Source organism: Camelus ferus, chromosome 13 (assembly GCF_009834535.1).
Source record: "Camelus ferus isolate YT-003-E chromosome 13, BCGSAC_Cfer_1.0, whole genome shotgun sequence".
NCBI classification, from domain to species: domain Eukaryota; kingdom Metazoa; phylum Chordata; class Mammalia; order Artiodactyla; family Camelidae; genus Camelus; species Camelus ferus.
Genome location: NC_045708.1, coordinates 63541870 through 63663765, shown reverse-complemented (window position 1 = coordinate 63663765; position 121896 = coordinate 63541870). Strand labels below are relative to the sequence as shown.

The following is a 121896-nucleotide window of genomic DNA, read 5'->3' as shown; positions in this document are numbered from 1 at the left end:
ACACATCATCTTTTCCTCTCTCCTTCAATGAGGTCAGACCATCATTGTCTGACAGCCCTCCCGGCCTCCTCTGGCTCGCTCTCCTTTCTCCCTCACAGCCACTCCCCCTCCCCACAAATTCTCTTGCATTTCCCATCTTGTCTTGGCATCTGCCTCTTAGAAGGTCTGAACTAACACAAAGTGATATTGGAAGAGTTGATCAAAAATAGGTGGTAAGATGGAGATTTGGGACTGGTAAACCCATCTGTGGTGGGTGAAGAGGATACTGTCCTGAGGGGTAGGGAGGCACAGAGAGTCTGTGATGTAAGGTGGTGGTCCAGCTGCCAAAGATATCACTGCTGGTGACTTGGGAGCGCATCCTGGTGGTCAGGAATGCCAGTATGAGCGACAATTCAAGCACTTAGAAGACGAGGGGAGAGGGCTGCTTACAGAGACAGTAGAGTCAGCCGATTACTTCTAAGTTGGTTAACACTCTGCAGAGGAATGAGAACCTGAGAGCTGAGAACAAGTAGTTAAAAGCCAAGTGCGGGAGCCAGAGGTCTTGGTGGAAGCTTACAAAGAGGCCCTGATGTCCTGAAGGGCAAGAGCAGGACAGGCTGAGCTGTGGACTGAAGATCCGATTTAGTAGACTTTCTTACCCTGCTTTTGTATGTGGGAAGAGGGCGGCTCAGAGAGATGTAGTGACCTGCCTCCATTCCCCCAGCTCCCGGCTTTCTGACAGGCCTGCTCACCTGCAGAGCACACAGGCTTTCAACAGATACTTCTGTGTGGATCCACCGACGCTGCGGGAGAAGCGGCCGTGGCCTTGGAGGAACGTTGCTGCGTCACACCTGCTTTGTACATTCCGTCTCATGCCCTCTTCACTACAATTTTGACTGGTTTTTTTTTTCCTGCCACACTCATGTTATCTACCTCAAGAATTCAAGGTCACCTAAATAAGAGTGATGGATCAGATGTTCTAATCAGGCTTACAAGAGCTACAAAACCCATTACTAAGAATTTTTTCTTTCCACTACCCACTGAAGCAAGTTTTCCTTCTCTTTGGTGTATGTAACTCTAGTGTGTGCGTTTCCAGTGAGAGAAAGGTGAATGGTGAGACTTGTTTTCCGGGGCCATTATTTGCATATATTCATGTACGTGGGAGAAGCTTTACCCTTAAAGATTAAGCAAAGCACAATGACAGGTAATTGAGATTTTGCAGGCATGCTCAAGAAAGGAGGGGTAAAGCTTTTTATGATCCATCATAAGACCAGGGATTCATAGTAATAAGTTACATTTACACAGCACTAAAAGGTCTGCAAAGGGCTTTCACATTTATTTTTTAGTTTTATCCTCACGATAACCCTGCACTAGGTAGAACAAGTTTTATTACCCCTATTTTATACATGGAGAAATTATATTCTTTCACAAACAGACTAAATAAAGTTAATTGAAAAGCCCATGCATTCATTATAGGAAATGCATCTGAAACCTGGCATGAGAAGAACTCAGTTTCTGAAACTACCTAGTGTTCTGCCTGGAAACTTACATTTCTTTTATAATTTTTAATATTTAATATAATTGCTAATATACTAGAATCAATGTTCCCAACCTGCTGAGAGCCCTCACTTAAATCTATAAATCCTATTGCTGATTTTTGCAATTAGGATTTAATAAATAAAATAATACGAGCACCTAACATGATTTGCTTTTCTTTTGACATGGCTGGAAATTGTAAGCGGCTCAACACCTTTTAGATTGTTATGGGCTTAATTAAAAAGGAGACATAAAAGAACAAAACTTAGTAATTCTAGATCTGATTTATTAAGGAGGTGGGTTAGAAAGGGGTTATTTTTTTTTCCAGTAGAAATAAAATTTCTAAAGATTGCACTGAAAGTTAGGAGAAAACAGTTCTATAGACAAAACTGTGCTTTTTAGCACAGTAACTTCTTGGAGAATAATTTCTTTTATATATGTGGCAGTTCTCTTTATCGTAACACTTTTTGCCTTAAGGTCTCTTTTGTTATTAGAGTTGCACAAGCTTTCTTTTCATTAGTCTTCGCTTAGTATCTGTTTCTTATTATTATAACTTAAATATATCTCATTCAAATAGCATGTAACCAGATTTGTTGGCTCACTTAATAGCATCTATATTTAAACTGAATAGTTTATGTTGTTTACATTGCTGTAACAACAGATATATTTGGATGTATTTCTACAATGTTAATTTACAAATTATGCTCTTTTTTTCTTGTTTTTTCTCCCTGCTTTCTGTTGGATTAATGGAGGTTTTCTTTATTCTCTTCTATTTCTTTTCTTTTAATATTTACCCTTAAATTTTGAAACTTTTACCTGATTTAGAAAAATATAAAGTTAATCAAAATCTTTTCCCAAAATCTTTTTTCCCTCTTTTTTTTTAACTTTGTTTTTATTGATTTATAGTCAGTTTACAATATGTCAATTTCCAGTGTAGAGCACAATTTTTCAGTTTTATATGAACATACATATATTCATTGTCACATTCTTTTTCGCTGTGAGCTACCACAAGATCTTGTATATATTTCCCTTGCTATATAGTACAATCTTGTTTATGAGAACCTTAGATCGTTTGCTTCAGGTCACACTCATTTTTCATTTACTGTCTTACATGATTTTCTTCTGTTTTCTAATTCCCTTCCCTCAGTAATGCTTGTTTTTACTTATCATCTGGTGTAGGCATGTTTATTCAGAATTATTCTTATTTTTATCACTTATTTTAGTAAAAATGTTTTTTGCAAACACTTCCTCTTTCTGGGTTTAATTTCCTTCTTCCGTTTGTAGCTCTTTCATTCTCAGTCTTCATTTAAAAAAAATCTTTATTTCATCCTTAATTTTCAATATGTAATCCTTTAGCTGGAAATTAATGGCAATGCTCTTCCACTTTGTGGTCTCTTGTTGTTAAGAATTGTTATCAGTCTATCACTGGTTGCTTTTCAGATTTACTTCTGTGTGTGTGTGTGTCTGTGTCTCTGTGTGTGTGTATTTTTAAATTTACTTGTTTGAGATACTTGTGGTTCTTGAATCAGAAAATTTGTCTTTCTTCAATCCTGAAAAATACTAGTTATTAGTTTTAAAAAGTAATATTTCTTTCTCCCCATTCTCTCTTATCTGGCTTTCTGAAACTCTGATTAGAAACCTATCGAACCTTTTCATTCTCTTTTTGGTATCTCTTAATCTCTCTTTCATATTTTAATCTCCTTTTTCTTTCTGCCATAGTGTAATGAATTTCTTTAGACATATACTTTATGTTCATTAATTCTCTCTTTGGCGGTTTTAAAATTTTTGTCGAAGTGGTTCATTGAGTCTATTTTTATTTCAATAACTCAAATGTTCATTTCTAGAAGTTCTTTTTGGTTCTCTTTTTATACTGACCTATTTTTAAAGCGTCTTGCTATATTTTCAATTTCTTGTGTGAGCTGGACTTAGTAAGGTGTAAACAAAATATAAATTTAATCTTTCCCCCAAATCCCTTCTAAGCCTCATGTATGATCTGGTCTTTTTCCTGCCTTCTGGGTAGAATCTTAGGCAAGTCTCATACAATTTCTAGTTATTATTAGATAATTAGGCATTTTGTGATTACTTTTTGACACAAGAACAATAATAAAACAACAACCCAGTTTTAATGTGGGCAAAATACTTGAACAGATACTTCACAAAAGAGTATAAATTAATGGCTAGTAAGGGCATAAAAAGATGATCAAAAATCATCAGGAAAACAGAAATTAAAACTGCCATGAGACACCACTTCATACACACTACAGCGACTAAAATTAGAAAGACTGAATATCAAACATTGGCAAAAAGTGAACCACCTGGGAGTCTCATACATTGTCAAGAAGAGTGTAAAATGGTAAAACCTTTTGAAAACCTGTTTGACCATTTCTTACACATTGAAACATACACCTGCCCCATGACTCAGCAGTTGCTCTTGTGGTTATTTATTTACTCAAGAGAACTGAGAACATATGTCTACAAAAGACATATATAGCTGTATTCAGACAAGTTTTATTTGTAGTAGCCAAAAACTGGAAACAAATGTCCATCAACAGGTAAATGGATACATTTTTTAACATCTACGCAATGAGATACTACTCCACAACAACAACAAAAAGTAGTGAACTACTGACACTGCAGCAACTGGGATGAACATCAAAAGCGTTAAGTTGAATGAAAGAAGCCAGGCATAGGAGACGGAGCTATTTACGTGAAGTTCTAGAGCAAAGAAAACTAAGGTGTGGTGAGAGAAATCAGTGTTGGAGTCACTGGAAAGGGGCCCAGAGAACTTCTGCTCTTCTTTTTCAAGCTTTTCAAGGTGAAAGTTTAGGTCATTGATTTTTAAACTTTATTTCTTTCTACTATCAGGATTTAAAGCTATAAACCTCCCTCTAAATACTGCTTTGGTACAGCCCATACATCCTGAGTGTGATGTTTTCATCATCATCCAGTTCCAAGTATTTTCTAAGTTCTCTTGTGATTTCTTCTTTGATCCACAGGTCATTTTTATGTATGTGGCTTAATTTCCAAATATTAGGGGATTTTCTAGGTATCTTTTTGTTATTGGCTTATAATTTATTACCATTTTGGCCAAAGGATAATTTCAGTCCTCTTAGTTTATTGCAACTTGTTTTATGATTGAGAGTAAGGTCTACCTGTGACTGTTACATGCACACTTAAATACATGTGTTTTGTAGTTGATGGTATAACATTTAATAAATGCCAACTTGGTCAAGTTGCTTGATAGTGTTGTTCAAATGATCTGTAATTGATTTTTTTTGTCTATCTAACCTATAAATTACTGAGAAACAGATGATAAAATCTCCAACTTGAGTATGGATTTGTCTGCTTCTCCTCTAGTTCTGTTCATTTCTTTTTAAAAAATGTATGTACTTTTTATTTTATTTTTTGGGGGGAAGTCATTAGGTCTATTTATTTATTTATTTTTAGTTTTTTCTTTTTTTAATGGAGATACTGGGGATTGAACCCAAGACCTCGTGCCTGCTAATCATGCACTCTGCCGCTTGAGCTATATCCTCCCCCCTCGTTCATTTCTTTCTTTTTTTCCCTCTGTTCATTTCTATTTCATACATTTTGAATGTCTGTTATTTAATGAATGACCATTTAAACATCATGAAATAACTTTTATTTTTCTAGTAATAATCTTATCTTTAAAAAATTACTATAGTAGATTATCCCTTTTTAACTTTCACTGCAGTTGGAAGAAGGTACCTTATTCCATTTATAGATGAGAGACTAAGTGAAACTGACCAAGACTGTGTAAATAGTGAAAGCGGGGAGCACATGAAAGCTTTTGAACTCAACGGCAAGTCAGAAGTTATAGGTACTTTCATTAATACAATCTCCTAAGATAAAGTCTTATAACATGTCTCATTTTTATCTTTTTGGGTTTCACAATTTTTATTTAGTTACTACTTACCCCAACACACACAAGTCATTGTTCTTACTAATATTCATGTTTCCCCCTCACTGTCCTCTGCCTTCACTGTATTCATTCCCCCCACAACACAACATGATCAAAGTAAGCCATGTCCTCGAAATTAAAAGTGAACAGAGGATTGAGCCTCCTAGAAAATCTTCAGTTATAGAAAAATAATTTATCATGACATGTTTTCTTGTTGGTAAGAAAAACATTTATTAATGATTGCAAAGCCGAGTATAAAATTATGTAATTGTTACAATGTGCTTCTTTCATTAAATTACAGAATCTTGTTTTATTTTATGTTATTTTTTTCGGTCTCAAACTTTACTACATTAAAAAAAAAAGAATGAAAACTTCTCAGCTTTTGAGCTTCCATTTTGAATGACTCAATCCTCTATTTTAAACAGACTAAAAAGGTTAATAGCTCAGATTGCTTTTAATGTCCATTCATGTTTTAGTATACTGAGTTCTTAAGCAAATTATACCAAAACATTCAATATTAAACTGGCCAGTTTCTATCAAATCCAATTGAAAAAAATCAATTCCGGAGATGAGAATGTTAGTGTCATATTACAGCTTTCTTTTGCGAAACAAGGAAAAAAGTTTAGTGCGTGGAATGCAAAAAATTTTAAGAAGATTTATTTACAACTATTTGCTTTTTCTTTTCAGGTTTACCAGAATAAATATTTGTGCAGCTGGCAGTATCGCTAGTAGCAGGTTCTTGATGACTTCTCAGAGGGGGCAAATATCTAGTCATCGCTTGAGTGTCGGGTTTGAGAGCAGAAGTTAGCCTGTTGTATAAGGTGTTCTCACTGCCCACGCATGGCTTCGGCTTGGCCTGCCTAGACCCTCAGCTCCCTGCGGTGGTTGAATATCTGCAACCCCATAATGTGTTCTTAAAGTATCCTGGTGGACTATGTCCATATTTTTCAGGCTGCAAACACAGGCAGACAAACATAACTATTTCTCTACAAGTGGATCTAAATGCTACCCTGAACCTGCGATTTCTATCCCTGACAGGCACATTCAGCAGTCTGGGTCGTTTGAAGTTTATTCTTAGGCTTCTGCCCCTCCCATTTTCTCCCTGTTGTGGCATCTAAGTCCAGAAGGGACGGGTTAACGTTCAGGTGTTGAGGTGGAATGGGTGGGAATGGACATGTAGCACACTTTTTTTTAAGAGGTGATTCCCCATCCTGATCTTTGGATGCAGCTCTGTCCCTGGTGCACTCACTGCCAGTATTTCCCCTTAGGTCCTTTCCCACACAGAACCGACTTCTGCCGCTCTGCGTCAGTGTGAGGCCCACAGAAAATCAGATGGTGGATTCGGTTCCTCTTGTCTGGCTATGCCATGCCACCACTTCAATATCGCTGTTCCCTTAACACTGTGCCGTGGAGCACACATGCCAGAGTGTTTCCTGCCCAAGTCGCAGATGCATGGCAGGGCACAGTACGCCTCCATGTGTTAATCAGGATAAGCTAGGCTATGCCGTGGTGACAGATGCTCCTCAAATCTTAGTGGCTTAAAAGGACAAAGGCTTATTTCTCACTGATACGTCATTCCTGGGTCAGGCATGGTGCTGCGGGTCCATGCCCTCCTCACTCCTGGATCCAGGCTGATGGAACCGCCTGGATCTGGGACACTGCTGATATCAGGGGAGAGGAAGAGAGAACAGGGTGGACTTTGTGCTGGCTAGTAGTCCAGCTCACACTTTATTGACCCAAGCAAGCCAAATGGATAAGCAGAGAAGCATGATTCTTCCCGAGGGAGGGGCAGCTTATGCTTTTAAATAATACCATTGACCACGCTGGCCCTGGGTTCTTAAGAGAAGGATCTATGTTTCTGCAATAATTTAGCCTGAGGAGTTGTGAGAAGTCAGCAGCTTCACACTCGAGGCCATCAGTGTTGCTTCTTCTGTAGTTCAAATTCTCCTCCCCAGTCAGGAGGATCTGGTCTAGCCTTCAGGGAGGGTGGTCTGGTTGTTCATCTGTTTTCTTCTAGTTAATTGTTTATGGGGGAAAAAAGCCCCAAACCTTTATGTTCAGCGTCTTTCTGCATTTAACCCTTCGACACTCAAAAGCACCATCTTTCACAAATCACAAATCTGGGTAGTGGGGCATCCTAGTTATTATGGTTTTATAATGTGTTTTCCCATCTGCTAGAGCAAGACCTCCATCACGACTTTTATTTTCAAAACTGGTCACGCTTTTCTCAAGTGTAAAAACATGACGAATGAAGTAGTCATGGGATGAATATCTAGGAAGTATTGTTGAATGACTTGCACATGTGATATGAGATGGCTCGCTCAGTCTAAATGAACTTAAGCTGATGCTGATTTCTGATGTTTTGGTATTTGGGGACTATTTCTGTGACTCTCTGTTGCTTTCCACGAAATGTGACGTGCAATTGAGAGATACTCTACATGGCCATCACCTTACTAGTGCCATCTCTCTTCTCCTTTGGTTTCTAAAGGGTTAACCTTTTGCTCAGGCTTTCGTCAGAACCTTCTAGCCCACTGTCTTTCAGGTTCCACTCCCACCTTAAACTTTATAGCTACCATCCCACCTCCTCATACCATTGACCTGCTGTGGGCACCCTTATCGCTAACTAGCACAGATGAACAAAACTGAATAGAGATTCAGTTCAGATACTTCCCAGAGTTAAGAATGACAAAGGTATGAGCTCCTGCCCAGACAACTGGAAGTCCACGCTGAGCTGGGGGCAGATGAACACGAGCCTCTTTTCATAAATCCTGAGAAAGAGAAGCCATGCCTGTGTCCCGCATCGCTTCTCACTGTGGCAGGTGGCTGGCCTGTTTTTAGTTTTATTTGCTTATTTGTTTATTTTGCAGCATTTATTCCCTGCCAAGTAAATGCTGGCTGACACACATTCTCCAAGGCCATAATTGTTCCTTCAGCCATCAGAATTCTTTTCCATCAAGCACTGTAGAATACCCTCCTCTTTCCCCTTATGGAAACAATGTTATAAATCATTGTGTCCCCAGGAACACAAAATACAACACTTTGTGTACAGGAAGCTCACCAGCAAAGGTTTGTTGAAAAAGTTTTGGATGACTTTCCAGCCAGTGATCTTGAAGGCGAAATGTACCCTCAGGCTCTGTGTTCATCATTTTTGATGTTAATTTTAATTTGGTTTTACTAATAAAAAAAAACATTTTGGTAGAGAAGTGAGACACCACAGACCCTACAAGGACTTAAAGAAGGTTCTGGTGGACAATCCCTGAGTTTCTTTCTAAAAACTAGGGTTCGGGGCCACATCTTTCTCTCTACTTGCCCTTTGCCTCTGGTCCCCTTTCTGCTGTTTCTGCCTGTAGGTCAGTACACCGGATGTGCTCCCTGGCTCTTCCTATTTGCATCTCTTTCCTATATCATTTCCTCGTCTTCTGCTCAGATCAGAGTCACATTTGCTAAAAACCATCTAGCTATAAGGTTTTTCCTTTTGCAACACAGCTCACCATATTTCCTTCTCCCTTCTCCTTCTCCCTTCATACCTTATGTATGAATCCTAAAAAGGTAAAGGTAAAAAGTAATTACACCTGGCTTTACAGAACCCCTGTTCTCCTTTGCAATGCTCCAGTCCAGGAAGTTCCCCAGTTACAACATAATGTTTTCCAATGTGCCTTTGCAAATAAGTTGTTTGGAACTTGATACAAATTTCCCAGCAAAGAGAGGGCTCTAAGTGTTGTTTACAGTTCCCAGTCCAGCCTACAACAACTCACTCACTGCACATAATACACATTTGTTGAGTTAAGCATTTGCTAAGTGCTGGTTGTTAAGAATTACTGTGCTCACCACCGTGCCCGTCAGCACCATGCTGTGTGAGCCGAGCTCTTCACTCCCCTGGCCTCCTTCTCATACATCATCTGCAAGAGTTTTGCTTGTTCTGCTAAACATGAGCTTTCTTTAGCACTAGGTTTGTGAGTTGTAGCCCTTTCTACACAGTTCAACTGGAAGACACTACAGTCATTTTCTGCACATCCTGGTGAAGCAATAATAATCTGGGCATGGGCTGATCAAAATATAGCCCAATCGCTGTGAAGGTTTCAGGCACACCAGGCTGTCATGGCCTAAGGGATGAGGCCCATTGTATAAGGAATAAAACACTACTAAAACATTATTGTCTCCCTGGCTACACGAAAGAGAGCGGCCAGTGCACAGATATCGACAAGTGCTCGCTTGTGGAAAAAGTTCATATGAGGAAGCACAGAGAACGGCTACAACATGCCCGTCTGGGAGTTATGTCTGCATCTGTGTGTGTCCTGATGGCTTGGAGGAGGGCAAGGATGCCTGTGTGTAGACCCAGCCAGCAGAGAACGAAGTCACAGAAGAAAATCCAACAGAGCTGCCCTCCCATGAAGATTTACAACAGGTGTCCAGAGTCGGAAGACACACCTGTCCTTTAAATTATTCAGACTGATGCCCTGGACATGTGGCCCTGCCTGCGTCGGCCCATTGCTCCAGGGGGATGGTCAGAGGGAAGTTGCTTTCTCATTTGGCCTTTTAAAAAAGCTGCATTTCTTGGTTGTTCTTAAACAGATTCGTATATTTTGATACTGTTCTTTGTAATAAAATTGGCCATTGAGGCAGTCAGGTATTAAAAAAGAAACATTATTGTCAGAAAGAGCAGAATTTCTTTGATGGTAAGAGGCAGGTTACTATCCAGATTGTTTCCTGGGATATAGTTCCTAGTTGGCATACAGAAGGGCCCAATATCAACACTGAATGAATGATGAATGAACAAATGAAGGAAGGAATGGCAAAGGGCTACAGGAAGCCATCTGAGTGTATGCTCTTAGTGCTTCCTAGGTTTCAAACTGCCAGTAGGAAGGACCTCATCTTACAGTATTTCCTTCTGTGAGGTCACTGGGAAAACCAGTCTCTTTGCACGTATGTGCTTTTTTGCTTTATAGAGTTCAGAGAGAACAGGCTTCATGACAAACACTGTTTCACTTTGCATCTTTCTTCTTTACCAAAGGTGGGTCAGTGGAGGCTTTAGATTTCAGCTTTGAAAAACAAATTATCCAAGACTATTTACCCTAAGAGGCCCAGAATTCTCTTACAAGAACTTTAAATATTTTTTGTTTGTTTGTTTTCTGTTTCAATAAAAAGGTGCTTAGGAAAGGCCCCAGGCCAAATGCACGGGAACACCCTTGGCCTCTGGGGATACCTGCGCTGCTCGGATAGCTTTGGGGTTCGAGTTTCAGAGCAAGTGATCAGCCTGGCCGTGAACCTGCCTCCCATGTGGGGTGTGCACTTTCCCTAAGCCACTTCAAACAAATCTCTCTCAGCAGTGTGAGGAGAGAGGGACAGAGGGACAGATGGACAGTGCTTTAAAATGGGGCTCTGAGGTATGGCTCTGTAGGGCCTGTGGGTGCTAGCGGTCCCTTAGTGGGTGCCATCTTCTGGAGGCAGGCCACCCTCCTGGGGACCAGTCTCAGGCAGAAAGGCATCTGCGCTAGCGCCCCCGCGCGCTGATCCGTGCCTCGCCGGTGGGGGGCGCTCTCTCGTGGGAACGGTCGGCCACCCCAGGCTGGGCGGGGCGGGGAGAGGCGGGCGGGGCTGGGTGGGACGCGCCCCTCCGCCCCCTGGGCACCACCCCTCGCTCCGCCAAACTTTCCTCGGGTTCCGGGCGCTTCTGAGCCGCCTCTGCAGAGGAGGCGCGCCGCCGCCGGTCCTGTCCTCCGGCGATCCTCGAGCCCGGCCCCCGGTCGCCCCGTCGCGCTCGGCTCCGAGGGCATGCGGCAGCCGCAGGGGTCCCCGCTCCCGGGCTCGGCGGCGCGGGCGAGCGTGAGCGGTGAGTGGGGCGCGGGGAGGGTTCCTGGAGCTCCGGCGGGCGGGCCGGGGCGCGTGGGGAGGCCGGGGCGCACCTCCACCGGGCCCAGCCTGGCCCGGGCCCCAGACTCATTTCAGGCACCTGGGACAAGTACTTTGGGGGTGGCGAGTGGCCCACCTTGCCCCTTCCGTCTATCTTTTCCCCCTCTAGGGGTGAAAAGCAGTCAAGATGCAAAACCCGCGCTGCGTCCGCGGCTGCTGCGGGCTGTAGGGCTGGGCGCCGAGGCGCGGAGAGTCCCGCGCGGGCTCCGCTCTGCTTTTGCACAGGTGCTACTTTTCCAAACTCGGTCTCAACAGCCGTCGGTCTTGAACTGAGGTTCCTCCCATGAAGCCTAGGGATGTAACATTTTTCAGCCTCATCTACTCTCGGCGCGGTGGTGTGTCAGCTCGGGGACAGTTCGAACCGGGCAAGGCATCCGAAGAGTCGGGAAATGGTTATTATGGTTGTTATGAACTAACTAGGAACACTGTTGGGGGTTGTGCTTTGAGAGTAAGTGCCGGTCCCCGCGATCCTCTTCACCACCTGGCAGACAAAAGTGCTTTTGTTCGGTAGCAGTGTTACTTTATTGCCTTCCCTCAGCAAGTTGCGACTACCTAAAATTGGAAGTTTCTCAAGCAAGTACTTTGAGGAGTGACTGTGACTATTGGAAACAATTTAGTCTTATAAGGTAATAGTTAAAACTGCCCTCAAAAGCAATTGTAGGTCATTTCTAAACCGAGTATTTTTCACGAAACGTTTCCCCCGTTCTGTTTCTGTCATTGCAGTGCATTTGTCCCTCCCTACTCCTTTGCCTCCCAGACTGTTACCTGGCCTTGGAATGTTACTTTAGAAGTTAAGGGTCTTTGCTCCTCACAGTTCTTGTTTTTTTTTTTTTGTTTGTTTGTTTGTTTGTTTTAAGTCGGAGAATAAAGTAAATGCCAGTCACAAACAGATGATCCCTTTCTTACAAATAGGTTATCATTTCATGCATCGCACAGCGTATCATTAATGAATGTTTCGGATTTTCCAAAGAAGCATTGTTGGATGTTCCAGTGAACTACCTATCAGTGGCTGCTAACCCTTCTTCTGGTGACGCATTTGATTCAGTTTTGTGTGATCTGAGCCCAGTGAACAGAATTTTCCTCTATTTTTGACCAGAAGTGATACAGATAGAAACACACAACCTAGGCTCTGTTAACACCATGCTTGTCTAAACAAACTGGGCCATTCTAAAAAGACCAGCAAGCAAACCCTACCAGCGAGGCTTATATACTTGAGATAAGCTTCTGGAGTTGTCCCTTGTGTCATGAAACTGTATGACTGTATCATGTAGGGACTGGACATCCAATCATCTGGATGATTGTCACTACCATGTAACTAGGAAAACAGATTCTTTTGGCTCATTTTTCTTGTTTTCGTTGTCTTTAGAATTCAAAACTTTGTAGCTTTGATTTAACTACAAATGACACATAGCTTTTCTGAATCTGACAAATGATACATCAGCTACCAGCCTCTTTATAGTAGGTCAGATCTATTTAGGTATCTGGCTCTTTTAGTTTGATAGAACAGATCTGTGTATGTTTTCTGTGAATGAAGACAGAAATGAAAACATTCAAATATGGAATTGTTTCTCATGTACGTTTGTCAGAACCTATTTGAAAATCTGCATGCTAATTCTCGTTTTTCCAAAACACACAGGCACAGAGGAACCAATGCACACACAGCATTGTAGCCAGACAGCAACCAAGGTCCCTACTCTCAAAGCAGTGCACACATGCCCGAGGCTGGCTGCCTCAATCCGAATTTTTCTGTCTTCTGACAAGGAGCAGAAATCCACCATAACTGAAGCCCAACCCCTCATTTCTTTGGGCTGTGGCAGAGGGAATCGCTGTAACTCAAATGGGAATTACTATAACTCAAATTACCCATTAGCCATTCTCCTTGGAGTATACATTAGTTCCAAATGCTTTCTGGCCTGTGATTATACCCAACAGAGTGGTTAAGTCTGATTGCAAGGTTCGAAATGGCAGAGACCAGGCCCAAGGCATCATTAGTGTGGTTTGTAAAGAGAAGAGCAGGGCTTTGCAGTCAGACCAGCCTTTGTTCCAGGCCACGCTTTGTGACCTCAGATACTTTGCTTCACCTCTCTAGGCCTTAATTTCCTCATCTGTAAAATTGAAGATTCTCTCCTCCTCCCAAGATGAACAGAGAAAACACTTAGCAGGGTCTCTGATATCCAGGAAGTACTCCTTAATTGCTGGTTGCCCTCTTTTCCTCCCAGATAAACACGAAAGTGTGGACATTTCTGTAAACATGGTGCAAATGTACACTGTACCAGCGTGAAGTGCAAAGACAGATGATGGGTGACTTGCAGACATTCTGCTTGCTTTCTTTACTTGCTTTCCTTCTTTCTGGCCGTAGTCCTTTTGCTCTGTCCTCCCTCATTCCTCCTGTGGATACTGGGCTGCCCCCTCTCGGGCCTTGCTCATCCTTTGTCCCTCCATCGGGGTTCTGTATGCATGTGGAGGAGTCCCCTGGAACTTAGTTCTGCCTCAGTTGGGAGAGATGGAGATGAGGACTGGACAGCTGTTCGCTGAAGCCCCGAGTTTGTGCTTTTATAGTGCTGGGCTAGAGAAGCGGAGGCCCTGTTTGGTTTACAGGGGTCTGGGTTCTAATCCCAGCCCCATTTTTGTGCACTCTCGTGACCTGAAATGAATTGCTTATCATCTATGAATCAGGTTTCTCATTCACACAATGGAGATAATAATTCCTCTTCTGTCTACCTGCATGGGCTGTGTTGCGTCCTTTTAAATCACAAATGTGAAAGAGTTTTGTACCTGGCGAAGGCCAGATAAATATGGGAATTAAAGAGACAGGGCCTCCAGATTTGGGACACCCCAGGCAGGCTGAAGGGGGTGGTAGGTTGGATCTCCATGTGGGTGTTGGACATGCCAACTGGACATTGCTGCCACACCCCTCTCTCCTGCCCTCTGATATCGAATGGGTTTTCAAGGAGGAAATCCTGCCAAAGGTTGAGAAACTGCTCCGTGGGAAATATGAGTGGAAGATAGTTCCAGGACTGACATGACCTATGCCCTATGATTGAAGTTCCAAAGAAGTTTTACTTCCCTCTTAGGATTACCTGTACTGTCTGCTTTTCTCAGTTTTTAGTGAACAAAAACAGAGTGCTAACTAACCAGCCAGGGAGTCAGAGGAGAGCAGAAATAGCCATCATCAGACATTGGGGGACCCTGTGCCATCCTCACTGGCCGATGTCTTCTTACTATCTAGGGTCTCTGAGGTTAGAGCACGATAACTAAACTGACTGCGAAGCACTAAACTGACTCAGCTGACACTAAACCCCGCCCTCTCCTGCCCCAAACAACTAAGCTAATGATTTAATTCAGCCTGCGAGATGCAGCTGCTCTCTGCCTGACCTGCATGGCAAGCCAGGAGAGTAGCACCCAGCGAGAGGAAGGTTCTGACTTCCCGGGTCATTCTCGCCCCCTCCATCCTCCCCTGGCTGGTGGCCTCCTCCTCTTCCCTCTTCATCTCTGGGCATAACCCCTGCGGCACCTGGCCCCTAGCCTCCTGTCCTGGCTGCCTTGAACTCCTCCCTTGCCCATGTCCTCTCACACCTCCCTGCTCCCATGGGCCTTGCCTCCCCTCCTCAGATGTGAATCATTCACACACCTTAGCCTGGGCCAGACTGGGTGTCACTCAGGAAAACAACCTGCCAGGTACGGCCAGCCCCACCCCTTCCTAATGATGTTAGTCAGCCCCCCACCCCCAATTACTCATCAGCTGACCCTATGTTTTTATTGTTCCCTGGGACTTTAGGCTGGAGGTCCTACTAGCCCTGGTCTTGACTCAGCCACGTGCAGATTCAGTGGTATCATCAAGAGATGGCTTGTGGGTGGCAGAGCTGGGTTGGAGAGCATTTCAGCCCCTCCGTGAGTCCCACGGGTTTGCCCAGAGGCTCTCCAAACAAACATGCAATCTAAATAAAAGCAGTGTCCTTACTTTGTAAATGCAGCTTTATTAAGGCAAGCCCCCTGGCCTCCCCTTTCAGGCAGGCTGCCTCAAAGCCCCTCCTCTTCAGAAAGTCTGGAGCTGCTCCCAGATGGACTCAGACCATGTCCACCAAAGGTGGACCGTGGAGTCAGTGAGAGGCATTCACTTCCTGAGGAGAGCTAGAAACCCAGCGTCAAGGCTCAGAGCTCTTGAGAGTAACTAGTTATAGAAGGCCAGAGTGAGGGATCAGGTATAGAACATCACTGAATCATTTGCCTCTTGCCCTGGTTGATTTTTAATAAATCAGCCCTTGGAATGGGGGCCCTTTCCCTGAACTAATGTCACAGGGGTCTGGCAAAGAGAAAATAAATATAATATTTTTCTATATCCCCATGGCATTAGGATTAGTCAGAGTTCTCCAAAGAAACAGAACCAATAGGATATATATATATATATATATATATATATATATATATATATATGTATATATATATATAAGCTTCCTCATATATATATATATGAGGAAGCTTATTATAAGAATTGGCTCATGGGTGATGGGGACTGAGAAGTCCCACATCTGCAAGCTGGAGAAGCAGGAAATGCAGTTTAATTCAGTCGCCTGAGAGCAGGCGATCTGCTGTGCGAAGGCAGTGGGAGATGTGTGTCCTAGCTTAAGCCAAAGGGCAAACTCACTTTTCTTTTGCCTTTTTGCTCTGTCAGTCATTCAGCAGACTGGGTAATACCCAACCGCAGTGGTGAGGATGGTTTTCTTTACTCAGTCTATGGATTCAGATTCAAATTCAGAAACACCCTCATGGACACACCCAGATAATGATTTGCCAACTACCTGGTCATCCCTTAACACAGTCAACTTGACACATAAAATAAATCATTGCACAGGAAGTTGACGCTGGTATAAACCACCACCCAGCCCACAGAGCCCATTCATCAGTTATCCCCCAAATATCTCTCTCTTTTTTTTTTTTCTGTCTGATCTAGGGTCCATGCTAAATTTAATTATTGATTTACTTTTATCTTCATTTTTAAAAATTGAAGTATGGTTGATTTACAACGTTGCATTAGTTTCTGGTGTACAACACAGTGATTCAGTTATATATATTCTTTTTCATCATAGGTTATTACAAGGTATTGAAGGTGGTTCCCTGTGCTGTGCAGTAGGACCTTGTTGTTTCATGCTAAATGCACTTGTCACGTCTTTCCTAGAAGAGTTCCTCAGACTCTCCCTGTCCCTAGAGTCCTTGCAGCTGTGCAGATCTCTGAGTGCAGGTCTTACCTTCTGCAGACGACTCTCAACCTGGACCTAGCAGGTGTTTCTTCAGAACCAGACTCAGCTCTTATGTTCTTGGCAGGATACTCTGCTCTTCTCAGGGCGTCACATTAGCAGGTACACAGTGTCTACCAGTCCCACCACTCAGATACTCACCCTGATCACCCGGTGATGTCGGTATCTGCCAGATCTCCCCACCTCCAATTCACCATTTTTCCTTTAGAACATTATTGGTGTTTGTGAGGAGGTATTCTGAGGTTATACGAATAGCCTGTTTCACATAAACCTCCACTTACAGCTTTGTCATTCATTGCTGACTTCTGCCTGAATCAGCCACCTCTATGAAGGTTACCAAATGGTGATTCTTTACTTCTGTCACTCCTTTCACATTTATTAGTTGGCATTCTTCTATAAGGAATTTTCCTTTTTTCCTCCCTGCATTTATTCATTTATATTAGGAAGTATTCATGGGTTCCTTTTATATAAAGTATGTTGAAGTCTCTTACTATCATTATTAATTTTGATGCTCAGATTGTCCTCAGTTTGGCCAGTGGGAGCCCTTTTGACAGCCCTATCATCCATTGAGCATTTAAAATTTTTCTGTCACCACAAGACATCGCAGGCTCATCTTGCACTTTCCCTGACCTAACTAGTCATCCTTTTTGGTAGAGAATGGTACTTAGAAACCAGGATATGAAAGGGTGATGTGCCCATTGTTACTGGGGTGTCATTACTTTAGACGTCTCGGGGACAGAGCTAGAAAACGTATGTATACATGTATATACACATAGCCATTTATATGTTCATTTTTCTACATTTGACCATATATTATAAAATCATGAGTTCATACTAGTATCTCCAATTCTAGTCCAAAGCCCAGGGATCCTTCTAGTCTTACCCCTTTGTATCTTTGTGCATGTCTTCTCTGACCGTTAGAAACTTGACTCCCATTATCTTCAATATTTTTACTTGTTTGCTCAAAGTAGCCTGTCTCTTAACTGCAAAGGCCACCCTGGCTCTTCTGGGCCTGCCTCTCTTCCTACAGCTGGTCTCTGGCAGCCAGGCCTGCTGGCCCATGTGTCCTTGCAGCATTACTGTCCGCCTCCAGTCCCTCCAGCTCGCTGCTCCGCGTGGCTCCCCAACCACAGCCCATGCCTCTGTGCAACTCTTCGACCTCCCTCTTGTCATGTTGTGCTCTCAGCCACATGCTGACCCCTCAGTTCTGGGCAGGGAAGAAGAGAGAAGGCAGAGGAAGAGAGAAGAAGATGGACATTAAAAAAAGAAGCAAATATAGAAATAGCATATACATTTTTAGAGGTTTCCATGGTTTGCTACTAGGCCGTTACTAGCCTATCTCAGCTAATTTCCGGTCTAATTTCTAGAGTCAGATAATTGACATCTGTGGCCTATTCAGCTGGTAGACTCTATTTTGTTGATGGGGAAAGTAAAACACTTTAATAGAAAGTGTTTCTTAAGCTACGTGGTTCAGCGTATTAGAAGTAAACCGGTTGCTTGCTCTTGTGAGCTTTCTCTGAAACATGCAAACTGACTCATCATTGCTATTTTCTGACATATATTTAGAATTTTATTCTGTCATTTTCATTTGATTATATGGACTTTTTTCCCCATAAACTCTTGTCAAATTTTTATTGACATTTACCACAATCATATTATATTACTTCTGGAATCACTAAATGTTTGCAAAAGGCATTAATGTCATTATGGAGAACAAATATGCAGATTTTATTTCTCTTGAGGGTAGAGGATTAACTACCAAAAAAGGCTCTGCTGGTCAGTGCGGTGAAAAGCGCCCTGGGCTGGAAGGCTGAGAGCTGAGTGAATCAGTGTTTCCCAGCTTTGGTTTTCTTCTCTGTGAAATGGAGAATGCTACACCATGGGGTCAGATGGGGAAAGAGGTAGGAACTCACTTTGAAAACTGTGCAGTGGTGTATTAATGAACACATTTTGATGGGTTACTCTAAGATCTAGATAGAACAGTCTAGAGGAGGCATGGTAGTAAACTTAGGAGATTAAATATCAGATTTTCAACCCAGCGAGCTAAACTCCACTTACACATGTTCCCTGGGACTAAGTGTTTTCCGTGGTCGTGAAAAACGCCAGGTAGTTAGTGAGCCTGGACAGGGTGGTAGAGGCGAGAAGTTCTTAGGGTTGTAATGCCCGTGACCCACCCAGTCCGAGGGAGGGAGGGGTGTCCTGCTTTGACCTCCCCTCCCTGGTGATCTCTCGTGGGATCCCTCTGCTCCACCTGTTGGGAACAGGCTTGCCCTGTGACTTTACTGGTCCGACTCCTCTGGACCCAGAGAGGACTGAGGGCTTTACAGTGGCTATTTCGTTCACTTTTCCTCAATAACCCAGTGACCTGACAAGTTAGATCTTGTCTCCCTTTTGCAACAGAGGAAACTGAGGCTCAAAGAGGTTAAGTAACTTTCCTTAGGCCCCACTGATAATAACAGTAATGAAATTAACAGTATGTGTCAGAGGCTATTCTAAGCACCATATTTAAATCTCCCAACAGTCTTAAGAAGAAGGTGCTGTTGTTATCCCTTTTTGTAGATGATACAATTAAGGCACAGAGAGGTTAATTACGTTGCTGGTAAGCAAGGCTTCACATTCAAGCCATGCTCTGTTGTATGCACATATCCAGTTTACCTGTTTGTTGAAGAGACCATTTTTCCCCCAGTGTGTATTGGCACCCTTGCTGAGGACCAGTTGACCATACATGTTTGGGTTTATTCCTAAGCTCTCTTTTCTGTTCCATTGGTCTATATGTCTGTCTTTATGCCAGTAGCATACTTTTTGATTACTGTAACTTTGTAGTATATTTTGAAGCCCAAAAGTATGAGACTTCTAAATTTGTACTTTCTCAAGATTGTTTTGGCTATTTGGAATATTCTGTGTTCATATGAATTTTAGTATTTTTTTTCCCTATTTCTGCAAAAAAAATGCCTCTGAGATTTTGATATGAACTGCTCTGAATTAGTAAGTTACCTTGAGTTGTATAGACATCTTAACCATCTTCGATTCTAATCCATGAACAGAGTATGTCTTTCCATTCGTTTATGTCCTCTTTCATTTCTTCCATCAATGTTTTGTAGTTTTCAGTGTATACACATCTTGCCTCCTTGGTTATGTTTATTTGTAAGTAGTTTTTCTTCATAATGCTACTGTAAATGGGCTTGTTTTCTTAATTTCCTCTTCAGATTGTTCGTTGTTAGTGTATAGAAACACAACTGATTTTTGTATGTTGATTTTGTATCTTGCAACTTTCTGAATGAATTGACGAGTTCTAACAGGTTTTTGTGTGTGTGTGTCCTTAGGGCCTTCTACGTAGAAGAGCATGTCATTTATAAACATATAATTTTACTCCTTCCTTTCTGATGCAGATACATTTTGTATCCTTGTCTTGTCTAATTACTCCGGCTAGGACTTCAGATACTGTGTTGAATAGAAGTGGCCAGAGTGGGCATCCTTGCCTTGTTCCTGATTTTAAAGGAAAAGCTTTCAGTTTTTCACTGTTGAGAGTGATGTTCATCGTGGAGGCCATGTGCTTTAACCACTCTGCTCATGTGCTTATCTGCTAGAACGTGAACCCCGAACCCGGAACCTGTGTCCTTCTCCCACCCCACGTTGCCTCTCCTCTGCCTCCTTGTCCCCTTCTGCACTCCAGCCGTCCTGCTTTGTTTCAAGCAGGAGGAGAAGGAAGTGGCAGTGTCTTAAACTTCATCACTGTGGCAGTGGGCCCATGCTCTCAGACAGGGAAAAGCCTTTCCTGGATTGTAGTTATTTTAGTGTAGGTGTAGCATGTCCTTGTCATTGGTCCTTGTATTAGAGCATGAACAGCTAAACTTCCAGAATGCCAGTTGTATATTCCATTGAATTTGGGGGAAATTTTGACTTTAACTAACTTTCTTGGGAAGTACTGTCCACCATTTATTGAATACACCCTATGTGCTCAGCATCTTGCTAGGCATTTTATGAACATTGCTTGAATTATCCTTTCCATAGTCCTATATTGTTTTTGTAGTTATTGGGCCCTTTTTAGAGAGGAAGGGGAAGGCTCTGGCCAGGTGGGCAGTGTACCAGGATAGAACCACTGCTGGAAGGAATGAGCCTGCGTCTGACCCAGGTCCAGCTGCCTCCAAAGCTTCTGCTCCTTCCTCCCATTACCTGGCCCTCCTGTGTGTCACAGCCCGCCATGCTTTCCTTGAAAGAATTTAGGTGATCAGAGCTCCACAGATCTGGCCTTCCCTTCTCTGAGCCCTGTTTGTTTGTTGTTTGTTTATTTAATTTATTTATATCATTTCAACATATGCATTTTATTTCTTTATCTTTTTTTTATTGAGTTATAGTCAGTTTACAATGTTATGTCAGTTTCTGGTGTACAGCACAGTTCTTCAGTCATACATGAATATACATATATTCATTTTCATATTCTTTTTTTTTTACCATGAGCTACTACAGGATATTGAATATATTTCCCTGTGCTATACAGTATAAGCTTGTTATCTATTTTATATATATATCTCTTCCTTCCCCTGTCCCCACTGGTAACCACAAGTCTGTATTCTATGTCTGTGAGTCTGTTTCTGTTTTATATTTAAGTTCATTTGTCTTCTTTTTTTTTTTTTAGATTTCACATATGAGTAATATGATATGGTATTTTTCTTTCTCCTTCTGGCTTACTTCACTTAGAATGACATTCTCCAGGAGCATCCATGTTGCTGCAAATGGCATTATGTTGTCATTTTTATGGCTGAATAGTATTTCATTGTATAAATATACCACATCTTCTTTATCCAGTCATCTGTTGATGGACATTTAAGTTGTTTCCATGTCTTGGCTATTGTAAATAGTCCTGCTATGAACATTGGGGTGCAGGTGTCTTTTTGAAGTAGGGTTCCTGCTGGATATATGCCCAGGAGCGGGATTCCTGGGTCATATGGTAAGTCTATTCCTAGTCTCTTGAGGAATCTCCATACTGTTTTCCATAGTGGCTGCACCAAACTGCATTCCCACCAGCAGTGTAAGAGGGTTCCCTCTCCACAGCCTCTCCAGCATTTGTAATTTGTGGATTTTTGAATAATGGCCATTCTGACTGGTGTGAAGTGATACCACACTGAACCCTGTTTTAAATATCCATGCTAAAATGTTCCTTTCCTTCTTTATTCTGACCAACAAATATCCATTATGCAATGGAGGAGCAGAAACAAGAAAACTACAGCAGAACAAAGCTCTCATTGTTTCATTGGAGACATGAAGTGTCCACAGGTGTATAAAAATGATGATGCCCCACTGGGCAGGAAGCCTTAAGACCTCCCTGCCTTGGTCTCTGCCTCTGCTCTCCGGGAGAGGCTTCTGGTGGCCCTGACTTTGATTCTGTCTTCTGGGAAGTTCTTGCTTGTCCAACATCCTCTGTGGCCATATCTGAAATGGGTGTTGGTAAGCGTGTGCTCCAGGCCAAGCTGTGACCCCCATGGCATTATAATTCCTTAAAAAGTTTATAGGCTTCTGGTCTGTTTGCTTCTAGTCAGTTCCACAGCCCAGTTACCACATCCAGACTCAGTGCTGGACCAAGTTCTTAAGCACTCCTTATGTCCCAGCTGCTGTGCTTGGCCCACCTCTGTCTTCTCCTCCTTAATGGTCTCTACCCTGAGGTCCCCAAAAACCTGGACCTGGACAGGAGGATGCACGCCTGCTCTGATCCTTACTGTAGGCCTGACTTCTCTGTTCCAATGCCATGTTTGGGAAAAGCTGTGAGCAGTGGTACCATTTTCACTCCTTGGGGTTACTGAAGCAGTTAACTTTCTTCATCCTCCAAGGCCTCCAGCTTCTGGATGCTGCCCATTCTTTCCCACCTCTGCTGACCAACCTGCAAATGATTCTTGCCTGAGCTCCTCTCCTTCTTGGAATGCCTTACTCAAAGCAAGAACAGCCAGTGCACGCTCACATTACGTTTCCTTCCAACACCTTCACCGAGAGCAGCAGGCTTCTAAGGCAGAGAGGCCCCTGAATACAGTGACCTGAAGAAAACAGTTTATTTTTCTGCCTTGTTAACAGCCCTGAGGTGAGTGGTTTAGATTAGAAAGAGTCCTTCCATCTTGTTCCGCCACCATCCTCTAGGGCAGTGCTTCACAAACTCTCTTTGCTTAAAGACTGGCTTTCTTTATTCCCAGTAAGACAAAGGCCAGTACTTTTGGTTTATACTCCACTGATCATGCCCTTGTATCTCACAGCGGTGTCAAATTGTTGCAAACCTTTCTAGGCATTTGTTCACAACTTCTGTGCTTATCCCCTCATTAATGGAAACTGGTCCGTGGACTACTTTGGGTTGTGCTTCTGGGGCTTTGCCCTGGTCTGAGTGTTCAGGGCTGGGTCACAGGCCAGCCTGCAGGATGGAGAAAGGGCACAGAAGTGCACACCGTGTTCTGGGGCCAACTTCGAAGTAGCACTCTTCGTTTATGTGCACAGCCCACTGGCAGGAAGTTAGTCACATGACCACCCGAGGTGTAAGAAGCCTGGGAGATGGAGCTTGTTACTGTATAAGAAGAGGAAAACATGATTTAGCAGTCCATTCCATGGACTGCAAAGCTAAATAATGATCGCAGAAATAATTATGAGCAAAGTCGCAGGGCCATAGACAATCACGGGCACGTGAGTTAAGAGAGCTCTTCAGTGTCCTGTCACCCAGAACAGGGCCTCTTGGAAATGGATTCTGTGGTCCTGCTGGTCCTTTTATGCAGCCTGAGGGTCAGAGGCCGGTTGGGCAGTAAAATTAATAACGGGGAAGTTCATGCAAGAAGAGGCCAAGAACCATTCTCAGGAGGAAATCCAGACATCAGATCCTGAGTTTGGGAGTCAGAATCTGCAAGGCTGGATTCAGACTGCTGGGGCAGGACCAGATCTGAAGGCCTGGGACCCTGCAGTGGTCAGGATCAGTGGGGCAGCAGGAAGAGGGGTTCCAATAGTCTACCCCGCGCCCAAGCAAAGCCCAGGAGAGGGAGAACAGAAGGCTCCCGCTAGGGTGAGCCAGATGAAGCCCCTCCAGTCCCAAACCTCTCTGCCAACTTGCAAATGCTGTACCACAAACACCTGGTGAGGCCCGAGGCCACCATCATTTTATCCCCTATGTTAAAACCTAGTAGTTAAACCTCAACCTGTATTCCTTCCTCCAACAGCTGAACTGAGGTTCCGTGTCCCAACCTGCATGCATGCTACCCTCATGGAGACTTTCTTGTTGTTTATACGGAAGGCAGTTTGGGAGCTCGGCATGAGAGAGAATGGACGTGAGAGGTGTCAGGACTCCAGCTAGTCATTCAGGAGTCGTCCGTGCAGAGGAGATAACTTAAGCAACCATAGTTGCAGTGGAAGCAAGTTTAAAGGGGAGAGAAGAGAAGGCTGAGAACCAAGTCTGAAAGTCTGTACATTTCCAGGCTAATGGAGGAACAGGAGACAGAAACATTGAGGATAGAGGAGAGTCGCAGAGGCTTGGGAGGGGAGCTTCAAGAAGAGAAAAGCCTTTGTCAACGTCCACAGTGAAACCAAAGAGAAGGAGGATTGGAAACACAGGATTTGGGAATTATTCGATAAAACAGAACAAGTCTTTATTACGTTCTGATTACAGGCAAGGTTCTGTGTGCTTCAGAGAACAGGGAGACAGAAGGATACCAGTTCTGACCCCAAGAAGCTTGGAAGTGAGGTTAAGACAAATAAATATTTGATAAAGTATGCTGAGTGCCATAGGGGGAGGTACTAAGTATTTCTCAGCCAAATTTCTTGACAGAATAGCCTCTACTGTCTTTCTAATTCCATATCACCCAAGCATTACTCCATACCATGTGGTCAGGTTTCTGTCTCCTCTCCTCCCAACCAGCCAACTGAAACTACCCAACACACGAACCGCACACTTGTTGTGCATGGACCACATGCCCCTCTCCCACATCCCCTGTCGGGCATCAGGTGTGCAAACATGAGTAGGAGACTGTTGGGGCCCTCAAGAACCTCACCGCCTGGTGGTGGGGGCTGGCCTGAGGCAGAGCACGCGTCCACGGTGCAGTGTCAGGGGACCTCCCTCTTGGCTGAAAGAGTCTGAGTTTGGTGAATCAAGTCATTGAGGAGAATGAGTGTGTACATGGCCTTAAGCTCCAGTTGTGTCGATGTGTACAGGTTCCAGAGTCAAGGATTGCCTCTGATCCCCCCAAGCATTGCGTTGGAAGGAGCGAGCGGAAGAGCAGAGATGAGGAATGCTAGAATATGAGACTGTTGATGGCACAGAGATGAGCTTGCTCCTGAGCACCCACCCCCTCCCCCAGTGCGTTGATCCCCCATGCTGCTTTCTCTACTCAAGGACTATGTCTGGCTTGTGTCTCCAGGGTCTAAAGATCACCTGCCATTATAGCATCTCCACCAAGGCTGCAGGCTCCAGAGCTTCTGGGACAGGAGCACTTATCTAGCATCCCCCACGGCTGGCCCTGCCACTGGAAATGCCACTGTGGAGGGTGCGTCAGTGGTGCCAGCGAAAGGCAGCCCTTGTAGTGATGTCTGTGTTGCCTCACATCAGGCTGCAGTGCCCCCCATCAGGCTGCAGTGCCCCCCCATCAGGCTGCAGTGCCCCCCATCAGGCTCAGTGCCCCCCATCAGGCTCAGTGCCCCAATCAGGCTGCAGTGCCCCCCCATCAGGCTGCAGTGCCCCCCATCAGGCTCAGTACACCCCATCAGGCTGCAGTGACCCCCCATCAGGCTGCAGTGCCCCCCATCAGGCTCAGTGCCCCAATCAGGCTGCAGTGCCCCCCATCAGGCTGCAGTGCCCCCCATCAGGCTCAGTACACCCCATCAGGCTGCAGTGACCCCCATCAGGCTGCAGTGCCCCCCCATCAGGCTGCAGTGCCCCCCCATCAGGCTGCAGTGCCCCCCCCATCAGGCTCAGTGCCCCAATCAGGCTGCAGTGCCCCCCATCAGGCTGCAGTGCCCCCCATCAGGCTCAGTACACCCCATCAGGCTGCAGTGACCCCCATCAGGCTGCAGTGCCCCCCCCATCAGGCTGCAGTGCCCCCCATCAGGCTGCAGTGCCCCTCCATCAGGCTCAGTGATCCCCATCAGGCTCAGTGCCCCCATCAGGCTGCAGTGCCCCCCATCAGGCTGCAGTGTCCCCCCATCAGGCTCAGTGATCCCCATCAGGCTCAGTGCCCCCATCAGGCTGCAGTGCCCCCCCATCAGGCTGCAGTGCCCCCCCCATCAGGCTGCAGTGCCCCCCATCAGGCTCAGTGCCCCAATCAGGCTGCAGTGCCCCCCCATCAGGCTGCAGTGCCCCCCATCAGGCTCAGTGCCCCAATCAGGCTGCAGTGCCCCCCCATCAGGCTGCAGTGCCCCCCATCAGGCTGCAGTGCCCCCCATCAGGCTCAGTACACCCCATCAGGCTGCAGTGACCCCTCATCAGGCTACAGTGCCCCCCCATCAGGCTCAGTGCCCCCATCAGGCTGCAGTGCACCCCATCAGGCTGCAGTGCCCCCCCATCAGGCTGCAGTGCCCCCCCCCCCATCAGGCTGCAGTGCCCCCATCAGGCTGTCCTCCTCCCACCCCCAGCCCCACCCTCCTCATAGCACCTTAAGGAAAGTCTGCTGCTTCTTTCTCTGCACTGTCTGGTTTCAAACCTGGCTAATCCTTAGGCCCAAATTAACACTTAAACCCATGTCATTTATTTCCATGGTATTCAAGACCAGGAACACAGATTGGGTTGGAACTGATCCTGGATTACCCTGGAGGACATCTATGAGGTAGACTTCAGCATGCAGGGATCTGTTGGAATCCAGTGTAGCCATCTTTATTTTATGTCACCCTCCCCACTATAGACCAGTCACTCATTTATTGAATCCCTTACTGTGTGTAGAGAAATTTACTAGGATTCTGGTACATGTAAGGGGACAGAGGGGGCATCCAAAGAATTGTGATACTGGCCCATGCCTTTGGGAAAACAGTTTAATCCTCTTTTCTTCTCTGAGAGTTGTTACGTTTATGATCAGAAAATATTATGCATACAAGATCTTACTAAAAGATTTAAGAAAATCCGTAACATATTAAAAAAATCTTACCAATAACACTCTTGTATTACAATGTACTTTAAAATGATATCTGTATTACTCGGAGTTCCACAGGAAACAATTTACAGTTAATCTGGTATTTGGAAGAGGGGGATGGTAACATGGTAACTGGGGGAGGGAAGAGTTTATGGAAACCAAGAGATCCTACAGTACCCCAGATCTAGAAACAGCAAGGAGCTGCTAACACCCCTCAACCTGAGAGCCAGGGGGAGGGAGAAGGGGAGGCTGCCTGTAAGGCAGGGAGGGCACAGGGGGCATCAATGTCTCAGCCTCGCCCCCCACCTCCTCCCCATCTCTTGCTGCACATCTCATTGGCAGGAGCTGGAGGCAAGGAAGCTGTTGATACAGTCCTGCACGTGGAGGAGGCTGGAGAGGGAGCCGGAGGGACCAGTGGATGAGATCAGGCACAGCACTGAGATGCCTTTTAAGTGCGTTTCTGTGACCTGGCTCCCTTCACACAGATGTGCTGTTTTACTACTAGACAGGCATGGGGTTGAGGGGAGAGGGGACGGGAGGGGGATGGCTGACAGCCTCCTGCTTTAATGACGCAACAGTAGTGCTCTCCTTCAGAACCTCGGAAGCCTGTGTTAAAACAACTGTTTCCCACTACAGCCACATCCTTGGAAAATATGATTTTCCTTTCTGTACAGAGTTTCAGGACTCAGTTCGGCACTAACTGGGGCTGGTGTGCTTTCCAGAAGCGTGGGGGGGTCACTGCAGATCACTGTTGACCTGTAGCTGGGAACCACCACAGATTATTTGCAACAAACCAAATGGAGCAAGAGACGGTTAAATATCCTTCTCCGGGCTGGAGGAGGGAGACTGGACCACAAAATGGAGTGAGCCAGGGAATGAATGTGGTACACGGTCAAGTTAGGACAAACAGTTTGGACCAAAATGTTCTCTGTGGCGAATTTTATAATGTAAAGAAATCTAATTTTCTTCTCATGGGAAGTCATTTGCTGTAAGCAAGAGCTTTACAATTTCTCAAAATATATTTTCACAGAAGGGTTCAGTTCTTTGTACAAGAACATCTCTCTTAAGGATGAATATCCACACTTTAAATTTTGACATTTTCTCCTCCTCCATACAGTAAAGCAACTGACTGGGGGTGAGGGTGTAACTCAGTGGTAGAGTCTGTGCTTAGCATGCATGAGGTCCTGGGTTCAATCCCCAGTAGCTCCGTTTAAAAAAAATAATAAAAATTTAAAACATGAATAAACCTAATTAACCCTCCCCCCAAAAAACTTTAAAAATCCCACAAAAACAAACAAACAAACCAGTAAAGCTACTGATGTGTGATTACATGATGATCTGGGACTTATTTGCTATATGACAGAACATATGGAGTTATATTGTGAATAAATATTACTCATTTTAAGTGTTTTGATTAGCATCTTTAATTTTAAGAAGGCCAAAGGGCAAAATGTCTGTCGTCTTTCTAGCCTAGGGAATTAGATGAAATTAAAATTGTATAAAACTGGTAAAGCGAGCACAGTCAAAGCTTTACACTACATTTGGATAACTGAGGGAATTTGCTGATTCTGCGAAGTCTGTGTCTCACCTCTTTTACTTATTTATTTTTTTACATTTTTTTATTGAGTGATAGTCGTTTTACAATGTTGTGTCAAGTTCTAGTGTAGGGCACAATTTTTCAGTTACACATGAACATATATATATATTCATTGTCACATTTTTTTTTCGCTGTGAGCTGCCACAATATCTTGTATATATTTCCCTGTGCTGTACAGTATAATCTTGTTTATCTATTCTGCATTTTAAAATCCCAGTCTGTCCCTTCCCACCCCCCGCCCCCTTGGCAACCACAAGTTTGTATTCTATATCTATGAGTCTGTTTCTGTTTTGTATTTATGCTTTGTTTTTTTTTTTTTTTAGATTCCTCATATGAGCTATCTCATGTGGTATTTTTCTTTCTCTTTCTGGCTTACTTCACTTACAATGACATTCTCCAGGAACATCCATGTTGCTGCAAATGGCGTTACGTTGTCGGTTTTTATGGCTGAATAGTATTCCATCATATAAATATACCACATCTTTTTTCAGTCATGTGTTGATGGACATTTAGGCTGCTTCCATGTCTTGGCTATTGTAAATAGTCCTCCTATGAACATTGGGGTGCAGGTGTCATTTTTGAAGTAAAGCTCTTTCTGGATATATGGCCAGGAGCGGGATTCCTGGGTCATGTGGTAAGTCTATTCCTAGTCTTTTGAGGAATCTCCATACTGTTTTCCACAGTGGTTTTCCTTGCTTCCCTCTCCCACTCTTAATGATTTAGATGTCTTCTTTTACAATTTTGTGTTTATTCTTTTTGTAACTCATGGCAGTTATCTCTTTCCAGTTATGAGTTTCTCATTTTTGTAGCATCCTGCTTCTTTTCTATTTAGAGTAGGCCTGTCAATATTTCTTTCAGAATGGGGTTAGTGTTGTTAAACTCTTTGAGTTTTTGCTTGTCTGTGAAGATCTTTATCTCTCCTTCTATTCTAAAGGATAGCCTTGCTGGATAGAGTATCCTAGGCTGCATCTTTTTTCATTCAGGACTTTGAATATATCTTGCCACTCCCTTCTGGCCTGTAGTGTTTGTGTAGAGAAATCAGCTGAGAGCCTTATGGGGGTTCCCTTGTAACTCATTCTTTGTTTTCCTCTTGCTGCCTTTAGGATCATTTCTTTATCCTTGACTCTGGCCATATTGATTATGATATGTCTGATGTGGGTCTGTCTGGGTTCTTCCTGTTTGGGACCCTCTGAGCCTCCTGTACTTGGATATCTGATTCCTTTAGGTTTGGGAAGTTTTCAGTCATGATTTCTTCAAATACCTTTTCAATCCCCTTTGTTCTTTCTTCCCCTTCTGGAGCCCCTATTATGTGTAGTTTGGCACACTGTGTATTATCCCATAGGTCCCTTATATTGTTTTCATTGTTTTTTATTTCTTTTTCTCTCAGCTGTTCTGATTGGGTGCTTTCTGTTGTCCTGTCTTCTAGGTCCCTTATTCATTCCTCTGCATTATCTAGCCTGCTTTGTACAGCCTTTAGTTCAGCTCTCATCTCAGCAAATGAGTTTACTAATTCTACTTGGTTCTTCTTTATAGCTTCTATTTCATTTTTGACATAGTTTATATCTCTAAACACTATTTCTTTTAGTACCTTCAGTACTTTGATCAATCCTTTTGTGAAATCTTGATCTAGTAGGCCTTGATCTATTGTCTATTTCCTTGACCATGCTTTCAGGGGATTTCTCTTGATCTTTTAATTGCGAGTGGTTCCTCTGCTTCTTCATATTGCTCATGTCTCTCTGGCACTGTGGCTTAAGGAGTATCAGTTATCTAGTTCTCCTGGAGATGGTGTGCTCTTAATGATTTTATCGAGAGGTCTTTGTGTCTTCACCCCATTTTGCGAACTCAGCTTGCTGTTTCCAGAGGCCCTTTGTTGGTGCCCTCATCTGTGTTGCTCCCAGTGGCTGTCGGCTAGCAGATCATGCCCCCTCCCAACACTGGGTCAGGTGCTGAGCTCTTACTCAGTGGGCAGGTGGGTCACTCCGCCTCCCAATGCCGCAGTCAGATGCTGCGCTTGGGCAAGGCAGGTGGGCGGATCACGCCCCCTCCCAGCACCGTGGTCAGGTGCTGCGTTCCTGCCAGGAAGGCGAGTTGCCGCCTGCCCTCTCCTGGCACCTGTCGCTCGGCTGCTCTGTGCAGCTGCCTGCTCCACCTTGGGTTGGCGCTCCGAAGGCGGATCCGGGAATAGTGTGGAACCACTCCGCCCCTGCTCCTTGTCAGATCTCAGCTCCTTGTTTGTCTTGGTGGCGCGAGTTCTCTGAGGTGCCAGGGCAGAAAGAGCTAATCTGCCTCGGGCTGTAAACAAGTCTCAGTCCTGCCCAGGAGGTTGCGGAGCCCCCGGGTGCGGATTCAGGGCTTGGCCCCGCCCCCGCCCGGGCGCTGCCCACAGGAGGAGGTGGCGGCTGTGGCTGCGCCCCTCCTCTCTCCTCCAGAGAAGCTCCAGTAATGGCTGCGCGGGTCTGAGGAGACAAAGGCTACGGTGCGCCTCCCCCCAGGGCACACCAGCCGTGTTGCTTTGCTTTTTCACAATTTATGTGAGACCGAGGTTGCTCTGCTCCGTATCCCCTCCCAGCCACTGCGCGGGCAGCCCCCTGCAGTCCCCCGGGGCCGCCTCAGTGCAGCTGCCCCCGTCCTCCGCCTGGCTCGGGCGGCCTGGCCCGGCCCCAGCTGCCGGCTCGCCTCTCGGGCTGGGTGTCGTGGGGACCCTTTGTGCCCGTTTTACTCAGTTCTGTCAGTCAAGGGGTGCTGGGGTCAGATCTGAGCCTTGGAGGCTCTCCCTCCATCCTGCTGGCCCCTCCGTTGGAGAGGGGAGACCCAGCAAATGAGCCCCAGTCCTCCTTTGCTGCTGCCCTCCTCATGGGACCAGTCCCGCACTGTTTTGCTTTTTCTTCTTTCTTTTTTCCTTTTCGCCTACCAGACTTTTGGCATCTTTGTGTTTTGAAGAGGGCGATGTTCTGTTGGAGTTCGGCAGGTGCTCTGGTTGGCTGAGTGGGTCCGTAGATGTGAGTTTTGGTGTATTTGTGGGAGACGGTGAGCTACGAGCGTCCTTCTACTCTGCCATCTTGCTTCTCTCCTGTCTCACCTCTTTTATTTAGTTTAGTTCTGTATGTTTTCAAGTTTGCTTTCCTGTTTAATGTAGAGGTTTAAGGCAGTCTTCAGTCATCAGTGACCTCTGGGGTACAATACACTTGACCATAGTTGTTTATTAAACAAGTCCTAGAGTAGAAGCTGTGTGTATACCAGTGGCCTCTTGTAAATCCACCCACTCAATGGAGGGAGAAAGCAGCGGTTGAACCAGCTGACATGCAACAGGCAGCCCTCCCTGCCTCCAGGGCTCAGAAACGTGCATGGGCACAGTACCCTGTTTATTCTGCTGCGTTCTGGCTGGAGTTCTCCCCTGCATGTCACCGCTCGGAGCTGAAGATGACTTGAGGCACGGAAGTTGCTCACTTCCCAAGCGCACCGGGGTGTGCCCGCCCCTCCTGTGTGGCTGCTGTCTTGGGAACTTGACTCTCCAGCACAGGCATTCTGTGTATTGTGGGACTGGGTTGCTCTGTGAAGAGCAGAGGCTCTCAATCAGAGCAGCTCTACGTGCCTGGGTTTACCATTCATTCTTAAGAAACAGAGTAATGAAAGTTCAGCGAAGTTGAGTTTAGCTTTCTTAAGAGAAATGGTCTAGTGTGTTAACATGGGGTAGCAGATTTGTAACAGCCCTATATTTAATAGGCACCCCTAAAGTCAACATATTAGCTTCACCCAAGAATTTTGAGGATCCCAATACTCTATCACAGATAACACCTGTTTAAGTTGAATTGCCAACGGATGGCTACTCCTCTGTGTTTTAGCGTAGCAAAGAGTAAAGTAACTGTGTATAGAACCTGTGGGCCTTATTTACTTTGAATTTATTGCAGTACAGTAGAGTTGATAGCATCCTCTCTCCCTTCTCTTTTTAAAATCTGTTTTTAATATTTATTTATGAAACAGTCTTATATTTACAGAAAAATGGAGCAGATATATAGAGGTCTTATGTTATGCCCCACTCCTGCACACAGTTTTCCCCCCCGCTATTTTTAACATCTCACATTAATATGATACATTTGTTACAACTAATGGACTGATACATCCATTATTATTAACTAAAGTCCAACTTGATTCCGATTTTCTTAGTTTTTACGTAATGTCCCTTTTCTGTTCCAGGATCCAGGATACACATTATATCTAAAAGATGTTATGTCTCCTTAGGTTCCCCTTGGCTGTGACAGTTTCTTAGATTTTCTTTGTTTTTGATGACCTTGATGGTTTTGGGAGAATGTCTTCCAATTGAGATTTGTCTGAGGTTTTTCTCAGATTAGACCGGGGTTATGGGTTTGGGGAAGGAGGATTACAGAGTAAAGTGCCACTCTTAACATATCTTATCAAGGTTACAGACAAGCAACATGATTTATGACTTGATGTTGACCTTGATCACCTGGCCAAAGTCCTATTTGTTAAGTTTCTCCATTGAAAAGTGACCCCTCCCTCTTTCATACTGTCTTCTTTGGGAGGAAGTCACTGTGCACTTGAGGAGTGGGAGCTATGTTCCCCTCCTTTACAGTGGAATGTCTGCATAATTTATTTGGAATTCTTCTGCATGGGAGGTTTGTCTCTTCTTTCTCATTTATTATTTTATTCAGTCATTTATTTATATCAATATGGACTAATGAATTTTTAATACATTGGGTTATAGTCCAGTAATACTTTATTTTGTTGCTCAAATTGTTCTAGCTTTGGCCATTGGGTTCCCCCCTCTTTTGAAGTTATGTTCAAAGAGGAGTCTTCATTTCTGATGTTCATACAGACAGAGGAGAGGTCTCTTCCTTGGGACCGCCCTTCAGACCACCCTGGCTTGTCTTCTCTGGTGAAGCCACTGTTCAAGGGTGGCACACACCACTCCTCACACCCCTCAGCCAGCAGGGCTCGGAGCCAAGTCTATAGTGGGAAATGCAAGAGTTTTAAGATCCAAAATAGAGAATATGCAGAAGAAAAAAGAAAGTAATCATGCTCAGTTTGGGTGGACAGGTAGGGTGCATGCAAGCATGTGTGCACAAGTGTACTTCATTTTATTCCACATTTAACAAGCACTTACTGTGTACCTACTATGTGCTGGTCATTGTTCTAGGTACGGGGGTTGCACTGTAACAGCACAAAGTCCCTGACTTCCTAAGGCCACATAGCCCCAGGCGGGTAGTGTCAGGTAGTGAGAAATGCTGCAAAGAAAAACAAAGCAGGGGAAGGGGCAAAGGTGCAGTGCGGGTGTGGCCTGGGGAGAGGTGCTCTTGTAGAGAGTGGCAGGGAAGGGAATAGCTGATGAATTGACATTTGGGCTGAATGAGGTGAAGAAATGAGCCCTGAGGGTGTCTGGAGTAAGCGGCTTCCCGCAGAGGAACAGAAAGTCTGAAGGCTTTGAAACTCATGGCTGAAATGAACCTGAGGGATCATATGTGGATTTAAATTTCCCATATTATCCTGATTTTGCCATTAACATGAATTATTAAAAGGAATTCAGTGAGCAAATGTGATTGCTCGTGCCGGAGTGGTCTCTCTTCTGGCTGTGAGCATACCAGCTACTAATCTCCGACTCCCTCTGGCTGGAGTTTCCAGAGAGTAGAGGGCTGTTCCACGTGTGTGGACCACAGAAAATGAAACATGCACACCACCAATTACTCTTACTCTGGATGCACCCGATTTCGTCCTAAGGGGAAGAAGGAAGTGTTATTGAAAGCCAGCTAAAAGGCCCGCAGCAGCTTGTCTCAAAAGATACAGCTCAGAATAAGCTGCTTGAGTGGTTTTCAGATGTCTTAATTTTCATAATTGTTTCCACATTATGGGCTGTTTGGACAGCTTTTCAGAGAATCCTGTTTGGGAGAATCTAAATGAAAGCTTTGCTCATGAAGTTTTCATTTGGGTTCCACATATAGACTTTCTAAACCATCATTTTATGAAGCCTTAAATTACTGAAGTTTGAAGTTGTGGTAGTAGCTCCAAAGTTTAACATCTTTTGTTTCTGGTTCAGAACTATTCAAACCCTCTAAACTTTTAGTGTAAAAACGAACAAAAGAAAAAGGAAAAAAAGAAAAAGAAAAAAAAGGAAAGAAAAACACAAACAGCTTGGGATTTGGCAGAATTAAAGTTTAGCAACGTTAAACTAGTCTTGAAATTGTATTGTGTGGCCTACTTACCATAAAATTTCAAAACGTATTTTCAGAAAAATGCCTTTTCTCTACTTCTCAGGGCTTTTAAAACAAAATAAAAATCCGAAAGTCTATTTAGAATGCCCACATTTTTTAATAGTGCAAGGCAGTCTTTGAATGTCATTTGATGGGATCTTTCTATTTTGGTAATTCCATAGTTACTTTAAGTATGACTGTAGTTCTTTGTCTGTCTGACGTTTGGTTTGTCTGTAGAAGGAAAATGCAGTGTGGTAGATAAACAGGGCAGGCCCGGAAGCACAGCTGCCTGAGGGGAAGGCAGGGCCCTCCACTTCCCAGTTGTGTGATCTTAGACAAGCGTGCTTCAGTTTCCTCACCTGCAAAATGAATTTGTTAATAGTAACTAATTGTTGTGGGGAGGATTAAAGGAGATGACCCATGTAAAATGCTTAGTCCAGCACCCAGCACACAGTAATCACTCCAATATTAGCAATTAAAAATAGTAACAACGGGGGGGGGGTAAGGTATAGCTCAGTGATAGAGTGTGTATTTAGCACATGTGAGATCCTGGGTTCATTCCTCAATGTCTCCACTAAAAAAAAACAAACCCTAATTACCCCCGCCCAAATAGTAATGATGAAGTCAAGATACTAAGAAACTAGCCCCAAAACACATAATCAGTGATGGAGTTCTCTAATGTGCATATTTAGTGGGTGACCTGTGATCAGCAAAGGCATTTAACTGAACCTTTTCATTTTAGTAGGGGAAGAGAGAGTGTAGGATGGAGATTCATTTGTTTATCCCACACATGCTGATGCTGTAAACACAAGCATAAGAGGCGAGGTCCCTGCTCTGCTGGAGCGAAATGCTCTAGCAGTGGGGGATGGACGATAAAGGCAGAGACACACAAAAAATACGTAACAATTGGCAGAGGAAACAGGGCTGTCTGGTGGCGAGAGCTGGGGGTTTCTTTGGATTGTCCAGAGAGGGTCTCTGTGGAGGGAATGTTTAGGCTCGGATCATAGAATCATGTTGGAAGGTTTGAGAGAGGTCAAGAAATGATGAGCAGATCATTTGTTACAAGCTCACTAAAGTTTTTGGTAATTTCCAGCTAAGAGAATATGGTTGTCTGTAATTAATAAGTTGAAATGTCAGCAAGGTCGGCTGCTTATGGCAGAGGAGAAAAAAAATCAAAACTACTGATTCACAGAACTTTCAGTTGTTCGGTTTTGAGGGCGCTGAGGTGATGGTGTTAGGAAATGTTTTATAGGAGAGTTGGGGCGAGTGATGGCCTGATTTGGTCAGCTGTCAGCTTATGAGGTTTTGTGGTTGCTTGAAGTTTTAAGTAGAAACCATCTTATTTTCATTATTGCTGGGAAGCTGTATAAAGTGTGCTGTGCTGGTGAGACTGGTAACAGTGGACCTAAGCGAATCCTTGAGGCATTTCCTTTAAGCGTTGATTTTGATTTTTCAGGGCTGTAGTCGTCAAAGAAAGATGGATTAAGTGGATTAAGTGTGTGTTCCTAAGACAGAATTTGTGAAGTGCCATTTAAAAGTCTATTTATTTATTTACTATGGAAAATGTGGAACATGGAAACACCTGGAAGGAATTTTTAAAAAATGACCCACAATTCTACCATTCTTAATTAACTATTTACACTGTGAGTTTTCTTCTTATCTTTTTTCTATATCTTCTAAAAATAGTCAAGACACATATTTCTGTGTGTTAATATATGTGTATATATAGATACATGTATATATAATTATAATTAAAATACTGGTATGTACTTTTCCTTATATTACTGCAACTTCATTGTAGATACGGTTTTCAATGGCTGCATAATATTTCACCCCGTGGAATCTTTTTCACCAATTCCCTATATGAATTTAAAAAATTCTCATTGTCTGATTCTTCCAGTAAGAATTTGAGGCTGGGAGGTAGGGAGCTGCTTGATGGGAGTTCTGGTGAATCATGGTTTTCCTGCTTAACTTTGTGAGACAAAACTACTTCTCATTCTCAGGACACGTGTTGCTAAAGTATGTCTAAGGGTGTGCCATTCTGGTTTTGATGGGGGAAGTTGGATTTGAAGATTTTTGAAGTAAAAGTGTGAGGCTTTAGGGTATCATATAATTACAAATTCAACCACATTTATGAACCAAAACTAATTGTTAAGACCCCTTTAAAAAGAAATTAGGAAAATTGAAAGTTTTTTTGGTAGTGTGTTAATTCCTGCATCTTTCTGACATGTTCGTCTTGATAAGCTGGTGAGCTAATCAAGGATGATATAATTTTAAAATGAGAAATGTATTTCTTCTAGCTATCTAGAGCATACACAAAAATAAAATACATAAATGTTTTTCATTAGTGAAAGGACACGTAATCATTAAAATTTCTCATGTGGTTCTTGGATTGTATTGAATTTCTATACATTTTCAACACTGTTGAAAGCTACATTTTCTCCCTGGATATTAAAGTTGAATTTCACTAGATTAGTGTCTTCTATTAAATTCTCATATGCTGCTGGTGGGATTCAAAATACAATGTGTCTTAAGGGCAGTTCGACAATATGTCTCAGAAACCTTTAAATAAATTAATATTCTTTACTTCATCAACTTGAAATCTAGGGATTAATCCTAAGGAAATAATTGGCCAAGTGTGTAAAGATTAATACATAAGAATGTAGCCTTGCTTATGAAAGTGAAATATTGGAAACAACCTAAATATCCAACAGTTAGGGATTAGTTAAGTGTGGTACACTCATATACGAAACTATTATGAAGCTATTAAAGTTAGCACATGTCTGTATTTTTAATTTGGGAAAATTATCATGATACATTGTAGATATATTGGTCTCTTGTATGGAGTTATCTGATACTGGCAGTTCAATATTGTGGATGTCTTCCAAAGAGAATATTTTTATTTTGTTATTAAAATTGAATCCTCCTTCCTTGTAATTGAAAGCACTAGAGCCATTTGTCTCCTGAGTCCACTCTCAGTTTATTTTAAGCAGATAAAATGATATTTTACCTTCCATTTGCTATTGCAGAGAAGCATGCATCTAATTCACTTAAAAATTTCATTATACTGTTAAATATAAATTAGAAAGAAGACTCTACAGTACATTTCTCTTTTGTACTACATCACACGGGTGTTTGATCTGCTTATCCCGATTCTGGATGTGGTACTGTACAGAATTTATAAGATCCTTAAAAGCTGGGGATTTCTATTAAGCTTTTGCTGTCAGAGCCACTTCATTCCCACCAGTGGACTCAGTGCCTGGGCCTACTGGATTTCCAGTTCTACAGCAAAAAAAAAAAAAAAATTGTAGCCTCATTTCTTGAGAGAGAGCCCTTGGTCATTCTCCCCAGAAGCTAGATTTTCTGGCCTTCGACCCCAGTCTCCATCAATGGGACCCTTCCTGGTCATGGCCAGACCACTGTGAGGCGGAGCACCTGCTCTTCCCAACAAGCACAGATGGGTGCCCGTCATTAGAGCCCCTGCCCAGCCCTTCCTTGGCCGGACTCCCTCACTTCTGGCTCCGAGAGATCCTGTCCTGCGATTAGTGTCTTGCCTGTCTGCCTGCTTCCCCAGGTTGGGATCTGGAGGACTTGCTCTTACTTGGCGGATGCATTCTCACACCCTTGGATGTCTGTCCAACTCCAGGTCCTAGTCTTGCTCATGGAGGCCTGGTCTTCTATCACCTGCTGTGCTGACGAGAGCCCAGAGAAGGACACTGACTTGAAGTGACTGAGGTGAAAAACCCAGTGCACAAATTCACGTTGGTCCCATTTGGATTAGGAGACTAAGGAAGAAGTGAACCAAAAGGTAAGGAAGGATTGAGACCAGAGTCTCCAGCCCTGCACACATGCTTACCAAGGGGGTGTCGTCGCTGTGGCTTGTAACCGAGAGACGGTCAGAGGCCGATCAGGAGCGGTATCAGAAGTGGTGGAGAATCGAGCTCTTGGGGAAGCCTTCTGGTTGTGTGAAGAGTAGCCACTCAACACCTGTTGTCTTGGCAAGAACGTGCCTGGCATCACCAACATGCTCTTGATTAATGAACAGAACCCATGAACAAGAAATGAGCTGGAACATCAGAAGAAAGTGCTAACATGCTAGGCTGTACTTACTACCAGTGCAGAGTAGATTATTGCAGGGTTCAGCGTGTTGGACTTATTTCTGCCTCCACGATCCTTCAGCCAGCCAGCCAGCCAGCCAGCCAGCCAGCCATTCAGCAAATACCTGTTCTAAGGCAGCCAGGGCTTTTGGGTCCTGGGGTTATTTATGGTGAACAAAATAGACACAGACCCTCCCTCCCTGAGCTTACACCTAACCTGGGAAACAATGACCAATGCAAGATAAATGCTGTGATAGAAAGAAGGTCAGGGGCTAGGATCCTAGAGCTTGGGGCATTCACCCTGAGAGCTGAGGGATTTGACAGGAGTTGACCAGAACAAGGGGCTTAGCAATGGCAATGGGTGGTTTAGTGATTGAGTTTTGCAAAGAGTGATATTTATTTCTTCTTTAAATTTCTTTCTAGGATGTTCAATTCTTCTCCACAATGAATGAGTGTTACTATGATAAGCGCATGGACTTTTTTTATAATAGGAGCAACACTGACACAGCTGATGAGTGGACAGGAACGACGCTTGTCATTGTTTTGTGTGTCGGAACATTTTTCTGCCTGTTTATCTTTTTTTCTAACTCTCTGGTCATTGCAGCAGTGATCAAAAACAGAAAGTTCCATTTCCCCTTCTACTACCTGCTGGCTAACCTCGCAGCTGCAGATTTCTTTGCTGGCATCGCCTACGTATACCTGATGTTTAACACCGGCCCGGTTTCAAAAACTCTGACTGTCAACCGCTGGTTTCTCCGCCAGGGGCTTCTGGACACTAGCTTAACCGCCTCCCTGACCAATTTGTTTGTCATTGCCGTGGAGAGGCACATGTCCATCATGCGGATGCGGGTCCACAGCAACCTGACCAAGAAGAGGGTGACGCTGCTCATCTTATCCATCTGGGCCATCGCCATCTTTATGGGGGCTGTCCCCACGCTGGGCTGGAATTGCCTCTGTGACATCTCTGCCTGCTCTTCCCTGGCCCCCATCTATAGCAGGAGTTACCTCATTTTCTGGACAGTGTCCAACCTCATGGCCTTCTTCATCATGGTGGTGGTGTACCTGCGGATCTACATGTATGTGAAGAGGAAGACCAACGTCTTGTCTCCACACACAAGTGGGTCCATCAGCCGCCGGAGGACACCCATGAAGCTAATGAAGACGGTGATGACGGTCTTGGGTAAGAGGAACTGAGGGAACCATGATTCCCATTCATTCAGCAAATATTTACTGAGCACCTACTGTATACATGGTACTTATAGGTAGTAGGAATGCAGCCATGAACACGAGCAGACATCAGTCCCCACCTACCTGGAACTTATACTCCAGCAGGGGAAGACAAAATATTCTCCTGGGGCTAAGCAAATAATGTTATAAATATTATCACGGAATTTATAAAATAAAATGTCGAGGAGTCTTATGGAGAAAAATAAAGCAGAGAAGAGAGGTAAGAATTGCTAAGCAGGTGTAGTTTGCAATTTTAAAAAGTATTGTGTTGTGGGGAGGGTGTAGCTCAGTGATAGAGCACATACTCAGCATGCACAAGGTCCTGGGTTCAATCCCCAGCAACCTCCATTAAAAAATAAATAAAAATAAATAAACCTAACTATCTCCCCCTCAGCTACCACCAGCAAAAAATTGTTGTGAGGGACAGCTTCACCCAGAAAACGACTTCTGACCCGAGATGGGAAAGTGGTGAGGGAGCAAGTCACGTGGATGTTGGGGAAAGGGTGTTCCGGGCAGAGGGTGCAGTGAGCATAGGAGCGCCGAGCAGCAAGGAGGCCGGTGTGGCTGGTGTGGGGAGAGCACAGGAGAGCAGGAGGAGATGAGATCAGAGAGCTGCTGGCCTGGAGATGGGGCGACGCAGGTTCCGTTGGGCTGTGCAGTTGTCATAAGGACTTTGGCTTTTCTGAGTGACATGAGAAGCCAGGGGAAGGTTATGAACAAGGGAGTGACATGATCTGACTTACATTTTAATGGCATCTCTCTGGCTGCTGTTTAGAGAAAATACTGCAGTGGGTCAAGGGCAAAAGCTGAGAATTGCTTACGAGGGCATTTCAGCACTCAAGAGAGAGGATAATGACAAGGACCAGAGGGCAGGCTAGAGGTGATGAGATGTGGTTGGATTCTGGGTTTTATTAGAAGGTAGAGTTGACAGGGCTTGCTGACTGGTAAGGTTTAAAGGAAGGTGGGAGGAGGAAGGGAAGGTGGGGAGTCTCATTTGAAGAGATGGACAAGACAGAAGAGGAGGTTTGGCAGCAAGGTCAGGAGTTAGGTTTTAGACTAGCAAAGTTTAGGATTTTATGAGACATCTCAGTGAGTTATTCAATCAGGAGTTCAGGATTTAGGCCCAGGCTGGAGATCTATATTTGAGGATCATTGGTGGGGAAGATGGGTGTTTGAAACCGCAAGACTGGATGAGCCCACCATGGAGGTGAGTGTGGATGGAAGAGAGAAGAGGACCCAGGGACGAGCCTCAGGGCACTCCTTGGGGAGGCACGGAGCGACCGGCAGAGGCACCCGAGGAAAGGAGCAGCCAGAAAACCCAGGAGAATATGGGGGCCTAGAAGCTGTGAGAAGGAACGGAGTGTCAGCAATGTGAATACTCCTGGGATGGGGAGTCAGACAAGTCTTGCTGGGTTTGCAGAGTGGTAGTTTTTTGGTGGCCTTGAGAAGATCAAAACTAGTGTAGCCAAGGGCCTGGTCAGATGAAAAGGAAGAAAGGGAGGGAGGGGAGTCTTTGGGACAGTGAGCTTGCACAGCTCTGGGGAGTTTGCTTTCTGCTGTGAGCCCTGTACCAAGAAGACACATGTGGGGCAAAGTTTTCCCTCTGTTTTGTTTTCTCTATGGCAGGTCGCCTGTTGTCCCCTAATTCTAGTCCTGGGTTACAGGTCGAATTTGTGACATGTGGGCAAACGAGAACTTCTGTGGGTTCACAGGCCTTGTCTTTTGCGTTAGGCCATTTCTCACCACGTGTGGTGGCTGCAGCGATGGGAACCCACTGAGAGAGGCCAGGAGTATATTCCTGTTAATTCCCAAAGTGAAGAAAGTGTAAAGTGAATTATTGCGAAACAATTCATGATAGAGGGTACAGGGTGCACGTGGTCTGGGATGGGAACCGTCGTGTAGTCTCTAGGTCCTCGTAAGATTTGGAGGTCAGCAGACACACGTAGTATGAACATAAGAACAATTTCAGAATGAGGATTTACTTTAGTTAACAAAAACTTCTGTAGGGTTTAATATGTGTCAAGCATTGTCCTAGCCCTGTGAGGGAGGCGCCACTCTCCCCTTACAGGATGAAGAAACTGAGCGGTGAGTTTAAGCAGGATGCCCAGGGTCACTCACTGGTTACTGGCGGAACCAAGACTGACCTGTTGGCCACTGGAGTCCAGAGGTTTATCACTACGCTCTGTAGCTAGTTTTGATTTGTTTGGACTTTTTACTGGCCTCCTCTTGGTCCTGTCTTCTGCTTTGACCACCTCATTCTCCTCGTAGTGTCTTGGCAAGAACATAGACAAGAATAAGGAAAGGAGGTGTCATGTTAATCGTTCTTGAGATAGAGCTGCTGATGTTTTTGGTATTTATTGGTGGTGTCAGTGAGCTCTGCTACTTTCCCTGCTTAACTGGCATGGGTAATCATTTGCTTGGTTGTGTGTCTTGAGACACTACCTGTCTGATTAAAGAGAATCTGTCTTTTTTCAGCATGTTATATACTATATACAGCATGAGATAGAAAAAACTTATATAATCCTAGGTGGAGAGAATAGGACTCTTTGTGAGATAGTCAGTCGTGGTCACTAGATTCAGTTTCATATTAACTTTGTCTGGAACATATGGAAGGGTTTAAAGTAAGAGAACTGTTTGGTTTGGGCAGATGCGGCGTCGGATAAGGGTAAAACCGGAATAAACGGTGAAATTGCCTGGCAGGATAAGAGAAGTCATGGCATCAACACGAAACAACATAGGGGAATTGGTTAATGGCAGGAAGACAGTCTGGTGCTGAGCACCTGGGGAAGCTGCTCAGTGGTGAGACAGGGAAGTGAAACTAAAGAGCCAGGTGGGATGAGGTTGCCAGCCATCCAGCTCCCGGTTTCTTTGGGTAACAGATTTGGATTTTAGCCCCACCTCTGTCACTTTCTACAGGGGAGATCTGAAGCACATTAGCTCACCTTTTCTTGGGTACATTTCCTCCTCCGAGGTCAAATAGGTAATCTTTAAATTCTTTCCAAGTTATACAATTCAATAATGCTATCATAACAATAAGTAAGCAAAGCCAACACGGAATTTGTGGATTGACTTGTATCAAACCGCAGTCTCCTTCCAGGAGAACATCGTCCACAGCATTCCGTAGGAAGGAAGACCCTCAGCTGCTCTACCTGATACATGTAAGAATTCAGTTGTCTGATACAGGTGTCCTCATATGATAGTAAACATATTAAAAAAATCAACAGGACTGGCATTTGTCATCACTGTAGTCAGTGGTTCTGAGTATGTGGAAATTAATAGCTTTCTACTAATTTTTTTAATGATTACCTGATGTAACTAGCTGCATGATAAATGCCAACCCTTTCTATCTACTCTGATACGTATTTTATAGGAAAGGGTAATTTAAGATTGAAGTTTCTTATTAACATTAACTTCTTCTAAGTGTTAGAAAATTAATAAATATATAGTAACTGTTAAGTAACGTCTAAGAGGCAAGGGGCTGCATGAGTTCAGTGAGCTTTATCTCATTTCAGAGAAGGAAGAAAGGATGACGAATTTCGGGAAGGCTCCTTAGAGAGCTTGGGGTTTGATGTGGAAGGATGACTGGGATTTGTATTGGCAGGGGTAAGATGTTCTAAGTAGGAGAAACAGTGTAGTCAAAAGTGTGACAGTAGAAACATCTAAAGCTTGTGCAGTAGCACAGGGAAGGCCCTGAGGAACACAGATGCAAGTCGAGATACGAGGGGAAATAGCTCAGCTAAGAGCCAGAAAAGCTTAGTTGACCATCCTCTTGGAAGGAGAGGGGTAGACCAGATGACCTTCGTGTTTCTTTCCAGCTTAATGATTTTGATTGAATGCAGAAAGCACACAGAACTGGATGGGGGGTGGATTCTTTCCTTGTCGAGGGAGGTGGTGGTAGTGATGACAGCGGTGTGAATTTTAAATCTGTGTGTGACTGGAAGGGCATCTAGGCGTTGTGTTCCCATTTCAGCAGCCCTGAGGCGGAATGCTGCTCGCTTCCGGGTTATGGTGTGTGATGGGCCCTTTACTTGAAAGAAGTTACTTATTGAACGTTCTCATCAAAAAGATACTGGAGACATGATCCTACTTTCCACAGGGCACCAAGGCCCTGCCTAAGAGAGACTCCTGTATTTTGAAATCTCATTTGTCAGCCAGCTTAATCGTCCACAGCAACCAAACACACAAGAAACTCCATATAGAAACCTCTTATTTATTGTCAAACAACACGCTGTGTGAACTCTGCACACAGCGATGTTTTATTTCCCAGGAAATGGTCTGGACTTGCTTCTTTTTTTGCAATGTCTTGAAATGCAAAAGGAAAGAAAGATTCAAGGGATCTGTGAACCATACTTTTGAAATCTTTCGTAAACCTTCCTGTCTCTTAGGGTCCAAGTTGTGGCCCACTAGCAAGTAATGAAATCAATTAGGAGATTGTAACTGATACTTTTTTTTTAATGACATAAAATAGAAAAGGGAAAATACCAGAGTGCATTGCACATAGTAGATGTAAGTATATTGTTTCATAGCATGCATGTGCACGTGTGTGTCTACTGGATTATGGTATAATTTTTTTTCACTATGGGCTATGGTGAAGAACATTTGAAAAGCCATGGTCTTAGGGTCAGGGTAACTTTTTTGGCCAATAGGGCTGAGCTTTTTAAAAAATATGAGCAGTGTTATAGTTAAGGGACTTTGAAAAGGTTTTGTGGTCATTGAAACCAAGAGCTGTGTGTTTTTCTTCTTTCTCCCTCCCACCTCTCCACTTCGATCAATGCTGAATCCTCCTCTCTCTCTCTCAGGGGAGAGGCAAGGGAGGCAAAGTGGTGGTAAGAGAAGAAACAGTACCCAGAGTTCTTATGCTAGGAAATGAGTGAAACTTTGATGCCGTTTAGAGCCTTGCTAGGGTACTAGTCATAATCACACAGAACCTTTCTGCCACACTATGTCTTTTCCAGTGTTTTAATACATTGTTCTCATTTGGTCTCATGGGAATTCTACAGGGTAAGTGGGAAGATGCTATTATCCTATTTTCCGGCCACTCCCCTTGATGCACCCTGTACTCAGCTTCCTCACTCTGCATCTCTAAGCCTTTGCTCCATCTGGGATACCTGTCTTCTTGTTCTGCCTGGGAAACTCTCCTTCATCTTGTAAGACTCAACTCCAGGGCCTGTCTTCTCCGAATGTTGCCCTACCTAGATAAATCTGCTTTCTGCCTCCTTTGGGCCACTCTCTGTCTGGGCCATAACTCCCTCAGGGCACATCATTTGTCTACATGCCTTTATTTTGAACTAGGGTGTGGATCCTTGGAAGTTGGGGTCTGTACCGTATTTACCTGTATTTGCATATCTAATGTGTAGCACGCTGCCTGGAACACACTTGTTGGGGTTATTTTAGAAGGAAGAAGTGAGGAAATCGAGGTTTAGAGACGTTAACTGGCTTTTGAAAAGCTGGAACTGAAAGGAGAACCCAGACTTTCTCACATCTCGCCTGACCTTGGGAGGCTCCGGCTGTGACATGCCTGTGGGGCAAACGATGGCAGGGGAATGTGTGGATGTCCTGTTCTATCATCTGGGAAACGGAGGTCTCAGAAGAGCGAGTGACTGTGCTGTCTTGGAAATAGGAGAACAAATGAAAATTTCTTGAGTGCCTGCTATGAGAACATTAGCATCTGGCATGCTTTTAGGATTTTATTTCATTTAACCCTCATAACAACTCTCTGCAGATCTGTTTTACAGATGAGGAGACTTGGATGGACTTAAGCATCTTGCCCATAGACCCCCCCACTGGTAAAAATAATAATAAATATTCACTATACGCTATACATGGTTCTGAGCCATGTTTTATTTCATTTAATCTTCATGACAATCCTATAAGGGAGGTTCTGCTGTTTTTACCAGATGAGGAAACTGAGGCCCAGAGACATTCGATGTCTTGCCCAAGATTAGCAGCAGAGCTGAGATGCACGTCCAGGCAGACTGGCTCCAGGACCCGCTTCTTCCAGGCCAGTTAGCAGCCTCTTCTAAGTGATAGGGCGGGATCGGCGTTGACCTACGTAATGAGGTCTGCCTTCCCTATGGTATCCCCCTTTATTTCTAGTTAAGTTTATTTCTGTAAAATCACTTCTCTCTTGATGCTTACCTTGCTCTTGATTTTGTTTTAAAGACCCTGCAGCATGGTGACAGTTATGACAACATCTCCCGGGGAATGACAGCTCCACATTCTTCAAACTTTATGCTCATTAAAGTAGATGTCAAACATCGGGGCTCTGGAATAGGGACAGGAGCAGATTTAAGTCTTGGCTTGGCTGCTGCTTCCAAGTTGTGTGATCCTGTGCAATTTACCTGACCTCTCTGTGACTTAGTTTCCCTGTCTGTGAAATGGGGATAATGTCAGTACCTCTGGCAGGGGAGGGTTTTGAGGATGCAATGAGACAGTGCACAGACAGTACCTAGCGTGGTGCTTGACACGTAGAAAATGCTGAATAACTTACGCAGTAGCTACTAGGTACTGGGGAGAGTAAGCCACTCTTCTAGGCCTTCGTTTGACTCTGAAGAGCCTTGCCTGGTATTCCAGCAGCGTGCCCCTGTTTCCCCAGTAACATGGCCGGTACTGTGGAGATGTGGTACTTAGCGTACTGTGGGTGCCATCCTGGTCGCAGGTTCTGTAATGTGGACGAGTAGCCAGGAGGAAGCTGACTGGGTGTGCTTCGCAGAGGCTCCCTGACAACAGACAAACGGCCCCAATTCAGTTCCTGGAGACCCAGGCCAGTCTGAACAGGTGGTCACCGCAGACCTGAAAAGCTCTGTGCTTGCTTTGCTGGTCCCTGTGACCCAACCTCAACCCCTGCCACCCCCACCCCAGCCTCCGTGAAATTCTGTTCATGAGTCCTGTCTCTGACAGATGATCTTGGCATTAATAATTCATTTCACTTTTGCAACATTTATGAATAAAACATTGTAAGTGAGACCCTGACCATCAAGTGTTAGCTTGATAAGAGTGCTGTAATAGAGCACCAACATCTTGTGTGTAGATCTGTAAGACGTTCCTCATAAGACACTGGCCCCATCTCGCTAATGCATCCTACCAGGATGCCCAGTTAGTCAAGTACTGTTCCCACTTTTACTAGGATTGGGAAATTTACCCTTCCTTTGTCTGAAAAGAATTGTAATACACACAGACACACACACACACAGAAACCAGGAGTCAAGAGAAACTAACCAGGGTCCCCAGGAATTCTGAAACATTTGTTTTTAGCTTTTGTGACCTTGTAGTGGCTTCTGCATTACAGAAGCCTGCTTTCAACGTTTGCTGCCTTGCATGCCTTCATAATCATATATCTGTTTTTTTTAAAAAAATGTTAAAGCTTTGCCTTCAGAAATGCTGAGAGAAATGATCATATTTCTGGCACTAAGTTCTCCTGTTGCCGTGCAGTCATATCAGAATGACTAATTCTTCCCAGAGTCAAGCCATCCAGGCACCAAGACTCAGTACACTTTGTCCAGGGGCGTTTCTACTTCTGTCTTGAAAACAGCAAATCGGAGGAGCACCTTGGTTGCAGATAGTTTCCCTGTGGGCTCCGGGACGCGGCAGCAGTGGCCATTGGGAGAGAGGCCTTGGCTTCCAGGCAAGCTGTAAATTAACACGTGCAAAAGTGCAATCACTTCCTAGGGGCTGCCCCCAACAACACAGTGGGACAGACCCCTCCATACTGAGGGAGCACGTGGCGATTGAGAAAACCTCAGTGTCTGACGCTAGAGCGAAGATAGCTCTTCAAATTAAAAAAAAAAGCCAAACCACCCCACCATTGTATGCTGCTCCATGCCACCTTTTCAAATTATTTTAGGTGTCTGTCCCCTCCCCTTCTGCTTCTGCGCGGTGCAGTGCTTTGCTATCTCAAGTCCGGCTCTGGTTCTTTTTTCCCTCCCCTGCTTCACTGTTGCAGATGCCTGCCTTTGCAGCTCGTTCACAAGTCGTTTTTCCAAGTCATCGTCCTTGTTTCCAGGGTAGTCACTGCTCTGCCAGCTTCCTGCCTCCATTTCCCCCGCATTCCCCCTTCAGTTCTGTTCGTCTCAATCCATTCAGGTTCTTTTATGTCTCTATCACACTCATCTCCTTCAGAACTTTTTTTTTTCTGGTTTTTCATCTTTTTAGAAACCTGAAACCTTCCTCTTCAGCTGGAACGATGATTGACTATTTCCTGTGTGCACGGTACAGAAACATTTCTCAAATTCCACCTCTTTGGTTTTTTTTTTCCCTCCAACTTTATGGAGGAATCATTATCAAATATAATTGTATTTATTTGAAGTGTACAGCAAGATAATTTGATATACATCGTGGAGTGAGATCTAGATAGTTAACACATTCATCACCTCACGTAGTTAACTCTTCTTTTTTTGTGGTGAGAATGCTTAAGATGGACTCTGAGCAACTTTCAAGTATATAAAGCTGTATTACTAACTGCAGTCACCATGCTCGACACTAGATCCTCAGAACTTACACTTCTTATAAATGAAAATTTGTACCCTTTGACCTACATCTCCCATTCCTCCTCCCCCTGCCCCTGCCAACCACATTCAATTGTTTTTATGAAACCAACCTTTTTTTTATTGTTGTTCTTAGATTCCACATATACGTGATTCGTACAGTGATTGTCTTTCTCTGTCTGGTTTATTTCACTTAGCAGAGAAGTTTCATTGCTCAGCTGCATCCAAGCCTCCTGCCAGCACCCAGCCTCCTGGGAGGTTTAGAGTTCCAGGACTCAGTAGCGCCCTCTCTGAGGGCCTTGTCTTCTGCCAGAGGAGAATGTGACCAGTACCTGTCACACCACCTGGCGAGTTACCACCTGGAATAGCATGGTATATGCTGATCCGTGGTAGGATTTTATCAAATCCGTGTTAACATTGTGTGTACTTTTAACTTTTCAACTGGGGACTGCATTCATTGTGCAGCTAAAGCAAACATTTTGGGTGAGAATTGGGAGTAAAGGGGTGTTTGCTGGAATCACAGCCTGTCACAGACCTAGGGGTCAGCGTGGAAGCTGTGATGAAGGGCAGGTGAACCAGGCAGTGTCGGGGCAGGGGGGACCCCATGAGAGCAGCCCTCCTCCCTGCTCTGACAGTTATCCTTCTAGTCCAGGGACTTCCTCGCTCTCCCGCTCCACCAGACTGATATCAGAGCTCTACAGAGTGTGGTAAGGAATAATCCCATTACCCAGAAGAATCAATATCTGTTGAGAGATTTATCCAAGTTCATCTTGTAAATCACTGTGAGTCTTGGGGCCAGAGCTCTGGATTTCTAATTCCTGCTGTTTCTCGTGGGTCTGTCTGTCTACACCTGTCCTTGGGTGTCTGCATGACAGTGACACACAGCAAGGGTTGCTTATTTCCATTAAGTCAGCGCATTTACTGCCCAGCAGTGGGCCTGCTGTATCCTTTGTGTTTTCTGAACAAGGAGAGAGTTCTGCTTTTTGTATTTTTATACTTCTCACCCTGAACATTTATTGAGTACCTGCTTGCGTTTAGGCAGTATGCTCACCGTGAGACAAGGCCTCTGCCCTGGATTGGTGCTTGCTGTGATGTGTTACGGTTGTCAGGAGATGGCCAAAGTTCGAGGGCTGGTTGGGTCACGTGTGAGAGGGATCACACAGCGGCAAAGGCAGGTCTGCTCTATGTGGCTTGTCGTGCGAACAACTTACAGGGAACCCCATTTGTAGATATATCTGAAGAAATAAGAGGCTTACCGAAAAAAAAAAGAAGAAGAAGAAGAAGAAGAGAGAGAGATAACTGAAGGAACAAAGAATTAGACACAAGAGCCAAGTAAGAGGGTCCAGGCAAAAAAAAGCTGTGGGTTCAGATGGTATGTGGAAGCCTCCTTGAGGAGTGGGGATTTGAGTGGATCTCAGTATGACAAGTAAGAGGCGAGGACAAGGTCGGAGAGACAGGTGCAGACAGGCAGACACACATCTAGGGAGACCAGGCCAGAACTGGGACCAGGAGAAGAGGGGCAGGGCAGGCAGGTTTCTGGGATGAGGGGTTTGCGTAGGGATGACCGTCTGGTTTCAGAAGTGACCAGACCAGAGACTGGAAGCCCTTTAATCCTTGATCGTATGGACTCTGTTGTCAAATGTCTACAGAGCAGAGCACCTTGATGTGTGGACTGGGCCTGGGGTGGGAATAAGGCAATGGGGGTGGCACCGGTGGCTCACTGGCCAGTTCAACCTTTGTTAAAAGCCTGTGCAGACCAAATTAAATAGGTCCATGGCCAGTGTTCAGCCCATAGCTAAGCTGCCTCATTTTCCATGGGATCTTGTGGTCTTGATGCATCAAGAAGATGGGAGCTGCGAGGTGGGCTGGAGAAGGAATGATCACTTAGACGGCTGGGATGGACCAGGGCTCTGTGGGTGCTAGGTAGCTCAGATGCTCCCTCGAGGAGGGAGGCATAGCCAGGGAGGCCCAGTAGGGGCTGCAAGGGAGCAGATGGAATAATCAGGTGGCCAAGGTCAGAAGAGACCTGGAAGCCACTGTGGGAACTAAGATTCAGGGCCCAGGGACAGACAGGAACAAGACTGCACCTAATCAAACTTTTCCCACTTTCCTTAAGGCCTTTGAGCTTTGCCCTTTCTCCCCTCCCAGCGGCCCTCCCCTTCCTTACTTCCTTCTAACCAAGAACATAGAAGTTACCTGGCACGAGTTCCCTTGGTTTCCCTCCCTTCAGCAGCTCAGCAGAGGCCCCTTCGTTGCCTCCAGCTTCGTTTCCAGCCTCCCCAGGAGTCTGCTCTCATCCTTACTCTTGCTCTCCTGGCCTCTGTTTTTGGCTGTTAAAAAAATAGAAGCCCTGACCTTAACCTCCCTTTTCTAACTGCTACTCTGTCTCCTTCCATTTATTATCCTATTTTCTTAATACCTTGAACCATGGTGAGCTAGCTCTGTCCCTTCCACTCTTTAAGACAGTGCCGATGCAGCCACCATTGCGATTCCTTTTCTTTTTTTCTTTGTAATTGCAGTATAGTCACTTACAATGTGTCAGTTTCACCATTGCTGTTCTATTGCTTAACTTTGTGTCTGCCTGGATTCCTTCCTCCCGGTTTTCCCTGCCCCAGGCCTTCCTCCGTACCACCAACCTGAGGCATCTTCCTAAAAAGCATAATTAACTCTTTCTAATCTTTTCTCGTTCCTCCTAGATTAAACCCAAATTCCTTCGCTGGAATGACCCAGCCCCTTTCACAGCTCTGTTCCCACCCTTCTTTTCCAGACACAGGGCATGCATCTGTTGTGCCAAGCTTCTCCCTGTTCTGCAGGCGAGCAGGGCTGCTTGGTGCCCCTCTGGGCTTTTCTGAGCAGGGCAGACTCCTGTCCACCTTTCGAGATCCTTCTCTGTGATATTTTCTGACTCTCAGGCAGCGTTAATTATCCAGTGCTTTTCTAGCACACTGTTTATGTGCATAAAAGTATTTAGCCCATTTTATTACAATTTATTTGCTAAATGCCTGTATCTCTTACTAGATTGTGAGCTTGTCAAGAACAGGACTGGGTCTGTCTTCATTTCTGCAATGCCTGGCACACAGTAGGTACTCAACAAATGTTTATAAAATGAACTAACAAACATATTTACTGAATGGGTCGCTGGGAGGCAGCAGCCGCACCTCTGTCCTTGTCTTTGTCATAACCACAGGGATGGTCCTACTGCCACTCGGCATCCTTCTTACTAACCCTGTGGTATCTTAACATGATTTCTTCCTGGAAAGCAGACCCCTATATCTTGGTTCTCACCAGTGGTCTTCTTTTTTTGAGCTGGGGGAAGTTTGAAGAGGGTACTGAGTAAAGCTGGGACAGGGATTGCCTTGTGTGAGGAGTGACCTTAAGGCATAAAAGGAGATTTCTCTGGTAGTCTTGGGACTAGAGGTCGAGGGAGCTCCAGAGAATACCTGGAGTTTATTCTGTACTTGGGAAGCGGTTACACCGGGCTGCTGATAGGATCAGCTACAGAATTTGTGGGCCTCTTATGAAAAAAGCCAGGAAAAAAAACTGCCACTAAAGGTACTAAGATGTAAAGCCCTTTCCTTGCTTCTGCCCATCTCCTCTGCCCACACTCATGCTCATTGTCCCATCAAACTTCACTGACCAGAAAATGAGTTCAAGGATACACTTAGATTCTCAGGTGGTGACGGCAGAGCTTTAAGCCAAGCGCAGGGCCCTTGTGAGTGACTTGTGACTACACACGGGCTTCACGCCCACAAAGCTGGCCTTGGCTGCTGAGTTTGACCCCTCAGTCTTAACTAGCCCAGGACCAACCTACTGTGTGAGATGCAGGGCACTTTGGATGACTTAGGTCTCGTTGGATTTGCTCCTTCAGTCTTACGAGGGCCAGCCATGTGTGTTGTCTCAAGATTGGTGTCCTTGATTGCAAGAGGTATTTTCTTAGAGGCTTCCTTATGTTGGCCAGAGCACATGCCTGTTTCCAGGGTGAAGCTCATGCACTGACCAGACATAAACTGGGGCTGCATGGCTGAGACAGTCCCGGGCTCCTGCTCAGAGCTTGTAAGTTACTGGGCTTTCAGAACTGGACTCACCAATGAGTCAGGGAATGGTCTGTTCCTTCTCTGTATCTGTTCTGAGCTGCCTATCTGGGTCCAGGACAAGGCTTATGAGATAAGTATTGTATTCATAATAGTCCCCCTTGTTACTGGGTGACCTGAAGAACCCCACAAATGGGCCTTGTGTGAAAGGTCAGGGTCTTCATGCGACTTGAACAGTTCCTCCCTTGGGAGGTCCGTGTTTTCCTCCCGAGGACATGTTCCAAGATCCTTGATTCTGAGGCTCCTCTTCCTTAGGGCTGATGTTCTGTGGAAGGCCCTGGGCTCCAGGGGAACTGCGTTGAGTTTACCCCTGAGGGTCCAGATGCTGGAAGACATGTAGTGAAGTTCCAAGGATCTGCATGGCCACTTAGACGTCTTGCTATTACTCCAGAGACACATGGCAAACTTTAGAATGCCGTCTCAGAGTGGAGTTCAGCGCTCTGGCTGGGGTTGGGGGATCTAAGTCATTCTGTGTGTTCCACTGAATCTCTGTGCAGCCTAAAAGCTGGAACTGTATCTCTTCAGTAACACGGACCCTCAGAAGGACATGCAGGTGGTCCTACAAGAGGTTAGTGCTAATTTAGGGGTAATAACCGGACTCACCTCATTTGTTCTGACTTGAAGGGGAAATGTTGTTCCTCTGCTTTAAGGCAGCTTGCAGTTCAGGGAGGGTGGCACTGGCATAAGCCGGGAGAATCTTTAGGCTTCCTGAGTCTTCCCTGCTGGCCTCTGTATAATAATGGGTTGTGCAGACCCTCAAGGAGTCTCTCTGAATGTGGTCCCCAGGACAGTGCTAGAGCCAACTCTGGATTCTGGACGTCTGCCATTTGCGAGGGACATTGGCCATCCTGCCGACCCGGCAGGAACAGTCTGGAAGTTCTTAAGTTGAGGGCTTTCTTGGATTCCCTCAAGCTCAGGAATGAGGTCACAGAGCAGCGCTCACTGATGGGGGAGAGTCAGGCCGAGGTCTGCCTCAGATGGAAAAGTGATGGTTGGGCTCAGCCTTGGGGTCTCAGGGAATGTTGAGTGGAGGAGCCGAGACCCTCAGGATCTGGCAAAGAAGGATGGGGGTCTCTAATCTGAGAAGTTCCCTGATGCCTGGCTCTGCAGCCCGTCCGAGGCCCCGGGGGTTAGACTCTGGGAATCTGGGATGTAAGGGGAGCCTCAGGAGAGAGCAGCCTTCTTAGATCATTTAGAGACTGGCTTAAGTTGACACTGGCCATTCAGAGAACACAGCCGAGCCAGGGCTCACCAGCCAGAGGCAGCCCTGGACAGTGGCAGAGAGAGCAGACTAGGGTCCGGGGTTCCACAGGAGAGCCTCGTTCTCTTCAGGTCCCTTAAAGACTTACTGGAGCACACTGATGCCTGTCCCACGTGCGCCAGCCAGAGGCATCAGCTGAGACGACCCTTCATATACTGAGCAAGAAAGGTTGGATGCAGAGTTTGCTGCCCTCAGGTCTCCATGGGGGATGCAGTTCTCCAGTAACTCTACGCTCCTCTGGAGTTTCCTAGGTCTCTGCGCATTCCCTTGTTGGGGAAATGGATGCTTGGAGATCTGAGGGGATAAAGGGCCCCCTGGGAGCTGATGGACACTGGGATGGAGCTCCTTCAACACCTCCAGACCAGGATGGGGTCATGAGTGATGACAGGACCCTCCTGTAGGGTGGAGGAAGCAGAGCAGGTGTGGGCCGGCCACATTCAGGTGGAAAGCAGTCTTCCCCTCAGGCAGCCACTGTCTGAGCTCTGCAGCAGCTGAAAGGCTGGAGTGACTGGCAGGTGGGGGCCGGGTTGCGGGGGGGGGGGGGGGGACGCAGGGGAGGAAGGCTCTGGCTCCTGGAAGGCTGCGCCTGCTGTTAGAGGCGGTGCTGCGGGAGTATCACGGACAGAGCTGTGTCACGTGGCACTTCAGTGACAGCACGGGCCCTAGAGCAGTGCCCAGGGGCCACCACGAAAGGGTTGGGATCCAGGCAGGAGAGCCGCAGACAGCAGATGCCACTTCCTGCCACAGCCAGGTGCAGGAAGCCCCCTTGGGATCAGCAGCTGGAAGTCAGGATCAGGGAGCCTGGTCCTCACCCTGGGCCAGGCTGGGGTCATGACGGGTGGAGCAGTCATCCAGAGGCCCAGAAGGTCCCCGGAGACTGACGGAAGTGGGCGGGGGGAGGCCCAGCCTTCGCAGACCCTGAGTGTCAGGTTACCAAGGAGACCTCATTAGTGGGCTTGGGGTGTAAGGCAGACTCCAGGATTCAGGCTGAACTGAGGCTTGCAGCTCCTCACGTGCCTCCTGGGCAGACATGGGCTCTAACTGGCTCCAAGTGCTTAGTTTGGGAGGTTGAAGAAAGAGGGCCCAGACGATTCATGATGACGTGCAAATTTTCAAGAAGCCAAGGAGGTATTCTGAATGCCCTCATCCCAGACATGAACACTTCAGAGGCAAGAGTTCTTGTGACAGCAGGGAGAAAAGAAAAGGAAGATGGAATTTAAAAACATTGCAATGATAGAGCCTCAGAAGCTGGAGACACATTGGGTGTGAGGGGAGCAGCAGAAAAATGACTCTGGCTTCAGTTTTAAATTTGGGTGACTGGAAGAACCAAGAAAATGGCAGTTTAGAAATGGAAGAAGGTCAGGGAAATAGAGAGACCCCAAACTGAATCTCTGATATTCCTAGAGGACATAAAATGTAATTTCTTTTAAAACCTTTGGAAAATGCCTGCTCCCCAAAACCCAGTCTCTAGGAGAATAAACCACTGGCTGCAGGATCGTCCCTCACAAGTTCCAGAGAGCACGCTGGACCTGCATCCTTTGTGCTGATGGGACCCATCTATTTAATACAATTCTTCTCTTGGGACTCTATGTCATAAAGAGACTTAACAACATTTTTGTCATTGTCTTGTTCTTTTAGTGATAGGAATAAATGATTTTGTTAGGTTGAAATTAGCCAGCATGAATTTGTATCAGATCTCATTTGCTCTGACACAGATAATCCCTTTGTGGGTAATGAAAACAATTTAATGGTGTGGTCTGAAGGAGAAAACAATATTCCTCAAACTATTAACACCAGGGGACTTCTCGCTGACCTCTCACGATGACCTGCAAACGGTGCTTCCAGTATTATTGCCCTCTTGAGGAGGCATGGAATGAAATTTTGCCCCTAAATATATTACAGAATGCTTCACATGGAAAAGTCATAAAATAAAAGCAGAAGAATAGAAGTAGCTATAAATGAGAGGGGAGGAGGGACTTCTAAACTTAACCTGACGGCAGGGTTGACTCGTTTTGAGCAGCCTGTCTTCCAACAGCAGTGTGTCTGAACTGGGCGCAGGAGCCTGTTGCCAGAGCACCTTAAAGATGAAAATTGCATGGGGCTCTGCAGTGCTGTGTTCTGAGATTCTCTCAGGACCGGAACTTGCAAGGAAGCGCCGATTAGACAGAGCATTTCCAGCCCTAGTTCTGAGTGTTGGGTGAAGCTCTTTGAGGCTTGGTCGTCTTTATTTTGCACAGCGTGCAGCACATAGTCGGGTTCAGGAAATGTTTGTTGAATTGAATTATCCAAGCCAAGAAATCTTTAAGAAGACAGTCTTTTCTTGCCATAAGACATCTCTGGATGACACCCCCCAAGGAGGAGAGAATAGCAATTATTATTTTAAAATAATGTCTAGAAGCAGTGGAATTGGTAGCTGTTCACTGTTTCAGTTATAGAGCTGGAGCATCTTTAAACAGCTGTTTTCACACCTAGGAAAATGTACCTGGGAAGTCTTCTTGACAGTCTTTTATGATCAATAAACTTACTATCTTGAATTTGTTTTTTAGACCTTCTAGTGCTGGGAAATTGATAGAACTTTGTAATATTTGTTTTTGGTTTTTTTTTGGGGGGGGTGGAGGTAATCAGATTTATTTGTTTATTTAATGGAGCTACTGGGGATTGAACCAGGACCTCATGCATGCTTGGCATGCGCTCTACCACTGAGCTATACCCTCCCCCCGAACTTTGTAATACTGATTAAAATTTGCTTGATTAAAGCTGACGGAATTGGAGCCCACCCGTCTTATTTAGAAATGAGCCCTCTTATCTGAAGCCTTAGCAAGAGTGATAACCTCCAGGATCTTAGCGGCATGGGGACGGGTCGACTGTGTTATCCCGCCCTCTTGTCTGTACACTGTCTGTGTGTAAGGGCGGCAGCAATGCCCTAACGAGCAAACCTTCAGCAGCTTCCCAGTGGAGAAAATGCCCCTTCCTGCAGTTTGGTGGAATCAGTGTCCCTGCTTTTTTCTAAGTTTTATTTTCCCTCCGGGTAAATGCATGTTTGTTTCCTCAAAGCCTACATTTTTCTCTTCTTCTTTTTTTGAATCCTGAATATTTCTTCTGAAGAGATGTTCCTAAACTGTTTTGGTTTTAGGGACATAAAAGCATTTATTTGCACATAATTAAAAAGTTATGCCTTGGTGATGATGGAGCAACACATTTTACAGGAAAAGGAGCGTACAGGTGTTTTCTCGCTGCGGTTTTATCTTATTTTATAGTTCCAAGGGTGCTTATTACTGTGCCTGACTATAGCCAGTCCATTTCACCTCGGAGGGAGTCATAGTTTAGACTCTATTCATCTACCTTCTCTCTGGGCAGTTGCATTGGATGGACTGGGGGTTTAAAGTCAGAGCATTTGATTCTAGTTCTGCTATCCAAGGGAGAAATTTCATTCTTCTCTGCCCAAATTTCCTCCCCTGTGAAAATCATAACACAAATCCTCTCTAGAGTGTATTCTTAGGAATAAATGAAATATAATGCTAACAAGGAGCTTAAACAATATACATAATGGCTTCTTGGATTTCAAAATGTCTCTAAGAACTCACCGCATGAATTTGATTTAGCTACCCAATAACCCTGAGCAGGAGACAGGACAAGAATTCTGAGCCTCATTTTATGGATCAGAAATAAAGCCCAGAGAGGTGACAGAATTTGTTCATCTGATCCTCACAACGAGAGCTCAGGATGTAAATAATCTGATAAATATTAAAATGCTTCAGCTCCAGAATTTAAATGATGTTTAAAACCTTTATTATTTTTGTTACTATGAATGTGACATTTGCTTGTTGCTAAAAGGTACACATTACGTGAATGTATTATTTAGAAGGTGGAAGTCCCCTTCTGTCCTCTCTTTAGAGCAGTCAGGACCATTGTTCATGGTTTGATGTCATCTTGGAGACATTTTGCTTGCAAGTAAGTGTGAGTAGTACTCACACATACACAGGAGAGATTTTTGTACAGAAATGTATTCTGAATATTCATAACAGTTCTCCAGCTTGCTTTCTCTCCCTGGACCATACTATGTTGGACGGGGGGTGGGGGGTGGGCATGTCAGTGTCAACATAGCTACGTAAGGCCCTTCAGTGACTGTGTAAAGTCACACGTCGTATTCCACCTTGAATTGCTGATGTTTATGGACTGCTCATTTTTCACCCTTATCAATGATGCTGCAGTGAGCATCCTTGGATATGCATCTCTGGGCATTTGTGGGACTGCTTCTGTGGACTCTATTGCTTGAGAATTAGTCGGCCGAGAAAATGCCTGTTTAAAATTTCATTAGCTATTCAAAATCACCCTTCAGTGGGTTGTATCAAACCACAGTGTCACACAGTGCAGTATTCTTTCTCTTCGTGCATTTCATCAATACTGGGTTCATATAATTCACATACCTTTAAATGAAGCGTTTCTGCTTTAGCACAAGACGTGTGAAAGGGTGAGAGCTATCCATCTCCCAACCGCTGTCTGCAAACCAAGGGCAGAAGGCAGGGAGGAGTAAGTCAGAGCTGACAGGGAGCTGGGAACGGAGAGATTCAGTTTTCATTTCTATTCATTCACTCAAACAGCGTTTACCGTGGGCCGTTACGGGCCAGGCCCTGGGACTAGAGTGATAAAGGAGACAAAAAGTCCCCGCCTTGTGAGCTTACATTCTGGTGGGCACGAACCTTAAATAAATTAGAATGTCATATCGAGGAGCTGTGAAGCTCCCTGATGATAAATAAAGGGGGGGGGGGATAAAGAGTGGCAGGGCAGAGGTGCGAGGAGGCGGAGGCTGCTTTGGATGGGGTGGTCCTGGGAGCGTCTCTGCTGAAAGAGAGCCCCCGGGGCAGTGAGGGCCGAGCCCGGCGCTGGTCAGGGAGCGGCCCACCCGGGCAGCGCGGGCAGCAGCAAGGGCCAAAGCTTGAGAAAGGAGTGATTTGGCGGGTTCCAGAAATAGCCCTAAAGCTTCGCTGACGTTTGTTCTGCCAGAAGAGGATAACTGAGCTACTTCCTTTCTTTATGGAAGGCCGTGTTCAGGTGAATGAGCTTGGGAAATGCTTATGTCTCTTTAGAAAAGCGATGCTGTTAGTGCAGACCAGGACTTCCGCCACTAAAATCCCCCAGCAGCCCTGCCGGTGTCCCGCAGATGGTGGGGTTTTGCACGGTCTCGCTGCCTAGCAACACTGAGACATGAAAGTGTGAGACAGCCCCACCGCCCCTCCAGCCTGGACGAGGTTGGACCAACGCTGTCCGAGGACTGCCGGCTCCTTCCTCCCTTCTTTGCTTCCTAAGAACCCAGTTCACCATTTAATGAGTTTTAGCACAGCCGGAGGGAAGAAATCACAGTAATAATCAAAGTCTGTTTGGAAGGTGGCCGAAGAGAGACGCTTTCCTTCTTCAGGTGGGGAAAATCACTCCAGTGTCTGAGGATGGATCAGCCCCGCCCCACCCTCTGGACTCAGGGACTGCGGCAGAGGCTGAAAGCCAGGAGATTGGGGGAAGCTGTGTGGAGCACAAAAGAGGACATGCTGAGAGAGAAAAGGCAGTTTTAAATGTGAGGATGAAGGCAGGAGTTAGAACTTTCTGCGGGCCGGAGCCTCCAGGGCACTGGACTTCTGGTTCTGCCCTGTCACACACACCAGGCTTGAGTTCCTCTCAGTGATGTGAAGGCTAAGACAGGAGTTCATTTCTCTTCACCCCTTGTCCCCTGTTTTCAGAGCTCGTCTTTTAAGGAAGGGACATCATTGCCTGGATATGAGGCTTATAGAGGCCACAGTGCTGCTTATTGGGTGGTTTATGTTTCCTGCACACCAGTTCCTCCCTCTCAACATGAAGTGAATCTTTTTTTTCTTTGCTCTCCTCCAAGAGTCTTATACAAGAAGGCTGAAACAAGAAAAACCTCCTTGTGAACAAAACAACAACCCTGGGAGGCTTTGAAATCCATGCCAAGTGTGATACTGAACTTGAAATTCAAACATAGGACTGTTACTAGTATCTTCTGCTTCTAAAAGGAACTCCCAAGTCTACCCTCATTTACCTACATTTAAAAAATGTTTACTCTTATGTGCTTTAACAGATAATTTTTTAAAAAACATTTTCTTATTGAGTTACAGTCATTTTACTATGTTGTGTCAAATTCCAGTGTAGAGCACAATTTTTCAGTTATACATGAGCATGCATATATTCATTGTCACATTTTTTTCTCTGTGAGCTATCACAAGATCTTGTATACATTTCCCTGTGCTATACAGTATAATCTTGTTTATCTATTCTGCATATGCCTGTCAGTATCCCACCCTCCTCCTCCTTGGCAACCACAAGTCTATTCTATGTCTATGAATCTGTTTCTAACAGATACTGTTTTTTAATGGCAATACTGGGGATTGAACCCAGGACCTCATGGTTACTAAGCATGTGCTTTACTACAGAGCTATACCCTTCCCCTCTTCTTTTAAGATAATTTTTTGAATGAATTTTTTAAGGGTGCCATGAATAAACAGACTGCTGAGGTTTATAATCTGCATAAACACTTCGTATTTTATGAGAATGGAAACCAATCTGCGTAAGTGAATTTCTGTAATACATCTCTTCAGAGCCTTAACTTATGAAGCTAAAGGAAATGTAAGGAAACCAATTCCTGCAGGTTCATTTACATTATTAAAACCACTTGTGTGGCTATACGTCATGTTCCCCTTCCCCCCCAACTCTCTGGGAACCTTTTGGCTTTTGACCAGTCAGTGACTGAACTTCTTTTGTCTGAGACTCTAAAATTTATAACAAATAATTGACCTGATTGTTTCTGGCCCTCTGCCTAGATTTAGACTCCCATTCATGTATTAACTCTTGATTGCAAACACCATGAGCCAACTCGTGTCAGCTTAAGGGAAGAAGAGGAGCAGGAGTGTCATAGAGCCCGTGCACGTGTAGATCACCAGGCCTGAGGAACGGCCTGGAACCAGGGCTGGGAAAGCCCTGTGTTCTCCAGAGAATTCTGTTCACTTTTCATCTGAGTTTCTCCTGTGTGTGTAGTTTATTCTTATCTCCCTCTGCAAGCTGCTTTTTGTTTTCCAGATACTTCTATCTAGATTGTGCAAAAACATAGCAGCCAGTAGCTCCTACGTGTATATCGTCAAGGTCTCTCTCTTTCTCCCATTTACAAATTCTCTAGGATGGGACTCAGCTGGCCCAGCCTGGAATCAGATGCCAACCCTTAGACCGTTCACATCTGGCCTGAAGCTGGGGTCTAGGTTTGGGATTTTGTTTGGTCCAGTCTGGGTCAGGTGTTTCAGTGGGACCAATTTTGGTCAGGACTGGAATCAGGTGTGCCAGGAGCCTCACCTGTGTAGCCTTGTGGATGGAGTGTGTGTGTGTGTGAAGGAAGAGACAGAGAAACAGAGAGAGAGGGATGGATGAGGGATGTGATACTTAATTACAGCAAGAGAGACAGAAGGATTAATTAATTGAGAGGGGTGTGCAGGCACCAGAGAGGAGGGAATCTTGACCTGTAGGTGTCCATATTAATCCCAGAGCATGATGCCCTGGATGACTGGATGGCTTGGCAGTGAGGTGGGAACTTGGGGGCCGACAGAGGAGCCCTGAGAAGTTCCTGGGATCTCACGGGCCTGCTGGGTGGGCTTCATCCGTTTTTCTTTTCCACTTTTAAGGGACAAACCCCACTTCAGTGAAATCCAAGAACTCTCCAGATTGTTAATTTTTATGAGGCTTTGTTGTTTTAAAATTTTTTATTTCATTAATGAATAAAACACTATTTTTCATAAGGCACTGTAGGTTGTCTTTCCAAACCTCTCAGGCAAATAAAGATTTTTCATAATCATGCTACATTTTAAGCAGGATTTAATCTCTATCGCAAATCTGGGAAATGGAGTTTCAGGAATTTATTTTTGACCTGGGGTCTAGAAAGAAAGGATAGGAACCCTAATGAACACTATTTTTTCATCACCAAGCATTGCCAAAGAATGGATCATTGTTGAGAACGGAAGGATGACGTTTATAGTAAAAGATCTGGTTTCTGCTTTCTCACAGGGAAATTACAGTGAGTATTAATGGGTCACAGACATGGGGACCAAGGCTTTGAACTGCTCAGCAGAAGGTCTACTCTGAATAAAAGTTTTCTGTATTTCTGTGTCTCCTTTGGTGAACACCAGACACTGTTTTCAGCAAATAAGGTCTCCATTCCAATATTCTCAAAGCAAAGACAGTGTCCCTAAAAGGGATGCAGTACTCAGTTACTCCTCAAGGTCTTGGCAGTGTCTGTTCCTTTGGTTTTATCTTTTCTTCTTAAACCAAATTATGATTGTTTTAATAAGATATCTGCTTTGATTTTATGAGCACACAGCTAAATGCCCATTGACATCTGAGGATGCAAGTTTTTTCACTGTCAGTGAGTAAATTGTTCAGGAAATTTTCTCCATGAAATAGAATTTCTTTGGTCCTAACCATTCTCAGAAATCTGAGGTTGTCCTGTTAGTCTTAGGGAACATTTCCCGAGAGCTTTCTTATAAATTTGGCCCTTAAATGTACGAGTTTATCCTTTATGTAAGTAAGTGGTGCGGTCTGAAACTTCTGTTATCATTTTCTCTATAGAGTTGGTTAGAGCGACTCATTGATCTGTTAGTTTTGGTGTTGTTGTTGTTGTTAGTTAGTTAGTTGTTGTTGTTGTTTAAAAAGTCTACTGACGGGACATTTTGTAAGAAATCCATTTCTAAGCTATTTCTTCGATGCTTTGTAACAAATACTTGTGTGATGATGTTTAATTCTAGGACCAGCATATATTTGAGGATTGTCACTTTATGTTAGTTTCTCTTAATGATATTCATTCCATTTGGCAAGTACGTTTAGTTTGTTCATTAACACTAACACTAATAATAGCAAACGCTTGTATGGTCCTTACGATGTGCCGGGAACTCACCTAAACACTCTACAGATAGTAACTTATTTAACTCTTGTATGAAATATGTGTTATCATTATCCCCGTTCTAGGCAGCAAATTAGGTAACTTGCTCCAGGCTACACAGTTAGTAATTGGAAGGGCTGAGATTTGAATGCAAACAGATGACTTCTAGAATGTGCTCCTAACCCTTAGCCCAGATTGCCAGTCATTGTCATCATTTATTAAGTCAGCAAATATCTATTGAGCTTCCTCTAGGAGACCCCCCAAAATCAGACCTGTCTTTTCCCTTCAGAACCTCCAGTTTGTGATGCAGAAAATGGGGAAAAGATAATTATAAGTTTCATGAAAAACACAGGGAGCTCTGGGAGCACTTAGAAGAGGTACGTCACCCACCTTTGAGAGATCATGCAAGGTCATCTATGAAAGGGGAACCTGATAATTCCTACATCAAAGGGTTGATGGGAGGATTCAGTGACTGAATGTGTAAAAATGCCTTGAACAGAACCACTCACATTAAGTGGAAGCCACTATTTTTATTAAACCGAGCACTGGAAGCCATGGAATTGTGTGAGGAACTGGCTGGTGGATCTTTAAAGCATGTTGAAGACAGAGAGAATTTAGGAATAAAGAGCCAGAAACTGGCATGGCCAGTTCAGGGCACTGCAGGTAACACGGAAGGTAGGAGCAAGGGGTGAGCAGGGCAAGGAGGCTGGGGGGTCAGTCAGGGGAGGTCAGGGGAGACCCACCAGTCAGGCTGTAGGCTTGGGGCTTGTCCTGAAGACTTCCAAGCAAGGAGGTAGCTTCATCAGACTTGACTGACTCAGAGATCGTTGATCACACTTTGCAGAATGTAGAGGCAGGAAGGTCATGTAGAAATGATATGAACCCAGGCTAGAGATGATGGCAGTCTGATCTAAGGGAAGCATGGGAAGGTTGGAAAGAAACAAACGGATTAGAGACAGATGAAGGAGGTAGACTTGACAGTACTTCCATGTGAAGGTGGGAGAAGGGAAAAGTCAAGGAAGACACCCAAATTTCTGACTTGGACAGCTCAGTGGACAATGATCCCGTTCCCTGGAACTCATGGCGTGTGACCCAGACAGAAGAGTGCAGGTTCTGGCATCCCTGAGAAGGGACCACGAGAGATGGGAGACTGTACGGTGAAAGAGGGTGACCCCTGAAGGAGTTCACCGTGGACCCGGCGACAGTACTGGGTGGCACAGCTTTCTTAACATGCATGCAGAAAGGCTAATAACCGGACTCTGGGCTGTTGGCAGCAGTGACCTTCACCCTCACGTACCTTTTGCTCAGAGGATGCCTGCTTGCCCCCTCGCCTCCAGGGCCTTCCCTGACAGCAGGTGAGTTCAGTTTGTTTCTCAAGGAGTTGGCCTGATGCTCTTGATGCCCCCATACGCGCTAGACCTACGTTTGACAGAGCTCTGGTGTCCTAGGGAGAGCTTTAAAATCACTCCCTATTATACCAGGAGGGACCTCAGAGGCCACCTCGTTCAGCCGTCCCAGGAAGATATCTCACAAGTTGATGTGATTACATACATGGTCAGGACACCATTTCTGAATCACATCATTCTTCTTCCAGCTACAGGTTATACTCTTTTCACCCTAGTTTTCATGCCAATAAGAGCATAAGTTTCTACCCAGAGGTAGAGACCATATCCCCTTTTACTGTGGCCTATGAAAGAAATGGTATGTAAAGGAGAGTGAAGTGTGATTACAGTCACACAGCCTCCCCCCAGCCTCACTGCCCTCCTGCATCTGTATCTTGTTACCACCGTTAGTATTTCAGCCCTTTTTTTCAGAGGCAACAAACTGATATGAATATTTTTTGTGTATGTGTTATACATATTATATGTATATAATAAACACTTTGCTAATGGACTATATTTCCATGTTATAGCGTGGGAAACTCCTGCGTAAGTTTGGCATTTCATACACCTGTTGATTTGATCAGAGTTGATGTAACTTTGGGTTTTTTTCCTAGAGGAGGTAAGGATCTCAAATTTTCCCAGCTGGCCCCAAACTGGCTCAGATATACTACAGGGAAGCATATCTGCTGACTGTGCAGAATCAACCTGGGGGAATTTTCTGTCTTTCTTTAAATAATTAAAGTGCTATGTTCATAGCAAGTGAGTTTTTTTTAATAAATAAGTGATAAAGTAAGTATTTTTCTTTCAGTGAAGAATTTTTTTTCTTAAGAGTATAAGCTTTTAAATTGCCGGATAGATCAGCTTTAATTATCTCATTTGCTAATATTTACTAACCTTTCTGTGTCTCAGTTTCCTTATCTGTAAAATCAGGCAATTAGAAAGTACAGAAATGACTGTTCATTTTGAGACCTATGGTTTTAAGCTTTTGTTTTTATTTTCTAAATAAAATCCCAGATAAGCAATTATTTGATTGTAAATGAATGTTATTTATTCTTCCCTAGGACACAATGTATATGTCAAAAAAATGAGAACTTTTTACAACTTTAAATTTCATTTTCTGGTCACCTTTTCGGGGTCTTTGACTATTTTATAGATATGAGCAGGTTTGTATGAAGACAGAAGACAGTGTCATGAAATTTTATTGTATAGCTGTCTATTTTAGTGTTTGATGAAGAATCTTACATGCTCAGCAAAATTGTAGAATGGATTTTTAAATAAAAAAATGAGAAGGGGTGCTATAAGACCCCACAAATTAAATAACAAATTAACTCAGTATACAGTTTGTGATAAGGTGGTTAGGAGAGTTGTTAAGAGAATGCTGTAGATAGTATACATATGTGGATGTCAAGAAGGCCTTTGGTAATTGGACATAATATTCTGGTGATCGAGAGGAACCGTGGGCAGGATGACAGAACAGTCAGGAGGTTCACTGGTCACTGAACAGTTACACCTGACCCCCGGTGATAGGAACAGGGCTGATGTCAGCCTATCAAGAATCTCACTGACTGCCAGGGAACCCTGAGCTGGTCTGTATTTCTCCAGCAAAACAATAATGACTTAGAGAAGATGGAGAAAAAACATTGCTTGCAGGTGTCAAAATATGTAGGCGGCAAAAAGAGAGAGAAGAGCCAATACGTTAAGTAGGAGGTTCTGAATTCAGACAGTTGTCAGCAGAGTAGGATGATCTGCCAAAGCCGGTGAGAATGGCACTTTGTAAGAACAGATATGGTCGTTAGGTTTAGACAAAACACACGCACACACATGTTGCAATTATACAACCAAAAGGATGAGGAAGATCTTAAAAACTGAATGTTTTGAGGGGAAAAAAGACCTAAGGGTTTTTACTGGGCAGAAGTGCTGTTGTATCAAGGACATCATGCCGTGTGATTGTCTAAAAGGGGAATGTGACCACAGGCATGTTAATTGAATGAGAAGGATCTGGAGTTAGAGAAGAAATTGCCCTGCTCTCTCTGGACACAAGGAAGTCCACAGTGGCACTGCAAGGCCAGATCTGGGCATCGCATTTTGAAAGGAATGTTGTCAGGATAGTCAGCACCTCCTGGAGGGTGAAGGGTTTTGTGAAGATCCAGAATAGGTGAAGGAACTGGAATTGTCACCAAAGAAGAGAAGAAATAAGGACATCACAGTTATTTTAAAACATCTGACAAGTTGTTACCTGGAAAAGGAATTACATTTTAGAAGCTTGGAATTTACAGCTAGGATCGAGGGGTAGAAATTGCAGAAAGAATGTTTTAACTCTAGAAGAATTTTCTAAAACTTAGCGCTACATTCCCCAGTGGAGCTGGGTACCTCGTGATGTGGGGTGAGTTCCCCTTGTTGGAGGCGTTCAGTAGGTGTTAGATGACCCTCAGTGCTACTCAGGGATTCTTGCACAGCGTGGGAGGGCAGGTGGACAAACTAAGAATTCTTGTGAGTCTCAAAGTCTGTAACTCTGTAAAAAATGTTTTATTAGATTTATTGACAAAAGTTTGGCATAAGTATGGGAAGATGACTTGCTCTTTCTTGAACTGGGCACAAGCATTAAATAAATACTGTAGTCGGATGGAAGTGTCTCATCTACATTAAGCAAAACAATCTTGCCAAAGGCCCCATGCAATACATTAGCTCTGGCTGGGCTAAATTAGAATTGCTAAGCAAACAAGATGATTCAGAATAAAACCGCCCTATGGTGAAAACTAGGGATTGCGAAATTGAGGCTCCAGGCTTTAGTGATGTCACTCCTGTTCATCTGTCTTCTCTTTGCTGTTGGAGCCTACTTGGTGAGCCAAGGGTCAGACTCTGCTCTGATAGTATTGTAAAGGTCTTCTTGTACTTGGGCAAATTTCTACATGTATCTTCAGACCATTCTTTTATTCACTCATTTCTATTCACTCACTTATTAATAAATGTTGATCAGGTGCCTGCTTTAGGTCACGCACTATGCCAAGAACTGGGAATGCAAACGTAAATTGGCTGTGCAGAGTCCTTGTCCTTGAGGTCCATATGGTCTAGGAGAGCAAACAGGCAGGAAGATGAAAAATGCTGACAGCATTGCTAGTGCTGTAACAGAGATTGTACAAAATGGGTGGGGCTCGCAGGTCTTCTGCCGGCCAGGTCTGTTCACTTAATTCCTCCTGTACAGCTATGTTACAAAAGACTAAATTCATTAAAAAATATATATCATTGTCCCAGTGGGCTGACTTAGAAACCATTTCAAATAACTCTGGTTCCACCCCTTCCCGCCCTGGAGTTTGATCCTGAGCATCTTTAAAGCTGGAGAGCAGGGCCAACAGCAGGGCTGTCTGGCACACCATGTCTTTCTGCGTGCCGAGCAGTGATCTGGATGCTTTATGTGTGATGAGTCATGTCGCCCTTACAGCAACCCCGGGACGTGGGCATCCTTATTCTCCGCATGTTACAGATAAGGTAACTGAGGTACAGGGTGCTCAAATAGGTTAAATAAAAACCACCCAAGGGAACCCAAAAGCAAATGTAGATCGGGGCTTTGAACCCAGCAGTCTGGCCCTGGAGGCTGAGCTGTTAAAACACCACGCCGTATTGCTCCTCTGACCAGTGCCTGCAACCAGACCGCTGTCGGTTTTCCAAGTGCTGGATCACAGAAGGCCTTACCTGGAGTAAAAGTAAGAGATGCTGGTCAGGATGATGACGGTGCAAAATGCTGCACTGAGGGGCTCTCCCCGCTGGGCCTCACCAGCCCCTCGAGGGGAATTTTCTCTCTTGCTGAGGAAACAAGGCTTAGCAAGTTTCAGTAAATCACCAAGTTTACCTAACTAGTAAATCCTTCAGTATGTGTGTGTCATTAGGTAAGAATATCAAATTAGTCATTGCACATGATAATAAACACATTTGCTTCAGGAAAATAAAGAGGTATATGTTGAAAGAGGAAGGAAGTGCTTAATGTTTTCCTCTGGGGTAGGGACTAGAAGATGAGCTTTTTATTATCTGAGTATCATCTTAGTTCCTCGATTTGAGTGAGACAGTATCTCAGACTTTGTTTACTTGCCCTTTATTGAACTTAGGGTGTCTGATTTGTCCAGCATCCTGGACCAAGGTAAATAGATGGTCTCGAGTTCAAAGACAGACTCCTTTAAACTTTGAATGATCTTTCTGAGCATCTGTATTATGTGATTTAGACGTTTCTCCGATTAACAATTTACAAATTATGTATTGTTGTTTACCCATTTTGACTTACTAATCTCACTTGATTAGTAGGATAGAAAAAGTAACCTTTTAAACAGAGGATTCTTTCAAACTATGATGTAATGTGGCTGAAATGTGTTTGATTAACCCAAATGGAGAAACACACAGGACCATAAGAAGAGCCTCAGACTCTTCTGTTGCAGATTATGATAAAGCATCCCAGATCAGAAGAGGACTCCTTGGCTTCCCGGGTGCCTATGGTAACGTGGGTTGGAGTTCCTCTGGGAGAAGAATGCACCAGCCTGCGGATATCACAGCACTGAGGTACGGTGCTGGTCTCAGAGGTGTTTGGTATAGTTACACGTCATGTCAGTGCGTCGGGGACAAATTGAGAGTTTTCTCCATTCTTAATAATTCAATTCCTGCATTTCCTTCATGACTCCCTCTTCAAAACCTGCCTTCTCTGTCAGATCTTTGATCACCCCAACCAGTAGAGATTTCTTCTCTGAGCTCCTGTGTCATTCTCCTGTTCTGTTCACTTGATACCTGTCATTTACTACCTTACGATGGTTATTTTTACTGTGTGTGCCCTGTTCACCCTACTTAGAGGGCAAACACATTGAAGGGAGAAATTGTCTCTTAAACCATCTTATTTTCCGAACACTTAATACAAAGGTTAATAAATGTGGTGATGAATATGGGAAGACATCAGTTAAAAAAAGAAAACTAGCCTTTTGTATTGATGTTCTTAGATGGGGATGGGGCACATTTATGATCAGCAACACAGATGGGAACCGTGATCATTTTTGCCCAGAGGAGAATGTGAAGATTAGACAATACAGCACTGTTAGCACAGACAGTCCTTGTATTTAAATTTGCTGCTTACTTTCCAGAATAAAGTGACAGAAACTAAGTTCAATCTAATTTTGGGGAGAAACAGTGTCTTAAAGGGAACTATGTTCTCACCCAAGGGCCTGGAATATTCAATCTTTCTCTAAAAGAATTTTTTACCAACACTCTATTTTGTCAACTCTGAATTAAATATCTGTGTATAATATAAAGCAAGTGTACTTATTTAAGGTATGCATATATATGTGTGTGTATGAGCTATACAGGATAAGTAATCAGTTGCGTGCTTTAAGATTTAATTTACTTTGTTTTCAAATACAGAGGTATAAGAGATATATGGGGTGGTGGGAAAGGACTGAGGAGTCTTGAAGAAATACGCAGAAGTTCCAGAAATGCACATCGGATGCTACTCTAAGGAACTGGTGGGGGCCTTAGCCAAGGCAAGGCTCACAGTTTGGAAGGAGACGGTTGGAAGTTATTTCAAATATTAGCAACCGTTAAAAGGATATCTAACTGGCTAAGAATAAATCAGTGAAAAATCACTGCAAATCAAATTGCTGTTAAGTCCGGAATTGCCTGTGATCAACTGTGTATGGGTGAAACAGGCTTTTATGAGTGACTTAGAGCCACTTATGTATACTCGTGACAAAGTGTATTTTGAATTCTAACCAGCCGACTTGCAACGTTTGGGAACAGGCTAGTGGGTACATTCATAACGTGGGTCTCCTGAGGTCCTGCAGCTGGGCACTGGCCATTACTTGAGAAAGGATCTGTCTGAAACCAGTACATCGGAGTGACTCATTCCAGGGGAAAACCCGGCAGGGAGCATGTTTAATTTTCTGCTGCTACCTCTGTGTTTCCTGTCTGTGACATTTCAGCTTTCCTTTCCTGCTTCCTTGAAAACTGAGCAACTACTAAGCGGCCAGCCCTGGCCAGGTGTCGGGAATCCAAGGTGAACATGGCAGCATGTCTGTCCTGCAGGTGCACTCAGTGCCAGCTGGCAGGGGGGAGGGATCGTCCACACGTGGTGTCTCATTTGACCATGAGTATGTGGCGAGCGTATGGAAACGTGGGATGGGAAATGCTTGACTCAGCCTGGGAGGAGTGTCTGGGGAAAGCTGCACAGGGGACGTGACAAAGGAACTGGCTTTTCAAAGAATGAGGAGGCAGCGGTCAGCCCGCCATAAAGCGGGCAGAGGGAAGAATGTGCAGAAAGCCTGGCGTCAGAACTGATTTGCCTCCTGCCTTCCTCCCTTTGGCCTGCCCTCTCTCTGGATGGGGTGTGTGTGTGTGTGTGTGTGTGTGTGTGTGTGTTTGTGTGTGTGTGTAATTAACTAGAAGGCCATCATATTTATTTGGATCGAGGAAGTAAAATTACCTAGAAGTTTGGATGCTCAATACCTGGCAAATCCAGTTACCATCAGAGGTTACGTTTTGCAGAGCATCAGAACAGTAGAGACATCCCAGCCATGAGAGAGGCTGACCTTGACCAAGATGTTTTCTCCCTGGGAATCGCGCATGGTTCTTGCAGACAGCCCTGGCTCTGATGACATTCTTTCTTCAGTCAGAGATCAGGAAAGGTGTTGCAGGTCTGGGGACTATAATACCTCCTTAAGGTGACTTTGGTTTAGGGCTTACTCAAAGAACAGCCTTTTAAAAAATTGAGGTATAGTAGATTTACAGTGTTGTGTTAGTTTCTGGTGTACAGCACAGTGATTCAGTTATATATATATATGTGTGTATATGTATATATTCCTTTTCATATTTTTTCATTATAGGCTATTACAAGGTATTGAATATACAGTGAGTACTGTACAGTAGGACCTTGTTGTTGATCTGTTTTATATATAATTGTTAGAATGTGCAAATCCCGAACTCCCAATTTATCCCTTCCCATTCCCTTTCCCCCACTGGTAACCATAAGTTTGTTTTCTATGTCTGTGAGTCTGTATCTGTTTTGTAAATAAGTTCATTTGTGTCATTTTTTTAGATTCCACATATATGTCATATGGTATTTTTCTTTCTCTATCTGGCTTACTTCACTTAGTATGATGATCTCCAGGTCCATCTGTGTTGCTGCAAATGGTATTTTCCTTTTTATGGCTGAGTAGTATTCCATTGTGTGTGTGTGTGTGTGTGTGTGTGTGTGTGTGGGTAGGTAGATAGATAAATAGATAAATAGATAGATAGGCAGACAGACAGACAGACAGACCAACCACAACTTCTTTATCCAGTCATCTGTCAATGGAGATTTATGTTGTTTCCATGTCTTGGCTATTGTAAATAGTGCTACTGTGAACGTTGGGGTGCATGTATCTTTTCAAATTAAAGTTTCCTCCACATACATGCCTGGGAGTGGGACTGCTGGATCATGTGGTAGGTCTACTTTTAGTTTTTTACAGAATCTCCATCATTTTTCCCATAATGGCTGCACCGAACTACATCCCCACCAACAGTGTAGGAAGGTTCTCTTTTCTCCACAGCCTCTCCAGAATTTATCATTTGTGGACTTTTTAATGATGGTCATTCTAACTAGTAAAAGGTGATACCTCATTATAGTTTTGATTTGCATTTCTCTGATAATTAGCGATATTGAGCATATTTTCATGTGCCTATTGGCCATTTGTTATGTCTTCATTAGAGAAATGTCTGTTTAGGTCTTCTGCCCATTTTTTGATTAGGTTGTTTGTTTGTTTGTAATTGAGTTGTATGAGCTGTTTGTATATTCTGGAAATTAAACCCTTGTCAGTTGCATCATTTGCAAATAGTTAAAGAACAACCTTTTTTCCTCTCGTTTCCAGGTTCTTACAGGATACTACTATGTGGCATCTCCTTGCCCTATTCTCAGTGTCCGTCATTTCTTTCACTGGTGTCTGTTACACAGATTCTATCCATGTCCTCCAGCCTTACTTTGCCTTCTTCTGCTTTCATCCTTAATGTGTACTTAAGCCAAGTTATTTGTCATCTCCTGAAAAAATTGCCTCATATTCCTTCTATTGAACTTTGAAGGTTTGCTCAATGCAAACTGAGAATATTTCCAAATAATGTTTTTTCCCTTTTCTGATGGCATAGTTTGTTCATTAAGTTATGAGTCAGGTTGTGCTTTACTGATAATTTTCTTTTTCTTGAATATCAGCCTGACCTGACCGAGGATAGCTTTTCTTAAGTTCTTGCAGGCCTGTGCCGTTCACTATAACCAAATTACATTTTACAGGAGTCTACAGAATGTGTCCGAACTGGAAACTTTTCCTTTCCAGCAGAAGGATCCCTAGTTTGGGTGGAAGCAGATATGGTCATCAGACTTTAAGACCTGGGTTTGTGTGAAACCCAGCACTTCGTACATTTGCTCTGAGCATGGGAATCCCTTGGGGGCATTGGTTAAACACTCAGATTCTTGGGCCCTACTTGAGACTCCTGGAATCAGAACCTCTGGAAGGGAACTGGAAGGCACTGTCTACAAGAAAGGTGTTTGTAGGTGAATTAAATGGGCAAAGTCCTCAGTCTCATGGTTACTCTCCAGTTGAAATGATGGGCAATTCATAAATGAATTAACCAACCAGTCAACAGATAAACAAGTGCAGAGAGTGATGCATGGGGATCAGCCAGTAATAGTTTAGGGAATGGCTGGGTCAGGGCACTACTTTATATGGTACAAATGAAGATCTCTCCAAAGGGCACACTTGGAGCTGAGAGCTGAACTCTGAGAAGGAGCCAGTGAAGCAGGACCTGGGAGAGAGCTGGTGTGTCTCATCTTGTTTGCCCGTGTCCCGGGTAATTAGCACTCTTGTGGGCACCTCTTGGGTCTCGGTACTTTTGTTGGATGATGCATGTGGGGCTAGGGATGGCAGTGCCTATACCCAGGATCTGAACAGTGGAATCAGATGAGTGCCCAGTCTGCAGGGGTCACTAAGTCATGCGGGGTTATTATCACAGATTAGATACAAGCAGAATTCTTGAAGAAAAAGAATAAATGCAGAAAAGCAGATAAAGGAGAGCATCTGAGATAAACAGGTCATGGGGAAAGGCTGGCAGCAGGGCAGCTGAGGAGTTGAGGAGCAAGGAAAGTTAGGAAGCAAGGCCGTGTTTACACCTAGCATTACCGTACTGCTAGTTAGAAGGCTAGTCAGTAATTATCACCATATTCTTGGGGGTGTGCTCTGACCAGCATTGCTTTGTATATTACAAAATAAATGAAAAATAAGTCTTTAGAAAATAAAGACTGGTGTCAGCTTGCATTTCTTTAAAGCAAATACCAATTCCAACCAGCTTAGGAAAAAGTTAGATAGACTCAGAAGTAACAAGTGAAAAATACTTCAACAGCTCTGAATGGTGCTCTGATTCATCCTCCTGCCAAGTTAAAACCGTAGATGTTTAGGGGAGGGGATGGCTCAGGGGTAGACTGTGTGCTTAGCATGCATGAGGTCCTCGGTTCAGTCCCCAGTGCCTCCATTAAAATAAACAAACAAACAAACCCAATTACCCACCCCCCCAAAAATTTTTTTGAACGTATAGATGTTTGTCACTTGGATTTTTTTTCTCACTTGGTATGTAGCAGAGAGCATAACAAATGCAACATGAGTGATTAGAGAAGCTGGCTATTTAGGAATCAGCAGGATGCACTGACCGGCAGACTCTCTCCACCTCTGCCTGCATGCACCCAATGCTTGCTTAGCCTGCTTTCACTGTGATGGCTTGAAATGGGGGGAAAGAGGAGAATTTGCTTTCCTGTGTCCTAGTACCGGTTTCCAGATGTCCGATGAAACTTTGGAAGCTATGAACTACGTGCTTAACAACCATTTTATTTGTTTGTTTGCTTGATTACTTTTTATAATAGACATAATGGTGGTGCGTTAGTTTGCATGTTTCATGGGAGACAGCGGATTCTTCAGATTAGCCCATGTAGCTGTCAGTTGTGTTTTTATTGGTGTCCCTCAATCCATTTAATCTATAAAACAATCTTCACGTGCCTACACCCACAGTGGAAAACGTCCTCTGAGCACAAAGAGCTGTCTCAAAGCCCCAGTGCACTCTTTCCCTGACGTCATTCTTCAGAGCTCTGTTGACTTTATTAACTGTAGTTCGTGTTCATTCTTTGCTTTCTAAGCCCACAGGACATTAGCAGCGGTGAACTGAAGGGCAGAAGGGCTTGTCAGAGGCACAGGGACCGTGGGCTATGGGTGGCCGATGGCCTCCACCGTGAGGGGACAAGTGACGGACAACTGTCGAGGGATAGCACCCCCCGGGGGTGACACAGTTACCAGGAAGAGGCAGAGGTGTGGTCAGTAGGCTCTGCTTCATGAGGAGGGGAGGAGGGGCTTCTATTTAAAAGGTTTTGAAGCTTCAGATCTCTGGAAGGTGGATTTAGGTGGACCCCATTCTCTGACAATAGATAAATAAAGGGATCTAGCCAGCCCCACTCCCATAACATGTAATCTGGAGTGGCTTCCATCTCCCCAGCCCCTGTCTTCCAGTGGGGACCAGCCCCAGTTATGCTCTTGGTGGGAAGGGAAGTGGTCATCTGGGACCTTGTGGCTCAGGGTACAGTCCAGTACTCCCTTTTTTCACCTTTGTGCCCTTTATGAGTCATGTATGATGAATGGGAAATGGTTCTTTCAAATTCATATTGCAATAACACACCTCACATTTTCCACAATTGGTTTGTATTGATTCCACTTCAAGGGTGATGGTGTGGTTTTACCATTTAATGACCTTTCTGTACACTTGCTGTGCATTTTTCCTGCTTAGTAAACTCTCTGTAGGTAAAATGGAGCGAAACTGCTGTTAAGAGATTCACTGGGAGAGGCAGCCTGGACCTTCCCATTTCTCAGATACATGGGATCAATCTTATGACACTTCTTGCTGTAGAAATCTAGTGCGTGCAAATATGTGTGTTCCCCAGATAGAAACAGAAATAGCTTCAGTGATAGCTTATTATCTCAAAGAAAAAAAAAGAAAAGAGAAAGAGAAATGCTCATAGCAAAAATGAAGACTGCAATGAAAGGCATAAGGACGAAGGTAAAAACCACTCGGATCATGCTGCTTACAGATTCTATCTGCTGGGGTATTTGGATATATATTTTGGGATCTTTTCTAAGTGCGTACGCACACACACACAGATATAGGCCTGATTTATTACTTTTAATCAGAATGGAATCATACTATCCGTAGTGTTTCACAACCTGTTGGGGGTTTTTGTAAATTCAACCATATATTATGAACATACTCTATTATTATTGTTTTCAATATCAACATTGTTACTGTTTTTAATATTATTATTGTTTTATACCAATATTATTATTTTGAATTATTTCAGTATTGTTTCAACAATGTTATTGTTTTTAATATTTCAAAAATGTTGTTTATATTGAAAACAATGTGATAATAGCTACACTGCCATAGGTATTCTTAACATTTACAGCCTTTTAAAAACTCAATCCGTGGTGACCCTGTGGGAGACAATAGTCCCAACTGTCCTGCAGACCGTCAGGCCATTTGCCCGTACAGTATCTTGTGTGCACCCTGCGTGGTAACCATTTACTCCTCTGTCTTCTTTGTCCTGCTATTCCCAACTCTTAACAAATGCTCACTGTATATTAATTGAATAAATGTTGACTATCTGAGAGCCTTCTAGGTGCCCCATCTAGACCCCAGCTTCTGCTGCAATCATGTGACACGCATCTTAAATTTACCCCCAAATTCTCCCACTTGGCACCCTACAGAGCCTCCATTTTTGCCTTTCTCCTCAGTCACTTGGACTATACGTCGGCTGTGACTGAAGGAAGCTACACTGAAACCCAGAAATCATCAAATGTAAGAGCCAGAAGGAAACTTCGAGGTCATTTTAGCCCAATCCCATTAACATACAGATGAAGAAGCTGGGGGCAGAGAAAGAGAATGACCTTTTTGAAAAGCATACTCTAGTCAGGGTCTGGTTTCAAATCCAGATCCCTCGCTCCTTCATTTAACAAGCTTCTATTAAGTACCTACTATGTGTACGACACGTGGCTAAGCACTGGGCATCCTAAGTTGAATATGATACAAAAGGGATCTCCCTTGAGGATGTCAGTCTAGCAGGGCAGCCGACACAGGACAGAGGGGAGTAAATTGTGTGTGCGTGTGTGCATATACACGTGAGTGTGCGCAGGTGTGGGCGCACGACAGCAGCTGGAGCCCTCTCCCAGGTGTGTTTATGACTTGCCCCGGGGAGCACAGCCGGGGAGGTATCTGACACTATCCAGGCAGTCGGAATGAACATTTTCTGAGTGTTTTCTGTGTTAGGCACTCTCCACCCATTATCTCACTAAATTCTCACAAAAATCCTGTCAGGTCAGTATCCTTCCTGCTCATTTCATAGCCAAGAAATGGAAGGAGGAGCAGGCAGGTGAACTGATTTGCCCGTGGGCATAAGCCAGGGTTTCAGCTCAGGGGCTGCTTGATCCTAAGCCTGTGCTCTTTTTACTATCATAGGGATGGTAAGTGGATGTCAACTCAAATTCCAACTGATCGCTTGAGGCTGTTTGAACCCTGTGCTGTAAAGAATTCTAGGCGATATCTGAGCTCTTCTGCTCGTAGGGTGGTGGATTAATGATGGCGGCCATGGGCTTAGGGTGGAACGTGGTAGCCCTACGTCAGGACGCTGTAGTTCCTGAGTTACTCAGTGCTGTCCACTCTCCCAGGCCCAACCCTCTCTAAGTCAAGTCCCCCAACTCCTTCCTTATCCTGTTCCCTTCCTCTGAGCTCAGAACAGTATTTTGTGCCACCTGGATGTCCAGAATCTCGTCTCCTAACCCGGTCAACTTCCTTGTGCAGTGTCCCATGCCGTAACCCTTTTAAGATTTTTAGTCCATCAGTGATACCTCTTTTATATTGCCCCATGACCCTGCTCTGTGCTGATGACAGCTTATGTCATATGTAAATTATTACATGCCTACAGCTTAATATGTTTATGTTTCTGGGTAAAGTGCAACGGCAGGCCTTCCTAATTCAAAGGAGTGACTGCAGCAGAGGGAATTTCAGACCCTTGGGCTGGTGAGGTGGGATCTGTCAGTCGTTAAGTTTATACCAAGTGGCTGCCTCTCTGCCAGTGCACACAACTGACCTTGCACCTTTTCTTAGATGCTAGAGAGCCCTGGATGTAATAGTGAGGCGCTGAGGTATTGCAGGTCTGTGCATGTGATGCTTAAAGAGGAATCTGGAGCTGGAGATGGTGTTTTCTTACTTACACAGTTTATGGTTTCCAGCTGTTGCCCTGAGTTAAACGCTAGAATTAGGTCTAGGCTGTGGTTCTAGCTGGTATGCCTCTGCTTTAAATTTTATCTCGTAACCCCTTGGCACCAAGATTTTCAGTTTTCCTAAACTGGCCACAAATTTGAAACAAGTGTCTAAAACTAGTTAGAGTCCAAAGATCTCGCAGTAGTAACAGTAGTGCTACATGAATTGGTGGTGGAATGCTGAACTGTTCAGCGTCTGTTTGAAGTGTCTCCCTGTTTTCTTGTTTTCTGCAGTAGAAATAAGTTACGTTGACTCAAGGTATGTGTTTTTGCGCCTTTCACATATGTGACAATCTATTTTCTGAATTACTGGACTTCTAAAACACTGTGGGCACGTGTGTATGGATTTGAATGCAAACCACATCTGGAAGTGTTATTTTTAAATGATTGAATAAACTCTTTCGCATCAGAAGAGCATTTTCCCTTGACCATCCCATTCATGTGTAACTTATACATCATAATACTTCTAACAAGAATATCCATTGACTTTAAAATTTTACTTTTCAAACTCTTTTCAAATAAGAAGAGAGCTCCCCAAAGCTGAGGTTCACCACCTGATTTTTATGGAGAGTTGTAATTTTCTATTTTAGTAAATCAGACAGCCCTGTGGCTTTCTAGGTTAGCATTATCGCTGGTGCCCTGCAGTTTTTTTCCTGGACTAAAAACAAAGAATAACAGAGTAAACATATTTAAAATATATCCTCTCGTTTGATGAAATGAGCAGCCCATGTGCCAAAGTGAGAGCGTGTGCGTGACAGCCTTTATTGTTATGCGTGTTTCATGTGCCACTCAGATGTCAAGGTTCCTTTTTAATTGCATGTGTGAATTTTTAAACAGACAAAAATAAGGCTAACTAGATGGAATAGAAAAGTATGGTCCTGAAGAACAGGTTCCGTGCAACTCAAGGTCTCAATCTTCTACATATTGTGTCTGTCACCAAAACCCCAAGAACTGTCTTAAATACATTCTAGTGAGGGGCCCTTCTCCCAGGTGGGCTGTAATGTAATGTAATCTTCTTTCCAATACTCTGGTATTAACCAGAGTGTTGAGATGTTCTGAAAATGTCCAAATGAGGGGGGGGGGGGATGGTGCTCGCAGATTATTTAAACATAATATTGACTAGGGACTTTGAGAGATCTTTTACTTCATTTGTCACCCATATGTTCAGTTGTAATTGTATCTTCCAAAGTGATTGATGTCCCTTAATTTGATGTTTCTGATTACCCTAAATTGTAGTCATTAAATGTCATTTCAGTACTTAATTGAATATCCTAGTATATGATTCACTATACTTCAGAAACTTACGTTGAACTCACGGTACTGGTTTTTGAGTCTAGCACTGAAACTAGTTGAATTACTAGAGGAGAGCTCATTTGTAGTTCATAGGAGTATTAGTCTCCTCAAAGGTACTGAAAGAACATAGAGCATCATTAAAAATAAAGAATAAAAAAATGATTGCTTCTTATCAGTATGACTGACCTGTCACATGGCTGGCGATAGAAGGAAGTTAGATTTGTTATGTGAATGCAATCGTCATGAAGACATCCACTCTTGGGAGCTGGCACCTGGTAGGTGATTGCTTTGTATTTATTAATGAAAGGTCATATGGCTTCAGTTCCTGCCTGCTGCTGGTGACTCCCAAGTCAGCATTTCAGTGTGGAGCTCTCAGAGTTCTGACCCACATTTCTGGCTGCCTTCTACACGATGATGCCTGGAGGAGCCACAGATACTTCAAGTGCCCGATGCCTAAAACAGAACCACCATCTCCTCCTAAGCCTGCCCCTCCTCTCTCCCCTCCTTGGTTATCAGAATCACATGCTACCCAGTCACCTGGAGTCTTTCCTCTCCCTCACTTCCTAGATCCAATTGTTTATCCATCAAGTATTACAGTTTTTCTTTCTTACCACCTTGCTAGCCTGTCCACATCTCTCCATCTCCATCGCCACTACTTTGTCAAATCCTTAGATTCCACCTGAATTTTAGCCAGTCTTCTGATGAGTCTCCCTGCCTAGGCCAGTGGTCCCCATGCTTTACTGTACTACATCACTCCCCAGAAAACTGGAGATGCCTAGATCATGCCTTCATCAGTTTCTCTTTTGGTAGGTCTGGGTGGGGCCCAGAAATCGGAATTTTAAGCAGGCACCCCAGGTGATTCTGATGTGGGCAGGGTGGGGTGCGGGCTTGGAGCTTCACGTGCCTCCCGTCCATTCTGAGCACTCAGACACAGCTTTGCTCTAAAACAGAAGACTCACCCATGCCCCTGATTAAAAATCTTCAAAGAACTACCATTCCATGGCAGTGGTTTTCAGACTGTGGTCAGTGAGGTTCCCAGGGGTTCCTCAGAGGTTCCTCAGTGTGTGCACGTGTGTGGTGGGGACGGTTGGAGGGTGAAGGGGAGGGTGAATTCTCCATGAAGAGCTTTTAGTTAATTCCTCCCACCCCCATCCCTTTCTTTAGTCAGAGCAGTTCTGCTTTAAAGGTTTAACAGGAGATTTTCTTTGGGAAGTGTCCCTTTTACTTTTTAAAAAAATGATAGTCTATGGGAGTAGATTTCAAACTTTCTTTTTTTTAAATCAGGACCCCACAGTGAGAAATAATGTGCATTCTGTAACATGGCCCAGTACATACACACATATTTTTGTGTGTAACCGAAACAAGTTTCAGGAAAGCTACCCTTACTATACTTGCATTCTGATCTTTTCTGTTCTATTTTATTTTTTAGAAAATTGCTGGTTGCAACTTACTAAATTGATTTCACAAGCCGCTAATGAGTTGCAACTGAGCCTGAAAAGCCTCTGCTCTAAGCTCTCTCAGTAGATTTCCTTTATGAACCATGGAACATAGAAGTATTTTCCCAGTCCTCCGGTGATGATGCGTGACTCAGACCATTCTAGATGCTTGAGGAGAGGTTAATTCAATACATACAGTGGACACCTGAGGGCATGCAGACTTAATTCTCTTGATAAACTCCTGGTTGAAAAAGGCTTATGGGGTGTGAACTATACAATAAATCCAAACTCCTGAGAATTGGCCGCAGGGCCCGTCTGGGTCTGACCTATGTTCATCTCTCAGGCTTCATCTTACTTCCCCAGTCACTTTCCTGGGTTAAAACCATCCTGAACTATTTGGAATTCCCCAAGTACATCATGCTGTTTCTCACCTCGGCAAAGTCATTCTTGACCTTCAGAACTCAGCTCAGCTGAGTCATTTCACCTGCGACCTTCCTTGAGCGTAGTCAGAATCGTCACATCCGGGCTCCGTGCCTGTCAGTGCCCAAAGGGCGGGACCAGACAGCGCAGGGCATCAGCAGGTGCTGCAGTTAGTGTGGTACCAGGCCCCCCGTGGGCTCTTAATAAACTTCAGTTATGTTCGATGGACTTGTCTTCTCTGCGGCTGAGCGTGGGGCTCCATACTTAATTCTAAGGACACAGACAGGTATGAGGCACAGCCTGCATGCTTAGGGAGCTTAGAACAGGCCTGAAAAACAGGACATACTTATTAAAAATTACCTCAGTAGAGCACAATGCTCAGGAGTTTGCATGGGGGACTCGGGCCTAGGTTCAAATTGTGAGCCTTCTATTTATTGGCTTCTAAACCTGGGACAAACTCTCGAGCCATTCTAAAGTTCAAACTCATCATATGAGAGACTGGGAAAGTGAGAGCGGCAACCCACAGGGCTGTGAGTTTTAAACAATGGGTGTATGTGAAGCTCTCAGCACACTGCCTCGGCCCAGAGCTCTTGGGAAATGGTAGAGTGGAATCAAGCCAGCGATCTGCCCAGGGCCCTGTGGATGTTGTAGGCGGAAAGCGCCACAGGAGTTCAGAAGAAGGAGTGGTCACCGTGGGCTGAACGGATGGGAGAGGTCCGGTGGAGGAGGTGGAATAGGAGCTAAGCTTAGCATGAAAAGCAGACCTTAGATGAGGAGGCAGGAAGGCATGGCAGGGTGAACCAGGGAGCCAGCCAAGGCCAGCGGAGGATGGTGTGTGCCTTGCCTGCAGACTGGCTTCGCTGCTGGTGCTTGTACACTTCATGTATGCCTGAGATATGCTCCAGCATTTTCCAAATAGAAGCTGAAGGTATTGATCTAAAGGCAATTTTCTCATGGCAAAGAATTCTGCCCTCTTTCTCTTTTCCATGACTTTTTGCCAAGTCCCCATAGGTTGTAGGTTAAACTATTTTTGGATCAGGACAGAGAAACAGTTTTAAAACTGGCAATGCATCATAGTCACCCAGGGAACTTTTTAGCCCTGCAGATTTCCACATCCCACCCCAGGGAGTCTGCCCATTGGGTCTGATGTAGGACCAAGGGATCTGCATTATTAAAAAGCTCCTCTGGGAATTTGATGGCCAGCTTTGGGAACTGCTAGCTCAGAGAATTCTTCTTAATCAGTTTTTAGCCATACTGTCTGATGGGAACAGTACATTGTTGTCTGGGAAACCAACAAGTCGAATTTGAGTTTTATGGGGAGTTGAAACTCATAGTTTGTAGAATGTAGCAATTTTCTACTTGGAAAGAAGTTTAGAAGCCATTTAACCCTCTCTCTCTCTCATTTGGGAAGAATCCCTTCCCTTTGTTCATCTCAAGATGATGCAGGCAAAGGAAATTCCCTGGCCAGGGGAGGCTCTCTGTCTGCTGGACAATGAATTCCTCTCCTAAATAGTTTCATTTACTTACAAAGAAGTCTTACATCCAACTCTGCCTTTTTGTACTTTTCCATTTGTTTCAGGGTGACCTTCAAAGTAAGTTGTGCTTCCTTTTCTGTGTGATGGTCCTTCAGGTCTTTGGAGACGGTTAACACGATGTGTTTTTCCTTGACTTTTCTTCTCTAAGAGAAACATTCCTGATTTCTTCCACTGGTTCCCAGATAGACCCTTCAGATCTGCTCCTACTTGTTAATGCCCGATTTAGAACAACAACAACAACAACAACAACAGAAGTGATTTGGGTTTGTCATGATGACTCTTTGAAAGCCTCGCTTGTTCCCAGCTGTTGTGGTCTGAGCATTGAGTTTAAATACTCAAAAAATATTCATCTTAGTTTTTTCTTCTAGAATTTATTGGAAATTGATAAGGGAATGGCTGATATGTATTTCCCAGGACCTAGCATCTGCCCCTCTTTTAAGAACTGGGACAGTTGCCCATTTGTATGTTTCTCCCACATTCTTCAAGAATTTTCCATGATGACAGATTCCCAAGGCCCAAACCGTTCCTGACATTTTCTTCCCCTTTTGAATGTTTTTGGTGATCTCATATCTGCTGCTGGTGACATACAGTAAAAAAAAAACAAACAAACAAACAAACAAACAAACAAAAAAAAAAACCCAAAAAAAAACCCAAAGAATGAACTGTTTAGATAAACTGTGTCTCCACTCTGAGATGTGCTTAGGAGGGAGAGCTTGGCCGCCGGTGGACGAGTCTCGGAGCTGCACGTTTCCCAGCATTACCGCTTGGGGTGTAGTCATCGTCTTAGACGGCCAGCTGAAGCTCCCGCTCTCGAGTTCAACAGCGCCCTTGTTTGGGCTGTTCTATCTGTCAGAGACTTGCCTTTTGTTGTTCTTGGAAACAGTATAAAGAAAAGGTCAGCAGATTTTTGTTGTTCTTAACCTGACGGCCAGCCTATATTCTGGTTGAAATTCTTTCTCCTTTTCTTTCCTCCTTCCCTCCCTCCCTCCCTCTCTTCCTTCCCTCCCCAGAAAATCTTTCTGTTAGCAAACCAAAGAATGATATAGCTGTGATACATGCAGTTTCACAGTCAGATATGACAGTCTCTGAACAGGACTTTAAAGGCCAGAAGTACCCTCCCCCGTCCCCCACCACTTACTTTAGAAATAAGATCCTTTGTGGCTCCCTGCTGAACAGCCTAGCATGTGAACGGGAGCACACGCTCTGGGGCCAGGCTGCCTGGGTTCAAATCCCGCTGCTTCCAACTTGTCAGCAGCATGGCTTTGAGATTACCAACTTCTCTGTGGTTCGGCTTCCTCAGGGTGTTTAAAATGAGGGTAGTATATGGATATAGTATGTGTGTATATACAGTAGTACCTATTTCCAAGGGTTGCTATGAAGATTAAATAGTTAATTCATATAAAATGCTTGGAACAGTGCCTGGTACATAATCATTGCTCAATGAGAAGCGTGTCAAGTGTTGACTGAATGAATTATTTTATGCAATTCAATGCAAATGGAAAATGTATACAAATTACCACACTATGACAAACAGGGCATCAATTTGAAGATTTACTTAGAGCGTTTAGGTCCCCTGAGTAATCCAAACTAGCGTTTCATGCTGGGGGAAAAAAACTTTTATGATTAAGAAAAACTCCATTTTAAAAACAGGCTTTAGGAAAACATATTGGCAATTTATTTTTAGCCTTCTTTTTTTGATGTGCGTGTATGAAATAGATCATTCAAACAAAATTATATGAGATATATGTACAGTTTCAAGAATAACACTTAAAAGAATAAAAAGACATTTTAAACACATGTGTACTTGCCTCCTGATTCAATAGAACATTATCAGTGTCTTTGGACCCTCCCATGTGCCCTGTCCCAATGGCCCTCTCTCTCCTATCGAAGTAACCATATCATAAATTTCGTGTTAACCGTCTTGCTTTTCCTCGTGGTTTTATCACATATGGATGTACTGTTAGACATCAAATTATTTAGATTCACTTTTTTTAACTATACAATTAACGTTGATTTTTATTATTGGCATATGGCTGACCCTTGAACAACAGAGTCTTGAACTGAGCAGGTCCACTTATGTGCAGATTTTTTTTCAGTAAATACATACTACAGTGCTACACAGTCTGATGTGAGGTTGATTGAGTCTGCAGAGGTGGAATCACAGGCACGAGGGCCGGCTATAAAGTTACACACAGATCTTCCTCTGAGCAGAGGTTGGCACCCCTAATCCTTGTGTTGCTGAAGGGTCAACTGTATTTGGATTTATTTCCAGCATCATATTTTGTTCTTTACCCCACTTTCCTATGTTTCATTTTTCTCCCTCCTTATTTTTGTATTGAGATCTTTTTTTCTTCTTTCCTTTTGTTGCTTTCTTCCCCTTCCACTGGTTTGGAAGTTATATACTCTATTAAATTTTGACGTGCATATTTAAGTATAAAGTTTATCAATATTTTTCCCTCCTACCCATTAACACAAAAACCTTGGAACACTCGCACGGGGATTTCTTTGGAATTCTGCAGTTGCACACAGAAAGGACTCTTGTCATCAAAGTTGGTAGCTTTTGATGTCTGCTTTGTTTAGTTCTTCCCTCTGGACCACGTAACAACCCTGTCTCAGGAATAGCAGAGAGAACACAAGTGTTACTATTATGGGAAATACAGCCCACTGGAGCTGGATTCGGCCTTAAAGATGATCTGAACTAGTGTTTTTCAAACTTTTGACTAATCCTAAGAGTCAGAAATAATATTTTACTTTATAACCAATGCACACAAACATACAGTATATAAAACTGAAACAAAAGTTTCATGAGACGATACTTCCCTTAGTCTGTTTCACAGACTCTGAGCTATTCCATTTCCATTCTTTCATTACAAAAAAAAAATACCTTTCCAAACTTATTAAATTGATTGCATACACACTAAGGTATCCTGGCCCACAGTTTGAAAAACCCAGAATGTGCCTAAGGTCCTCAGTTTACAGTTTAGGAAGCTGAAGTCCAGACCGATGACATGGATCTCCCAGAGCTGTACAGTCAGTGAAGAGTTAGGACCCAGAGATCTGATCTTTTACCTCCAAGTTCACTTCCTTTTTTTATATATGTTAGCCAAACCAAAAATGATACAGGATGGGGGGAAAAAGGAGCCATTGGAGAGCTTCAGTTATGAAATGGGGCATGAAACGCCCCGAGAACTCCTGCAACCTACGTTTGGCAGACGTCTTTGACAAAGCATCTCACGATGACCACTGCTTCGTGACCCCAACACAGGGTCAGGTGCCACTCTTCATTACCTCTGAGCCTCACAGCCACCCCGTACAGTTGGGATCATGACCCTTACTGAATAAGGGGTTGAAGGCTCAGAGGGGAGCTCATAAGGTGAGCAGCGGGGCATAGCTGTCTGACCCCAGAGCTCACGGAGTTTCATGGCCTCACACTGCCTCTTTATAATTTTTGACTTACTTATTATTGTGCCTCTCAGAAGGAAGATAAGACAAAAAGAGGAATACTGTTCAGGTCTGACTCTAACCAGGAAGAGCAACTAGTTGGTGATACGGTTCACAGACTTGCTTATTCTGTCTCTGCCATTAATTAGCACCTTGGCTCCCGGAGAGCCTGGTCCTCTCCTTGTTCACTGTCTAGTACAGTCTTGGCGCATTGTAAGCTCATGGTGACTGTTTGCTGAATGGAAAAGTAAGGGCATTTAGCAATGATAAGGACCCTGGGCCTGGACTTTGGGAGAAAGAAGCCACATCACAGGTTCCATCATGGCCAAGCGTGCAGCCTAGGGGAGAAGCTGCCTGGGTTTAAAATTTGATGTTCTTTACAAGCTATTTGATTGTAAGCAAGTTCTCTTGTGCCTCAGTTTCCTGAGAATGACAATGATGCCTACTTCATAATGGGGTTCTATGAGTTAGTAAGGGAAAGCACCCACATGTTAGCTGTCATGGTTATCTGATGTTATGGTGTCTAAGTAAGGGACTATTGAACCCATGTCTCATATTTTAGGAAAACCATACCAGAAAGCTTCGAAGTAAGCCAGCTACGATCTCAGAAGAGACTCCCCTTCATGTGCCATTGGTGCTAAAACTGTGCTACATAAATGAATGTGCTATTCACAAGCATGTCTCTATCTCATCATGAAAGGGAAAGCTTTATTTCTGATTTAAAAATATCTCAATCTAGAGCAGATTATTAAGACGATGACCGATGAATATGTCAAAAAGAATACAGTGCTTAGTAAGCATCAGCATGGGTTTATGAAGAATACAGTTTTTGAGCAGGTGACTTAGTTACAAGACTAGGAGCATCCCACAGACGCCATGTGCCTTATTTTCAGGAGAGCATGTGGAAAATCTGATTTAGAGAACAGCAGCATGCAGGGTTAAGTGAGTGAGGCCTCCCCACACATGCCCTGGAATTGAGCTTCAGTCTTCTCACCTACAAAATGTGGCCGATGACTGCAGCTGCCTGCTAGTGTGATTCAGAGAACGGACAGGGACAAGGTCCGTGTCGTGCTCAGTAAGCAAGAAGTAAGTGTCAGCCCCTAATCAGGATAGCTGGGTAAGCCGACAAGAAGGTGAAATGGCACGTGGTTAACGGTCAGAGAGGTTCTCCGCTATTTGCTTCCAACAAGCCCAGGCAGAGGAAGGCTGGAAGTGGGTTTTGCAGTAGTCAAAGCCTTAAGGTCCCCTTGATGCCTCTGATCAAAGACTGGACGAGAAGAAACCTAAATAATTAGCCTGAGGTCTGAGCGCCTGTTGCTTCCTCCCTCTCTTCCTCCAGGGGCCTTCGTCGTGTGCTGGACCCCGGGCCTGGTGGTTCTGCTGCTCGACGGCCTGAACTGCACGCAGTGCAACGTGCAGCACGTGAAACGGTGGTTCCTGCTGCTGGCGCTGCTCAACTCGGTCATGAACCCCATCATCTACTCCTACAAGGACGAGGACATGTACAGCACCATGAAGAGGATGATCTGCTGCTTCTCTCAGGAGAAGCACCCGGAGAGGCGCCCCTCCCGCATCCCCTCCATGGTCCTCAGCCGGAGCGACACGGGCAGCCAGTACACGGAGGAAAACGCCAACCCGGGCCCGGTCTGCAGCAAGAACGGCCCCTGAGCCGCGCCTGCTCCTCCGCCGGCCCCGCCCCGGTGGGAGGGGCACGTCAGGAACGGTTACTGTCCCCGGCAAAGCCCACGTACAGTGTTATTTGAGGTCTGAATGAATTATTGGGAATTTTTAAAAATTGTTTTACATAGTTTAAAAAGCACGGGCAGGAAAGAGAGGGCAGAATGCATTTACAGAAAATGCACAGGAAGCGGGAAGGCAGACAGTGGATTCCTGCTGGGTGTCCTGGAACCCTTCGGAGCACCGCCGAGCAGGCCGTGCCTTCTGGGCTCTGCCACCATCTCGAGCCATTCTCTTTGTGTTCTCAAAGAATGTTGTCAAAGGGCTTAGGCCAAAATAAATTAAAATGTTACTTGAGCCACTTTATGTAGCTGTTTGGAAAGCCTATGTAGTTCTTTCTGCATGCATTCGGAATGTTTTTTTTTTAAAAAATGCTTCCGCGGTGATGTTTTTCTCCTCAAACAAACCTTGGCCAGTAGCTTGGTGTACAGTAGGAATCTCAGAACAACAAATCAGTAAGGGCTCCAGAGTAAACTTTATTTTTAACTGAAAAACATTCTGAGGAAAAAGATTTCCTTTAAAAGTAATAACAAAATGGTAAACGTAAAAAGCTCCTTTTGAAGCCAAACAAACAAACTTCGATGTGGTCTTCTCAGCGTGCATAGGTGAATAAATACACCTGCATATTTAAACATTTCAAATGTGTATTTGAAGACATCACGGACAGTGATGGTGAAATACATTCACCGGCCACCTAGACTTTGCAATCTAGGACTACAGCTGTAGAAATGACCTGTTGTGCTCCAGAACAGCAAGACGTGATTGATTTGGAAACAAGCACACAGCGGGGTAAAAGGTGTTATTGACATGCAGGCTGAAGTTCTTGTGTATATGATCAAATATGAGCCCAACTGGTCTTTCTATTCAGTTCCCTCCATCCCACTGGTGGCTTGTCAGATTTAGTATATAGAATAATTTTCACATTTCATATTTTGCCCAAAGTTATTGGCATGCTTCCAGTACTTATTTTATTTGTGAACTGAATTTTGATCTGGATTCTATTTAAATTTTTTCCCCTTCAAAGGCGACATGAAAGGCAAGTCAGCAAGAAAAAAAAATGCATACACAGAGGCTACTAACCAGAGTTTTCTATGTAATGCATTTAGAGTATATTCTGATTTTAAAATAAGAATATCTTCAAAGCAGATATTATAGTATTTATGTAGTTTGCAAAAGAAGTTTACATTTTTTGCTATTGTGAGGTAACATTTATGTGCAAGAACTACTTGTAATAAAAGGATTTGAGAAGTCATGCTTTTAGCTATAATGGCCTAAAATAGAGAATATTATGATTTGAAGGGATAGATTTCACAAACTGTGTAGTTAAGTGGGTCTATCTAAAGCTTATGTCAAAGCTATCTATAAAATAAAATAAAAAAGAGAATCTATTTTCTCTTGTTGAGATGCATTATTACTCTGTGTATTTTCTAAGTAAAAATGCGGTTTGTGGTAACTAAGGCACACATAGCTGTTGCAGGGGAAAAATCAGGTTTGCCATGAAGTACATACTCTCAGTGTTCTATGTGAGCATTTGGAATCCACAGCTGACCGAAGGGTGGAGAATTGAAATTGAATTCCAGTCCCTGAATAGCTACTAAGGGATCTTTAAAGGTTTTATTTTGAGGAAAGCACCATTTTTAGTACCCTGCAGCAGAGTGTCACAGTCAGAATGGTGTCTGGAGGGGATCCAAGAGTGGAAACTCAGGATGGAAATATATAGCTTTTGTTTTTATGCACACACATATCTCAACCCTGGTGCAAGTGTAGAGAAGTCATGTATATTTGGAGATGACAAGTACCAGCCATCACAGGACCCACCAGAACACAGCAAACCCACCTCTTAGTTGGAAAAAAAAAACAAAAAACAAAAATAAAGGAAGAATATGCCTTCTCAAATCCTAGGATCTCAAGTGTATCTGCAAGTCATCAAGAAGATGGTTCTAAAAATTTAGATCAGAAATTTTCAGACCAGCCCTTGACTCAAAGCATGGGCTACTCCCTAATCAAACGAGATTTAATTTTTTTCTTAGATTTGTAGCACTGTCCAAGTGTTCTGCTTAATCTACGTTGGGAGAGAATTTTGTCCTTCATGAAGACTGTCTGCTTGGTAAGAAAGAATTTTTTGGAAATAAACAGAAGTTTCTTGGTGAAAATTTTTAAAAGTAAGTGGTAGACTTGAGGCCCTAATGTGACTTCTAGAAGCCCTAAGCACTGAAATGATTAGGCCTCCACTTGTGTAATTCCAAATACAAACAACCCTAAGCTATAGAATAAGTGTATAAGCCTCCAACAAAGCTCTAATTTCCCTCACCATCAGCACTTTAATGTGTTTTATAAATGTTAATAATCAAAATTTAGAAATTCCATTGCCCCTGGTTCACCAGCACCTGAGCTCACATTTGGATGGTGCAGGACAGGGTCAGCAGTAGCGGCCTTGGGCAGCGGGGGGACACAGGAGGCCGGTGGTGGGGTGGGATGGGCGTGCAACTCTGTCCATCTGCTGGTGCCGCCCCATAGAGACCATAAGGCATGCCATGCACTGTGTTTGTAGACTAATTCCATAAGGTTGACAGTGTTTTGTTCTTATTAGCTCATTAATCCCCTAATCATTCAGGGAGTAGGGAGCAATAAGAATGGCCGTCTTTTAGTTGATTTACTGGGCATAATGAAGGCAGACTCCGTGAAGACACTCATGAAGGTGACTTATTGATAAACTGAAGCCTTGTTAGAACCAGGAGTGAAAATAACCACAGCGTTACTCTACACGGTGATGCATCTTACTGCATCCTAAAAAGAATCTGGAACACACAGAAGCAGATCTGACTTCTGGGTTGCTCACCAGCGAGTTACATTCCCTTGGCAAACCACTGAACGTGAGATTTAATTGGAAACCCCTAGGGCCCCCTCCAGCTTCACATATTTTCAGGTGTAAGAGCTGAGGTTAGAATCACTTAAAGGCATAAAAAAAAAAAAAACTTTAAAGGAAGCTGCATTCTGTGAGGGATGCTCTCCCAAACACATCACATAATTTAAAATACTGTTAAGACTAGACTTCACAGAGAAATAACATTAGGATGGGAGATGCTGTTGTTGTAGAATTTTATTTTAGGTTTTTTTTTTTTTTTTTTTTTTGGCCCTAATGCTGTATCTATTTTTATAGCATTCTCTCCAGTGCCTTTTAGAGTGTGCTGCCTCCTAAATTAACAGATGGTAAACTATCAATGGCAGTGGTTAAGGGTTCAGAGAATTTCATTGTACATAATTTCTGAACTAAAAGTTTATAGTGCAAGTGATGGTACAACAGTCACTGAAATCACGTGGGGATTCTGGTACAGGTGGATAAGAGGATGGGTCATCACATTGCTCTATACATACAATGCAACACCTCTGCATGCCGATCCATGAACATGGTTTGCACTTTACCAGGTCAACCAATTTTGGAATTTACAGTTCTTACCAGATTTTTAGAGAATTGCAATTTCATATAACAAACTTTATAAAAAATTTTCTATATCAGCAACTTCAAGTTTACATAATTCAAATTTTCATAAACTGCATCTGTATTGTATTTGTTACTGAGATTAGTGCCTGCATATTCTATGTTAGTCAGAAGGTTATATTGAAGAAAAAGGTGGGGGGCGGTGCCTGTCACAAGTCTATGTTACGTCTTTGTGCATATTAGAAAATGGTATCCCGTCCTCAAAGGACTTTACGTGCATCTATTGGAAATCATCTAGTATATTAATTTTGTTAGAACTTTACTACTTGTCAGAAAACTGTGCTAACACATGTGCATGTTCACAGTATGATTGGCACACACACAAATATAGTAACAACGATTTTGAAGAAAGCACTAGGTTGAAATTCAAGATGCCTGGGTTCTGATTTCTGTTCTGTCCTAAACCATCTATGAACTTCTAGATAGGATTGCTGATGTCCTAAATAGATGGGCTTAAATGATCCTTAAGGACCTTTCAATTCCAAAATTCTGCCATGCTATACATCACCTCCCAGGTCTGAATCATGGAAAGAACCTAAGTCTTTGGATTCTTTGGGTTTTACTCCCCGCGTAGGGATTTCAAGTAAAGGGGGTCTGTTTCATTTATTGCATATTTCAGAGTGCATAAGGATCAACTAGGGAGACCAATGAAAATCTATGCGGTTAAAGCAGTTGTGATACGTGTAACTGTAAGCCCATCATCAATACAGGGAGGAAAGAATTTCTGGAATAAAATGGAACTGCTCATCCAGGTGGAGAGCCTCAGAGCCGTGACAGTCTGCTCATGTGTGCTGAAGTGAACTTGAATTCAAAGTGTGTGAGCCGCAAGGCAAACAGAAACCCAAATTTAGGCAACATATTTGAACATTTCCACGGTGCTAGGGAACAAATAAGCAAAAAAGTCCTTGCCCTTAAATGAATTAACAAAATCATAAACATATACACAAGTAATCTAAGGGAAATATCAAGTGAAAGGGATCTGAAAATACTGTTTGGACACGTATGGAAGTAGCCATCCTCCAGACATCCCTCTGTAATATAATTCTTGGTATAGAATTCTCCAAGACCTAGGGGAAGAAAAAGAAATCCCTTAAAGGGGTGACTTTGGGGGATAACCTCAGCTGACAACTTATGCGTTGGGGATCTGTTACTGATCATCTAAACTAGACCTGTGTTTTTCTTAAGTGGACGCCTGACCACAGGTTTATATAAATTAGGAAATGCGATATTTCAGTCCGTCTTCAGTTAGAAAAACAGAAACAACTCTGGGTACTTGAAGCAGGAAGGTATTTAAAATAGGCAATTAGGTGTTTATAAAATAGTGGGAAAGGCTGGAGGAGCAAAGGTGAGGGGAGCCCATTGTTTGCTCTCAGATTGGCAGCTAACCTTCGGGAAATTATTGCCACACGGGTCAGGGACTTCTGGAAGCTGCCTCCGGGGGCAGGTGACTTGTGGAGGGACACTCAGAGCCACTGCAGAATCTCACACCTGCTGCTGGAGGAAGAATATGGCTTCTCTTTCCCTCCTGCCCTCCTCGTCTCTTGGACTTGGTACTGGCAGGATCTAAACTGGGATATCTGCTGGCTTTGTATTGTGGGAAATATGATTCTCAGGCTCCCAACCTTTTAGATTCAGGGGAGAGCAGAGCAAGGACCAGCAGTCCAGTTGACTGCCAATAGACAATACAACAGGGGAAAAGAGAAAAGTAAGGGAAGGAAGTCTTCTTGGCTTTTGAGGTTTTTACCTTTCTAAGATATGGGTCCTATTAGTTTTTCTTGACTGTGGGTAGAAGATAACGGATTCTAGAATAAGGGATGAAGATGCTCTGGAAAACAAAGCGTTGGAACATGTAACTTATGGCTCCACATTATAGTATATGGCGCTTCTGAAGGCTCAATTGGTAAATAAGACAAAAAAGAGCATAAGAGCATAGTTTACTTATTATTGGCTATTCCTTATCCAACCCTGTGATGTCAAAGTTGAGATTAGAGCACAAGAAATAAAATGGGTGGTCATAGTTGACACACAACCATGGGAAATATAGTACTACTTAAATTAATCTCTCCTTTAGATTTCCAGATGGTGAGAAGAGAATCTTGAAACAATAATGAGTGACCCATGGTAGGTATAAATTGCAAATGTGCAAAGTCATTTAAAAGTCAGAACTGAGTGTCCCATGGTCTTCAAAAATGCAGTGGATCAACCCCTTTCTAGAGCTGAAAGATAACAAATGTAAGTTTCAGAGGTTGTGGTTTATTTGGGAGAAAGTAACACTTAAGATTTTTCTTTTGATAGAAATAAGGGCCTGATTTATGCGTCCTTGTGCGGAAGTTGTAATGGAGGGGTTATCTGGATTTTACAATGAGGAAACTGAAGACCACAAGAATGAATGAGCAGTTAAATCAAGGCTCACACTTAGCTATCTAAATTCCTTTTTAGAGGTTCTTCTCTATTAAGAAAAAGTTTCCTACTTACTGTATATAACTTCAAAGAGCCAGTGTTTACTAATCATAGGTTAGCCCTCTTAGGGATTGAGGATGTTTATCTCTTTGAGCAATTCAGCTTCTGAGAATGTATGCTAAAGAAATGATTCTAAATTAAGAAAAGGTTTATTACACAAAGGTGATAAAAACAACATGACTTGAAACACCAGAAAAACTTCTAAACAACATAAATATCCAAGCATGTGACAGATGTAAAGCATTGTCATCAAGCATGTGGACTTTGGAATCACACAGTCTACATTCAGATCTTGGCTGTTTCACTTACGAGCTGTGTGGCTTGGGGCCATTCCTCTGTGATTTAGTTTCTCATCTATAAAATGAGGATCTGGAGTCTACCTCCCTCACAGGGTTGTTGTAGATTACATGAATTATACCTCCAGTACATGGAACACTGTATTTATGGCAGCTGATGGACCTGTTACTTGGCAATTTTAAGTTATGGGTATGGATAATCTAATGACATTGAAAAACGTGCATGATGTAGGATTTACCAATGGACTTGTTATGGGCAAGAGAGGTGACTTAAGACAATCTCAAGTGTTTTGATCCAAACTATTGCAAGAGTGGGATTTCTTTTTACTGAGCTGGAGAAGGTGGTCGGAGCAGTAGATTTCGGGATGAGCGGGAATCAGGAATTCAGTTTTAGTGAATTCAGTGATATTGCAGACACATGCCGGTGGGATGTTGAGAAGGCAGCTGGAGAAGCAAATCTGCTGTTTGGAGAGAGGTCCAGGCTGGAGATATTAATCTTGGAGTCACCAGTATATGAATGGTATTTTAAGCCAGAAGGCTGGGCTGAATCACACGGACAGTAAGTGTAAATAGAGATAATAACAGATTCGAGAACTGACCCCTGGGCATTTGCAATGTAGCAGGTCAGGGAAATGAGGAGAGTGAGGAGGAGTAGCCAGTGGTGTCGAGAGAGAACCTAGGAGTGATCAACTGAGTCAAATGCTACAACTTGAGTCTTGAGAATTGACTGTTATTTTACTTTTTGGGGGAGGGGGGAGGTAATTAGGTTTATTTATTTGATGGAGGTACTGGGGATTGAACCCAGGACCTTGTGCATGCTAAGCATGCACTCTACCACTGAGCTACACCCTCCCCACCCACCACCCCGCGAGACCTGACTGTTGATTTGGCCTTGGAGGTTTCTGGTGATCTTGATAAAGCTGTTTCAGTACAGTGGTGGTGAAAACATCACTGGAGGGGGTTCAAGAGAGATTGGGAGGAGAGGATAGAAGACACGTGAGAACTAGTTATTGTTAAATTAGTCTTTCTTTTCCTAAACAGGGACCAGAGACATGGGGCCGTAGCTGGATGGGTACATAAGGTCAAGGTGGGGATTTATTTTCAATGGGAATTATGACAGCATATTAGTTGCTGATGGGAACGATCCAGTGGTGAAGGGATAAGTGCTGATTCAGGAGAGTCATGGTGAGACTTGCTGGAAGGGATGGGCTCCAGGATGTAAGTGTAGAGTTTGGGCTTTGACAACAACGGGGACATTCCTTTCACAGTAAGAGGGGGAAGACAAGGTATGCATGCATGGAGTTGGAAGATCTCCTGATGGGGGTGTATTCACTCTTTTCCTATCTCATAAGTGAGTGAATGCTTCAGATCCTCAGCAGAGAATAGTGATAAGGCAAGAGGAGTTGGAGGCTTGAGAGGAGGAGGGAGAAGTGACTGTCCAAGGGAGCGGGCTAGTGACTAAATCAGGGGACTGAGCAGGGCTGCCAGACCAAGGCCTTCCCAGTGAGAATTAAGGCCATTCAGAAAGTCCCTGTGTCTCCCTTCAGCCTGTGTAGCTGCCTGGCTGCAGTCGTGGTATAGACAGAGAGTTGAACTGTTTGTCAAGCACTGTCTGGGCTCCAGCCCAGCCAATTAGATCAGAATCTCTGGCGCGTGGGCCCAGCCATGGGTACAGCCAAAGTGAATGTCATGTGTAACCAGAGTTCAGAACCATGGATTGAAGCAAGAAGGTTCACAGAAGAGCCTCAGATCCAGGACATCCTGCTGTGAAAAAAATTCAAGGTCTGTTTAATCACCTAATTGTGGGCTGAAATTTTAACTGAAAAAAGAAGCCAAAGAGGGGAAAGTAACATTGATGGATTACCTATTATGGGCTAGGAATTGTCTGTGCATTATGTTCTTAGAACCCGAATAAGATAAGAATTAGATAAGACTCTTGGAGATAAGAATTCTAGCCTCTGCTTTATAGTAAATAAGCTCAGATTCAGACAGATGGCGTGAGTTGTCCTCAGCTCCACAGCTAAGAAGTCATAAAGCCAGGGTTTAGATCCAGAGCATATTTACTCTAAATTTTTGCTTAAGATTTTGTGAAAGTTGTGAGGCTTGAGCTGTGTGTTAACAGAGGAGTAAGGTTTTGATTTTGGAGATGCAAGAAGGCTTCCCAGCTGGAGGGACACTGGGAGGAAAAAAGGCACGCAGGCCAAGAAAGAACATGATGGACACAAGGAAAATTCAGGGAGAAGGGCGCCCCCTGTGGCCAGATGGGTTGAAGTAAAGGAAGGAACAGATGATTTCGACCAACCAACGAACAAATAAAGGAATCAGGGGAATGGCTGTCCTACCTGGTCGGGCAGCTGGGCAGCCTGCCAGCGGACTTAGGGCCCAGGAAGTTGCTTTGCAGAACCGCTAAGCCAATGTTCCCTGCGTTGTTTGCACAATTCATTATTTTTAAGAAATGATAGCTGTTGGGCTCCATTGAGATAAAAGATGGCCTCTGAGTGTAATCTCATTATCATCTGTCACCCTGGCTGGGGAGCTTTATGTGTCCACAGAATCTTAGCATCTATATCTCCCTAGCTTTAATCTCAGGGTCAATATCCCAACACAGCACTGCTCATAATAAATAGCTAGCAGCAAATGATAAAGTAGGCTACTGTGTTTTATTTTATTTGGCTTTCAAGCCAATCTATTTTATAGCTGTCTGTCTGAGGGCTGAAAAAAAAATTCCAGAGACAGCAAAGAATCATATGAAAAACTAGAACACGCTGACAAAAAGCATCTTTATCTCCCCTGCTTCCCAGACAGAAAGAGGCCCTAGGTAGACGGCTGATTATGCATCTAATAAGGCGGCTGCTCATGGAAATGGTTCTTTTGACTGGTTTGCAGAGAAACTCTGTTTTATGCCCCCTTTGGCCAGTAATGCAGCTTCTCATAAGTCCCTGTGTGGTGCACTCAGTGATGACATTAGTTTGTTTGCCTTCTCACAGAGTTTTATTATTATTATTATTATTTTTTACTTTGAGGGTATGGAAAATCATCATTCCTGAAGTGCTAGCAAGAAAAAAAAAAGAGAGAGAGAGAGAGATGAAGAATGAAATAGCCTCTGTCCTCAATAGTAGTGCAGATTAGAAGAAAGTTGAATTTCTCTTCTCCCTGCCTAATTATTTCTTCTGGAAATATATGTGGTTCAAATAAAGTTGGAAAGTATCTTGCCTGTCCTGGGGTGGAAAGCCTACACTTCTGAGTTTTTACATTATAAAAAACAAAAAAATCACAAATGATCCAATCAATATGTATGCAATAAATTCAACACAAAAGACAATATTTAAGTATAATTGCTATAGTTTCAGTTTCTGACCAAGAAAGTTTCTTGAGTAAAGCCATTCATTAATACAGCACGTGCTCACTGTACATTCATTCGCTGAGCACACATGTATTAAGTATCCACCAGGAGGCAGGCAGTGTGCTGGGTCCTGAGGGAAATGAAACTAACCCTGAGCTCAAAAAAAAAAGAGCTTACACTAGTGACTAAGGCTCTTCAAGTAGATATGCACGGGTGATGAAGGGGCATAAAATCAGTGATTGCCCACACTGTCCAAAAGGCATGGCCAGAGTTATACCCAAAAGTGCCATATGTATTGCCTTTGCACAACCTTCAGGCTATGGCATAAAATTCACTATTGCTGTAGAACCAACTGGAATTTTCCTAAGAACCAATGACTGCAAAGGCATTCATACATGATTGTGCACATTTTATGTAGATTATATGAATGAGTTATAGGCATACTTTTAAAAAATTGTTATTGCTATCCTGAGGGGGTATTTCTTGATTTTTTATTTCCTTTATAATTTTTTAAATTGTTAAAATTTATGTGCATTCCCCCACTCACTTCTATGCAGAAAGTCAAAAGATGTTTAGCTAGAGAGGAAGTTAGGAGAAACTGGGAGGGCTGTGACAGATGTAACCTGGACTGTTAAGGGGCTCATGTGATCTCATGAAAGATATTTCCAGTTAAATACAGAGGGTACAGTGGCTCGGCTTGCAGGACCCCGTATCTCTTGGTTGCCCCTTCTCAGTCTCTTGCTAGTTTCACTCTTCCCCTTGGCTTCTCAGTGCTGTTGGGCTCTGCCACTGGTCCAGTTCTCTTTTCATCCACCTCCACTGTCTTGATCATCCCATCTAGTCACGTGACTCTAAATACCATCTATGTGCTGACAGCTCGCAAATTTGTGTCTATAGCCAAGACCTCGCTGTCTCTCTCTCAAACTCTAAATTCATATAGAAAATTCCTCCTTGAATGTCTAGTATTCATTCCCTCCATCCCCAAACCTGATCTACACATAGCTCTCCCCATCACAGTTGATGGTAACACAATTCTTCAGGTTGCTCAGCTCAAAAATCTTAGTGCATTCCTTCACTTCTCTGTTCTTCACACCCTACATCCAACAGATCAACAAACTGCCTTAGCTCTTTTCAATATAAAAGCGGAATCTGACAGTGTTTCCCCATCTCCAGTGCTACCTCCTGGTCTGAGCTATCTTTGTCTCTTGCCTGGATTCTCGCATACCCTCTGATTGGTCTTCCTGCTTCAACCCTTCCCCTCCTACTGTCTGTTCCCCACACTGTAGCCAGAGCGATCCGTTTTAAAATCAAGTTAAATCATGTCATTCCTCTGCTTTTAACTCTGCAATGGCTTCCCATCTTATTAAAGAGATGCTAACGACCTTCGAGCTCCAGCCCTGCCACCTCTCCACCTCTTTCCTTCTACTCTTCCTCTTACACCACTCCAGTGACATCATCTCTTGCCTGTCCTTGAACATGTCAGGGATGCTCTCGTCTCAGGGTCTTCGCACTGTTGGTTCCTATGCCTGAAATGCCATCTCCCCATATATCTGTTTATCTCTCACCTCCTTCAAGTCCTTTCTCAGATATCTCCTTCATGCAATCTGCCCTGACCAGTCCCATCTAACTTGCAGCCACCCCACTCCTGGCACTGCCCTTCCCCCTCCCCCACTCCATTTTTTGGGTAGTACTTACCACCTTCAACAAGGCTCCTTCCACTAGAACTTAAGCTCCGTGAGGCAGGGATTTGTGCTTGTTTTGTTTGGTGGTTTATCCCAAGCACTTAGAGCAGTGCCTGGCAGATCGTAGGTGCTCAATAAATCTTTGAATATAAACAAAAATGAATAAATGTATTACAGGCAGGAGGGAACCTCCTTTTAAGGACTATCTGTATCTACCTAATTTGTGTTCAAATAGTCCCTAAGGGAAGTTGGGAACACTCTTTGGAACAGCTGCTAGACACACAAATTCTAGGACTCTAATCACTTTTGCCTGTTTGTAATAAGCTGGGCACGGTGGGGAGCACTCTCCATGCGCTTCTCTTTTAGTCCTCACAACCCAATGAAGTAACTCAGAACGATGCTACCCCCACTTTACAGACAGTGGTACACCAGTTCAGAAAGGCTAAGTAATCTTCCCAAGCCACACAGCTTATACACACAGAATGGTTTCTTAACCACGCTACAAATCCATCTCCTTTAAGTAAAGACCTAATGTCAGAATCAGTTCTTTGAGATTCATTTTTCAATGGTTTGCCCAAAGTCCTAAGAGAATTCCTACCTAATTGGTTGAAACTGGCAGTGTAAAGACTATGGAAGTGTGACCAACTAGTCGGGCAAAACCATACGCAGAATGCTGGAATTCAGCTGAGTACTATTTTAATCGCTAACCCTAAGAGTTGATGATCCTAACAGATTGAAAGGATATGAAAATAACCCAGGACTCTAAAGTTCAAATGTCTTTAGAGATAACCAGAAAATATATTTACATATGTTGAATTAATAAACGCAAAACATAATCAAGTAAAGTGTGCAGTCCGGGTGGGAGGAGGGTTGGTGCTGAATTCAGGGAGGAGCTAAAGAAATTCAGTCAAACAGAATGTAAACTCGGGGCTGTGGACTAGGAGACAACCTCCTCCAAAGGGCGTTGGTAGCAACGCTCTAAATAAAACTAGGAAGTCCCAGAAGTGTGGCCATCAGAAGGGCACCCACTTACCACCTCGGGGTGTTACCATGATTCACTGGAATGCCAGCTCCTTTATGGTTATAGTGGGTTAAATGGTGGCCCTCAGAGAGATATGTCCACGTCCAAGTCCCTGGACCCTGTGTGTGTGACCTTATTTAGAAAAAGGCTCTTTGTAGATGTAATAAAATGAAGGATCTTGAAATAAGATCATCCTGGCTGGATTACCTGAGCAGGCCCTAAATCCAATGGCAGAAGAGGAGACACACAGAGAAGGTGATGAGAAGCTGGGGGCAGAGACTGGAGTGAGGTGGCCGCAAGCCAAGGAAACCAAGGAACGCCTGGAGCCATCAAAGCTGCAGGAGGTGAGGAAGGAGTCATCTCTGGGGCCTCCAGAGGGAGCAGGTCCCCTGACAGCCTTTGACTTCAGACTTCAAGCCTCCAGCACTGGGAGAAGATATATTCTGTTGTTTTAAGCCACCCGGTCTTTAATTTGTCACAGCTGTCTTAAGCACACAATACAACACTTGAGCATCACTCAACCCCAGGCTGGTTTAGATTTAAATGTGGATGTGTTCAAGGAAATCAAACTGTTGTAGTCATATTTTGTGTGAGGGAGAAGTATATATTTGGTGTTTCATGTGCCTGTAATTTGTGGGGGAGGGTATAGCTCAGAGGTAGAGTGCGTGTTTAGCAGGCACAAGGTCCTGGGTTCAATGCCCAGAACCACCACTAAAAAATAAAACAAAATAAAAAATTAATTTAAAAGCACATAAAGAATCTAATTACCTCTCCCCCCCAAAACAAAAACATGTGCCTGTAATTTGGCAAATTGGCAATTTGGCCTAATATTAAAGTGAATGGATTTTAAATTCCAATTTATAATATGTGAATAATTGCTTTCAATTTCTGTTATAATTTTAAGTTTATATACGATATTGAAATATTTAAAATATTTAGCATATTAAATATTTAAAAGAAGTTAAGGCTAACCCTATTTATAAGTTTGATTTATGAGTGTTCCTTGTTATTTGAGTACTCAGGAAAGTTATGTTAGTTCAATCAAAACACTGAAATAATAATTTAAAAAAGAAATAGAGTACATTGATTTATAAATGCAATTTAAAAGGTGTTAGCTTAGCTAAGCTTAGAAATAGGATCACATGTTATTCAAAGTCTTTTATATAGTTTTTAAAAATTTGATAAGATGTACTTAATATACAAAGAACAATAATATTTGATGCAGAACTTAAAAGCTTCAGGCAAAATAGTTTTTTTAATCTGTAACTTTAAATTGAATATTAATTTTTAAAAGTAACATAAACCTCTGATTAGATTTTACTGCCTCAAAACCATCCGAGGTCACCAAAAAGCTCACATTTAATAGAAGCGACATAAAAGAAAATTTCTAATTATGCCATCCTTCAGGAATCGGGGCGGGGAGGTGGTCAGTCGGAGTGAATCAGTGCGCGGACAGTGTGAAGGTGACCTGGGCTCTGGGGAGAGCAGCCGAAGGCCGTGAACTTGGCTGGTGGGTGCCTTTGCTCTGAGTCGAAGCGTTCGAAGTCGGAGGAACACCACGTCCGAAGGCCTTAGTGACTGAGCAGGTAACTTGAGTTCCGTCAAAGCCAGCTTGGCTCATCCCTGCCGCACCTCCCCAAGGCAGTGCGGTGAGTGTGGCATTCAGGCAAGTGTTTGATTTTCTGCTTCTTTATTAGCTTAATTTAAGAAACCAACTCTGTCCCCACAGAGAAAACCGCAGGAAGCTCACTTTGAAGTGGTGGCCATTTCTGGCTTCAGCACTTCAATTCCCACTCACTGCTGCACGTCTCCTTGGTTTCCCTGTGTGTGGCCGCTGGTCCTAAAATTTCTAGTTGCTTCCACGTTGGCCCAGGGGTCAGGTCAGGTCAGGCCGAGTGAGAGCCCTGGGCAGATGCTGTCATGACCTGGCATGTGTAGTGTAGGTCTTAACTTTCCCGTGATCAGTCCTAAGAAGAACCACAGGGAATGACGTAAGGCCTGCAATGTGGGAACCAGAAAGAAACTCTAAAGAATCAGAAATGATTGTACATGAAGGAAAACCTGAAGGGAGGGTTGACAATGATCTGAAAATGTGTAACCAGTTTTAAGACTGTCCTCAATTCTGACCCCTTCTATATTTACTTTACTTCCAAGCATTCAGGGTGCTCCAGGGACTGGCCATGGAGCAGTGGGAGAGCAAGGCGGTGAGGAGGACCACTGAGGCCGGGCCGGCCAAGACGGCGGCACTCAGCACACCCTGCAGACAGGGGCGCCCTGGACCTGTGTGCGATCCTGACTTGGACTGCAGGGAGCTCGGCGCCCTTCCTCTGCTCCGGGCCCTACTTGCCAGTTCCAGGAAAAATAGGAAACATCCCACTTGCTACTTCCCACTATGCATTAAGAGAACAGGGATGTTGCTTTTTACTGGGTGTTTTTGTGTTTATCTCCATGGAGATTATTCGATAGGAAACCAAAGCACAATATACCAAGATTTTTATCATAGCTCCTTAGAAATTGTTCTTGAAGTCTCTTTAAGGAAGTCCAATGTCCAGCTAGAGTGGAGAGACAAGGAAGAGCATACAGATGCCTTCTCTGAGAAGTCTTCCCCATGCTACCCCAAGAGGGCCAGCTGCGCTACCTTCTTTCTTCCATTTATTTGACAAACATTTATTTGTCAACACTGAGGATCTAGCAGTCTCTGACTTCAAAGAGCTCTCAGTATAGTGAAGAGAAAGTAAAGTAAACAGATACTCACAATGCAGTGTTACAAACGCTATGTTGGAAGTGGCAGGACTGCTGGGTGTGGTTGTGTGAGTTGTGTACTGCACAACTCCAGATGGGAGCAGGGTGCCTTTCACGTTGCAGCCAGGTAGATGCACAGCCACACGTGGCAGCCTTGTTAGCTCTGGAGGTAGATAGGAGGGGCAGTTAATCTGGGCAGGTGAAGATAAGCAAAGGGTGGTAAACTCTGAAGTGATTCCTGTGTTTCAAATCTCCTATTCACATCCTTCTGTCACCCCTTCCCCCTGGAGTGTGGCAAGACCTATGGCTTCACTTTAACTAAGATAATATGGCAAAGGGGATAGCATGTTGCTTCTAGATTTTATTACATGAGACTATAACATCTCTCCTGCTAAGAGACCCTCTCCTTTGCTGGCTTTGAAGAAGCAGGCTGACATGTTATGAGCTTCCCTGTGGAGAGGGCAACATGGCAAGGAACTGAGGGCAGCTGACAGCCAGCAGGAAACTGAGGACCTCAGTCTGACAGCCCACAAGGAACTGAATGCTGGCAGCAACTATACATTCTTGGAAGTGTATCCTTCCCCAGTCAGACCTTCAGATGAGACCCCATCTCTGGCTGATGCCATGACTGCAGCCTTGTGAGAGACCTGGAAGCAGAGGATCTATCATGTCTGACTTGTGAGAACATAAATATGTGTTGTTTTAAGCTGCTAATTGGGTGGTAATATTATTATGCAGCAGAAGATAACTAATATGAAAACTTAGGGACAGCATCTCAGCTTACATGTACACTCTGTTCCCGTGGTACTTTGGAAAATCCTCAGAACAGTATATTGCAAATGTCTGTCTCCCCTTTTGAAGCCATTGACCATGTCTTATCCACCTCTGAGCTTCCTCATCTATAAATAGGATAATAACGTCTACTGCTTAGAGCTGCAAATTAGATAATTTAGGCAATGTGCTGTTCCACTGTGCCTGACTTAGTAAGTGCTCATTAACTGCTACCTCTAAGTCTGCAGGGTTTATCACGGTACCTGGCACATGGGTTACAAATGTTTATTTAAATGGGTTAAATGCAAGAATTGATGGAGAAGCCCAGTGTATCAGTACCGGAAAAAGGAAAAGTGTTCAGAAGTTTGGCCACCATCCCTCAAGGTCTGCCAGAAGGAACCAAAGGTGTGTTAAACAATTAATCTTGTTATATGGCAGGGCAACCCCCACCCCCCCATCACACACACACACACCCCTTGTTCTTATTCCTCGAGAGTATCTTGACTATTTGTGGGCCTTAAGTCTCCCATGTAAAATTCAGAATCAACTTAACAAGGTCTCTAATAAACTATTGAGATACTGGTTGGAATTGCATTGAATTTGGAGAGTTGATATATTTATGGTATTGAGTTTTCTTACCTATGAACATGGTACATCTCTCTATTAGTTTAGGTCATCTTTAATGTTTTTTAATAAAAAAATGTCTCCATAAGATTCTTGCCCTTATTATATTATAGTTTTATTTCTGCTGTAATGGTGTCTTTTAAAAGTTATGTTACTATAATTTTTATGGCTGCTGTATGGAAAGGCAATGGGTTTTTGTATACTCGGCCACTTGACTAAATTCTTTTCTTAATTCTAATAATTAGACTATAAATTCTTTTGAATATTCTGTATAGGCAGTCATATTATCTGCTAATGATCATTTCATTTCTTCCTTTCCAACTTGTATACCTTTAATTTATTTTCCTTTTAAAATTTTATTAACAAAGTCACGAGGATAATGTTGAATAGACTGATGACACGGAATTCTCAGCTTGCTTCTAATTTTAAAGGCACTGCTTGTAAGTTTTACCAGTAAAGTTGATATTTCCCATAAGTTTGGTTTTGGCTTTTAGTTAAGAAATTACCTTCTTAATTATAATTTTCAGAATTTCTTATCACAAATTAGGTTGCTTTTTCTCAGATACTCTTTCCTGCATCTATTGAGATGATCAAATGATTTTCCTTTCCTAATCTGTGAATGTAATGAATTACATTAATTATTTTTATAATGCTTGCATTATAAACTTTGCATTCCTGAGGTAAACCTAACTTAGTGTGGTGGATTATCTTTTTCATATTCTGCTGGATTTGGTTGATAATAGTTTGTTTAGAATAATTTACTTTTGCAACTTTGGTTAAGAGTAGGATTGACCTATGATTTTCCTTTCTAGTCATATTTTACTTGATTTTAGGATCAGTGTTATATTAATCTCATAGGATGAATTGGAAGAATTTAAGATTGGTGCAAGAGGGTGTTCAATTAAGTTTCAAATTATGGACCGAGATTCAAAAGATCTAACCTTCCAAGTGATATGATAGGCCAGGTAGCCTGTTCAAAGGAAATATCCAGGACTTAGTTCCTTGCCATCAACTCCTCATCCTCTCAAGCATGTAAATCAAGAAGATCCTTTTGGAAATTGTTACTGGTATGAACTAAGCCAATTGAGAAGGAATTTAGTAGTTCCCCTTGGAGAACTCCGTGAGTCCCCTGCAGCTAAGCATGTCCGGTGGACTTGTGCCCGCCTCCTGTCTGGAACACAAAAGGCAGGAACAGGGCTGGCTGGGACAAAGGAAAGGTGCTGCTGGGCTTGAATCAGCTTGCATTCTCCAAATCTGCCTGGGCAAAGAGCGCGTGAGTGTTTCCTTGGCTCGTATACCAGAAATGCACAAAAGGGCTGGCACGGGGTCACCCTGGATTGTTTCAAATAGAGTCAGGTCAGCTGGAAGGTGAACAGGTTGCATTACAGGCAGAGCTGGAGGTTGAATGCTGGTTGCTGTTTTTGTTGTTGCTTGTTGGCATTAAATGGGAGTTAATAAGCAACTTCTAGAACGCAACGCATTCCTTCAGATCAAGGGAAATTAGTAATGATGGGATAAGAAAACAGGTCCTCCAAAATTCACACGAAAGTAGTCCATGGAAGAAAGAACCTGCTTCAAGTACTCGGCAGGTCCAGAGGGAGCAAAGCCCTCTAACAGCAGTACCAGTTCAGTAAAGACTGTCTCTTCCCCTTCCTTCCTCATCTCCCAAACCTGACCAGGTCATAATAAACGCTGAGTGCAGGAGGGTGTCCCTGTTATCTGGTTATTGCCTTTCAGCTCCAAGCCCGTCCGTTTATTCTTGACTCTGAGATGCTGGAGCCACAACCCTGCAAACCACATCTCTGCTCTGTCGGCTGTTGCCTGTTGGACTCTGGCCATTGGGGAGCTCGAGGGAGACTGGAAGGCTGGAGGGACAGAAGGATGTGCTCCTCGCTGCTTCTCTCCTGTGGACTTCGGTCTGCTCTTGGTCCCTGTGAGTGTCACTCCAGTCACTTCTTCACCCTGGCAGTGGCAGTCCCGTCCATAACCCTGCCAATCCAATTCACAGTTTCTACAAAACTTACAGGACCAGACTCATTGCAACCACCGCTCCACTCTGAAACATGAGTGCATCTTGGCCAGCACCTCCCTTTCAGAGTCGGGGTCCTGACCTCGTGGGCTCCTTCCTTTGAGCTCAGAGACACCAGCACCAGCCAAGCATCACTTCCTCCTCAGGGGCCAGAGTTTCAGTTCTGCAGGGTTCCTTGTCTATGCTATGAAGCTTTAAGAATTTAAACCTCATCCTTTTATTCCCTCAGCTTTGGAGACAGTAGCTGCTGCTTCAAATTGCTACATTTATGATGCATTGGAATTCTCTTCTTATCTCTTCAGTTACCTGGTTAGTAGTGTTACATTTAGTTAATAATTCTTTATATTAAATTCTTTTCAAATAACTGGTGTGTTTTCTGTCTCCTTGATTGGAGCCTGACTGTTGGAGGGGAGGGGTGATTGAGAAGGTGGGAGAGAGAAAGAGAAGATTCTGACTCCATTTCCTGCCACAGCCCTAGTTGGAGGGAAAGAGGGTGGAGTGCGGAGAAAGTCTGAACTTTTAAATTGAAAGCCTAGCTTATTATATTGTACTGGACATTTTAAGTTACTAATTTGATTCAGGGTTTATGTCTAAAAGTAAATATAAGCATTTTTATTCTTCAATAATGGCCATAAAAGTCAACCGGCTTGCCTGAGTTTTCATCCAATGGCAGGGGAAGGATTACCTTCACTGAATTTTTTTTTTAATTAAAGTATAGTTGATTTACAGTGTTATGTTTCTGGTGTACAGAAAGTGATTCATATATATATATATATATATATATACACACATATATATTCTTTTCCATTATGGTTTATTACAGGATATCGAATATAGTTCCCTGTGCTATACAGTAGGACCTAGTTTATCTATTTTGCATATAGTAGTTTGTATCTGCTAATCCCAAACTCCTAATTTATCCCTCCCCACCACTTTCCCCTTTGGTAACCTTAAGTCTGTTTTCTATGTCTGTGAGTCTGTTTCTGTTTTATAAATACGTTCATTTGCATCATTTTTTAGATATCACATGTAAGTGATATCAAATATTTGTTTTTCTCTGTCTGACTTACTTCACTTAGTATGATAATCTCTAGGTCCATCCATGGTGCTGCAAAAGGTATTGTTTCATTCTTTTTTATGGCTGAGTAGTATTCCATTGTAGAAATATACCACAACTTCCTTCTCCAGTCAACTGTCAATGGACACAGGTTGCTTCCATGTCTTGGTTATTGTAAATAGTGCTGCTGTGAACATTGGGGCGCATGTATCTTTTCAAGTTAGAGTTTTCTTCAGATATATGCCCAGAGGTGGGATTGCTGGATCATAAGACAACACTATTTTTAGTTTTTTAAGGAACCTTCGTACTGTTTTTCGTAGTGCCTGCACCATTTTACATCCCCACCAGCAGTATTGGACGGTTCCCTTTTCACTGAGAAGATTTAAAGGGACAGTGGGAGGCAACAGTGTGATAACTTCCTTGATTACATCCCCTGCATCCTGCTTATTGAACATCCTGGTCATAATCTGAGGCTGTAATTAAAATGTCTCCTAAAACTCACAAATAAAACTCTGGAAGCCTAGGATTTCTTTTGCGGGAAGATATTTTTACTACTGCCTCCTATTTCTTGTTTAGTCAACTTCGGTAAGTTTCTAGGATTTTTTCCCATTTAAAATGCATGTTTTCAGACTTTTAGGCATCAGGTTTTCTATTTTATATTTCTGTTATCTTTTTGGTATTCGTGTGTTCTTCTTTTTGATTTGTAACATCACTTGCACCTTCTCTCTGTATATGCTTTTGATTTCCTTAATCAGTCTTTCCAGGGGTTGGTCTCTTCAAAGAGCCAGTCTTCGTCTTGGTTGACCATCTTTAATGTATCTGTTATCTGTTCCTTTCATTTAAGGATATTTCCTTCTTTTTCTTTTCTTTGGGAATATTCTGTTGTTTTGCTTCTTCCTTCTTACGTTTTATGCCTAGCTTATTACTGTTAACCTTTCTTCTTTTTCCAACAAACATTTAAAGCCATAGGTTTTCCTTTATGTGTACTTCAGGGACCTCCTCATCATCCTCTGTCACGGCTGCTTTTCCGTGATCTGAGTGAAGTCGCCACATATGGTAAGTTTTGGGTGCGCCATCATGCGATTCTTGCTTTTTATACTTCATGATGCCTTTTTGACCCCTGAGTTATTAATTTTCTTTACTTTTTAAAAACCCTTTTTGAAGCATATTATTAAAAAAAGTAAACATGTATTCATATAACATGGAAAAGTGCACACCTAATAGCTTGAAAGAGTTTCAGAAACTGTACACCCCCATGTATCCACAGATCAGAATTTAAACAGAGATAATGAGCACTTCTTCACTGAGGTGGAAATTCTCATACCCTAAAGTTAACCATATTAAAGTGTACAGTTTAGTACATTCACAATGTTATGCAACCACCCCGTCTATCCAGTTCCAACACACTTTCATCACCCCGGAGAAAACCTCATACCCGTTAAGCAATCACTTTACACCCCTCTCTCCTCCCAAGCCCTAGGAACCAGTCTGCTTTCTGTCTCTGGATTTTTAAGTAATGCACTTTTAAATGTCTAAATGTATGGAGATTTTAAGTTGTAATTTTTACTGATTTCTAACTCAGTAGTGGTGCTGTCTTATGATACTGATTCTCTAAATGTGTTGAGATTTGATATTTGCTCTATGCCCTAATTCATCATCAGTTTTCATAAATGTAATGTGTGATTTTGGAAAGAATATGTATTTTCCAATGGTTGCATGCAGTGCTCTGTGTAAGTCCTTTACATCAAACTTATTAATCAAGCTGTTCAAAATCTTTATAACTTTACTGAATATTTTTGGCTGTTTGATCTATCAATTACTAAGAAAAAAAGTTAAGTCTCCCACTCTGATCACGGATTTGTCAATTACTTCTTGAAGTCTTGTCAGTTTTTGCTTTAGTGATAGACTTCTCAGATAACACAGAGAGGCACTGATCAAAGCAGAAACTTCAAATGTGCTACATTTGCAAAAAAAAAAAAAAAAGATTATCAGCTATCTCAGTCTTTCCTGCTATTTAATCCAATTTAGTCAAAGTCTTTCCAGAACAAGGCAGCCCTTGCTCTATCTCCCACTGCCTCTCTTTTCCATCCTCCTATTCCAGAAACAGATGTATTTAAAAATCAAAAGAATGGTCTAAGAGTTGTTGAATAAAAATGCTCTAGATCAAGTATCTCACAGTGAGCTATCCGGTTATCCGATAAGGAGTTTCTCTATTTTGTTTCAGGAATTCAGCTGAAAATACCTTTAAATTATTGTTTCACTAACCACTGTACGGCCTCATGGTTCTTCACTTTCTGCAAGGGTCATCGTGCACCGTGGACAGTGTTGGGCTGAGGGCGGACCAAGCACTGCTGGCATCTCACATCTGTGCGTCTCCCGGGTCATACTGTGTCTTCATCAGTCAGCGAGGGGTGGATGGCGATTCAGTCCGCTTGCAGGGGAAAGCCTTTATCATCCCACAGCTGAATGCATTCTGTGTTTGTTTGCTCTCTTAGCCAGAACCGGAAAGAGAAGCATATAAGTGAATCGCTGGGCTGGGTCCAGCACCTTTATTCCTCACTACCTTCTACAGCTAATACGATTGCTAGTTGAAACAATGACTGTCTTTACCTGGTAGCAACATTCTGTTTTGCTTATGAGACAGGCTGACTGATGCGCTTTGATAAAGCAGCAAACGTCTTTCACTGAACCTGGATTCATTTCCCTTAACAGAGGATCTCAGTAATGTCACATCATTTGTCACCCGGCAGGTCAAGGAAAGCCAAGTTCTGAGAGAAGTAAAGCTTGCTCCTGGGAGTGGAACAATGCCACGGAAGGTGAAACGACTGCATTTTCCATGCAGACGTGCGTGCCCTTCTGGGTTTTGCGGGGGGGGGGGGGGCCGGATCTGCTCAGATCAGCTTGTGGTGCTCGGACTAATTGGTTGTTTGGAATGGGCTGCCCAGCTGGCAGCTGTTTGAGCCACTGGAACAGCCCGGGGGTGGCTGAGTCATTTGTCTCTCCAAGACTGAATGGCCTATTATTCGAAAGGGACGATGGAGCCAACCCAGTTTGCCCCAACTTGCTGCGGGTGACCCGGGAAGGGCCTCCTGTCTGGGGCTTCCCTTGAATTGTGAAGAAGGCATCTGTACCTTAGGACCAGAAACAGCCTGGGGGCTGGGGCTGCCTCTGTTCCCTTGAGCCGGGAGGTCAGAGAAAGGCACCAGTTCTGCTGGGCCAGCGTACAGTGCGAGAAAGACCCAGGGAGGGGCCAGGGCGAGCGGACCAGGCCGCTGGGATGGTTTACAGCATGTGGGGCTCCTTACTCCACCCCAGGACCCTTGTCTGGCTCATATTTCCAAGGTGAGAAGTCATGGCAAAGGGAAGGACTCTGGAAGAAATAATCACTTGCCAAGTATTGTGGTGATGGACGCTCTTCTATTCATTTATAAAGCCCTGTATGCACCCAGTCAATCTACATACATTTACTGAGCATCTATTACACACGAGGACTGGTGTCAAGTTCTGTGAGGGGTATAAAAGTAGAAGTCGGATAAGATCACTGCCCTCAAACTCCTTATAGTCTAATTAGGGGGCCAAGACATAAATATAGAACAGTGAAGAACAATGCAAGAGTTAAAATGAAGCCAAAGTTATCAGCATTTAAAGAAATCGCCAAACTCACTTCTCACGGGAGATAAATTTCTCCCAACCCTCAGAGGCAGATCAATGACCTGAATCTTCAGCAGAGCTAACTCTGTTTATAATAATGAGCACAGGCAACATGATTGAGGGCTTACTGTCAGTAGAGCATTTGTAAGCCCTTTACCCATTATTTTATTTAATTTTCAGAAAAGTCATTCAAATGTAACAAAAATCTTAAAAAGTGAGGCACGATTCAGGTTTAAAACTAGATATTACAATCAACACCTTTCCTTTGAATTTCAGCCTTGGCTCATTTGTGCCAAAGCCTGGAGTGAAAATACTTCTTTGCGCTGCAACATGTTGCATCTGAGAGGCTGACCAGGCCCACGCTGTAGCATCGTGCTGGAGACCCGTCAGTGCACAACGGGGCGGCGAACTCTGATGCACAGCTTCGTGGGGGTTACGGGCGGGAGGCAGGAGCAAGCCCTGTTAATAGGACGGCTCTACGGAGGAGAAAGCATTTCAACAGAAGTCAAAGGCTCCATTTACAGATTAGGAACAAAGGTAGAGGTTGAAATTTCAACCTATAAACTTTCGACCAGGCATCTCCAGGTTAGATACCCAGCTATCAAATTGCTTAACAAAGGCACAGACTTGGCTCCAGTATGGCTGGGGAACATTTCTTTGCAATACCAGAGTATAAAACTGTGATCTTTACAGCTCTACTCTCCAGTGTTCTCAGCGGGGCCTTCTCTGGAATAGTGGAACACTGAGCAAATAAGATGGAACACTGACCATGTCACCTCTTTGCTTCAAACTCTTGCAGGATGAGGGCCTGGCACTCAAGGCCCTGCTCAGGTTCAGGGCTGCAGCTGCTCTTCAGCGCCACCTCCCGGTGGGGCCCGGAGTTCACGCTCTAGCAGCGCCAATCATCTTGCCACCTTGCCACCTTGCCACCAGCCAGCTCAGTGGGCGTGCCGAGCACCTACGGTGTGACACGCACTGTGCTCGCCTTGGAGGCAGCTGCTGTGATGTGATGTTCCGTGTCCACCTCTGGATTGCCCACCCACTGCCCAGTGCCTGGGACTCTTGACGGGTCCTTGATGACCAAGCTCAGGTCCCATCCCCTCCAGGGAGCCTAAATTGGGTGACACGCCCTCCTCTGTGTTCTGATTTATTGGTATTGTGTTTCTGGGTGTGGCTTAATCCCCTGTATGTCCCCTAATGGTAGAGACTCATTCATCCTGTATCCCTAGTGCTTGTCATCCAGCTTGACACGTAGTTGGTCCTCAATAGATGTTTGTGGAACTGAACTTAGAAGGAAAGGTTGATTGGGGACACATGTGAGGGTCACATATTCAAGGTCCCCTGGGAGAGGCGTTGGGGGGCGGGGCAGTAAAATGGGACTGTGCACGTGCGAAGTGACAGAATGATTATTTTCCCTGGGGAAGAGAAGCGTGTGCAGATTCCTCGGTGTTCTTTTTCTGTCCAGGGGAACCTTTGCTTTCTATGGGCTGGTCGTCACCTCCACTGGAGGGATGTTCTACTCTAGAGGGGGGTGTGTAGGGGTCCTCCCAGCCCTCTGACCCCCTACAGTGGGGAAGGGTAAAACTGAGCGTAGGTGTTATTGACCTAAGTGGGTCAAAGGTGAGCATAGGGAAATAGGGAAGGATGGAGGTTTGGGTCACAGTCCAAGATGCTATGACCGGTTATGTGATGACTTATGTTTTGGTCAAGACGCCCAGTGCGGAAAATTGGAGGGACAGGGATCCCCAAATCCTGTGGCCACTGTCTGCCGGTGACCAACAATAACAGTCACAGCAAGTGTAATAAACACGGAGGGCTTGCTCTAAGCAAGGCGAGGTCTAAACCTTTTCTATTGTCATTTAAAGGGACTAGTCGGGCAAGAAGGGGTCCATCTCGATCTGTGAAAGGGTCCTCTGAAACGTGCCGACTTCATAGAGAAGAGGGAGTTGGTGCAGTTTCAGGTATCTCCTCAGAGGAGATCAAGATGAGCGCGAGGAAGAGTACGTGTCATCCCGGGGCTGGCCTTGAAGAGTTAGAGAAACCACCAGCCTGTGCCCCCAGCCTGGCCCAGCAGCCGAGCCTCCAGTAGGGGGAGCCTCTGGGGACCTCGCTGCCTCCGCAGCCTTCCCCGCTGCGCACCCCGAGCTCAGGGCGGCCCCTGGGGAGGGGCCCTGCCGGGCCCCACCCCCCACCATCTGGCCAGGCAGGGTCAGGCTCCCTGCTGGGAGGAATATAAATGTGGATGGTGCATGGCACCTTCAAACGTCGTACAAGAGCAGAGGGACAACCCGTTCCAAATGAGAATATTTTGAAAAGCCACAGGGAGCCTCTGCTGCTGTTGAGTTAGAATTGCTCCTCTTTCGTGTGATTAAAGAAGCCCTTGTGGTTTTTTTCTCTTTTCCTTGGAGACAGACCAGGGTGTCTCCCCTCCTACCGCAGCACTGAGTGGTTTTTAAGGTTTCTAAGTGCACTGCATTTACATTTGCTGCTCACTCTCTAAATGAAAGGCAGGCTGGAACACATTAATGAGCGTCCTGATTGCTGCAGCCCTTGAGAAATTAATTAACGACAAGGCAGCGTGCACTTAACATTCCTCCTGTTTCTGAGACGAGTCGGGAGAGCCCAGGAGCTGCGCTTTAATCCGCATCCAACCCAGAGCCACCCCGCGTCCTCAGCCAAGGAGCCGCTTTTCCTGGGCACATTTTGGGTTGCTTTTCCAAGAGAATGCTATTCCATGGATAATTCAGTGATAGTGTGTTTCTCATGGCCTGGAATTTCCCCCCCTAAACTAGGTGGTTTTAGCTGGAAGATCCTTTTGTTTGTCACCTTTCTTTTTCTTCTTCTTGGTTTTTTTTTTTTCTGTTTATTTTTTGTCTGGTTGGTTTTAGAATCCGCTATCAAGCACCAGCACTGACCTGGTCCTTCCCTTGTTAAATAGCTCACACTTAAATGGCGCTTAATGTGTCAGGGACTCTGTGTGTATGTGTGCACACATTTACTTATTCAGTCTCACAACAGCCCTGGGGTAGGTGCTATTATTATCCTTGTTTGACAAAGAGTGAAATAAAGGAACAGAGATGTCAACTAAGTCCCTTAATGTCACACAGCTAGTAAGGGTCAGAGCCACAATCTGAACTCAAGGGATTGGCTTGGAATCCATACCTTAACCACTAATCACATCTACAGCTACCCGTTCGTTTATATTTTGAGTCAATTTCTTAAAAAATTCAAAATGTGTTTATTGAGATGGTCTCTTATTTATCTTGATTCAAGGTACTTTCTGTGCTGCTCCTGCCTGAAGGGATATCCTTCAATGACCTTGCTTTGCCTCCTGAAGCCAGTAGAAGAGCCAACACACAAAACTACTGTTTGAGCATGGGTAAATACCAGGGTGACTTTATGGCATCAAGGCATTGCACATCCAGGGGTTAGGAATCAGGCTCTGCACCAGGAGTTTTGTTTCTGTTTCTTCTTCTGGGGAGGAATGACAGATATCCAGCATATTCTTACTCTGAGGAGGATGGGAAGAAGTCAACAAGTTTATTCTCATTTTTTAGATGAAGACTCTGAGGGTCAGAGAGGACCACTGACTTAGCTGCTCAGGGTTATGCAGATTGTTTTTGGTTTGGGGTTTTTGGGGGTTTTTTGTTTGTTTGTTTGTTTGTTTGTTTGTTTTGGTCTGACTCTGAAAACCTGCAAACCGACTGCTTCCAATGGCTGTTCTTTCTACCACACCACGCTGTGTGCTCATGGTTCCGCTGGATGAAGTGCTCACCAAGATGGCTGTCTTCTATACTCATTTCTTAGCTCAGGGCTAGTATAAGAATGAAGCAACCTTACAACTGTGAATCACAGAGGCCAGGTTCTTATAAGAGCTGCGCAATGTTTTGGCACCTTCAGGAAGCCCTGAAACAAAGCTGAGGACCAGAGCAGCATTTGTGGGCATCCTGGTAGCTGACACATTTCCCTTGTGAAAACAGTGGAGCAGCAAATACTCAGCAAGCCACTCTGAGAAGCAGCTTTGGTTGGACATTGTTTCCAAATAAGAGAGCAAAGACAATCATAAAAGGAAGTGATTTGCATGATGAGCAAAGCATCTTCCAGGCAACACGCTGCCTCAGGATGTTCCATCCTCCACACTAAGCCCTGTGGGCCTGGGAGCGCCCCCCACCCCCGGGGTGACAGCACAGAGCTCTGTATCTTAGACACTGGGAACACGGGGGCTTGAATTCAGACTGGTCACAAGTTTGAGCCTCCGCTCTGCCAAGTCCTGACTGTGAGATCTGAGACAGACTGGATCATCCTTCAGCTTCTGTTTCATCATCTCTAAGATGGGGAAGTGATTACTCCTGTGTCTTAGGACTGTGGTAACAATTAAGACGATGTATGTAAGGTGCTTGGTACATACACAGTAAGCACTTAATACTAGTGGCTGTTTTCAGTGTCCACGATGCTATTTGCCAGATTTTTCCTTCTTCTAAGCACCTGCTGTTCCCTCTGAAATGCTCTCCACTCAGGACTCTGCTCAAAGGGCAGCTCATCAGCAGAACTTCCCTGACCACCCGACCCGGGAAGTTCACATCCTCCCATCTGCTTTCTGCATTTCCTGGCGTGGAACACTCTGAGACGCTAGATTACATCGTCGTGTCTTTATTTGTTGATTGTCACCTTCCCCAAGAACATGTCATCCCCTATGATGACAGCAACTGTGTCTGGTTCACTGCTGGATGCTTGGAGGCTGAGCCAGTGCCTGCCATCCGGGGGGGTGGGTACCAACTAAGTGCGTCCTGAAGGCACATGACTACCAGGCATCTCTTCTGAGTAGCTTCCAGTTCCATAGAATGACACAGCCTAAAACTGGACATCGGGCACAGGAGCTCCTGTGTCCCGGGGACAGGCCTTGGGTTTCAGGGCTGCAGCAGAGTGCCCAAGAGGCCTGGCCCACTGAGGGACTGAGCTGTGCCCAGATGAGCCCTCAGCCCCGAAGGACAGTGCAGGCAGTGCTCTGGGCTGGAGGGGATTCGAACCCGCGCACCGTTCTCTGCTGGAAAGTTACAGCCTGAAGTGACTACCCCAAGCCCCCCTCCCTGCTCTGCCTCCCGCCCTCCCCCTCCCTCTCCCTCCAGTACTGTACTGACTCCCTCCACTCAGTACAGGTGGTACAACTTCCTTGAGGGCCAACAGCACATCTTAGAAGTCACCTGTGGCAAAGGACAGTTTCCTGCTTTCAAACTCAGGAATTATTTTTTTAATGGCAGCAGATAGCTTGGATCATGATTTTCAATAAGTAAAAGCAAAAGTAAGTTTTGCTCCTGGCTCTATTCGGCCGCTCCTGCGATGCAGCACTGTGTGTTTGTCATGCCCTGGCCTCATGGATGGTGCCCGGTGGGTGGACAGGGAAAGAGCTGCCTCCCACCACTGCCACCTGGGAGGCCCGAGTGAGAGACCGAAAGTCAGGGAATGTTCAGCATCCTGGCACCACCTCGCCCAGCCTCCTGGCTTCACACACCCCATTAAGATCCAGATCAAGGGTGAATTGGACACAGTAATGCACCTCAGAGCCACCAGTGGAGGTAGATTAAGAGGCGCTTCTAAAGGGCATGAAGTTTCTCCAAAGTGCAAAGTGCTTACAATTCTAAGCACTCCTAGAGGTTGTACTAAGCAGAAGTGTGGCTTCCCCAAGCCTGCACAGAGCAGAGAAATCGAGCGAGAGGGAAAAATTAATTAAATAAAAATAAGAAGTAGCAAGAAGGAGAGTGTGTTCCACGAATGCTGGCATGACCTAGCGATTCATGCTTGACTTTAGTTAATTTAGATAATTCATGTTAGAATTTTGTTTCTCGGTTTCCACGCTGAGCAGTGAGACTGGCGAGGTAAGGAAGAAGCTGTCTCTGGTCCTCAGTTGTGAACTGCTACCTGTGCTGCAGGCAGAATTTCCACATTAATGCACGTGCGATACAGCATCACTGTGACAGTGACTGTACTGCAGAGGCCCAGGGACAGATGCAATCAGGGAACTGTAGTCAGTATCTTGTAATAGCCTAGAATGAAAAAGAATATGAAAAGGAATATATAAACGTACATATATGACTGAATCACTATGCTGTTCACCTGAAACTAACACAACATTGTAAATCAACTCTACTTCAGTAAACATAAAATACAATGAAATAAAAAGAGTTATATTACCCCGAATCACAGATCTGGGTGCAGAGAGAAGCTGACCTGTCACGAGGATGCGGTGGGGCGAGTCTGGAGTGTGCCATGAACATGTGTTCCCTTAGCCGTTCCACGTAAAGTCGCAAGTCCATGGCTTTCCGGACAAACGTAGCTGGATCTCCCGGGCAATGTTCAGGTCTCTGGCCATGGATGGATGGTTTCTTTACTTATTATTTATTTTCTCCCCAGGTTGAAGCATTTCTTAGATAAACATAGGTCTTGTGGAAGACAACATCTATTTGGGATTCCCTGGGCGAGGCTGTGCCACGGAAGGCATGGCCTGCCTCCGGGCGGCTCTGTTCCCTTTTGACACACACAGTCCCCGCTGCGGACAATTAGGATACTGACAAGCTGATGTCCTCAGCATCTCCTGGGAGCCTGGAGGACTCCATCCCCGCCCCAGAAGCTGGGCCCGGCCAGACAGGGCAGGCAGAGAGCCTGTGACCATCAGGACCGAAGGCTGGCTAGCAGACCTAAGGGTGTATGGGAGAGCTCCCCGTTGCCACTTCCATCCCCCAAACAGCTCCAGGTGGTGGGAAACTTTCCCGCCCTTTCCCCTCCAACTCCTGCTCCTACTTTGTGCCCCCACTAAACGCAATACTTATTCTCAGACGGCGCCTGTAACATTCTGTGCTGAGCTTTGCCCCGTATCTCTGGGGCTGCGTCAGGGAGCCTGAGCCTGGCACAGAGCCCAGACATGGTGGATAACGCATGCTTGTTCACTTATTCGTCTGAGAACCTTCCTGCTGAGGGTGGCAGGGAGTGTGTTCATACACAGGAACAGCCTCTGCCTTACGGTCAGACGCCCAGGAACGCGTGACAGCTCTGAGCACAGACTGGGGCCAGGTGTGCAGAGAAACCCAGCAGGAGAGCTGGGGTCAGGAATGCTGACAGAAGTCTCCTGGCCAGCCCCCAGGGCAAGGACAGCGCGGGGGGGGGGGGGGGGGGGGGGCTGGGACTCAGCTTAGCCGGGTCGCTGGGATGGTCCCTCCTCTCCTGCAGGGTCCTCCGTGGAATCCTTAGAGACAGGAACTACTTAGTCCCAGGTCTCAGCTGACTGATAACACCTTTGATAGCGATGAAGGTCCCTCAGGACCCAAATCGTACTCAGTTTCCAACCCTGTGGCGATAATCGTGTTACGGGAATCAATAAAACGCCCTTGTGTTGCAGACGTGCAGCCCCCTGGGGCTTCCTTGATTGAGGAGTGTGTGCTGATGGTGGCAAAGAAAGGACCGGCCCACTTCATTAGCTCAGCTCCGGCGGGAGCTGGGTGAGCCCGGCGTGAGAACAGAGAGCAGAGGACGGATGGCTGGGGGGCTCACTGCTCTAGGAAAAATGGGCCTTTCTCAGACCTAAAGTGGGGTTGGGTGCCCATTCTCTTTGCCCCTCCTCCCTGCGGAGCTGCTGGCCTGCGAGGGGAGGGTGTGTGCTGAGGGAGCCCCACGCACCCTGAGAGCCGGGCCAGGCTTCCCAGGTGTCATGGCCCACAGGGCGTGAGGAATTCCTTCCTAGCAGCATGGCAACTGCACCCACTTTACCTGGGGTTTTGGCAAAGCAGATGCTTTTTTAAAGGGTAGATTTATTTCATAGCAAACTAAAGAGTGTTCAAGCTATAGGTCCCTGGATGGGCTCCCTGAGCCCAGGCCACCTTTTCCACCCAGACAGCACCCTCCCTCCCTCCCTCCTGGGCGGGGCCAGGGGCTCCCTGCATGTGCTCAGCGAGGCTGTGCTGTCTCCCAGGTGAAGGCGAGGAAGACGGGCTGACCGCTGTAGGCAAGTCCTGCTCTGTGGGAACACAGAGCCCAGGCATCAGCGTGGGGCAGCAGCTCCGGGCATCCCGTGAGAATGCCATCAGGGCCCCAGGTGTGCAGTCAGGGGAGGTCGATGGACCAGGTGCCGGCTGCCAGCCAGGGAACACAGAATGTCCCTTCACAGGACAGTGCATCCATCTGGGTGGGCAGCCCCTCCACAGCCAGCCGCGCTGCAACTGTGCCTTTGCCATTTGGAAGGCCACGGGCCACCATTGTTCACTCAGATGGCCCTCTGCCAGGCCAAGGAGGCCGGTCCCATTGTTCCCCTTTCCCTCCTCTCCCCTCTGCCCTTCCACCTGCAGCCCGGAAGCTCTCCCCCTGCTGCCATCTGTCCATCGTACAAGGCATGCCTTTCAGAAGACTCTCTCGGGACTGCTCATTTTTTAACGGGGACATGAGCCTTTGGAGCATTTATTAAAGTCACCTGGCCAACCTCCTGGCCAGTGTTAAGACTTTCTGTCCCCCAGAAAATAAGAAACACGCCTGTGGGGAGTATGCAACCGCTCAGAGAGAGTAGGCAGGGAGCCTGCTGCCACAGCGTCATCAGTTTCATCATCATCATCAAAAGGCGTCTTCCAAGCACCTGACTGCCCTGTGAATCCAATCAAGAGGGAGACTTGGGTGGAAGGCAGTTGAACTTGAAGGGAGGAGGCCTGAACTCCAATCTCTGTTCTAGCTCTGTGTCACTGAGCATGGCATGGTTCCCGTGCCCCTCTCAAATTTTCCACTGCTGTCGTAGACACGGGCTGTGACGTCTGTATTTCCCCAGCCCATGCACACAGCGGGCATGGCTAATCCATCCCTCTCCCGCAGAGCCTTAGAATCTGGGCTCCTGACACAGAGCTCCTGATCAGCGATGCCCACTTATGGGAAGGGCACATCACTCAAGATGAAACCTATTCGCCATCACTGCCCTAAAGGAATTTGTAAACTGGGAAGGGAATTTTGTGCTAAGAATAGGCCAGGACCCTCAAGAAAAAAAAAGAGAGAAAGAAGGAAAGAAAAGGCTTAATCAATGAAGAATAAACCCACCGGCACAACCTGGACTGTCCAGACGAATGACACTTAGTTACCAGGCGAAGCTATTTGCACGGAATCATTTTATTTGGATAGATCCAGAGTTAGAGGTATTTAAACACACCTCAAATGGCATTCTGGAAGGGAAGGAACCTTAGTCCAGCCTCTTCATTTCATAGATGAGAAAATAAAACCTCAGTGTGTGCCTCCCTGGCCCCCCAGCTTGGCAGTGGCCACGTCAGAAAAGAACCTGGGCTTTCTGGCTCCCGTCCCAGTGTGATCTCCACCCATGGACTACATTGCCTTGCTTGGCAAGGGAAAAAAAAAAAAAGATAAAAACACAGCTATTTAAGGCACAGGCAATGAATGGTTTTCAATTGCGTTTGTGGTGAAAATTAACGAACTCGTGACCCCCTCATTAAGACCATAAAAGGCAAATTCTCAAACACCGAGTAATTGAACAGGGGGTCAGAACACCTCATTCGTTCGTTTACTCTACCACACCCAATGCGGATACCGGGGGAGAGTCATCTAGCCGGTTTCCGACCTTGGTCTTCTTACCTGTACAATGGACACCAATAAAGCTGCCTGTGCTTGCCCCACCAGGATATAGAGACAGAAAGCAAACGAAGAGGAACTTCTGGCTCCAGTAATCAGCAGTCACCGGGAGACGGGTGATGAGCCATCAGGCCGTGGCTGGCGTGCTGGGATTAGTGGCAACATTTGGCGAATGCCCAGATGTGCAAGATAAACGCACCCCAGCTCAAGGATGACTCGGCTGATTCAAACCGAGGGTCAGGCAGGCTTCAGAAGTGGTCTTTATTCAGATGGGAATGTCAGGAAAAGGAAAAACCCAGAGGGACCCTCCAAATGATGATGGATTGCTCCTGGCTGGCAGGCGACTCAAGGGGTCCTTCCCGCCTCTTTCTGTGTCACATGTTTGGAGGAGGGTCCTGACAGCTGGATGAGGCCCAGGATGGAAGCACTGAGCGCAAGCGTAAGGAGCATCAACTGGGGAGCGGCTGACAGCGTTAGGGGCCGCGGCGTGTAGCAGGTCAGCACGCGGGAAGTAACCCAAACACTTCTCCCCAGTGCCTGTGTCAGGGCTGGGCATTCCTGACATCAGGGGCCTGGCTTTGTAAACGCATGCCCACCACACCAAGGCCTTTGCCGTAGGAAGTGGCAGTGTGTTCACACAAAATGGCTTTCCAGGGCGTGAATTAAGCATGTGTTTCTTCCAGGTCTGGCAGTTTGCCACACTCCAGCCAAGGAAGGGCTGAACGGGCTTTGTTCTCTTACTTCAATGGAGGGAAGACCTGCCAGCAGAAGGCATTTCAGGGAGGAAAAGGCTCCGAATTGGCCACGAGGTGGCGCAAGAGTCCTACTAATGAGACCACAGTGGGCCCAGGGCCCTTTTAGGGAAAATCCGGAAAGGAATTTGAAGCGTCCAAGAATTTCAAAGCAGGATTGGGCTTTAGAGATCATCTAGTCCAACCCCACCGTTTTAATGCCAGGTGAGTGGAGCTCAGAGAGAGGGAAGATCTTGCCTGGTGTAAAAAACCGGTTAGTGCAAAACTGGGCTCAGAAACCAGGTCTTCTCTCCATTGACGAAGCTCCTTAGTCAAGCCGCCCTGCTTTCCTTTGTCTGTTTAGTGTGTGTCTTGGGTTCTTGGCTACTACTGCAGCAGGAAGTGGCTTTGGTGTTGAGGATAAAACACAGGAAGGTCAGGAAGGGAGTGGAATTTCTAGGTCTCTTCCCCAGCCGTGCGGACGGGCCTCCTAGCTGACCCAAGGGCCTGAGCCACAAGGTGCAGAGAATTCTCCAGGGGTCCCGCCATCAGGCTCGGTCTCTGTGGCCACTGTCGTCCTGGCCTGGGCTGTCATTGATCAGACCATGAGGCTCGGAGGCAGGTGGGATCCAGCCTGGGGACCATGTGTAATGCTTGGTCCACTCTGCTCCCCACTTGCCAGACGCAAGCCACTGTCCCTAAGACGTGGACTTGGCTTACTAGGGTGACATGGCAAAGGGAGGGTGAACTCTGCCGTCAGATTTCCATCCAGAGACCATGAGGATCCAGAAGGTGAACCTGCCGTTGTTATGCTCCCATGTTCTTTATTACTTTGCAGGTGTCCTACCACGTTCCAGAAAGGGACGGAAGTCCAATGCAACTGTAGGGATATTTCAGAGAGACCAAGAAACATTTGAGGATAATGATGATTCTTTCAACAAACTCTATCCCAAAATGTTTATTGGATGCCACGTTTGTTTTTATATATGTCTACTTTGACCCTCCATCAACCAGAAATCGCATTTATCTGGCACATCTGCACTTTTTCTGCCAAGTATTAACTACCTCATATTTATAATACATGAGGCGTTGACTCAAGAGTTTCCGAGTGCGGGGTCTGTTTGGGTTCGAACTTTCTTTCTGCCACTTCTGCCCTGTGGAACGTTGGGCCATCATGTAACCTTGCTAATCCCTGTACGTCTCGTCTCTAAAATCGGAATCCTGTGTGGACTCT

The 121896-nt window shown here is 44.4% G+C and overlaps 1 protein-coding gene and 1 long non-coding RNA gene across 4 annotated transcripts; one reads left to right on the top strand and one right to left on the bottom strand.

The window, feature by feature from the left end:
* The first annotated feature begins 11088 nt into the window (after positions 1-11088).
* Positions 11089-88538, top strand: LPAR3 (lysophosphatidic acid receptor 3). 2 transcript variants are annotated; one of them, XM_032494692.1, is made up of 5 exons: positions 11089-11267; positions 38125-38286; positions 38999-39755; positions 68373-68493; positions 86753-88538. In XM_032494692.1, the coding sequence occupies exons 3-5, from the start codon at positions 39020-39022 to the stop codon at positions 87174-87176; spliced, it is 1281 nt and encodes a 426-aa protein (XP_032350583.1). In that variant the 5' UTR covers positions 11089-11267; positions 38125-38286; positions 38999-39019; the 3' UTR covers positions 87177-88538. The 2 variants fall into 2 exon arrangements, with proteins under 2 accessions (XP_032350583.1, XP_032350584.1); XM_032494693.1 differs by lacking the exon at positions 68373-68493.
* Positions 88539-100761: 12223 nt separating this feature from the next.
* On the bottom strand, positions 100762-109234 carry LOC116668182. Of its 2 annotated transcripts, none has more exons than XR_004325245.1 (3): positions 108917-109234; positions 102207-102356; positions 100762-101418 (listed from the first exon to the last, which is right to left on the bottom strand). It is a non-coding gene; the product is annotated as an uncharacterized LOC116668182 (long non-coding RNA). The 2 variants fall into 2 exon arrangements; XR_004325246.1 differs by having other exon boundaries at positions 108940-109234.
* Between the last annotated feature and the right edge of the window lie 12662 nt (positions 109235-121896).

What these genes read in the sequence shown, in the direction of transcription:
- LPAR3 (XM_032494692.1), top strand. Translation starts at nt 39,020, where the DNA reads ATGAATGAGTGTTACTATGATAAGCGCATGGACTTTTTTTATAATAGG. An exon ending in GACGGTGATGACGGTCTTGG is followed by an intron (nt 39,756 to 68,372) that starts GTAAGAGGAACT and finishes CTTCTGTTGCAG; the next exon opens with ATTATGATAAAGCATCCCAG. An exon ending in GCGGATATCACAGCACTGAG is followed by an intron (nt 68,494 to 86,752) that starts GTACGGTGCTGG and finishes CTCTTCCTCCAG; the next exon opens with GGGCCTTCGTCGTGTGCTGG.